The sequence below is a fragment of the Schistocerca americana genome, chromosome 5 (genome assembly GCF_021461395.2).
Source record: "Schistocerca americana isolate TAMUIC-IGC-003095 chromosome 5, iqSchAmer2.1, whole genome shotgun sequence".
Taxonomy (NCBI): Eukaryota; Metazoa; Arthropoda; class Insecta; order Orthoptera; family Acrididae; genus Schistocerca; species Schistocerca americana.
Window position 1 is genome coordinate 325,506,747 of NC_060123.1, and position 118,059 is coordinate 325,624,805.

Consider the following 118,059-nt stretch of genomic DNA (forward strand, 5'->3'; position numbering starts at 1 on the left):
AATGGAGCTTAACTAGACAAGATAATTGGGTGGCTAGGAAGTTTTCCTCTATTTAGCATAGGAGGGTGCCTCATGGGTGCCTTTGGCTGTGCCCCCCAAAGGAGTGGTTGTAATGTGTGAGGATGCGATTAGTTGGATGTATAAGGAATGGGGAGGTGAGTTTGGAGTCTGGCAAGGCATTGGGAGAAGTAGTCTCCAGTTGTGGCAAGGCCATGCTCAGGAACATATTGGTGTGTAGGGAGGTGGTCTCAATAGAGATGAGTTGGGTCCAATTGGTTAAGAGAGTGGGGATGACTGAGAGTTTGTGAAGGAACTGATTCGTCTCTTTGATATGGGCAATGGGCTGTAGGTCATCTGGAATGGGATTATCGTGGCAGCATTTCTAGGTGGAAGAATCAGACATTTGGCAGATACCTTCTGTCAGATATTTGCTATGATTCATCACAGCAGTGATGAAGCCATTGTGAGCAGAATGTTGATTGAATCAGTGTCTGTTTTGAGGTAACAGGCAGCTGTTCTTTCTTCCATTGGGGGGTTTGTGTTCCTGAGAAGAGATGTGGGGAAGGAGAGAGAGGCAAGGAATTCCTGGAAGATAACCAGGGGTGGTAAGGTGTTAAAGAGGGAGGGTCACAGTTGAATGGTGGCATGAACTGAGACCGTCAAGGTTCATTGCTGGATTAGGTTTGCTTAGGTTTGAGGGATTGGTAACAGAGAATTGTTTATAGTGTAGGGCATGAGGGAAGAGTTGGTTTTTGACAAGTCCAGTGTGACTTTATTGTGGGACTAAACGTGAGGTATTCAGATATGACTAAAACTTCTGTAGGATTGAAGGTCTGGCGGCTAGATTGACAGCAGTGGTTTGTGTTTGTTTAGGTTCTGGGTTTTGTGGGTCATTGGGAGAGAGTTTTGGTGAATGTGGCAGATGGAAAAGGTCAGCAAGGCAGGGTCTGGCCATTATGAGGAGTTGACGAGGGAGTTTCCTGGGGTTAGGATAGGTGTCAGTGCGAATTGTTGCTCTGACATGGCATGAGATATCCATAAATTCGAGATCTTATGAAACTGACATGTGAAGGATCCTCCAAGTAATGGAGGGCAAGAGTTTCAGTTTTGGAGATACAATGTATACTGTTCTGTGCAACCACAACTAACTACACTTAGTTGTGGTTGTACAGAACAGTATCTTGCACAGGGATCAGGGCTGCATATGCCCTGGAGATTTATTTCTCTAGTTTTCAGGTTAGTGAGGGGTAGATGGTACATTTGCATGCATGCTATTTGGGAAGCTGTTGGCACATGGAATGCCACACTGGACATATTGGGGGCCGGGGGAGGGAGGGAGAGGTGGGAGAAGTTGGTCACCCTGACATCCCCAGGTGGTCTGCTCATCAGTGCACCTGATGAGAGCATTATTGTTGTGTGCTGACATATTGTGGCCATTGAGTACAGGAAACTGCTAGTACACCCATGGTGTGTCATATCGACAAATACATTAGGAAAAGCAAAAGAATTACATTATTCTTGTGACTGTTCCTGTTTGCCTTTATGTTACAGCATAGTATAAAAAACTCTCCTTTCATTTGCATTGTATCTTCTTCAGTTTTTATTGCCCTTATGATTATACAATTTTTTGTACCTGTTTTTACTTTTTGTGTATGTCGTATAGCTTTATCTACTTTTTGTGCCAATATTTTAGGAATAAATCATTCATTCACAAATTTGTTACCCATGTTTCCTTACCATCAGATGAAATACAGTTAGTCCTTAATAAATCTTTGTAGATATTTAGTGTGGTCTGCTTGCTGGTCATAAGCATACCATACAATGTTCTGAATGGTGCACTGCATTGCCCACCTGGGGTAAACTGGGTGAGCTGGCACAGTGGTTAAGGCACTGGATTTATTGGGCAGCTACCTCCCCCATTTTAATGCGCACCATCCCCTTTCAAGTTCTCTCAGGACCTGTCAGAGAGGTGCCCTCTTGGCTGACCTTCATAACCAACTTAATCTCTTCTGCTTAACACTGGAGCACCCACTTTCCTTTTTGACTCCTCGCGCACCTCTTCCCATTTGGACCTATCCTTCTGCACTGCCCAGCTTGCCCATCATCTTGAGTGGTCCGTTCTCTCTGACACCTACTCGAGTGACTATTTCCTGTGTGCTATCCATTTGCTGACTCCTATCCCATCCACGTGCGCTCCCAAATGGCAGCTTACTCAGGATGACTGGCAGCTTTACTCCTCCCTTGCGACCTTCGAAGAACAAGATTTCTCCAGTTGTGATGACCAGGTGGAATATCTCACAAATGTTATCCTTACGGCTGTAGAATGTTTCATTCCTCACACTTCCTCTTAACCACATCACTATGTCATGTCCAAGTCCCTTGGTGGACTGAGGCATGCTGTGACACAATTTGTGCATGGAGACATGCTCTCCGCATTTTTAACTGTCATTCTACGATGGCAAACTGCATTCATTCCAAACAGATGCATCCAAAGTGTTGTTGCATTCTTCAGGATAGCAAAAGAGCTAGCTGGATTTCATTCACTTGTTCTTTTAACAATTCCACCCCTTCCTCTGTTGTGTGGGCCAACCTTCAGTGGCTCTCTGGGACCAAGATCTGTTCCCCAATTTCCGGCCTGACAGTAGCAGACAATGTCATCGTGCACCCTATTGCTATCTCCAACACCTTGGGCCGCCATTTTACAGAAGTTTCGAGCCCTTCCCACTATCACCCTGCCTTCCTCCATCGGAAACGGGCAGAGGAGGCTCAGGCGATACGCTTCTCTTCTCCAAATTGTGAGTGCTACAGTGCCGCCTTTAATATGAGGGAGTTAGATAATGCTCTCAGTTCATCCCGATCCTCTGCCCCAGGGCCAGACGCCATCCACATTCAGATATTGCAGCACCTTTCTCTTGCGGGCAAGCACTTTCTGCTTAACACGTACAACCGCATCTGAGCAGGGGGCACATTTCCCGGACACTGGCGTGAAGCCACCGTCATACCCATACCCAAACGGCTCGAGTCTCACAATTTATTGACAGACACACAGCGTGGACCCCCCAGGGGCTCAGCATTCATTTCCTGGGTACGGGCTTGCCGACCCCGGGGTTCCTGAACTGGGGACTGGTAAGCGCCGCCAGTCCCCCGTCGCTGTAAGCTCTGAGCATATTTCAGCGACCACCGTGCGGTGCGGCGGAGGAACGTTGTGTGTCTCAGGGAATGGGGATCTTGGCTTGACTGCCTGGATCGCGAGGATGGAATAAACCTCTATAAACAACCCCTCAATCTCAAGGTGTGCTGCACGCTGATGAGACGCATGGCTTTTGAGGTGGAACAGTCGTTAGCCGGCAACCTCTGGGGAACCTGCCGCACCTCAGTTGTATAAGGCTTACCTAGGCATGTGGGGCTCTGTCTAGGTGGACTCCTAGTTCCCTAGCTGCTCGTGGGACCAAGATGGAACCCTCGAACTTTTCTTCTTGTCCTCCCAGCGGCAAGGGTGGGCCGCTGGTAGGTTCTAACACCCAATCTAACAATAGGGCTCGTGTAGCCAGTCCTCCTGATTCAGGTAGTAGTAACAGAACGCATGCTGCTTCGCAGAATGTGTTTCTTATAATTAAAAGAAAAGATGGGAGTTTCGAAAAAGTTTCGCCATTTTATATACAGAAGGGCTTAGAAGGTATTGCTGGCACATTAAAATCTGTAAAGTGCTTGCGAAATGGCACCTTGTTGGTTGAAACATCTAGCTTCCAGCAAGTCCAGAACCTTCAGAAGGCACAATTTCTTGGGGAGTTTGCGATAGACACTGAATTTCACAACACCTTGAACTACAGCAAGGGTGGTGTGACTTGCAGAGATCTCGTTGACATTCCCCAAGACGAACTGAAGGCTGAATGGTCCCGGGAAGGAATTGTCGACGTGCAACACGTTATGAAACGGGTGGTTGGTGCTCTCATGAAATCGGACTCGTTTATCCCTACGTTTAACACCACCAAATTGCCCGAGCATGTGATGGCAGGTTTCCTACGTCTCAGTGTACGACGTTATTACCCCAACCCCATGCGGTGTTTCAAGTGCCAACACTTTGGACACACTACTCTCAGCTGTAAAGGGGAAGCCCCTTGCGGGAAATGTGGTAAAGCCATCCATGAGGGAGCGGGTTGCTCCTCTCCTCCCAAGTGTGTCAACTGCTCTGGGGATCACCCTGTGTGGAGTAGGGAATGTAGAGTTTTCCTTGAGGAACGGAAGATCCAGGAACTTAAAACCACAAAACGCATCCCATACGGTGAGGCAAAGAAAATTTACAAGTCCCTGCAGCCGCCCACGTTCACTGCTTCCTTTTCTTCCGTTCTGAAACAGCCAGTCTTGAAAACTGATGCCGCTACACAAACGGAGGTTGCTACTGTCAGCACTAGCACCTGCGTTTGTCAATGTACGTGTGCTGCTGCCGTTCCTGTGATGCCTGCTGCTCCCCCCAGCCTTCTGACCAGGCTGTGGTAGCTGACATCATGGAACTTCCTGCCCCTTCCCGGGTCCAGTCTTGTGCACTGCCCAGCACTGCTACACCCCCTACTGCTTCTGAGGTTTTGGCTCCAATGCCACCTCAGGCCAGAAAATCGAAGCCAAAGCCAAAGGTGAAGACTCGCCCGCTACAGGAGACTGAAGTTATACAGTCTGCTGATGTTGATGTCATTCTCTCTGATGTCTCTCTCGACTCCTCTTCAGAGGTGATGGAGGTTGATGTCAGACTGGGGCAATCATCTCGCCCCAAAACTGAGCCTCCACCTGTTGTGGTCTCTCCTCCCTGACAGAAACTGAGAATGAAGGTCCTCCCACCCTGATAGATGGCTCCCATTATACAGTGGAACATGAATGGATTCCGGGCACATGTGGAGGAACTGAACCTCCTAGAACGGCAACGCCCCCTGTGCTTGTGTTGACAGGAAACACATTTAAAACCATCTGATGTTCCTGTACTAAGGGGCTATACATTGTATCGCAAAGATGACCTAACTGGAGAAAGAGCCAAAGGCGGAGTCGCCGTGTTTGTCAATAATGACCACCACTCCTCTGCTCTCCACCTGGATACTGACCTGCAAGCAGTTGCAGTTGAAATTCATTCATGTCGGAGACTTACCGTTTGCTCCCTTTATTTCCCCCACTGGATGCAATGACCTTAGATGCTCTCACAGATCTTATCGACCAACTTTCCCGCCCATTTCTCCTCCTGGGAGACTTCAATGCCCATCATGTCCTGTGGGGCTCCGCTTCTCTTTGCACTCGAGGTCGAATTTTGGAGAGCCTCCTAACATGTTGTGCATCCTCAACACAGGTACTCCGACTCATGTCTCTACTGCTACTGGATCATTCTCAGCCATTGACCTATCTTTCTGCTCTCCAACCTTCATCGACTCTGTTCACTGGGAGGTCATTGACGACCTTCATTCCAGCGATCACTTCCCCATCCGCATTCATCTCCTGGATGATGTATTGCTGGAGCAGAGGCCGCCATCGTGGATGATTGGCAGGGCTAACTGGCCACTGTTCACTAGGTTGGCTGTCTTTGAACGCCACAACAGCGTACAGGAATGGGTGGATCACATCACACTTGTGATCCGTCATGCTGCTGACCTGTCCATACTACAGCCTTCTGGCCCTCTTAAGCGGCGCCTTGTGCCTTGGTGGACAGAAGAGTGCCGTTCAGCCATCCGGGACAGGCGTGCGGATCTTCGCCGATTTAAATGCGTCCCAACAGTGGTCAATCTTACCGCCTTTCGAATCGCGAGAGCCAGGACACGCCGTGTCATTAAAGAGAGCAAGAAAAGGTTATGGCAGGAGTTCCTGGACTCCATCAACTGTTCCACTTGTTCCACAAAAGTATGGGAAGCCATCCGGAGGATTTCCGGTAAACACAGCCGTTTACCAATAGCTGCAGTCCTGAACCAGGGATGCCTCCAAACGACACCCAGAGCCATTGCTCAGTTGCTGGCAGAGCATTTTGCCCAAAGTACTGCCACTGCAGCCCAGGATCCAGCGTTTCATCGCTACCGTGCGACTGTTGAAAGAGCGAACTTGGACTTCCGGTCGAACAGTTCTGAGGCCTACAACTCCCCTTTCTCCATGTGGGAACTTGAATCGGCACTTCCTGAGACTTCTGACACTGCACCAGGTTACGACCGCATCCGGTACTCCATGCTTCGACATCTGCCAGCGGCGTCAAAGGAAACCCTCCTGGAATGTTTTAATCTCATATGGCAGACGGGAATGTTCCCCATCTCCTCGTGGAGGGAGGCAATCCTTATCTCTCTCCTCAAACCGGGAAAGGACCGCACATGTCCCAGTAGTTATCGTAGTATCGCCTTGACAAGCTGTGTCGGTAAGACCCTGGAACGGATGGTTAACCGTCGTCTGGTCTGGCTGTTAGAGACCAGACAGCTCCTTAGCCGCTTTCAGTGTGGCTTCCGAAAATTTCGGTCCACGGTCGACAACCTGACCCTCCTAGAGGCGGCTATTCAGCAGGCTTTCCTCCGTCAGCATCACTGTATCGGCATCTTCTTTGATATCAGTAAGGCATATGATACTACTTGGAGACACTGTATTCTTGCACAAATGCATCAATGGGGCTTTCGTGGCCGCCTCCCCATTTTCATTAGGTCTTTCCTGTCTCAGCGGTTTTTTCGTGTCTCGGCGGTTTTTTCGTGTCTCGGCGGTTTTTTCGGACCCGGGTTGATAACACACTGTCTGATCTCTTTGAGCAAGAGAACGGTGTCCCCCAGGGCAGTGTTTTAAGCGTTACCCTCTTTGCCATAGCCATCAACAGTATAACGTCTACAGTGAGGAGTCCAGTACAGTGCTCCTTGTTTGTTGACGACTTTGCTGTTTTCTGTTCCTCCTCCAGTGTTGCAACCGTAAGCCGTCAGTTGCAGCTAATAGTGCGGCGGTTAGAGGAGTGGGCTGCAAAGACGGGTTTTCGGTTTTCTGCCGATAAGTGTGTTCGTGTTCATTTTAATCGTTCTCGTCGTCTTTTTACTTTGCCTTCCTTGCATATGGGGGATACTGTCCTACATTTTAGAGACACAGTGCGGTTTCTGGGCCTAATTTTTGACTCCAGATTGTCATAGCTGCCACACCTACGTGACTTGAAACCAGAACCCTGAAGGCACTGAACATCCTCAAGTGCCTCAGCCACAGGTCTTGGGGAGCGGACAGGGCGCGTCTCCTTCAGTTTTACCGAGCTTTTGTGCGTTCACGGCTGGACTATGGGTACACAGTGTATGGGTCAGCAAGGCCGTCTTATTTGCAGATCCTTGACGCTGTTCACCATGCTGGGATTCGACTGGCCACGGGTGCGTATCGGACCAGTCCCGTACCCAGCCTCTGTGCTGAGGCTGGCGAATCGCCACTTACCATCCGGCGGCAGCTCCTGCTGGTGCGCCAGGCTTGTAAGTTTCTTGCAGCTCCCAGCTCGCCTGCTCACCATCTTGTTGCCCATCCACCTCTGGACCGCCTTTTTTCCCGCCGTCCACGGGCTTCGTTGCCGTTTGGGATCCGTGTGCAACGTGTGCTTGAGTCCCTCGGAGTGGAGTCTGTACAATCCCAAATCCAGGGTTTTAACCGCCTGCCACCCTGCTTACTGAAGAGGCCCGGTGTGATTTTAGATTTATTGCAGTACAAGAGAGATTGCACTCCTGCCACCGTTTTTAATGCAGCATTTTCTGCCATTTTTATCTGAGCACCACGACTATGTAGCTGTTTTTACAGATGGGCCGAAACAAGGGGATTCCATTGGTTGCTCAGTTGTTTCTCCGGATCGTGTCCTCAAGGTCCGACTGCCTCAGACTTTTACTGTCTTTGATGCAGAATTGTCTGCGATCTTGCAGGCACTGGAGCAGATGAGACATTCTTCCTCTCCTAAATTTCTTGTCTGTTCCGATTCACTCAGTGCCCTTCACTCATTGCAACGTTTGTATCCGGCAGACAAAATAGTCCAGACCATCCAGGATGCCCTCCTCCGACTACAGTGACTAGGGAAGGTTGTAGCTTTCTGCTGGGTTCCGGGGCATGTCGGCATTACTGGGAATGAAAAGGCAGATCTCGCAGCCAAGGAGGCGTGTCTCGATCCACAAGTATCTCAGTGTGCTATCCCCCTGCACGCACACACCTCGCTGTTGAGCTCACGAGTCATGCGTCGGTGGGAGGATGAGTGGCTGGAAGTGACTGACAATAAGCTCCGTATCGTCAAGCGCACAACGCGTGTGTGGTGTACTTCCTTTCAGCCCCATCGACGGGACGAGGTTCTCCTCACTCGGCTTCGAATAGGCCACAGCCCTATGATGCATGGCTTCCTGCTCCGGCGAGAGCACCCTCCAATGTGTGGTGCTTGCGGCGTCCAGGTCACTGTGCGCCACGTTTTATTGGATTGCGTTTTATTTTCTGACCAGCGGGCCTCGGCTGACATGCCAGCGGACCTGCCATCTCTTTTAGGCAACACTCGGATGAATGTGGTTAAAGTTTTAAAGTTCTGTGCCATGTCAAATGTTTTTACGAAGATTTTAGGGAGAAGATTTTAATTTGCTCACTGTGTGACAAGTTCGCCCATATTTTATGTAAGTGGCCAGCCAATGACAATTTCCTGTGGCATTCTTGTTGCTATGTTTTCCCTTTCCTTCGGTTTTACTTTCTTATGTAGCATTTTCCTTCTTTTACTGCTTTCTTTGAGTGTGTGCTTCAGTTTTATTAGGTCTGTCCACATTCGTTCCTTTTAATGTGTGGCAGGGCGCTGATGACCTCGATGTTGAGCGCCCATAAGCCCCAACACACACACACAGTGTGGATTTCGAGCGTGGCGTTCTGCAGCTGACCATCTTGTTACTTTGTCATCCCAGACTGTGGCTGTGTTTTTCGATTTGGAGAAGGCCTGTGACACCTGCTGGACAACTAGTATCCTCCGTACTCTTTACGTGTGGGGCTCCCGAGGCTGCCTGCACTGTTTCCTTCAGGCATTTTTAAAAGACTGAATTTTCAAGGTGCGTGTGAGTTTTGCCTTGTTGGAAACCTTTATCAAGGAAAACAGTGTGCCTCAGGGTTCCATTCTGAGCATCATCCTCTTTGCTATCACCATTAATCCTACAATGGCCCGTCTCCCGCCAGGCATCTCCGGCTCCCTTTTTGTTGACGATTTTGCTGTCTATTACAGTTCTCCATGGACTGTCTCATTGATGTCTTCATTATCTTTACTCCTGAAGCATTGTCAGTGACTTTCATTTTTCCACTGACAGAACCGTCCATATGAATTTCTGGCGATGCAATTGGTTTCTCCCACCATTTTTACATCTTGGGCCTGACACCCTTCCACTCATTGAAACTACGAAATTCGTGGGGCTCATGATCAATAGGAAACTCTCTGGGTCCTCCTGTGTGTCTTGCGTAGCAGCCCGCTGTACATGGTTCCTATGTGTCCTCAATGGTACTTCCTGGGGTGCCGATCGAATCACCCTTTTCCATTTGTACCGGTCCCTTGTTCGTTTGAAACTTGACTATGGGTGCTTTGTTTACACGTCTCCACGTTGTAGTGCCCCGAGAATTTTACGAGAGTCTGGAGACACTTGTGTTCCAGCCGTTTCGAATGCGCGTTATTTTAAAGCAGGGAGTAAGGATGAGCATGGGATACTGCACCCATGTATTGTTTGTGCAGGCGAAACTGAAAGGGAGAAAATTCGTCGGCGCTGGCTAGTGTTCAGCGCGACCTGCCAAGAATAAATACATATGGCCCGGAAGCTCCATGGCCGGCTACAAGGAGTAATGTAGCTTTGTATTGTTGAAAAACAAATGGAGTGACTCGAGATAGTGACTGTTTATTAGACGTTGAACTGCTGTTGAGAGTACGTGGACTGGGCGTAGATAGTCAGCCACGATAAAAGCTTATGTATTAATTGTGTTAAAAATGTGTAATTAACTGATCTTGGGTGCCCGGTAATGTGTGGGTTTACGTCATAAAGTTTAGTTGTTTTTGTGTACAAAGTGGAAATAAATATGTTCGGGTGCATTGCATGATATTGCAAGAGTAGCGTATTTTTTAGATAAGAAGAGAGAGAGAGAGAGAGAGAGAGAGAGAGAGAGAGAGAGAGTGGAAATTTCCTCTTCCTAGTAGTGAAATCTTCGGAGAAGCGTCCGGTGCTAGCAGAAGACATCGGCGCTGCAAGAAAGCAGAACTAGTATTCTTCAACAAGTAAGTCCACGAAAACGCTTAACATTACACCGGGCCACCGCAGGAACGTGGCGACCGTAAGGAAAGGAACTGAGAAGGAAGGGGAAATATTAAAGAAGTTATAAGAAAAAGAAAAAAAACAACAGTTGGGAGTTGCCATAGCAACCGATAACACCGAGGCTGAGGTGTGATTCCACGATACTTATCCAGAAATGTCGTGTTGATAAATGGTGAAATGATTAAGGGAATCAAGAAAATCGCACAACGCTGCAGTTAGTCTCAAGTCACCGACGCCGCCGTCTTCAAACGCCAACACCGTCGCACACCAACGCTGCCGGCGACGCCACCGTACACCAACGCCACCGCCGCCGTCTACAAACGCTGACGCCGCCGTACACCGGTGCCGACGCCGCCTTCTACCGACGCCGAGTGAGCTACTACTGACCTTTGATTGTTTTTTGAAGTGTGGGGTGTTGTGGAAATAAGCGAGTGTACTTTTAATGATAACTAGATTAAAGGCAAAACAAAACACAATGGAAAAAGAACCTCAATCCGATGAGTCTGTTGGGGCTATGGGAATTAAAAAACAGGGGCTAGATTTAGACGAATTAATGAGGTTTATCAAAGCGCAGTTTGAATCACAGAACACAAAACAGGACGAACTGAAGACAGAATTAAACTCCAAGTTAGATTTGCAAAATACAAAACTAGAGGCTCAAGTTAATATCCTAAACAATCAGATGCAAAGAATGGAAAAAGGAATTGAAAAAAGAATTGTCCGATTCTCTGAGTGAACGGACAAATATTTTATTTAAGGATTTAGAACAAAGAAATGAAGCTAAACTAAACGAGTTAGTTCAAAAATTAGAATATGATGTAAACTGTAAATATAGTAATTTTGAAACACAATTTAACGAAAAATACGACTCTTTGAAAAATGGATGTAATGTTACATTTGATGTGGTCGAACAAGAATTAACTACGCTAAAAACCAATGTCCAGGAACAAGATAAGTTGCTCCCCCTAGTACAGGCGCAAATTTCAGGGGTCAAATCACAGGTGGAAACCGTAGAACAGAACTTCAAAGAAAAGTTAACGACTGCAGAGCTTATAAATTTGAATGGTTTAGAAGAACAAATAGAAGAATTAATAGGACGAACGGTTGAAGAGAAACTAAGTGTTGATATCTCTTCGCCTATAGTAACTTCCGATTTAGATAACACCAAGAAAGACTTAGAAACATTGAGGAAAAAATGCGAGCTTATGTAGGAGAAACTAGAGAAAGGCACAGTTCCCCAAAATATTATATTAAATAAGGACATGATAATTGATTTGCAATGGGGATCAAATTCAGGCTTGTCGAGACAGTTTCCTAAATTGAAACCAGATGGGGAGGTACACCCCACCAATTTCTTAAAACTGTTTAACCATGTCATACCTAAAAGTTGGGAGGATGCTAAGAAAATAGAGTTTGCGGTAGGTGATTTGGAGGGTGAAGCTTCAGAATGGGGCACAGTAAATATTGAAAACTTCACATCCTGGGAAGATTTTCAGAGAAAGTTTAAGGAAAAATATTGGTCTTCAAGTGCACAAGAGAAGTTGATCTCAGATTTGTGGGATCCTAAATACTATAGTAATGCGTGGGGTACAATGCACAAGTATTTTGACTGGCATTTGACAAGGGCGAAATATTTAGTAGGTCTTGTGATGGGAGAGGTAAAGGGAATGTATAATTTAAGGATATAAAATGATATGTACAAAACCCCCAGGGACGTTGACGTTCTGTGTCAATGGGCGGAGTGACATCCGCCGGTTCCTGAGTTGAGTTTAGTGTTACTTCCACATTAGTTTTCCTACACCGAACTCCCTTCAAATCTTCGACTATCCTGTAATCTATTTATAGCCCTTAAGCTATCCTATCATATTAGTATTAAAAGAGACCAATTATGGCTACACGATTATGACTAATTTAAGGAGTCACAATATACAGTAACCTCTAAGCATGAGATAAAACTAACAGGGTAGCATTCTAACAAGAGATATAATATGATGGTACTGTTTAGGAAGAATGATACCTAGATGACATAAACTGAACATGTGTATGAAATATAAACTGAAGTGACTAACTGAATAACTATTTGATTATAGTGTATATAATTTCTATTTTTATAGAATGTTTTAAATTTTTTGTAAAGTGTGATGTGGGTGGGGAGAGTTTATATCTAATTTTGAAAGGGGTGGATAGCATAGGCACAGACACGATCTACACACCACACCCTTCATACAACCCTCGCAAACAAGTGTGACTGGTTCTTCATCGTTTGCCATTCCATAGGAGTTGCTAAGATCTTTTTTTCAGGGACTTCAAAGGTGACGGTGAGACTGTCCGTTCTGCAGGAGACGCCGAACATCATACCTCCTCCGGCTTCTCACTTAAGTACCGGCGAAGTGGGGATCCTGGGGAAGGGGAATGGGAAGTATTTCCTGTCTTTGGGGCTGTCTTCTTTCTTTCTTCGATCTTAGCAACCAGTTCTTTTATTTCCTTTCTTGCTTCTCTTAAGAGTACCAATCTATCTTTCCCTCTGTCCACATTCATATACTGCTATCACTGAAGTCCTTCTCTTTTCGGTGATATCTAAAAATCTTCAACTAAGAACCTTAGTAGGCCTCCGAAGAATCAGGACACATGATCACACTTCCACACTCAAACAATTAAATACAACGACGCAGACAAGTAATACACAGGGAGATGTAACAACCGTCACAGATAAGGGGGGAGATAGTGCTCAGGAAGGGCTCGAGCACATGTGCTAAGTAATGGCGGTTGCACATATCAAGTGAAATGGTATGGTAAGCTTAAGCTAAAGGAACAAGGAGGGACGAAGTGTATATCCACCTGTCTTCATAACTATAGTAGTACAAAGTAATATGAATGGAGATAAAAAGAAATAGATATTAAGCCAGAGGTATCGAGTCAAACAAGTTTCTGATGAATAATAGGATAGTGCAGACCGAATAGCCCGAAGAAAAGAAATAAACTTACAACCATGGACGAAACACATTTAGTTATTAAGGCTATAAAAGTGAGCTGTAACCAATGAACAAGCGAAGAATTTAAGCAGGTGGGCTGAAGGACTCAGGAGGAGGAAAGGAGAGGTAGATAGAAATTTTAAATAAAATAGTGTGCAGAGGAGTACGAAAGAGGCAAGACTATGAATCATTGTTAGAGAAGATAGGGAGGGCGCATCCGATATAGATGAAATGAGAGAAAGAGAGGCAGGTAGGCAGACCCAGAGGAGGTTGACCTATACTGTGCGGGCAGGGGCACCAAAAAGGGGCTTGCCTGTACCATAGTTTAGTATAAATGGAAGGGGCGTACCTACCCAAGGATGAGGAAGAAGATGTTTTCATAGTATCAACCCTTACGTAGATTGGAACCCAAAGGGAAAGGGTGGTATAATGACCTTAGATTGTAGTGGAAAGTTTCTCCTGGTAAATTTGAATTCTAAAATTTTTTAAATAGAAAAGACGAGTCCTGCGAAAGGAGATAGAAAAAAAGAGGAAACCCCCAGTACAACTAATTTTTTTTTTCAGACCCGGAAAACTGGTGGTTATCATTGCAACAGCTTCTTAAAAAAAAAAAAAAAAAAAAAAAAAAGTAAAGACTTGACTCAGAATAACGCCTGAACTTTGTAACTGGCTAAGGGGAGGGATTTGTTTTGGCTCAATCCTGGAAGCAAGAGTAGATAAATCTGTTGGAAATAGCTAAAACTTATTGTACTATTCGTTTATCATACTACTATGTCTATGAAAGATATTACCAACAGCTTAATGAAATACCGAAGATGGAAGAGAGTTTTTGTACCTAATGTTTTTATGTAGTACAAAGTAACAAGATAAGTGTGAAGAAAAAAAATTATTAAAATATATGTTGTGTGCAAAATAACGAGTGTTCGAGCTAAGGGGAGGGATATGTAGTGCCCCCAGAATTTTACGAGAGTCTGGAGACACTTGTGTTCCAGCTGTTTCAAACACGCGTTATTTTAAAGCAGGGCATAAGGGTGAGCATGGGATACTGCACCCATTTATTGTTTGTGCAGGTGAAACTGGAAGGGAGAAAATTCGTCGGCGCTGGCAAGTGTTCAGCGTGACCTGACAAGAATAAATACATACGGCCCGGAAGCTCCGTGGCCGGCTGCAAGGAGTGATGTAGCTTTGTATTGTTGAAAAACAAATGGGGTGACTCGAGATAGTGACTGTTTATTAGACGTTGAACTGCTGTTGAGAGTACGTGGACTGGACGTAGATAGTCAGCCACGATAAAAGCTTATGTATTAATTGTGTTCAAAAATGTGTAATTAACTGATCTAACTGATCTTGGGTGCCCGGTAATGTGTGGGCTTAAATCATAAAGTTTAGTTGTTTTTGTGTACAAAGTGGAAATAAATATGTTCGGGTGCATTAAATGATATTCCAAGAGTAGCGTATTTTTTAAATAAGAAGAGAGAGAGAGAGAGAGAGAGAGAGAGAGAGAGTGAGAGTGGAAATTTCCCCTTCCTAGCAGTGAAATCTTCGGAGAAGCGTCCGGTGCCAGCAGCAGACATCGTTGCTGCAAGAAAGCAGAACCAGCATTCTTCAAGTAAGTCCACGAAAACGCTTAACATTACACCGGGCCACCGTGACATCCATCCCTCTTCCGCCGTCTCAACACTGTCCACCATCGTGGCATCTGTTTGTCCCATTTGATTTCGTTGTATTTTTTATTTTTTTTATTTTCGTTTATTGTTATGTGGAGTATCAAAGGCATTATTCTTATTTGTCTCCAGCAGATATTCATTAGTAAGATAAAAAAGGCTTTGGTGTGCAGCAGATTGTATAGTAGCAAAACTGTGAGGCTGTTCTCTCAAATTGGATTTGTATTGTTATTGCCTACCATTTCAAGATTTACTGAAAGGACGTGAAAATTAGATTGAAGTATTAGCTCAATTTGAAATCTGCATCTATTAATGGCATAGTGTAGGTGAGATGTAGTTCAAGTCCACATTGGGTTTTCTAGTTTCACCATTGTGGATCACTTTCTACTTTTGGCGAAGTAATAACCTTTTAATTTAATTAATAGCTGTCTCCTTCATACTGAACATCCTCTGTGACATATGGAGCTGTAATGGAGACAAATTATTATTTTTTGGTAACCTTGGTTGTGCACTTCTCTATGAAAGCCAATTTTTGGATTGCAGAAGAAAAATCAAGCTTTGCAACTTTCCTAGTAGCAAGAGCTAATATCTATGTGATTACAGCACTTGTATGGCAAATGATGAGAGCACCTATTTAAAGGTAAGAAACAAATGGATTAATTGCAGCATGACTGCTTAGTGATAATTTGTAACTTTTTACCATATATGGAAGACTGTAATGGGCTAAAACTGTACAGGTCGATACATTGAACACCAAGGAGCATAATCTTAAAAAAAAATGGAAGTTAATTTTAAAGTGAGTCAGTACAGTGAACTTCCATGAGCCAAACTGATAAGATCAGAATGCACATTCGTGTTAGGTTGCAGAGTGACAAGCTGTTCTGATTCATGTCCACACTAAACCTTACACCTTATTTTCACCCAGTATACAAGATGTTGAAACAACTCACAGAAATACATCTGGGTGGCATATGCACCACCCACCAATGTGTTCATCTGTTGAAATATTGGCAGTTGTTAAAGATGCAAGCCGGCTGCATTCTCGTAAGTTGTTTGAACAAAGTTCATTGGATTTGTTATGTGGCTGTGACAGACCTGGAGGCCTCAGTGTTCCTCCATGCATTGTGGAACATGAAAATTCTTGGTTTGCGAGTTATTCTGAACTTGGTTTTACACTGGTGTTTGTGAAACTGCTGCGTACATTATACGTAGAAACGTGCAAACTGATTAATTTGCTGTTTTAAGTGTGCAATCATTAAAAAACTGAACTTTTTACAAAGACATCAGATTCTGAATTAATAAATGTACTGAATAAAATTTCACTGACAAGAACTATAATACAGTTTTAGGCTTGAGTTTTCTGATGACTTGTTCCGTTAAGATGAGTTGTCATCAACTGAAAGGTTGATTTGAACACTACAGTGCTTTACTAGGCACGGCCCTACTGGAAATGGTAGGCCATTATCCTCCTCCGATCTTTGAACTGGCTTACGCAGCCAGGTATAGAGCAGTTATAAAGTTTAATATAGGCTGGAAACCACAGCGCAAACTGGAATTTTTCACATTAACAAACATTGCCAAGGGCAAAAAAAAAAAAAAAAAAAAAAAAAAAAAATACTTGCTAGGACCAACCAGGAATCAAACCCAAGACCTTTGGATCTGCAGCAGGCATGGTTTAAGAAAATAATAACAGGGTTCCAAATTAAACACCTTCCAAAAAAAGTTTGTGCGCGCAGAGTAGGCCTTAAGAGCAGTAGTGTGAGATATATTAGTTTAACGTGCTTTTAGTTCTGAAAAATATTACTGGTATTCAAAAATATTTGTGTGTCCAGAAAAGATCCCTCATGACAAAAGTGTTGAGATATGTTAGTGTATCCCGCTTTTCATTAAGATAAATTCCTTTCAAAAATATGTGTGTCTTCAGAAAAGATGTCCCATGACAGTACCTTGAGGAATATCAGTATAAACTGTACTCAGAAACAGTGAGTTTTCACTCCTGTGTCACTGAAAATCAGAGGCTTTGGCATCACAGCGTATGCCCGATATTTCGCGTCATCATTTTTTTTTGTTTTTTTTTGTTTTCAGTCCCAATGCTTTCTGTTGCCGTTAGGCAGAAATCAATGGTTACCAAAAATCAACAAATTCTTTTTACTTTTAATATCTTATTGAATGAATGGTTTCCATCTACAGGGAATGAATTAAGTGACTGGAGTTATAACTTCAAATATATTACAAGTTTAATTTGTTTGATTGAAAGAGATTATTTGAAATCTCCAGATTGATGAGAAGTCTTTTTTATCACGTCTCTGCCGCATATTTTGCCACGAGTCCAAGAATGTGGCGTTTTTAAGATGACAAATGCTGTGAAAAATGAGTCCTAATAACATCTTAGCAAAAATAATTATCTACATTGAATTATGTAGCAGATTTGTACCGCTTGAAATCACTAGTATCGTGGAGAGATTTCGTTGGCATGCCGTGATTGGACACTGCATTCTATTAGTACATTCGGTATGTAGGAATAACCCTGCCAGTGAGCAACAAAATGACTTTTGTTATTAACTAATCGTGAGCTAATTACAAAAAAAAGAGGCGGTGATGGCTATAGATTATTCAAATGTTAGCTTTGTAAGCGTGAAGAAAGACACGACAGAAATGATTTGTATGATAAACAGGTTAATTTATTTGCCGACACAATTATTCAAAATGTTTATTAGAGCAATTGCGTACACATATTTTCAAATGAATTTGTGTGGTTACAAAATTTGTCGTTGTGCGTGTTGCTACTTTTATAGTAATTCTGTAGTACAAAAATAATGTCTGAGTGTTTGCGAAGTGACGTGAGGCAGAATCGGGTGGCTAGCGCCGAGCGCGCTCCACGTCGTGGTTCTGACGAGCGGCCGCCGCCGCCGCCGCAGCAGCAGCAGCAGCTGGCGCCACGTTCGCTGCTCCTTGCTCCTCCTGCACCGCCTGAGCCTCTAACCGCCGGTTCTTTCCTGCAACACACACAGCGATTGATCAGATTCGTACAGGTTAACGAATAAGCATTAAACATACGTCTTCCAGCAAAATCTTTAACCATACACGTGTAGTCCAACGATCGCGAGGGAATTTGTGTTTCGCAGGTGCTATGTTATTCCAGAAAGAGAAAGTCGTAAATATGAGGAGCGGTCGAAAAGTTTCTAGCCCGAGATATTTACCGTAATGTTCGCACAAACACCACCACCTACTTTTATGAAGACTCTGAGTGGGTATGCAAGTCAAATTTCGCGTCTCCATCTTCGTTAGTTTTGTCGCTAGAATGCGTTGTACACCGCAGCTTGCCCCGATACCTCTCCAGGTCCAGACCGAATTCACAACCAGTTTCTTCGCCATCTCTCGGCGCACTGTCAGGGTGACTTATTCGCCCTGTTTAACCGGATCTGGACGGAGGGCGTTTTCCCAACTCGTTGGCAGGATAGCTTTACCATCCTGGTGCTGAAACCTGGTGCAGATCCGTTGGTGGTTGATAGCTATCGCCCTATCAGCCTTCCCAACGTTATGTGCAAACTCCTGGAATGGATGGTGAGTCGACGGCTCATGTGGATCCCGGGGCCTCCTGGCCCAGCAACAGGGGGGCTTCCGTCAGGGCCGCTCAGCGATCGACAATTTAGTCTCCCTAGAGTCGGCTATTCGTACAGCTTTTACTCGGCGAGAACATCTAGTTGCTGTTTTCTTTGATCTTCGGAAGGCGTACGATACCACCTGGTGCCATCATATCCTTGCTACGCTGCACGAATGGGGCTTACGGGGTCCACTTCCGATTTTTCTACGGAATTTTCTCTCCAATCGCTCCTTTCGGGTTAGAGTTGGCACTTATTTTAGCTCTGCTCATATTCAGGAGAACGTTGTCCTGCAGGGCTCGGTTCTCAGTGTTCCCTTCTTTTTGGTGGCGATTCCTCTCTATATGCCGATGACTTTTGTCTTTATTACAGTTCCCCAAGCATCAGTGTCGCTGAACGGCGGCCGCAAGGGGCTATCCGTAAGGCACATTTTTGGGCATCCAGCCATGGTTTTCAGTTCCCAGCCTCTAAGACCCGAGTGGTGCATTTCTGTTGTCGTCTAACGGTCCACCTCCATCCAGAGCTCTAGCTTGCCAATGAACTCCTTCGTTTTGAGGGAACGCATCGCTTTCTTGGCATGCTGTTTGATGCCTCAACTCACTTGGACACCTCATCTTCGCAAGCTTAAACAATGGTGCTGGCGCCACTTCAACATCGTTCGCTGCCTCAGCCACACCATTTGGGGGGGCTGCACGAACAACCCTCCTACAGCTCTATAAGGCCTTAATCCAGTCCCGTCTCGATTACGGGAGCGTGGTGTACGACCCAGCAACACCTTCAATGTTGCAGATCCTCGACCCGAATCACTATTGTGGCGTCAGACTGGCGACAGGTGTCTTCCGCACTAGTCCGGTGACTAGCCTTCTTGTAGAAGCTGGAATCCCTCCCCTACGATTCCGCTGACAACAATTGCTTGCGTCCTACATCGCCTGCGTCCATGCCTCGGCCGACTACCCAAACCGCAAGCTCCTTTTTCCATCTTCTGCACTCCCCTCCCCACGACGGCGGCCTAGGTCGGGTCTCCCGATCGCGGTACGCGTTCATTCCCTTCTCTTGTCACTCAAGTCCTTTCCCCTTCCTCCATCCTTCCGGCCCTCTTCTTCTACCCCTTCTTGGTGCCTCAATCGCTTGCAGCTTTGCTTGGATTTGTCCTGCAACTCCAAGTCCTCCGTTCAACCTGCCAGTCTTCGTCAACAATTCATGGCTCTTCTTGCCTCGTTTCGCGATGCAGATGTAGTCTACACTGATGGTTCTGTGGTCGATGGACGCACTGGGTTTGCTTTCATCCACGGGGACTACGTTGAGCAGCGTTCCCTGCCTTGTGGGAGCAGTATCTTCACTGCAGAGCTGGTTGCTCCTTATCGTGCACTCTCTCACCTTTCCTCCTGCCCTGGGGAGTCATTTGTCATATGCAGTGACTCCCTGAGTTGATTGCAAGCACTCGACCAGTGTTTTTCTCGGGACTCTTTGGTACGCGGTATTCAAGATGCTGTTTTTGCTCTCGCCAAGTGTGGTCGTTCAGCGACGTTTGTGTGGACCCTGGGCCACATTGGCATATCGGGAAACGAACGTGTCGATCGATTGGCCAAGCAGGCCACCACTTTGCCACCCCTGGAGCTTGGTCTCGTGGAAAGAGACCTCTGCCGGCCGGTGTGGCCGTGCGTTCTAGGCGCTTCAGTCTGGAACCGCGTGAACGCTCCGGTCGCAGGTTCGAATCCTGACTCGGGCATGGATGTGTGTGACGTCCTTAGGTTAGTTAGGTTTAAGTATTTCTAAGTTCTAGGGGACTAATGACCACAGATGTTAAGTCCCATAGTGCTCAGAGCCATTTGAACCATTTTGAAAGAGACCTCTGGTCAGCCCTACATTGCAGCTCTGGAGCTCTGAATGGTCTGTCTTGAACACACCAAATAAGCTCCACATGGTAAAGTAATCCACAGCCGTATGGAACTCATCCTTGAGGAGCACGTGTAGGGACTAAGTTGTTCTCTGCCGTCTCTGAATTGGACATACGCGGTTGACCTACAGCTGTCTCCTTCGCCAAGAGAACTCGCCCAAGTAACGCAGTGATGCAGGGCTGACAGTGGTCCATCTTCTGATGGACTGCCCCCTTTTAGCCCCCTTGCGGCAGTCCTTTAATTTACGAGCTGCACTTCCTTTAATTCTAGGTGACGATGCCTCTATAGCTGACTCAGTTTTACATTTTATCTGTGCAGCTGGGTTTTATCACTCACTCTAGTGTGGGCGCTTTCGCATGATTTCTCAGGCTGCACTCACTCCAGCGACTTTTAATTGTGAAGTGGATACCAAAATAGTGCCTTTTATGGTAACAAGTTGTGTTGGTACCTCCATCAACGCTTTCCAGCTGGAGGTTCATCGTTTGTAGTTGAGTGGTTGACCTTTTACCTGATCCATCAACCACTATAGTCTGTTTTCCTCCATTCAACTATTTGTTCTGCTCCTTTTAAGTATCCTCTATTTTGTGTTATTGCGGTGTTCATTTTGGCTCTGTACCCCTTGGTGTTCCCTCCATCTGGGTGCAGAGGTTACGCTTTTACTGTACAGGCCTTTAGGAGTATGTCTGTTTGGAACAGGGGACTGATGACCTCGACGTTTAGCCCCCATCAAACCCCAAAACTAACTAACCAACCAACACCGCAGTGTAAACAAAATGGTGAATATCGCGAGAATCAAGAATGGTGCTGTGATTGAATATCTTCATTTGAAGGGAATGACGGCCAAGGAAATTGCGGAGGACATGCGGAATACACTTAAGGACAGTGCTCCGTCATATGCAACCGTGAAGAACTGGGTGTCCGACTTCAAACGTGGAAGACTGCGTGTGGAAGATGCGCCAAGGAGCAGAAGGCCTGTTACCGTTGTCACAGACGAAAGAGTTACTGCAGTTCACGATACGATTTTGCAGGATCGTCGAACAGTGTTGCAGCACGTTGAAACCACATTTGGAATATCCCATGGGCGTCCTCTTGACATTGTTGTGGATATTTTGGGAATGCAGAAAGTTTTACCTCAGTGGGTCCCGAAAGACTTGAACGCAGATAGGAGATGAGAGTGTGCGCAGTGTTGTGAAGAAATCTTCCACCAATTTCAAGCAATTTTGGATGCAGAAGGGGTAATTATGGTGGATTACTTTCAAAAGGGCGTAACTATCAACGAATCTTACTATTGCACCCTTATGCGCCATTTGAGAGAAGAGATAATGAAAAAAAGTACAGGAAAATTGGCGCGCAGCTTTCTTTTGCATCAGGACAACGCACCGGCACACAAAGGTCTCGCAACACTGGAAACTGCGTGACTGTGGGTTCGAATCGTTACGTCATCCGCCATATTCTGTAGATTTGCCTCTAACGGACTATTCTTTTTTCCCCAAACCTAAGAAAAGACGTTCTTCGGAACGACGATTTGATAATGATGATGCAGTGACTGATGCTGTGAACGCTTTGTTGGAATCGAAATCGAAGACCTTTTATTTGATTGGTTTGCAGAAGTTATCTGAGCGTGCCCACAAGTGCATTAGTGTACACAGGCAATATTTTGAAAAATAAATTGGTATTATGAAATTTCTGTCATTCTTTATTTGTTAAGCTAGAAACATTTCGACCCACCCCCCTTGTATGGGAAACAATTTTATAGGTCCTGCTTCTTGGAAACAAATTCGTTCTACTTCATTCTGGGACAGTTTGCGAATAGTGCTCTGATTTACAGTAGACCGCAGTATCAATCGGTCATAGTTAAACCACTTATTTTTAATGTGATACTATATTACAAACCCTGTGGGTTGTATCTTAATAAACATATTATTTGAAAAAGAAGAATGTGTGGATGTAGATTCAAGAGAAGCAGAAATGAAAGTAAGCTTCATGAAACTGAACATATGAGGTGGTAACCAAAAAAACAGGAATTATTTTTTTAAAAGCTATGTATTTTCAAATTGTTTACAAAAGAACCCTATTCTCTTCAAAATACTCTCCATTACAACTAATACAGTCGTCCCACCGGTTCTTCCACTGTTCGAAACATTTTTTTTTTTTTTGTAGTCATTTTTAGAAATGGCTGACGGCTCCTCCCTCGTTTTTTTTCCACTTGACTACTTCAATGTTGTCAAATCGGTGTCCTTTCATGCCTCTTTTCGTGTGTGGAAATTAGAAAAAGTCCTGTGGAGCCAGATAAGGCGAGTAAGGTGCATGGGGCAGTGGAACCATGCCATATTTAGCCAAAAACTGTCTAACAGAGATGGCTGTGAGTGCAGATGCGTTTTCGTGGTGGAAGAACTAGTCTACTGTCTGCCACAAATCGAGTGTTTTTTTGACGAACACCGAGCTCCAAGATAACTCAATAATCTCTGACATTTGATCAACTGTCTGTCGACAGTCTGTGAGCACAAGCCCTTGAATTTATTTCAATATTTTCGTCGATTTGGGCGGTTGATAGACGTCCAGAAACGAGGTTTGTCATCAATCGACATTTTGAAATCGAGCGAACCACTAGTACACTCGAGTTTTTCCCATAGCGTCATCTTGGTACGCCATTATTAACTTTAAAACAGTTTCAGCCACATTTTTACCAAGTAGCAAACAAAATTTCACAGCTGCTCGCTGTTCACTTAAACCTGCCATCATAAAAAACGAAATAAAAACAAAACAGCGCTAGCAAAAGCCATCACTGCAGACAGACAAAACAAGCCATGTCGACAACACAGGCGGCACTGAACTGGCAGAGTTGCGCTATACGTGCTTGGCGGCAGAAATGTGTACTACACGAGCTCAGCCCACAGCAGCGTTATTCTGCTTTTTTTTTTTTTTTTTTTTTTTTTTTTTTTCGGGTACCCCCTTGTAGCAATGCCCTGTTCTCAAAAGAGTATTGACAAAATTTCAGCTCAAAAAGTCAGGAGAGTGGTACAAAACTTGTTTTGAGCGATATTTTTATACGCAGGTCAGGAGGTTAACTGTTAACAATGTAATACCATTCTGTTGAGTGTTTCAGGCACTCCTCCCCCAAATTTTGTCGCACTAGGAGGTTTTATACAGTACGCCTATTTAATATTGTCTGATAGTAGCTTCAAGGAGGCGGTTTGATGCAGTCACAAGCAAAAATTGCTGTCAACCAAAGTACTAATTTTATATTGCCAGTAAATCATGTACATATCTTAAGTCAATTTCGGGGCGGGGGAAAGCATAAACTGTATCTCACCATCAAAGATTTTGACCAGAGGTTGGGAAAGTGCCGCCCCGCCCCACCCATATTTTTCATTGATACCCTGTTAATCTGATGCCACAAGCAACGAAATTTGTGGTGACAGAGTTGCCTAAATTGTACCACTTTTGAGAGTTTATTTATTATATATTGAACAGTAAATTATTATTTAAACGATGTCATCTTGAACTCACTGGAGTAACAAAGGGGTGTATCATACCCCGTGCGCCTTTCGCAGAGGGACGCCAAATGGTCTCCAAGACAAACAAGACTCCCGGAAAATATATTATTATTAAATTCTGTACATTAAATTACTATGTGTGTTTCTGTAAGGAGGGAGGGGAGCGCTAATAAAGTGTTGTGCCTCGGGCTCCAGTAATGCTCGCTATTACGTTCGCTACGCAGCAGCTTCAGCGACAGGATGTTGTTCTTGGTATCTGATTCGAAGAACGGAAATTTGAGGAAAGTAAACACACTAAACACAATTTTCTAAACGTTTGGAAGTGGTACAAATTGAGCCATACATTGTACCACTCTTAAAGTTAATGTTCCTGAGCTGAAAGATATGCCTCAGACTACATCTAAGGAAATGTTCCACATTTTAGTTCTTACATCACTATTTACAGGCATTGCGATACAACTTTTTCCCTCCTTTCCCCACCCCTGCACACCTCGCGCGAACCCACAGTTTATATTTCATGCAGTGAGTATTTCTTCCATTCATTCTTCTTCGCAAAATTCGCTATTCCAATTCTCTATTTTACTGATGAATTATTGTGATGGCCTCCGAGCAGTTTCTCCAAAACACTTCCTTTTGACTGGTGGAGCTATAATTCTATATTTCTATTTCCTTTGTTTCGGTTAGTTTTTCCTGGGTGGGCACTTTGAGCCCACTTTGTTACATGCCATGCAGATCTGAATACAGATTCATGATTGTCTCAAAGCTAAGGTTATTTCATGTTTGGTCATCCACAAATAAAACATTATGTTGGCAATTACCTTATAACAGTAATTCTCTTCGCCATGTACCCAAGAAGTTAGATAAAAAATAGCAAAAGCAACATTGTCGTTAGACGTTCTGCTCTTCAACACACAGAACTTATAACTGACACTATGGCTCAAAGAAGCATATGTAGTTCATGCAGATCTCTCTAAAAGTCGTATTGTACAAGAGGTATATATTGTTCAGTACTGGTACGAATTTGTAGCCGATACAATATAGGCATCTCTTCCATATTAACGGGAAAATATTGTTTATAATAATAATAATAATAATAATAATAATAATAATGTTAAATTACTCTTTAATATCATTTTTGAAAAAATTATCAGGACATGGGAAAAAGAAGTCAAAGGAATCCAAATTGGCATTAGAAAAGATAATAGATTCAATGTGAAGTGTTTAGCTTTTGCGGATGACCTTGCAATCCTCACAAATAATAGAAAAGAAGCCACTAACGCCATAGAGAAGTTACGCGAAATTGCGCAAAGAACTGGCCTGCAAATCTCATTTGAGAAAACCCAGTACATAGAAAGAGTGCCACAAGACAAATTGCCTATTGTGACAACCCATGGGAAAATCGTACAAGTACCACATTTTAAGTACCTGGGAGAAATCATCCAGCCATCAGGGATCAACCTAAAGGCCAATGAGGAAAGAATAAAAAAAACTGCAGAAAGCAAATAAACTCACGTGGAACTATTATAACAAAAAGTCCATATCCATTAACGCAAAATTGAGGCACTACAACACTGTCGTACTTCCGGAGGCACTGTATGCATCTGAAGCAAAACAAATAGGTGGGCAAACTAAAATCAAAGAAATAGAGAAACAAGAAAGGAAAATTCTCAGGAAAGTTTTTGGCCCGATACAAGAGCAAGGAATCTGGAAGAAGAGACCAACATCAGAATTATATAAATACACAGACAAGATTACAGACACAATAAGGAAAAGAAGAATGCAGTTCTACGGATATATCCACAGGATGAATGAAAACAGAATTTCAAAGCGAATTCTTAAAGTCATCAACTCAGGCAGGGGAAAAACAAAATGGATAAAAGAAGTTGAAGAGGACCTCAGACAAGCACACATAACAGTAAACGATGCAGAAAATAGAACTGAATTCAGGAACATCATCAAAAAACATAAGTTTGACACCACAACACAGAAGAGACCAGGATGCAAATGGACAGCGGAGCGAAAGAAACAACACAGTGAACACATGAAGAAAATTTGGGCTCAGAAAAAACATTAACAATCATCATAAAGGAATTGAAGTTCAAACGCTCTCTTAAATGGGAATAATCGAAAATAATAATAATAATGTATTATTATTATGTCGCGGCGGTTATAGTTAAAGGAAATGATTCCTGCTCCATTAAATTTCGGGAATGCAGCCGCATAAATTCTGCTTCATCTTCTAATATTTCGGCTGTATATCTTTCAGCCATCTTCAGAGAGAGCCGTACGACTGACGCTCCAGCGCTCGCTCCATCCTTTTAAACTCGCGGACCGCGCCACTGCGCATGCGGCCACAGATGAACAAGGCGCCAGTGATGTTGATCGGCGGCAAAGACGTAACATATGCATGAGTTACGTCTGTGGCTGCGCATTCGATCCATGCTGGGAGATCGATGTACTACTGGGAGCTGAACTGTAGCGACGTCTTTGTAAGTTCAATATTGAAAGTGCCGGATTCCATGATTTATCTAATGTGAAACCGCTGTCTCTATTAATTAAATTCTTCGCCAAGCGGATTTCAATGGCCTCTTTTACTACGGAGTCCCAGAAAGATGAAACAGAAGTCAGAATTTCGACATTTTCATATACCATAGAGTGACCAGAATCAATACAATGCTCTGCCACAGCCGATTTACTGGGTTGTAAGAGCCGAGTGTGCCTGCGATGTTCCGTACACCTCTCTTGGACTGTACGATTCGTTTGTCCGATATATGAAAGGCCACATTCACATGGTATCTTGTAAACTCCAGGTTTGCGGAGTAGTAAGTCATCTTTAACGGAACCCAGGAGTGCAGCCGTCTTCGCCGGTGGACGAAAAATCACTTTTACTTTATGTTTAGTGAGGATCCGTCCTATTTTGGATGAAAGGCTTCCCACATACGGCAGGACAGCCATGGATTTAAATGTTTCCTCGTCATCTTCTGCATTCTTTACGGACACCTTAGGTTTTATTTGTACTGCCTTACGTATCTGTTGTGGAGAATACCCGTTGTCCTCAAAAACTCTCTTCAAATGTAAAAGTTCGTCTTTTAAACTACTTTCATCAGATATGACGTGTGCTCGGTGTACCAAAGTTCTTAGAACACTACTCGTCTGCGAAGGATGGTGACAGCTATTTGCATGTAAATATAAGTCCGTATGGGTCGGTTTCCGATATACTGCATGACCCAGAGTGCCATCTTCTTTACGCCGAACCAAGACATCCAAAAATGGAAGACATCCCTCGTTTTCCACTTCCATTGTAAACTGAATTTGTCCATGGATGGAATTCAGATGGTTTAAGAAGTCCTGCAATTTGTCCTCGCCATGGGGCCACACTACAAAGGTGTCGTCAACGTACCTCCAAAAAACTGTAGGTTTCAAACTAGCAGACTCCAGGGCCTTCTCCTCGAAATCCTCCATAAATAAATTGGCCACTAAGGGTGACAAAGGACTACCCATGGCAACACTGTCAGTCTGTTCAAAATATATTTACATGCAAATAGCTGTCACCATCCTTCGCAGACGAGTAGTGTTCTAAGAACTTTGGTACACCGAGCACACGTCATATCTGATGAAAGTAGTTTAAAAGACGAACTTTTACATTTGAAGAGAGTTTTTGAGGACAACGGGTATTCTCCACAACAGATACGTAAGGCAGTACAAATAAAACCTAAGGTGTCCGTAAAGAATGCAGAAGATGACGAGGAAACATTTAAATCCATGGCTGTCCTGCCGTATGTGGGAAGCCTTTCATCCAAAATAGGACGGATCCTCACTAAACATAAAGTAAAAGTGATTTTTCGTCCACCGGCGAAGACGGCTGCACTCCTGGGTTCCGTTAAAGATGACTTACTACTCCGCAAACCTGGAGTTTACAAGATACCATGTGAATGTGGCCTTTCATATATCGGACAAACGAATCGTACAGTCCAAGAGAGGTGTACGGAACATCGCAGGTACACTCGGCTCTTACAACCCAGTAAATCGGCTGTGGCAGAGCATTGTATTGATTCTGGTCACTCTATGGTATATGAAAATGTCGAAATTCTGACTTCTGTTTCATCTTTCTGGGACTCCGTAGTAAAAGAGGCCATTGAAATCCGCTTGGCGAAGAATTTAATTAATAGAGACAGCGGTTTCACATTAGATAAATCATGGAATCCGGCACTTTCAATATTGAACTTACAAAGACGTCGCTACAGTTCAGCTCCCAGTAATACATCGATCTCCCAGCATGGATCGAATGCGCAGCCACAGACGTAACTCATGCATATGTTACGTCTTTGCCGCCGATCAACATCACTGGCGCCTTGTTCATCTGTGGCCGCATGCGCAGTGGCGCGGTCCGCGAGTTTAAAAGGATGGAGCGAGCGCTGGAGCGTCAGTCGTACGGCTCTCTCTGAAGATGGCTGAAAGATATACAGCCGAAATATTAGAAGATGAAGCAGAATTTATGCGGCTGCATTCCCGAAATTTAATGGAGCAGTCTTTGCGCCGCGAAAACCTGAAGATTCACGAAATGATTCCTGTTTCACAAATTAGTATTCCAGAGATCTATACATCATTTGACAATTTCATATGGTGATAAAATGTAACGCAAGATTAAGGGCATAATATACTGCAGTAAGTCGCTATACTGAAGCTCTTACAGAAAAGATATATGCTGCTGGAATCGTTGACTTGAGCTAGTACGTTGTTTATGTGTATCGAGGCAAAACAAGAGCTATAGATGGTGCTTTGTGAGCGAAAGTTACAATCTTCAGCTTTCCATCTTTGAAGCAGGGTGAATGTTGTATAAAATGACATTTTGGTAATTTCCATAGGTGTCTTTTTTAGTTGTGCCGAGCACAACCAAGAAAGCTTGTTGGACAGACAGCAATCGAGATCTGCGCTCAAAACAGCTATTCAAATTGTCGAAATGTTGTGCAAAATTACTAACGAACAAGGCTGCAAGCTGAGAAATCTGAGATCAGATTGTACTGCGTTTTCCACCTAGCCCACGTGAGCCAACTCATAGATCGAGTATTGTATTTTATACACTAAAAGCTGATTGGGTCCAAAATGTGGAAGAACGCATTCGAATAACGAATAATTGCTCGACGAAAGTGGTGAATTAAACTAATACATTGAAACTTACAAGCAAGTGTAATCAGTGTGCCAGACCAGACTCGAACCTAGGATCTGCGCGTTTCATGGACAAGTGCTCTACTAACTGAGCTATCCAAGCACACCTCGCAACCAGTTAAATTTCACTTCCGCCATTGCCTCATCTCCTGCATTCCAGACTTCACAGAAGTTCTCCTGCATTCCCTATGGGTCTAGCACTCCCGGAAGAAAGTCAAAAGTCCCAAGTTCGAGTCCCGGTCCGGCACAAAGTTTTAATCCCCCAGTACGTTTAGAACAATGGCACACCCCGCTGCAGGGTGAAGCTAATGTATTTTTCATATATTGAGTCAGGGGAGGGAAACAAAGGAATCCTGCAAAATGAGCGTGTGGGTGCCTTCTCGCAAAAATAGTTGGGGCGTTCTGTAACATCAGCGAGGTTAAATATATGGGGCATTTAACTACAGTATTCCCTTCTATTTCCTATTCACAGAAAGAATTCTGGAACAGGTAAGGAAATGTCTCTCTATATTGTATGTCCTTGGGAGACCTCTGCGGTCTGACAAAAGGCAACGATCAAAACCTTAGAATGTGATATTACTTATATGGCCACAACAGCTAGAAAATAAATTTCAGTGTAATGACTCACCCGTCGGCTGGCGAAGTCAGTGGAGCCTACAAAAGAGGAAACTCCCCATCTTCAGGGTAGTGTTGCGCAGTTTTACCTAGCGCTTTTCTACAAACTGTTCTTCATCTATGATACTCATTTTTAACTTTTTGAATTTTTTCGCCTCCTCCTTGGCATTCTCCTCTTTGCTGACACTACCTTTTCCAACGGTGCCCATGCGCTGGAACAATCTGGGGCTGCAACACTCCCTAGCTCTTGGGGGGGGGGGGGGGGGAAGGTCATGTATTCAAGAGGTTTTCTTTCAAGAAAATGATTTAAAAGTCGGCCTTACGTAGAAGTGTTTCAACACTAAAAATTTATTTATATAGCGTTTGTATATATACTATTGTACAACTGTTTATATGAATTCAATCGGCTTCGAGGCGCGGTGTACAACGCGAATGAGTGCGCAAGCGCGAATTCCTTTGACGAGTCATCCCCGCTCCCCAGTCCCGCACGACAAACTGCTTTCTGTATTTTCACTATTAACGTGTTCAAAACAGTTTTTTTAGTATAGGTCTATTGTTTCCTTAGTCTGGTGTGGACTTTGTTTGATGTATTCGGTTAGTGTAAATAACTTTTAAAAGAGCGTAAATATGGAAAACATAATTGTCAATTGTTCTTTAGTTTTCCTCTTTGACGCATAGGCTTAGAATATTTACGGTTTTTCAGGTGAACGTAAATACGAGGTCTATCCAGAAAGTAACAGACGTCTCGATCTGTTGCGGGGGTGGGCGGGACTACATTCACCATCTTGGTGCCATAACGTCCCTACATTCAGTGCGTACTCAGCGGTGGTAGCGCGTGGTCTGTCTCTCTTCTTCTTTCCTTTCTGTGACGTGTCAGAATGTGCGCTTCAATAGAAAATCCCGCCACTTATGATGTGCGTTCTGTGATTAGGTTTTTGTTGGCAAAAAACTTCATATCAATTGATTTTTATAAAAGCCATCATATTTACGCCAGTGACTGTAACACTTTCTTTATTTCACGATTGCAATGTCGGCCTTAGGCCATTATCAAGTGCAGATTTTTGTGGCTTTACGCCATGTCAGCTTAAAATGGGCTGACACAATTATATGTCGTTGTCATTACTGTCAAATACATTCGTAAAGCCACAAAAATTTGCACTTGATAATGGCCTAATGCCGAAATTGCAATCGTGAAATAAAGAAAGTGTTACAGTCGCTGGCGCAAATATGATGTCTTTTATAAAGTTCTACATGACTATGAATCCTAGTTTTATCGCGACCTTTGTGATGTGTACGGAAAAGGAATAATGAGTGAAAGCCGAGTGAGGCAATGGGGCACTTGTTTTAAAAATGGCCGTAGCAGTGCTCACGTTGAGGTTCGCAGTGGTAGGCCTAGCCTTGTAACTGACGAACCGGTGATGAAAATCAACGACAAAATTCGTGAAAATCTTAGTTTCGCGATTACGGAACATTCGTAACATTTTCCCCAAATTTCATGGAGTTTGGTGCATGACATTGTGGCGGAGAAGCTTGGTTGCCGCAAATTTTATGCTTGGCGTGTTTCCAAAATCCTAACGGAAGACCACAAGAAACAGAGACTGGCTGCAGTACTCACCTTTCTAGTCGCATGATTTAATTAAAAAAAGCAAATCATTTGAAACGTTGATAATTTGAAATGGAGATTGCTTGGCAGGGTATACACGAAATCCATGCCGTTCATAGCCGGCCGCGGTGGCCGAGCGGTTCTAGGCGCTTCAGTCCGGAACTGCGCGACTGCTACGGTCGCAGGTTCGAATCCTGCCTCGGACATGGATGTGTGTGATGTCCATAGGTTAGTTAGGTTTAAGTAGTTCTAAGTTCTAGGGGACTGATGACCTCAGATGTTAAGTCCCATAGTGCTCAGAGCCATTTGAACCATGCCGTTCATCTCTTGTAGTTGTCATCGACGTAAACATAAATCGATATATGCCACCGTGACAGTCGCATCTTCATCATACGCTTGCAAGCGTTCTTCCAAATTTCAATTGTATCGGTTTATGGAGATATGAAATGGAACGTCGTGTGTTCTGAATCGTATGTAAAGCAGGTGACAGACTTCGGTTCGTTGGCAGGACACTGGGAAAGTGCGGTCAGACTACGAAAGAGATTGCTTATAAATTACTTGGTTGTTCCATCTTAGAATACTACTCAAGTGTGTGGGATCCATGCCGCATAAGATTAATAGGGGATCAGAAGACACTGAATGTGTAGAAAGAAGGACGGCACGAATCTTCACAGGTTTATTTGATCCACGAGAAAGCGCCACGGAAATGCGAAAAACTTTAACTAGCAGAAGGCTGAAGATAGGCGCCCATTATAACGCGAAATCCTACTTATTAAGTTTCAAGAATCAGCATTAAGTGAGGAATCAGAGCCTTTACTTATCACCCCCCCTAGTGACTGCGAAGGCAAGGTTAGAACAGCTACAGCGAGTAAGGAGGCCAGGCCTCTTCAGGAGGAGGCTACACAAGCCTTAGCACTCTTGCTCGCTCGCCGCCTGGGCAGTGAGCTCTCACGGTAAAGTGTGGCTGTCAGACATTATGTAGCGCAGGGGATGTGGAAACAGTACACCGTCTTCAGAGGAATGGCAATATGTTAACTTCGCTGTAGTTTTAAATGCAAGCGTGTATACATAATAGCACAATGCTTCAAGTGGAGAGTAGCACTTTTTAAATCATCGGACAGCTGCATTATGGCCGGGTTTGTAACTTCAGTGCGACGTCAGACACATCATTATCAATTTATAACACACCAGTGAAGGATGCCTAGCTACTAACTAAAAACATCATCCGAACAGGCCCCGGAAGGCCGAACGGTACCGACCCACCGCCATGTCATCCTCAGACGATAGTCGTCACTGGATGAGGGCTGAGTCCACCTTGCTTGCCAACAGTGCTCGGCAGATCCGGACGGTCACCTATCCAAGTGTTAGCCAAGCCCGACAGTGCTGAACCTCGGTGATCTGACGGGAACCCGTATGACCACTGTGGCAATGCCATTGGTATGTATAGCTACAGCTAGAACTGATAAACCTGCAGTGTGACAGGCATTTTAATGATAGGTTTCATTAGTCTTGTAGACTCCTATAAAAATTTCTTCAACATAAATTTCCACAACTTCATAATTTTGCAGCTACAATTACGTCGATGTTTGGACCTAAATATTCGCGCGGGCAACTTTTTTCCACAATGAAGGGAACGAAATCTATCCACAGAAGTTGACTGAAAGTCTTCAATTTAAACGCTTGTCGTCGAATTAGCAGTGCTCAGAAAGTGACAACAACGTTGATATTTTATTGAGAAGCAAAATAACTAGTATTCATTGACATGCAGTGTTTCTGTGTGCGAATAAAATAGTCACAAAATACATACTGATATCAATTTAAGCTTCGTCCGGAAACGACATCCATCATAAGGCTACACCAATCGTAACAAATAAAATGTTTTTTACTTAACTGCATCGTGTTAGTTCCTTCATTAATTAAAACAACTAAGTTTAATTTTATTGTCATTTCTCGTCAGTGGAACAGTCTTAGGAAATAAATTTGCCACGAAAGGTGTTAAATTACCACCGAGAAGCGATACATCTCTATGGAACTTTTAGCAGCCTTAGAAGAGACTCGTCGATAGCAGTTCCTTGCGCCGAGCTGCACTGTTCAGATTCGTCCTCCCCTACTCTCCTCTTCCCCTCCCATTACTCGCCGGAACCGCTTGGTGAGGCGTTAGAGTAAGCCAGCTTGCAAAGCAGATCGCCGAAAAGGTCTGATTGAAGCAATCATTCTTCCAGCACTGTACACACGACTGGCATGGGAAGAAATTTTAATATGTGGTATGATGGAAAGTACCCTATACCATGCACTTTACGTTAGTTTGCAGAGTACCGATGTAGATGTAGACGTATAACCTGTTACCAGAGGTACCACGCCATTAAAATGGTAGGGCTGTAGGACATTGAAGTACAAAGTAGATGTGTTGCTTTAATCGACCTGGAAGAGCGGTAAATTAAGTGTTGTACATAGTTTATGTCCCATAAACCGTTCATTTTAGCTGGCGAAGGCATGATAGAAGGGGGCGGCTGGCACCGCGGAAAATAATAGAACAGATGAACATCCGAAAACCAAAATGGCTACAGCTCGTTCAAAATCTCCATTACTGTACTACAGTCTATAGCTTGAGCCTTGTTCCGCAGGGTCAGCTATCGTTAATCGGATTTGGCATGTTAATGTGTAAGAGGTGGCTGGATGCCCTTCCTGCCGCCACCCCGTACTGCCCGGGACGGAAATAGTGTACCCCAACTGTCTGCGTCGAGTGGTATCCATGGAATAGTGCGAATGTGCTCAGATGTCTCTGAGCTATGTAACTGAGGCGGAACAAGGGGACCAGCCCGGTATTCACCTAGCAGGATGTGGAAAACCGCCTAAAAATCACATCCAGGCTGGCCGGCACATCGGCCCTCGTCGTTAATCCGCCGGGCGGATTCGATCCGGGGCTGGCGCGCATACCAGAGTCCAGGAAGCAGTGCGCTAGCGCTCTCGGCTACCCTGGTGGGTCCATTGCTGTACTACAGTGACGTCCTTTTGCCCGGCTTAGTGCAGCAACTCGACGTGGCATGGACTCAACAAGTCTTTGGAAGTCCCCTGCAAAAAATATTGAGGCTTGCTGCCGCTATAGCGTCCAGAATTGCGAGAGTGTTGCCTGTGCAGGATTTTGTGCACGAACTGACCTCTCGATTATGTACCATAGATGTTCGAGGAAATTCATGTCTGGCGATCTGGGTGACCAAATAATTCCCTCGAATTGTCCATAATGTTCTTCAAATCAATCACGTGCAATTGTGGCTCTGTGACACGGTGCATTGTCATCTATAAAAATTTCGTCGTTGTTTGGGATGATGAAGTCCGTGAATGGCTTCAAATAGTCTCCAAATAATTCAGTTGGACCAGAAGACTCAGTCCATATCCGATGTAAACACAGCCCACACCATTATGGAGCCACCACCAGCTTGCACAGTTCTTTTTGGGGTCTGCACCACACTCGAAATGTACCATCAGCTCTTAGCAACTGAAATCGCGACTAATCTGACCAGGGCACGGTTTTCCAGTTGTCTGGGGTCCAATCGATATGGTTGCAAACCCAAGAGAGGTGCTGCACGCGATGTCATGCTCTTAGAAAAGGCACTCGCGTCGGTCGTCTGCTGCCACAGCCCGTTAACGCCGAATTCTTCCACACTGTCCTAACTACGGAAAAGCCGTTGTTAAGTGAAGGTCGTCGGCCACTCCGTTGTCCTTGGGGAGAGGTAATGCCCGAAATTTGGTATTCTCCACACCCTTGACTATTTGGATCTCAGAATACTGAATTCTCCAACGATTTCCGAAATGCAATGTCCCACGCGTCTGGCTCCAACTACCATTCCACGTTCACAGTCTGTAAATTTCCGTCCTGCGGCCATAACCAGGTCGTAAAGTACCCTACATACGAATCACCTGAGTACAAATGACATCTGCACCAGTGTACCGTCCTTTTATGTTACCGCCATTTGTTTATGTACATATCGCTAGCCCATGACTTCTGTCATCTTAGTGTACCGGGTGATCAAAAAGTCAGTATAAATTTGAATACTGAATAAATCACGGAATAATGTAGATAGAGAGGTACAAATTGACACACATGCTTGGAATGGCATGGGGTTTTATTAGAAAAAGATAAATAAATACAAAAGTTCAAAAAATGTCCTACAGATGGTGCTTCTTCTGATCAGAATAGCAATGATTAGCATAACAAAGTAAGACAAAGAGAAGATGATGTTCTTTACAGGAAATGCTCAATATGTCCACCATCATTCCTCAACAATAGCTGTAATCGAGGAATAATGTTGTGAACAGCACTGTAAAGCATGTCCGGAGACATTGGCGTCGCATGTTGTCTTTCAGCATCTCTAGAGATGTCAGTCGATCATGATACACTTGCGACTTCAGGTAACCCCAAAGCCAGTATTCGCACGGACTGAGGTCTGGGGACCTGGGAGGCCAAGCATGACGAAAGTGGCGGCTGAGCACACGATCATCACCAAACGCCGCGCGCAAGAGATCTTTCATGCGTCTAGCAATATGGGGTTGAGCGCCATCCTGCATAAACATCATACATTCCAGCAGGTGTTAATCAGCTAGGCTGGGGATGATGCGATTCTGTAACATATCGGCGTACCCCTCACCCGTCACGGTAGCAGTTACAAAACCAGAATCACGCACTTCCTCGGAAAAAAAAGAGGCTCGATAACTTTTTTTTGGCTCTAATAAAACCCCATGTCATTCCAAGCGTGTGTGTCAATTTTTACCTCTCTGTCTACATTATTCGGTTAAGTTTTCAAATTTATACCGACTTTTTGATCACCCGGTACTTAGGAATCTCTACCATCTACGTACTTCTGACTTAGAGAGTCTGTATGGCCGCGCAGTGCTACGGCGAGGAAGGGAGACAGAGGAGGTGACTCACGTGCGAGGCGCAGCATGATGAGCCCCCACCAGATGCTCCAGCCCCAGCCGACGAGGCAGAAGACGACGGTGAAGAGCTGCCCCACGGCGATCACCAGGTCCACGCAGCACGCGCCGACGCGCGCCTGCGGGTCGTCGCGCACCGAGAAGCGCGGCTTGCCGAAGCACAGGCAGAACAGCCCGCTGCTCATAGTGCCTGCAGAACACCACCAAACACAACCTATCACTCCCGGGCCACACTTTGCAATTACAAACGGTTTTGGAAAATAAATCCAAGTCAGCTTTTCAAGCCTGCGAAACAATAATGTGCGTAATAAATTCTCAGTGGAACATCCACAGCAGGCCGGAGTGGTCTTGCGGTTCTAGGCGCTGCAGTCCGGAACCGCGGGACTGCTACGATCGCAGGTTCGAATCCTGCCTCGGGCATGGATGTGTGTGATGTCCTTAGGTTAGTTAGGTTTAAGTAGTTCTAAGTTCTAGGGGACTGATGACCTAAGATGTTAAGTCCCATAGTGCTCAGAGCCATTTTTTGAACTGATGACCTCATAATTTAAGTCCCATAGTGCTCAGAGCCATTTTTTTGGAACATCCACAACGTTTATTTACAGTAATAAAATTTGCTATCCGCAATCGATTATATCCCTTTAGAGCAGCCTGCTCAGCCAGCCCAGCTCCTGTCACCATCATGAAGTAAAAGGTCTGAAGATGATCAAAGTGCAACAGAATGAAATTGGTCACCAATTTAAATAAAATATCTATGCGATCAAAACTGTTTTTAGCAAATTTTATTGATACACCTGTGATCGCTGTTTTCGTAGAACAGTGTTCCAGGAAACATGTTATTTAGGCTGTTCGTGGTGAATAAAATTCGCTGCAATTGAAATTTCTAAGTGCCTTTATTTGGATAAATGTATGTGCTTTACACGAGTTTCAGGACTTTAATTTCATCTTCAGATGCTATTGAAACAATTTATGAAGAGTAAATAGGATACTAAACAAAAATAATAAATATTAAAAGGCCCGTTAAGGCTGTAAACCATCACTGACCGCACTGACCGTGCCGTAGTTGCATACGACCAAATCGTACAGGGTAGTACAGTGAAAAGTAGCATCCCGCCTCCCCTTTGAACATGAATGCAATATTTCCACTTCTGAGTCGAGTAAACAGCCACAACAACGGAGAGTTTTATGTAGTAATCGATTGTTAGCATTCTTCTGTCAGCATTTCTGTTCATTTCGTCAGTGAAGTTAGCCGTTTCTTTCTGCGGTCTGCAAAGTCATTTTCGCGATAGAAGAAAGAATTGACGTTGTGGAAGAGTATGTGAAAATGGGTTCGATTAATGAAACTCGCGAAATTTCAGGGTCAAGTATCCGGATAGAGGACTACAGCAAACAGAGCAATACAGAGTCTGTACAAAATACTGGCGCACTTACGGATCTGTGCAAATTGTAAAACGACAAAGAATTCCTACAGTTCGCACACCAGAAGTTACGGCACACGTTCGCCGAAGAATTATTCGGAGCCCAAAGAAGTCTACACATAAATTGTCCCAAAAGTCGCATGTAAGTAGGAGGAGTGGCCGGTTGAAGTCTTAGTTTGAAGCCATATCGTATGACGATTGAACAGCAATTACAGGAAGATGATAGTGAGAGACGTGTAGAGTACTGCACGTGGCTTTTGAATAACATCAACGATGGTTTGTTAGACCCTTTCCATTACATCATGAGCGATGAAGCATGGTTTCATCTTTTCGGTCATGTGAATTCACAGAACACGAGGTACTTGGCAACGGATAACCGTAACATTGTGTTTCAGCAACCACTTCATGATGAAAAATCGGCGTCTGGTGCGGTGTAACAGGAACGCGCATCATTGGACCGATATCTTTTGACGATACCCTCAACACGGTTGCATATATGGAAAGTTCTGATACATTTTGTGAATATGAAAGACACTACTGCATCTCAGTTAGACGGGTCAACATGTCACATGTCTTAGGTATCCCTTGAAGAAGTCCATGATGTCTCTACTGAGCAACGAACAGTCAGCAAACATTTATGTTCACCATGTTCGCCAGTTCTAACAACATGTTAATTTTTTCTTTTGGGGACGCTTGAAGAGCAAAATCTGTGAAAAAAGAAATCCACAAAACAGTGCAGGAACTGAAAGGCAATATGAGCCGTGAAGTTGCCGCCATCGATATCCGAACTTTACGCCGGACGTATCTGAATTTGCTTAGACGTGCACAGCGGTGTATTGATGTTGCAGGGCGTCACATTCAGCGTCTTCTACAAATGCATTTTTCAGTGTATTTTTTATTGTAAATAAACGGTAAGTGAATTTCAGGTCTTCGTTTCTGTAATTTCACTGCATTTCCTTTGTACTTTCACGGGTACTTTTATCTGCGCCACCCTTTACAAGATCCGTAGAAAAATTAACAAATTTATCCAGTATTATGAGAGAGCCTGTGCGATGAGGCATGAAAACTGCGGGGTCGACCGATAAGAATCGAGGTAAACGAGACTAAATCTATAAATATCCACGCATAGACGGTTCCCTAATGGAGTGTGTGTACACTGGAGCGCGCGCTTGCGCTCCACGCGGTCGTCAGTTATACAAGTCATGCTGGGATTACTCGACATGCAGTTGACAGAGCACTTACATGATAAGTTATCTTTTGTAATTCGACAACTGGTGTTTTAATTGATTGTAACAGCATTTATGCCCGATGTTGGCTTTCTCAAGTCCATGCCTCGTCTTTGGTGGTTCATAGTAGGTCAGTCTATGATTGCATGTTTATGGATTTAGTCTTGCTTTTTCGGTCAGACCATGTTTGCCTCGAGTCTTACCGGTCGGCCCGCAACAGGCTCTCTTATACTACTGGATGAATTTGTCAATTTTTCTGTGTAAGTTGTACAGTGTGGTCGCACGTAATTAAGGTAGGTTCTAATGATGTTTTACAGTCTTGACAGCCCTTTTAATGTTGCTAATTGTCGTTTTGGCCGTCCCCGGTAGCTGAGTGGTCAGTGCGACAGTGTGTCAATCCTAAGAGCCCGGGTTCGATTCCCGGCTGGGCCGGAGATTTTCTCCGTTCAGGGACTGGGTGTTGTGTTGTCCTAATCAACATCATTTCATCCCCATCGACGCGCAGGTCGCCGAAGTGGCGTCAAATCGAAAGACTTGTACCCGGCGAATGGTCTACACGACGGGAGGCCCTAGTCACACGACATTTATTTATTTATTGTTGTTTTGCGTCCTATTTGGTCTTCATTAACAGTTGCAGTAGCACCTGAAGATGGGATAAGAGTCCCGAAACCCGGTTAGTGCTCATGTATTCATCCAAATAATGAAAATCTAAAATTAAAGGTGCAGCGGTATTTATTCACCATGTATAACAAAGTACATGTTTAAGAGCAATAACATGTCCAATATCTGTGCCCTCTATCGAATGCGAGGTATCGACACTCTTATTAAAATACTCCGATCTATTATTCTGTGGTCGACTGAATTTCTTGGAGAGCCCAACGTTTCCTTCCAATCTGCCGAGGACATCTATGAGAGCCACATTATCTACACAACAAATGCTTCGGACAGATCGCAAAAAATTGATGACTTCATAACAGAAATAACCCCTGTTTTTTATTCATTTTCGAGGTTTTGAACGCAGTCTGGTAGCTATGCCCTGGACTCGCAATTTGGTTTAATCAAATTTCGTAGAAACAGCCCCTTTTGCAACTCGCAGAAAAGTTGAATCTGCGAAGACAACCCTTGTCAAAAACGTTTCCTACAAATCGACCTTTGTCAATTGACGACGGTTACTTTTTGTGAAAGTTGTCAATGTGAGACTACCTTTGAGCACGGTACTTTTTCGAATAATTTGGAAAATGATTCTGTAAGGAAAGTGGATGATATTTATTTAACTTTTTCCTATCACCTGTCTTATAAAAAGGTTTTATGATGAAGCATTGGAATCAGCCTGGATAAATTATTGTGCCAGTGGTGTATCACATAAATCACTAAGTACGTTGCCTATTAAGTCGAAATAACTCTTCAGAATTCTGTTTGAAATTCCATCAACAGCTTATGAACTTTTGTTTTAGAGAACTATTATAGTTCTCTTAATTTCAGCGTAGAGTGTTGGTCTACTCACAGGTCCTAAAAATTTTCTGGAATGACATTTTAATGTATTCTGTTGCTTCTTCAAATTAACCATTTAATCTAATTTGTGTTATATTTTGACAGTGGTTGTTAAAAATAATCGCAACTGGTGAATTATCGCCCACAACATTGTCATTCGTTTAACTGCGATAGTATCTTGTATCCTGATTGGTCCTCCTGTGTCTCATTTCACAATATCCAAACACAGTTCTAATCTTTGGTCGGAATTCAACCAGTTGTGTTTATAAAGTAACGAAAGTGAGGTTTAAAGTACTGGGTATCCCACTCAAACCTCCGTGATTTCAAAGACCCAGGGAAAAAAAACTCACAGTAGATACGACAATGAAAAATGCACCATATTGTAGAGAATCTCAAAGAATTTATTTATTTATCATCAATACACCTCTACATGTGAACCATTTGTAGCACAAAGAATATCGAGTCTATAATCAATTTCTTGCCAAGTTCTTTGTAACATTTCCTCTGTTATTGTTGCAATAGCATTAGTGATACGATGTTGCAACGTAGGAATATCGTCCACTTTGGTCGCATACACATGGTCCTTGACGAATCCCCACATGAAGAAATCAAACGGCGTAATCTCGGGTGAACGTGGTGGGTCCTCCCCGACTGATCCAACGATTGGGAAATTTTCTGTGGTTCAAATGGCTCTGAGCACTATGGGACTTAACTTCTGAGGTCATTAGTCCCATAGAACTTAGAACTACTTAAACCTAACTAACCTAAGGACATCACACACATCCATGCCCAAGGCAGGGTTCGAACCTGCGACTGTAGCGGTCGCGCGATTCCAGACTGAAGCGCTTAGAACCGCTCGGCCACTTCGGCCGGCGAAATTTTCTATCCAGGAACTTGTGAATAGCCGTTGACCAATGCGGCGGAGCTCCATCTTGTTGAAAAATGATGTTGGGTTGCAAGTCTTGTATCTGAGGGTACACAAACTGCTCCAACATGTCCTGATACACTGACACATTCACTGTTTGTTCCTCAAAGAAGAATGGTCCAACAATCCTGTCGTGCATTAGCTCGCACCAGACATTTAGTTTAGGGCTATCATGAACATGTTCAATAACAACATGCGGATTTTGTGAACCCCAAATTCGAACATTATGCCTGTTAACTCTTCCTGATAGATGAGAGGTTGCCTCGTCTGAGAATAAACATCTTTACAGGAAGCTGGCATCCATATCAATACGCTGCAGCATATCTGCAGCAAATTGTAGTCGGTGTGGTTTGTCGTTCGGCGTCAGATGTTGTAGAATTTGCACTTTGTTAGCACACATATGAAGAGGCTGGTGAACTATACGATGCAATCTTGATCGAGGTACATCAAGTTGCCTAGATCCTTGACGAATTGACTTACATGAGCTTTTGAGAAACGTTTGTCTGATGTCCTCCACTGTCTCTTTTTGAAACACCGTAACGTGCACCTCTAGAATGTTTCAGAACACTTCCTGTTGCCAGAAACTTTCTATACCATCCACCTGATGTGAAAACATCAGGTGGCTCACATTTATACAGTCGAAGATAATTTTTTGCACAGTAATCGGCGATTTTGTTTCTGTAAAACACACTACTGCTTGTGGGGGCTACTCTGGAGTCGCCATTTTCACTTCATGCGACCATGCTGCACTCTGGCGACGATACTTGGCACTCCTGACGCGGGAATATAAATTCTTTGAGATGCTCTACAATGTGGTGCATTTTTCATTGTCGTATCTACTGTTGTTTTTCTCTCCTGGGTCCTTGAAATCAGGGAGGTTTAAGTGGGACACCTTGTAATCTGACGTTTATTCGTATTCAGATTCTCAGTTCTTATCTGAACACTATGATGATTTTTAGCTTTTACCTGAACGATTTGGGGAAAAGAGTACGAAAAACTGATTCTGAAATTTTAGCCACAGAACTGACCATACCAAATGCTGCATTGTAGCTACGAATATTATCGAAAAAAATACTTGAGTCCTCTTTAACTGTTCGATCATTTGAAGTGCGTTCTTGATACAGTGCGTTGAGTAATAAGTTTTCTGTTAACGGCGTCAAACTTAACTTTTCCCTTATCACAATACAATGTGAATGCCTTTGTATTACGTGAAGTAACCTCAGATGCGAAATGTTTGGCATTACAAAATTTGCACTATAAATTCATGAAACCTCAATTATAGCTCTCAGAATTACTTGCAATTACGTTCAATGCTCATTTGAATATATATTTGAAAACAACAATAGAATTGTCATTATCATTGTCCACGTTCTTACTGTGTCACTAGTTCTTCGTCTTGCCGTCCGACCCATTAATTTTCTTCTTCGAGGCATAGCTTAAAACAAGTACAGTTTCCGTATAATAAGGAAAGTTGCAGCTATTCAAAATGAAGAAACTGAAAACAAGGATTTTATTTCAGATTTTGAGGTAACGGCGACATATCAACAAAAAATTAGTTCCGTTTACTGTTAGACAAAAGCAAGCGAAAAAATGACGCCAGTAAACAACGTTATGTAACGTCTGTGTTGATACCGGAGGCTTCGTTACTACGATCCTTCGTTTTCCTCTGCGTTTTTACTGCAGATGAACCACATGCAACTTTTAAACATCCCTAGAATGCGATTTTACGAAACGTCGTTAGTTTCGCGTGTAATTTCTGCCATAGCACCTTGCTTTGTACAATGGCGTGTAGGAGTGTGAGAGGATACAGGAAAACTTTTCTCATGTGCGTCTGTTTCTTTTTACCTCTCTTAACGACTATGTACATACATTATTTGTACACACCAATAGCAAAGTATCTTTCGAATTATGTAAGTTTTACTGGTCTCCTTGTATAATTAGTATTAAAATCGGCAATTTAGTTTTCGATGTTTACGTGTTAATATTATGATTATCTACATTATTAACTTCTTTCATGAAGTGCATATTCCTGGTCATTTCTGTGACCTTCCTTAAAATATTACAGTATTTTTTATAGAAGAATATTAGATCATGTCTTCTACAGGGCTTTATAGTATATAAGATATATTTATAATATAATATATATATGTATGTTTATAATATAAATCTCGTTTCTCCTCGTAGAAGACATATTAATCCATTTAGGTATCAATGCCTTCCTTGTTTTAAATGGACTTTTATGGATAACGATTTAGGTACAAATCTACTATGAAATATATTGAATTTCAGTAGTGGAACAGGGTATGACTTTGACAATAATAAAAGCTGTAAGATATCCTTTGCAGATAGAGACGCAACCCTGGGTTTCTCTAAGAAATTCATTTGAATACGACATAACAATCCGGAATATCTTAAAAACTATGACATTTTCAACCATGAAAGTTCACTTTTTACAATGAGATATTAACTGCCACAGGCATTGATTACTTCAAATACTTCACTTCACTGCAGACTTCTCGTCGACAGCTATAAAGAGGGGCACAATCCTGTCATACACTATGGATCAAAAGTATTCAGACAACCCTAAAAACATACGTTTTTCATATTAGGTGCATTGTGCTGCCACCTACTGCCAGGTACTCCATATCAGCTACCTCGGTAGTCATTACACATCGTGAGAGAGCAGAATGGGGCGCTCCGCGGAACTCACGGACTTCGAACGTGGTCAAGTGATTGGGTATCACTTGTCTCCTACCTCTGTATGCGAGATTTGCACACTCCTAAACATCCCTAGGTCCACGTTTTCAATGTGACAGTGAAGTGAAAACGTGAAGGGACACGTACAGAACAAAAGCGTACAGGCCGACCTCGTCTGTTGACTGACAGAGACCGCCGACAGTTGAAGAGAGTCGTAATGTGTAATAGGTAGACATCTATCCAGACCATTGCACAGGAACTCCCAACTACATCAGGATCCACGGCAAGTACTATGACAGTTAGGCGGGAGGTGAGAAAACTTGGATTCCGTGGTCGAGCGACTGTTCAAATGCCACATATCACGCCGGTAAGTGCCAAACGACGCCTCGACTACTGAACAGTGGAAAAACGTTGTGTGGAGTGACAAATCACGGTACACAATGTGGCGCTCCGATGGCAGGGCGTGGGTATGGTGAATGTCCGGTTAACGTCATCTGCCAGCGTGTGTAGTGCCGACAGTAAAATTCAGAGGCTGTGGTGTTATGGTGTGGTCGTGTTTGTCATGGAGAGGGCTTGTACCCCTTGTTGTTTTGCGTGGCACTATCACAGCACAGGCTTACATTGATGTTTTAAACACCTTCTTGCTTCTCACTGTCGAAGAGCAATTCGGGGATGGCGATTGCATCTTTCAACACGACCGAGCACATGTTCATAATCCACGGCCTGTGGCGGAGTGGTTACACGACAGTAACATCCCTGTAATGGACTGGCCTGCACAGAGTCCTGACCTGAATCGTGTAGAACATCCCTTTGGGGTGTTTTCGAACGCCGACTTCGTGCCAGGCCTCACCGACCGACATCGATACCTTTCCTCACTGCAGCACACCGTGAAGAATGGGCTGCCATTCTCCAAGAAACCTTCCAGTACCGGATTGAACGTATGCCTGCGACAGTGGTAGGTGTTATCTAGGCTAAGGGTGGATCAACACCATATTGAATTCCAGCATTACCGATGGAGGGCGCCACGGACTTTTAAGTCATTTTCAGCCAGGTGTCCTGGTTCTTTTGATCACATAGTGTAACAGTTTCGCGGAAGGAACTCTTCAGCAATCCAGCGACATAGAATTGTTCTAAGGATTTGTACTTTTCGTGCGCCGGAACACTTGTGTTGTCCGTCGGCGACACTGTTAGCAGCCTTCCGTTGATCTTCTCTTGTCCCTCATTAGCCGTCTACGTGGCCTCAGTATACTGACGGCACTTAGGCTGCTCGGCACCAATTAAACCATTTTTAGTGACCACTACTGCACCTAGTTCCTGGTCTCTATTATTGTAGCCGTCTTCATTTCAACTGCAACTGAGCCACTGTTACATTATGATGGGCGCTCCACTGTTAGTATTGTATTGTATTGTATGCTAACCAGGGACCTGGAAACGATAGAGAGGCTCCGTCCCCACCGCAGCCGCAGTGGTCCACAACCCCACGACGACTACCGCAGTCCACCCCTCCGCCGCCCCACACCGAACCCAGGGTTACTGTGCGGTTCGGCCCCCGGTGGACTCCCCAGGGAACGTCTCACACCAACGAGTGTAACCCTTATGTTTGCGTTGTAGAGTAATGGTGGTGTACGCGTACGTGGAGAACTTGTTTGCGCAGCAATCGCCGACATAGTGTAACTGAGGCGGAATAAGGGGAACCAGCCCACATTCGCCGAGGTAGATGGAAAACCGCCTAAAAAGCATCCACAGACTGGCCGGTTCACCGGACGTCGACAGAAATCCGCCGGGCGGATTCGTGCCGGGGACCAGGCGCTCCTTCCCGCCCGGAAAGCTGTGCGTTAGACCGCACCGCCAACCGGGCGGGCAGTCCACTGTTAGTACTACCTACACTCATAGTGGCCTTTGGTCTTTCAGTCGCCATCTTCCGCACCTCCCTGCTTTCTTTACATTCGAATTGTCAGCATCCCCAATATCACAGGGTCATCAACTGCATCAATAGTACCAAATCCATCAGCTGAACCAACTCCTACCACACCTATTGCTGTACAAATACATCAATAGAAGTTAACACATCAGCACCAAGGACCCCGTGGACTGTTGCTGTAAGTCCGAACAAGCTTTCTCAATGCGACCAATTCCTAGCCACAGTCCCATAGGCGGCCTTTGTTCTTTCACTTCTCAGATCTAAGTGCTATACACATTCAGCATGGTAATTAAGTTCCCCATGATGAATGTGAGTAGTACTGTAAGGCATATGGCATATCGAACGCAAAATAAAATAAATAAATCAGATCTAATACACTGGACTCAGCCCTTCCTGATCTCGACCCTTCCTTCCATGTCAACTAGACCCTACATTCCTTAAATTAGAATTCAGTCACTCAAAATTAAGAAGTACTGCCTGTCCATAACAATGACACAGTTCATCATTCATAATGACTCAGTTATAATAAAATTATCCAAAGCAAAATTCCATTTACGTCTAGCCTCTGAAATAGTTGGCATCATCTTTGGGGCCCAGATTTCTCTCGCCACTCTTTTCTCATCGGCTCTAAACAGTCACCACCTCTATGCCGACTTCGGACTGTCGCAAGGTGTGATCAAAGTAGTAGACCCTTCAATCGTAGTGGAACAGGTCGAAACAGGAAATTAACTTCAGTTTCGGCGTGAAAATCCCAAGGCTCTTACAAGGGAGATTTCCCATCGCACCCCCCTCATATTTAGTGGTAAAATGGCCCAGAGGATAACCCGTAAAGGACCACATATTAAGCATGAAAACAGGAAGAAGTTGTACTGAACTGTAAAAAAAGAAGCAAAATAGAAACGGTGAATCGTCCAAGCTCAAGATGTGCAACATCAAGCGAAGTGCAAGAACCACGGCGTCATGGTTCTGTGATCACAGTATTGAACTGCAAAGCGGAGGATCTGTGTTCAAATCTATATGGTGCTCCGTTGTTTTACACAAAATTATGAACTTTCCGTCTGGTCATTGACGTGGCTGTTCTCCTTCTGTAGTCTCGGAAATTTTCGTACTATATACTGGTTATAGGATATGAGTCATGTGTTAACAATATATATTACCGTCGCAAGTAAATGTGATGAATAGTGAGAGAAGACGAGATGCCACATAGACCTCTCACAGGAATGAAAACCACACATAAACGTTCCAAAACGGAACGCAAGAGACTTAACATGTGGTACTTGTGTAGAATAAATAGGAGGTATATAGGTCTGGAGGCCGCTTCCTAACGCCTCACTGTTGCAAGCGGACATTACTCCACGACACAGACACATATGTGAATACAGCGAACAGACAGGTCAATGACCGATCAGACAGTCCATAATTTTGTGGAAAAAAATGGGGCACGAGGGAGATATGAACACGGATTTCTTCCTTCGCACTCCAACATGAGACCACATAACCACGATGCCGTGGCGATTGACTTTGGCATGATGTTGCACATCTAAAGCTTGAACCGTTCACTGTTTCTATTTTGATTCTTTTATCATAGTTCAGTACACCTTCTTCCTGTTTTCATGCTTCATCTGTGTAGTTTTTGACGGGCTATCCACTGAGTCATCTTACTGTTAAATCTGAGGGTGTTGCAATGATGAGTTTCCCTTCTTAGAATCAACAAAACTCAGGTCTTACTTTCCTTATTCAAATTTTCCCTGAATCTGCCCCACCATCACTCCCTTGGTCACAAATGGAACTGCGGTACGATCTTCCATTGTCAACACAGACATGAACAATTCAAATCTCAGCTTCAGGTATACCAACACATCAAATGTCTAACCCATAATAATCATCTTAGTCAAGACTGTAAGAGGTCATTTACCTGCACAGACTGAAAAACTCAGTACCTCCTGAAACTATGTTCCGTATAGTAGCACATTAAAAAATCTACCGTTTGTAACTCTGTGACATCTTGAACCAAGTATCAGTAACTTATCAGCCAATATTCATCTCTGTGCCCAGACAACTTACTTTTAAAACAAGTTCCACTTAGTCCTCCACTATCCAGATTATGTAAACGCATCTCTAGCCCCCCTTTCGTTCACCCAACCATAACATGACATGACACGGAGCAACATCCTGTACAACACAATAAGAAAGATACTTCGTTTCGTTGCTACGTGTTACAATAGGAAAGTGATACGAGCCAGATGAAGCATCTGCCGTCGAGAGAAAGGTTCGTTTGGGAAGCCGAATGTAAGTGTCGGCACTGATAACACGTGTGAATTCTTCCTTCAGAGCCGAGCGGGGTAGCCGCGTGGTCTTGGGCACCTTGCCACGGTTCGCACGGCTCTCCCCATCGGAGGTTCAAGTTCTCCCTCGGGCATGGGTGTGTTGTCCTTCGCGTAAGTTAGTTTAAGATTATTCAGTGGCAGTACTTACGTTCAATCTCGTAGAAACGGCAAGTTGTCCTTAGCGTAAGTTAGTTTAAGATTAGATTATTCAGTGGACGAAATTACGTTCATTCTCGTAGAAGCGGCAAGTGGAACTCCACCTACAGCTTAGAGGTGTTAAAAGGCGTTTTGTGAAACTAAAATATTCATTACCGAAAAATGTAACTGTGAGTGACGGAATGACTTTTCACTGATCTGAAACAGTCGATAGGTACACTGCTGCCATACGGGGTTCGGAAATCCTGTGCTGACAGTGGAACTGAACGTGACAGCCTACATTAATATTACAGGAAACGCAGGGAGGTATAGTCTGTAAACTAAAGAGTGGAAAGTGCTTGTGGTGGGGGAATTATCTTCCCCGCAAGAACGCTACAGCTTCCATCAGGATGACTGAGAATCGATTTCTCCCTCTATCTGTGTAGAACAGTTGCAGAGACTTACCTAATACCTGTCCGTATGCGTTCTTAGCGATAGTATTATAACTCCACTTAGCAACTTATCTCTGTATTCAATGCAGTGTTAACACATATCGTGAAAAATAAACGCCACTCCGGGAGTGTCGACACACTTTGTGGAGCGTCTGCACACTTTGTAGCCGGTGATTCATAAAGTGGGCTGCTGAAGGATCGGTGGAACTGTGAAATACTCTGTCGTGGCTTGTTTGACGTGCCAGTGGACATTGCCGGAAGGCATGCTAGCCCTTAACTCACAAGGTGCGGTCTCTCAGACCATACAAAAAATTTCAAACTCACTTTCCAAGGCCAGTTCTAACGGAATGCTTCTACACTCCCCCTGCCTTCCTTATATCGCCAAACCTATAATGTTTCGTTGTTGGTTGCATTACCCCCTGCTTTTTTTGTTGTTGACACGAGTTACTGACACAAGTTGTGGTCTTCTAGACTGCACCTCGTGAATTACTTGCTGGTTTCCTACAGTATAGTGCAAAATGTGTTCGCAGGATCGTGACAGTTTTAACGATCCTAAACTTGATGAAACTGTTAATCAGTGGATGGATGAAGATGAAAGTGATATAACTCACAGAACAGAGTTTTTGTAACGATCTGAATAACCATAGTTTAATCGTGGGCCTCATGTCTTGCAGTTTGCAAATTTGCAGCAGTTTGTAACATTTCTGGCTTTAGACTCACAATATTCCATTCCAAGCTTCATTTCATGATGTAGTTGAGATTGCATTAGCCGATGTGTGACGTAAGAAGTGGAATGAGAGCCAGACAACAGATGGTATAGCGAGAACCGATCCCGTGAGCAATTGTGCCTAATTAGTAAGAGGATAATCTAACTAGCTGCCAACGCAGGAGACACCAGGCCAAATCTTCAATTTTCATTTATTAATGTTTTCCAAAGTGTAACTAAGATTTAACTATCTATCATGCTAAATATCCCTCAATAGTAGGTTATCATCCACTCACTTCGGATGTAACTGTAATAACAGCTATCATCAACATTAGAATGTCGATATTTAGACGACGCACTCTTTGCATCTTCGGCTACGCAGAAAGTGCGTGCCGAGCGAATCGATTCACGCTGAGCAAGTGAGGTGGAAGAATATCTACCGGCCGCCCTGACAGAGCGGTTCTAGGCGCTTCAGTCTGGAACCGCGCTGCTGCTGCGGTCGCAGGTTCGAATCCTGCCTCGGGCATGGATGTGTGTGATGTCCTTATGTTAGTTAGGTTTAAGTAGTTCTAAGAATAGGGGACCGATGACATCAGATGTTGAGTCCCATAGTGCTTAGAGCCATTTGAATCATTTTGAAGAATGTCTGTGGTCTATGGGTAGCGTTGTAATCAAAACATCTATAGTCCTGGGTTCGAAACCCGCCACTGCTTAAATTTTGATTAACAACCAGCACTGGCGACCGAAGACTTCCGGCATAAGAAGTCACACTCATTCTGCCAACGGCCTTGTCAAAGAGGACAGAGGAGCAGCAGAGGTATTGTCCTTGGGGTGGTAAACAGCCCGCAAGGGTGGAACAATGAGCAATGATCAACGGCATGAGGATGCAGGAAGCAATGGAAACCACTGCATTAAATACACATAACGTGTATCCATAAGACATGTGACCTGTAACTGAGAAAGTGTCATGATGATCTCTCCATTGGCAAAAGATTCGGGAATAGTCTCCTATTCGGATCTCTTGGAGGGGACTGCCAAGAGGGAGGTGATCATGAGAAAAAGTCTGAATAACCATCGAAAGAATAACGTTCTACAAGCCGGGGGGTTGAATGTGAGAAGCTTGGACGTGGTAGGGAAATCAGAAAATCTGAAACGGGAAATGTAAATGCTCAATCTAGGTATAGTAGGGGTCAGTGAAGTGAAGTGGGAAGAAGACAAAAATATCTGACCAGATGAGCTGGGGGTTATATCAACAGCGCCAAAAAATGGTATAACGGATGTAGGGTTCGTTATGAATAGGAAGGTAGAGCAGAGAGTGTGTTACTGTGAACAGTTCAATGATAGGTTTGTTCTTATCAGAATCGACAGCAAACCAACACCGTCAACGATAGTCCAGATATATAGGCTGATGACGAGACAGAGGAAGTATACGAGGATATTGAAAGGGCAATACAGGACTTAAAAGGGAGATGAAAATCTAATAGTCATGGGGCATTGGAATGCAGTTGCAGGGGAAGGAATAGAAGAGAAGGTTACAGGAGAATATGCGCTTGGGACAAGGAATGAGAGAAGAAAAAGACTAATTGGGTTCCATAATAAATTACAACTAGTATTAGCGAATACTCTGTTCAAGAATCACAAGAGGAGGTGGTATACGTGTAAGAGGCCGGGTGATCCGGAAATATTTCAGTTATATATTCATCATAATCAGGCGGAAATTCCGAAATCGGATACTGGATTGTAAGGCGTATCCAGGAGCAAACACAGACTCAGACCACAATTTAGTAGTGATGAGGTGCAGGCTGAAGTTTAAGAGATTATTCAGGAAGAATCAATATGCAAAGAAATGGGATGCAGAAGTACTAAAGAATGAATAGATACGCTTGAAGTTCTCTAACGCTATAGATACAGCAATAAGGAATAGCTCAATAGGCAGTACAGTTGAAGAGGAATGGGCATCTCTAAAAAGGGCAACCACACAGGTTGTAAAGGAAAGCACAGGTACAGAGAAGGCAACTGCGAAGAAACCATGGGTAATAGAAGAAACACTTCAGTTGATCGACGAAAAAAGGAAGTAAAAAGAATGTTCAGGGATATTCAGGAATACAGAAATACAACTCACTGAGGAATGAAATAAATAGGAAGTGCAGGGAAGCTAAGACGAAATGGCTACATGAAAAATGTGAAGAAATCGAAAAAGAAATTATTGTCGGAAGGACTGACTCAGCATACAGGAAAATCAAAACAACCTTCAGTGAATTTAAAAGCAAGGGTGGTAACATTAAGAGCGCAAAGGGAATTCCACTGTTAAATGCAGAGGAGGGAGCAGATAGGTGGAAAGAATACATTGAAAGCCTCTATGAGGGTGAAGATTTGTCTGATGTGATAGAAGAAGAAACTGGAGTCGATTTAGAAGAGATAGGGGATCCAGTATTAGAATCGGAATTTAAAAGAGCTTTGGAGGACTTACGGTCAAATAAGGCAGAAGGGATACATAACATTCCATCAGAATTTCTAAAATCATTGGGGGAAGTGGCAACAAAACGACTATTCACGTTGGTGTGTAGAATGTACGAGTCTGGCGACATACCATCTGACTTTCGGGGAAATATCATCCGCACTATTCCGGAGATTGCAAGAGCTGACGCGAGAATTATCGACAACAGCTTAACAGCTCATGCATCCAAATTGCTGACAAGAATAATATACGGAAGAATGGAAAAAACTTGAGGATGTGTTAGATGACAATCACTTTGGCTTTAGGAAAGATAAAGGCACCAGAGAGACAATTCTGACCTTGCGGTTGATGATAGAAGCAAGAATAAAGAAAAAATCAAAACATGTTCATAGGATTTGTCGACCTGGAAAAAGCGTTCGACAATGTAAAATGATGCAAGAAGTTCGAAATTTTGAGAAAAATAGGGGTAAGCTGTAGGGAGACACGTGTAATATACAGTACGTACAAGAGCCAAGAGGGAATAATAAGAGCGGACGACCAAGAAGGAAGTGCTCTAATTAAAAAAGATGTAAGACCGTGATGTAGTCTCTACTGTTAAATCTCTACATTCAGAAGCAATGATGGAAACAAAAGAAAGGTTGCGGAGAGGAATTAAAATTCAAGGTGAAAGAATATTAATGATATGATTGACTGATGACATTGCTATCCTGAATGGAAGTGAAGAAGAATTACGTGATTTACTGAATGGGATGATCAGACTAATAATTACGGAATATGGCTTGAGAATAAATCGAAGAAAGAAAAAAGTAGTGAAAAGCAGCAGAAATGAGAACAGCGAGAAATTTATCAGGATTGATGGTCATGAAGTAGGTGAAGTTACGGAACTGTGCAACCCAGGCAGCAAAACCAATGACGGACGTAGCAAGGAAGACATCAAAAAGCACTGGCCAAAAGGACGTTCCTGGCCAAGAGGAGTCTACTAGTGTCAAACGTAGGGCTTAATTTGGGGAAGAAATTTCTGAGAATGTACGTCTGGAGCACAGAATTGCATGGTAGTGAAACATGAACTGTGTGAAATCCGAAACAGAAGAGAATCGAAGCATTTGAGATGTGGGGCTACAGACAGACATTGAAAATCAGGTGGACTGATAAGGCAAGGAATGAGAAGGTTCTGCGCAGGATCAAGGACATCTATTAAGACATCAGGGAATGACTTCCATGGTACTAGAGGAATATGCAGAGGGCAAAAATTGCAAGGGAAGACAGAGAGAGAGAGAGAGAGAGAGAGAGAGAGAGAGAGGTGAGTGTGGTTGGAGGGGTCACAGGGTACTGTTCGGTGTAGTGGAGCCGCACGATTAAGATCTGAGTTGTGCACTGTATAGAATGGTCTTAATCACATATCTGCGTGCATTGCGGATCAGAGTAGAGAATTACACTCATGGTGACTGTAATTTCTGAAATGTATTCAGTCTACCAGAATTATGAGTATTACGTAAGAGAGTTATCCGGAAACTATGGTCACAAGGCATGTAGCTTTAGCTTGGAATGTCCGAGGGGGAGTTGGTACCACTGCCGTGTAGGGGGAAGCCAGCGGAAGAACCGACCATTCCCAACAATCGTCAATTAGTGTTGTGGTGACTGTTAGAAATGAACGTTCTCATTCCATCTCCCGCCAAGTGCGAAGTGCGCGCTGTAATTTGCTACCTGAATGCTAAGGGCATGAACGCCGTTGCGATTAATTGTGAGATAGTTTCAGTTTATGGAGAACGTAATGTTAAGGCAGAATGTGACGAGATGGGTACGGAATTTCAATTCTGGAAGGACGGAAATTCATGATGAAGACAGAAGCAGAAGGCCATCTGTTTTGACTGATGATGTGGGGCGGAAAATTGAAGAACATCTGTCTGATCGCCGTTCGACGACTGACGACCTGCATGCAGTTAGTCCAAACATTTTACGAGCTGTTGTTCATGAAATTGTAACTGATCGACTAAAGTATCACAAGTTGTGTGCGCTATAGGTGCCCAAGATGCTTACCGAAGCACACAAAATGAACAGTCATCGCCACTCGCGAATTTCTTGACCGTTGTAAGACTGAAGGCGAGGCTTTTCTCAACTTTATGGTGACGGGAGATGAAACTTGGCCTTATCACCATACTCCAGAGATGAAACTTGGCCTTATCATCATACTCCAGAGATGAAACTTGGCCTTATCACCATACTCCAGAGAGCAAGCGACAAATAATACAGTGGCGCCATATTCATTCTCCTTCAGCCAAAAAATTCAAAAATCGGCAAATAGCGAGGAAACTCATGGTGTCAGTGTTTTGGGATAGAAAAGAGATTATTCTCGTTGATTTTTTGGAAAGAGGTGAACGAATAAATGCTGCAAGATATTGTGAGACCATGAAGAAACTTCGCAGAGCTATACAAAACCAAACGTCGCGGGATGCTGACAAAGGAAGTTTGTCTCCTTCGTGACCACGTGCATCCGCACACCAGTCATGCAACACAAGAGCTGTTGACTTCGTTTGGTTGGGATGTTTTAAGCCACCCCTCTCACAGTCCCGATCTCCACCTAGTGACTATCATCTGTTCACTAAATTAAAAGAACACCCGGAAAACACTTTTCCGACGACGAATATAGTGATTATGTGGGAAAATAAAGCAAGACCTATAGTATAATGCATGTAAATTTTGTTAAAATAGATTCATTTTTTGTACTTCAAAAAACTTTAACCTTACTTTCCGGATTAGCCTCGTATATGAACTGTGTGATACGTGTGACTTTGTAGGCGTGCATTTGTTAAGTGTTTTGTAAGCAGTTGTCGATTTGTCTGCTATGTGATTCGCGTGGTAATTAAATAAAGCCCTTGGTATTCGAGATCGAAATTCTATTGCGTCTAGAGTCTTAGCTAGCTTACTAGCAAATCTTACAGCCTCATCTCAAGAAAAATGGCCACGCGACCTAAGCGCTAGGTCTGCACAAGGACAAGGACATTTTTAGAAGACACGAGGTTGGTGGACAATAACAGAACCTCAGTGTTCTGCCTCGACGCGGCAGAGTATGAATACGCCCCTCGTATTTCCAGATTTTCTAGTACAAATTGGAACAGTTACATGTTATTTAAGTAACACGGTGGATGGAATGAATAAATTGGAAAAGCGCATGTTGCATTGGACTGCATTTGTCACATCCAGTTGTTACAAGCCTTTGATTCATGCCGCATTCGTTATTCATTTCATTATACCTCCTTAAGTTTCAAGCACTAAAGATCCGATAGAAGGAACTCATTTTGAATCAAGTAATAAAACATATATTATGAAATTTCACTGTGAGTTAAGAAAAGTGTATGACATTGTGATATATCACAACTCCGCTACAAGTTGGTTGTTGATAAAAGAAAAATGTTAAACTGTTTCACAGGTTCATCTTCCTTAGTTCTTTCACCATTTGAAGAAATTAATATTAAGTACCACAATGAGACACTTAACAGAATGTGATACAAGTAGAACCATAAAAAACAATATAAGGAAGGGAACTATTCTGATTACTAGACTATGGCGATACCAGCTGACCTTCGTCATGTTGAGACAAATTTGGAAGAAAAGCAAGCAGAAACGAGGTTTCTTCGATTGTCAGTAAGGAGGAGATTCAGAGGGTGCTAATAAATCCGCTGCTGAGCCCTAAACACACACACACACACACACACACACACACACACACACACAAATGCCAACTATGAGAAATTCATAGAATATCACCATACAATATCACCTCATCTAGGATGAAAGGGAGATCCATGTTTACCAAGATCAGATGTAGAGATCAAAATCAAACTTCGTAACAAGTAGTCGCCGATGAATGTAAGACATAATAATGATTCTTGGTTCAAATGGCTCTGAGCACTATGGGACTTAACATCTATGGTCATCAGTCCCCTAGAACTTAGAACTACTTAAACCTAACTAACCTAAGGACAGCACACAACACCCAGTCATCACGAGGCAGAGAAAACCCCAGACTCCGCCGGGAATCGAACCCGGGAACCCGGGCGCGGGAAGCGAGAACGCTACCGCACGACCACGAGCTGCGGACAATGATCCTTGTTCAGCATAATTGGGTCCTAAAGTCCCTCGTATAGTTTTAACCTTTATTTCCTAAAGTTAAATCTGAAATTTCTTGCAGAAGGTGCGGATTTGACGATTGTCATGTGAAGATGCAGAGTTACTCTTAAACGATTTTATTCGCCAATTTTCTAGGTTCAAATGGCTCTGAGCACTATGGGACTTAACATCTGAGGTCATCAGTCCCCTAGAACTTAGAACTACTTAGACCTAACTAACCTAAGGATATCACACACATCCATGCCGAGGCAGAAATCGAACCTGCGACCGTAGTGGTCGCGCGGTTCCAGACTGCAGCGCCTAGAACCGCTTGGCCACGCCGGCCGGCAATTTTCTAGTTATACCACAAACACTATGCCCTGTTCTTCGTCCGTTGCTTACGTAAAGATTCAGTAATTACGTTTTCCAACAGTGGACAATACAATAAAAAGGTTTGGAGTGCTGGTTTTCACTATCGTTCTTAATTCACTCGCAGAGTGAGGTGTTGCGTCGAATGCGGCCGCTGGTGTAAAGAACCCTCTGCATTGAGACACTGACGCTATTGATCCAGCAAATCTGTCGCTGGCGAATGCGTCTTCCTGTTACGGATGGTTGTTTGCGCCAGTTGGACGTTCGACTGATAAAAAATGTCGACCTATATTTGAAGTAAAAAAATAAAGGTTCGTTCAGGTGATTCATATCTGATAAATGATAGCGTGTTGTGTCTTCATTTCAAACATTACGACCATTGCTTTTGTCAGCTCACTTACCGCCGCAAAAAAGAGTGCGCTAATGGCTTCTGACCAACTAATGTCTGTTCAGCCTTTGTAGACAGAACGGAAATCATGCCGCGTCACTATTTCCTACACCATCGCTTCTCATGTAGGAAAAATTGCGTCCTATCTTTCCTTCTTCGTTTTGCTGTGACCTTTAGTCCGAAAACTCAATTGATGTAACTCTCCACACTAGTGTAAGCTGTGCAGGTCTGTTCATCTCTTGAACAACTACTGCAAGCAACATCCATTTGAATCTGCTTACTTTATTCCTGTCTCGGTCGCCCTCTACAATTTCTACCCCCTTCCTCCCACACTTCTTTCCACTCCCAAACTGACTATTCCTTGATGCCTCGGTATGTATCATATCAAACTATACCTTCTTTTAGTCAAGTTGTGCCATAAATTTCTTTTTTCCTCAGTTCGTATCTGTAACTCATTAGTCATTCAAGAGACTCCCTACCTTCAACATTCTTCCGCACCTCATTTCAAAAGATTCTATTCTCCTGTTGACTTAACTGATTATCGTCTACGTTTCCCTTTCGCATAAGGCTATACTCCAGACGAATACATGGACGAAAAAAAAAAATCACGACACCAAGAAGGAGTTGTGCGACATAAACGAAAGTTGGAAGGCGTATTTCTACATCTGAAAGATGCTGTTTGTTTGAACTTCCGCGTCAGTGGCTTAAGAGTGCGCTAGTACAGCCACTATGAGGATGAAAAGCAGGTTTGTTTTAAATACAGCCAGCCGCTGTGGACGAGCCGTTCTAGGCGCTTCAGTCCAGAACCGCGCGACTGCTACGGCTGCAGGTTCGAATCCTGCCTCGGGCATGGATATGTGTGACGTCCTTAGGTTAGCTAGATTTAAGTAGTTCTAAGTTCTAATGGACTGATCACCTCAGATGTTAAGTCCCCTAGTGCTCAGAGCCATTTGAACCATTTTTAAATACACGTTGTAACGGTCGTGAACATTAGTTACCAATGAGATTGGACATGATAAGTTGATGTTAGTCAAGAATGCCTTTCGGGCGACAAACACGCCATTATCAACAAATCACTGATAAGAGGAGGCCACGACGTTTGGAACGCGAATTTACGGCACACTTCGAACACTCGTAGTACTCCGTGAGGTCAACAAAATGTGTAAGCAGTAGCGCGTTCTTCCCAAGCGTTATTGAGAAAATCACAAGATAATTTCTGTCGTCAAATATATACCTGCGCCTGGCCATCTTTACTAAGAAGCGGCAGCAGCTGAGTAACCGGCACGGTAGTTTAGCGTGTTTGGTCAGAGGGCTGCTCGCCCTCTGTAACAAAAAACGGAGTAAAGGAATCAACGATCAACTTGAACGGATGTATTGTAACGTCCGCCCAGACCAAACACAACGAACAATACCGAACAAAATGAGAAAAAAAGGTGGTTAACGTTCAAGCCCCGTAATCGCTGGATCCAGTCCCGTTCTCCAGTTTTTTTATTGTCAACACAGCCATTTTCTTTACTATTTATATTACAGATGATATAATGGGAAAAATACGTGTAATCGGATGAACTTTTATTAAATTTTTCAATGTTATTTGGCAGTCTAAAAATTTTTATCATCACAAATAATATAATATTCGTAACTATCGACTAGTATACGACCAAACGCATAAAGTGATCCTGAAAATGTATGCTTGTCCGTGTCTTCAAAATTGTTCGTATTTAATCGAAAGAGAGCGAGAAATTGCTTCTGGTGAAGACGCTATTAAAATACACTCCATACTGCATGACCAATTATCAGTGACGGTATATAAGGAAATACTGCGTTATGCATGGTTTGCTTCCATATTATCGGCTGCAAGAGAGGTTTTTGAAAATGTTAACGAGGTTTGTTTTTCCACGGAAAACCTCAAAAGACCTTGCGTAAGCGGAAACATAGCACTTATTCAGAGCAGCTGATGCCGTTTAACTTAATGTTTTGCATGTTTTTACGAAAAATACCATCCTTCAACTTGTAATGTCGAAAGCGACGATTAATTGTACATCTTTCGAAAGCCGCCTGTGCCGGCCAAAACTCGCAGGTAACAAGTAGTTTCGGGCATACATTTTCAGTATCACTTTATGCGTTTGGTCGTTTACTAGTCGATAGCTATGAATATTATATTATTTGTGATGATAAAAAATTGTAGACTGCCAAATAACACTGTAAATTTAATAAAAGTTCATCCGATTACACGTATTTTCCCCATTATATCAATTGTAATATAAATAGTTAAGAAAATGACTGTGTTGGATATATATATATATAACTGACGAACGGGACTCGATCCACCGATGCAGCGATTACGGGGCTAGAACGCTAACCACTCGGCTGCCGCCCCTTCATGGTAAAAATGGCCACGCGCAGGTATATATTTGATGACCGAAATTATCTTGCGATTTTCTCAATAACGCTCGAGAGTACTACGAGTGTACGAAGTTTTCAGTAAATCCGCGTTCCAAACGTTGTGGCCTCCCCTTGTGAGTTTGACCGAGGTCATGCAATAGGGCTGTTCGCTTGGCGATCTTGCAGAAAGATTGGCAGGTATGTAGTCATTGTACGTGATTGCTCGCAGCGGTGGTCACTAGAATGTATGGTCGCAAGCAGACGGGCCTCAGGACGGCCACGTGCCACTACCCAGAAGGACGACCATTGTGTTCGGCGTATGACTGTGACGCATCGTACTGTATCTGCAGCAGCATTCTGAGCAGCAGTGGACAGCATATACAACGAACTGTTACAAATCGGTTATTTGAAGTACAGCTTCGAGCCAGATGCCCTGTAGCGTGTATTTCGCTGACTCCAAACCACCGCCATTTGCGATTCAGTGGAGTGAAGCGAGAGCTCATTGGAGGCCTGAAAGCTGTTTCTGCCTCGGTCGCAGTGATGGCAGCGTGTTGGTTAGGAATAGGCCAGTTAAGGCCTGCAGCCAACCTATTGCGTGCTGGACACACTGGACCTATACGTAGAGCTATGGTCTGAGATACGATTCTGTATGGCTGCAGGAGCACTCTCGTGTTTATCCCACGCATCCTGATTGAAAATCTGCACGTCAATCTGGCGATTGTACCTGTTGTGCTGCCACTCATAAACAGCATCCCAGGGAGTGTTTTCCAGCAGGTTAACGCTCGCCCACGTAACGCCGTTGTACCCCAACAAGCTTACAGAATGTCGACATGTTGTCTGGGCCTACAAAATCACCATTCCTGACTCCAATCGAGCACATATGGGACAACAAACTGACATCCGGCACCTGTACAACACATGCATGCACGACTGCATGCTTACATTCAAAGTTCTGGAGGTTGCTCCGGATATTAATATATTCGAATTTCACCTTGAAATGGCTTATCTCGCGCTTATCTCTGCGCTCTTCCAATGTTAATAAACGAAATACGTTACCTACACAAACGTTTCCCGAAATTTCATTATTCTACACTACTGGTCATTAAAATTGCTACACCACGACGATGACGTGCTACAGACGCGAAATGTAACCGACAGGAAGAAGATGCCGTGATATGCAAATGATTAGCTTTTCAGACCATTCACACACGGTTGGTGCCAGTGGCGACACCTACAACGTGCTGACATGAGGAAAGTTTCCAACCGATTTCTCATACACAAACAGCAGTTGACCGGCGTTGCCTGGTGAAACGTTGTTGTGATGCCTCGTGTAAGGAGGAGAAATGCGTACCATCACGTTTCCGACTTTGATAAAGGACGGATTGTAGCCTATCGCGATTGCGGTTTATCGTATCGCGACATTGCTGCTCGCGTTGGTCAAGATCCAATGACTGTTAGCAGAATATGGAATCGGTGGATTCAGGAGGGTAATACGGGACGCCGTGTTGGATCCCAACGGCCTTGTATCACTAGCGGTCGAGATGACAGGCATCCTATACGTATGGCTGTAACGGACCGTGTAGCCACGTCTCGATACCTGAGTCAACAGATGGGGCCGTTTGCAAGACAACAACCATCTGCACGAACGGATCGACAACGTTTGCAGCAGCATGGACTATCAGCTCGGAGACCATGGCTGCGGTTACCCTTGGCACTGCATCACAGACAGGGCGCCTGCGATGGTGTACTCAACGACGAACCTAGGTGCACGAATGGCAAAACGTCATTTTTTCGGATGAATCCAGATTATATTTACAGCATCATGATGGTCGCATCCGTGTTTGGCGACATCGCGGTGAATGCACATTGGAAGCGTGTATTCGTCATCGCCATACTGGCGTATCACCCAGCGTGATTGTATGGGGTGCCATTGGTTACACGTCTCGGCCACCTCTTGTTCGCATTGACGGCAGTTTGAACAGTGGACGTTACATTTCAGATGTGTTACGACCTGTGGCTCTACCCTTCATTCGATCCCTGCGAAACCCTACATTTCAGCAGGATAATGCACGACCGCATGTTGCAGGTCCTGTACGGGCCTTTCTGTATACAGAAAATGTTCGGCTATTGCCCTGGCCAGCATATTCTCGAGATCTCTCACCAATTGAAAACGTCTGGTCAATGGTGGCCGAGCAACTGGCTCGTCACAATACGCCAGTCACTATTCTTGATGAACTGTGGTATGGTGTTGAAGCTGCATGGGCAGCTGTACCTGTACACGCCATCCGAGCTCTGTTGGACTCAATGCCCAGGCGTATCAAGGCCGTTATTACAGCCAGAGGTGATTGTTCTGGGTGCTGATTTCTCGGCACCTATGCACCCAAATTGCGTGAAAACGTAATCACATGTCAGTTCTAGTAATATATGTTTGTCCAATGGATACCCGTTTATCATCTGCATTTCTTCTTCGTGTAGCAATTTTAATGGCCAGTAGTGTACATTAATTATTTTTTTGGTGTCGCGATCTTTTCCGTCAGTGTACGTTAACAAAAGTACTCCCTGACATTTATATTCGATATTTGACAAATCTCTCTGTTTCGGTAATGCTTTTCTTGCTTTTGTCAGTTTTCATTGAATGTCCTCTTTACTTCGATCATCATCAGTTATTCTGCTGCCTAAATAAGAAAAATCTTCTACTAGTTTTAGAGTCTCAATTCATAATCTCCATCAGCATCGCATGATTTAATCCGATTACATACCATTTTTCTTGCTTTACTTTTGTTGAGCTGACCTTACAAGCTCTTTTTCAAGACTCGCCCAATTCCGTTCAGCCGCTCTTCTAAGTCTCTAAAAGAATTACAAGGTGATCGACAAACCTCAAAGCTTTTATTTCTTCTCCCTGAACTTGATACCTCTCTCACATTTTTCTCGGCTTTCCTTACTACTTACTCAATGTACAGATTCATTAAGGTCGGGGATACTTCCTTCTTCCTGTGAATCGGTCGATTACACGTTTCCATTGGAAGCGACACGGTAAAGCACGTGCGCCAAATAAAAGCACTTTAGCCAGAAACAGCTTCCTAATCCTTGTGTCTCAAATTAAGAGCAACATTCTGAAGTTAGGAAAGATACCTTTTTCTGCAATATAATTAAATGTGATATTTATTCACTAAAGTATTAGTATGCTGTATCGTCACCCAGTGGCATTTAAACTTGACGGATTGTATTTATTTCTTATTACCAAATCACATGATTATAAGCGTCACCATCAACTGAATCGCAGTTATGCGGTGCTTATTACAAAAGTACTTACGGTTTGTCTGCTGTAGGTTAGCAGCAGCTTCTTTGCATTACTGCCGAATTGTTTTTGAATTTCTTTACATGAATAGCAAGCCATGAGCGAAAAGAGAGAATCTTGAACGCTTGGTGCTCCACAGCTTCCAGATATATTTTAAATGGCATCTCCCATACGCTATGACCTGCATTACAAATATTTTATTTACCAAAACCCGTTTTCAAGTTCATAAAGCAACATCAGCGGCACCTGAAACACAGGAACAAATAACTGTATGTACACCGATTTCTACAAAATGATAACTGTGCATGTAGTAGCAGTAATATAAGTCTACTTACATTATGCACTTCTACAGCAACGACATGCATGTCAGTTGATAAGTAAGGATCTGAAATCTGTCCTACAACATAGTATACAGGTTGTAATGCATGTTACTACTGACAAATCTTAGGAAGCGACAATTCTTAATAACATTTGGCATAACTGTCATGTAAACATGGAAATGACTGGTCAAAGAATATATATTACCTATTCGTTTTATTTCTAAGATTATATTTATGTATAACCGTGACATGCATTAATATATGTAAATTACAGTTATTTTCTGTAGTTTGCATAGCAAGGTAGAATATATATAAGGGATAAAACTGCAAAATAATTCAACTTATCACGCCAAATTAGACAATTTTACAGGCAGGACAGATTCCAAACCATAATTATTCGGTTAAAACACTGTTGAAATTTTGTATATACATCTTGTTCCGTAAGGCTCTTTCTACATTAAATATGTTGTCAAAAATCATAATTTACATGTATGAATGCTGATCATAGAAATAACAAAAGACAGGTAATAGAGACTCTTGGACCTCTCAGTCCCTTGTTTACACTATGGCACTGACGTCAAACATTATCATGAATTGTCTCTGTCCAACATTTGTCAGCATTAACATACATGACAGCCTTTATAATATGTTATAGGACAGATTTCAGATACTATCGTATTAAATGGCATGCATGTCATTGCTGTAGAGGTATGCAATGTACAGTCTGTTAAGTAAGATGGTGGTCGGGCTCATCAGCAGAAAAATGTATTTGACAATAAACTAAAACATACACTCCTGGAAATTGAAATAAGAACACTGTGAATTCATTGTCCCAGGAAGGGGAAACTTTATTGACACATTCCTGGGGTCAGATACATCACATGATCACACTGACAGAACCACAGGCACATAGACACAGGCAACAGAGCATGCACAATGTCGGCACTAGTACAGTGTATATCCACCTTTCGCAGCAATGCAGGCTGCTATTCTCCCATGGAGACGATCGTAGAGATGCTGGATGTAGTCCTGTGGAACGGCTTGCCATGCCATTTCCACCTGGCGCCTCAGTTGGACCAGCGTTCGTGCTGGACGTGCAGACCGCGTGAGACGACGCTTCATCCAGTCCCAAACATGCTCAATGGGGGACAGATCCGGAGATCTTGCTGGCCAGGGTAGTTGACTTACACCTTCTAGAGCACGTTGGGTGGCACGGGATACATGCGGACGTGCATTGTCCTGTTGGAACAGCAAGTTCCCTTGCCGGTCTAGGAATGGTAGAACGATGGGTTTGATGACGGTTTGGATGTACCGTGTACTATTCAGTGTCCCCTCGACGATCACCAGTGGTGTACGGCCAGTGTAGGAGATCGCTCCCCACACCATGATGCCGGGTGTTGGCCCTGTGTGCCTCGGTCGTATGCAGTCCTGATTGTGGCGCTCACCTGCACGGCGCCAAACACGCATACGACCATCATTGGCACCAAGGCAGAAGCGACTCTCATCGCTGAAGACGACACGTCTCCATTCGTCCCTCCATTCACGCCTGTCGCGGCACCACTGGAGGCGGGCTGCACGATGTTGGGGCGTGAGCGGAAGACGGCCTAACGGTGTGCGGGACCGTAGCCCAGGTTCGTGGAGACGGTTGCGAATGGTCCTCGCCGATACCCCAGGAGCAACAGTGTCCCTAATTTGCTGGGAAGTGGCGGTGCGGTCCCCTACGGCACTGCGTAGGATCCTACGGTCTTGGCGTGCATCTGTGCGTCGCTGCGGTCCGGTCCCAGGTCGACGGGTACGTGCACCTTCCGCTGACCACTGGCGACAACATCGATGTACTGTGGAGACCTCACGCCCCACGTGTTGAGCAATTCGGCGGTACGTCCACCCGGCCTCCCGCATGCCCACTATACGCCCTCGCTCAAAGTCCGTCAGCTGCACATACGGTTCACGTCCACGCTGTCGCGGCATGCTACCAGTGTTAAAGACTGCGATGGAGCTCCGTATGGCACGGCAAACTGGCTGACACTGACGGCGGCGGTGCACAAATGCTGCGCAGCTAGCGCCATTCGACGGCCAACACCGCGGTTCCTGGTGTGTCCGCTGTGCCGTGCGTGTGATCATTGCTTGTACAGCCCTCTCGCAGTGTCCGGAGCAAGTATGATGGGTCTGACACACCGGTGTCAATGTGTTCTTTTTTCCATTTCCAGGAGTGTATATATAAATCATATACGCTGAAGACCCAAAGAAACTAATATCGTGTAGGGCCCCGACGCGCACGTAGAAGTGCCGCATCACGACGTGGCATGGACTCGACTAATGTATGAAGTAGTCCTGCAGCGGGGATGCGGGGGGGGGGGGGGGGGGACATTAGTGTTTAACGTCCTGTCGATAACGAGGTCATTAGAGACGGAGCTCAAGCTCGGGTGAGGGAAGGATGGGGAAGGAAATCTGACGTGCCCTTTCAAAGAAACCATCCCGGCATTTGCCTGAAGCGATTTAGGGAAATCACGGAAAACATAAATCAGGATGGCCGGAGACGGGATTGAACCGTCATCCTCCCGAATGCGAGTCCAGTGTGCTAACCACTGTGCCACCTCGCTCGGTGGTCCTGGAGGTAACTGACACCGGGAATCCTGCAGGGCCGTCCATAAATCCGTAAGAGAAAGACGGAGTGTAGATCTCTTCTGAATAGCACGTTGCAAGGCATCCCACATATGCTCAATAATGTTCATGACTGGGGAGTTAGGTGGCCAGAGGAAGTGTTTAAACCCAGTAGTGTTCCTAGAGCCACTCTGTAGCAATTATGGACGTGTGGGGTGTCGCATTGTCCTGTTGGAATGTCTGAATGCACAATGGACATGAATGGATGCAGGTGATCAGACAGTATGTTTACGTACGTGTCACCTGTAAGAGTCGTATCTAGACTTATCAGGGGTCCCATATCACTCCAACTGCACTTTCTCCACACCATTACAGAGCCTCCACCAGCTTGAACAGTCCCCTGATGACTTCCAGGGTCCATGGATTCATGAGGTTGTCTCCATACCCGTGCTTGTCCATCCGCTCGATACAATTTGAAACGAGACTCGTCCTACCACGCAACGTTTTTTCAATCATCAACAGTCCAATGTCTGTGTTGACTGGCCCAGGCGAGGCGTAAGGCTTTGCGTCGTGCAGTTATCAAGGTTACAAAAGTTGGCCTTCGGCTCCGAAAGCCCATATCGATGATGTTTCGTTGAATGGTTCGTACTCTGACCCTTGTAGATGGCCCTGCATTGAAATCTGCAGTAATTTGCGGAAGGGTTGAACGAGTCTCTTCAGTCGTTGTTTGTCCCGTTCTTGCAGGACCTTACCTAGCCGCAACGACGTCGGAGATTTGATGTTTTACCGGATTTCTGATATTCACGGTACACTCGCGAAATGGTCGTACGGGAAATTCCACGCTTCATCACTACCTCGGAGGTGCTGTGTCCCATTGATCGTACACCGACTGTAACACCACGTTCAAACACACTTAGATCTTGATAACCTGCCATAGTTGCAGCAGTAACCGGTCTAACAACTGCGCCAGACACTTACTGTCTTGCCGGCCGGGGTGGCCGAGCGGTTCTAGGTGCTACAGTCTGGAAGCGCGCGACCGCTACGGTCGCAGGTTCGAATCCTGCCTCGGGCATGGATGTGTGTGATGTCCTTAGGTTAGTTAGGTTTAAGTAGCTCTAAGTTCTCGGGGACTGATGACCTCAGAAATTACGTCCCATAGTGCTCAGAGCCATTTGAACCATTTGAACTTGCTGTCTTATATAGGCTTTGCCGACCGCCGCGCCGTATTCTGCCTGTTTACAAATCTCTGTATTTCAGTACGCATGCTATACTAGCTTCTTTGGCTCTTCAGTGTATAAACAAAAGGAAAATACACTTGCAATTAATAATATGTCCAGTCACCCGCAGCGTCTATAATTGCTTGGCATCTCTGAGGTATGCTTGAAACCAAGTTTCCCGCGCATTCACGTGGAAGAGACGTTCAGATGCGTGGAATTTGCGTTCAGAGATGTTTTAATGTGAAGATCTTTTTTCCTCGCAACTTCTTTTTTATTTAAAACCATACATTTTCTATAGGAGTAGCGTCAGGCGTATGTGAGGGCCAATCCAATACCTGCACCCCTTCTCCTTTTACCAGCCTGCTGCGGTGCTTCGGATCATTGTCCTCCTGCAGTGTCCAATCTTAATTTTTGTCGGTGAATCAACGTTTGTCAGTTGGCGTCAAACATGTTTTACAAACGCGACGCGTAAGCTGCAGTCTTGTCTCTTCATGTGTATCTCATTCAAAAATTCAAAGTAAATTAATTCTTTATGGACACTGCTTGAAGGTTCAAATGGCTTTAAGCACTATGGAACTTAACATCTGTGGTCATCAGTCCCCTAGACTTAGAACTACTTAAACCTAACAAACCTAAGGACATCACACACATCCATGCCCGAGGCAGGATTCGAACCTGCGACCGTAGCAGCAGCGCGGTTCCAGACTGAAGCGCCTAGAACCGCTCGGCCACAGCGGCCGGATGCATGAAGGTGAAAGTTTCCCCCTGTTGGGTTGTGAAAGAACTAAGGCGATATCTTTTATTATCTGTTTGTACCCAACTACGCTATTACTTAAAAGACTATAAGTATACGAGTACTTACGTTAATGCTATGGTACGTACAGTTATCATTTTGCAGAAATCGTTGTAAATACAGCTGTTTGTTTTTCTGTATCAGATGTAACTGATAATGCGTTATAAAGCTGAATACCGGTTTTGGAAAATAAAACATTTCTGATGGAGCTCAATGTGTTCTTTAACAAAAAGATTGAAGGTTTAAGTCCCTTCCACGACAAGGTTATTTGGGACCGAGCACAAGCTCAGAATGGTGAAATACGGGGAAGAAAATTGCCCATCTTCCTTTCAAAGGAACCGCGCAGACATTTGATTTAAAAGTTTTTGGGACACTACAGAAAATCGAATCTGGATGGACGGAGGGGCATTTGAAAAGACGTCCTTCAAAATACGAGTCCATTGTCTTACACTGGCGCCACCTAGCGCCGTGACACAAGATTCTGTTGGAAAATTCTCTCCATAAAATATACATGGTGGCGCACGAAATGTGTTACCATTTTGTTTTTGAATATAAGCTTTATTGTCAATATAATCTGAAAGGAACACATACTACAATAAAGAGCCGTCCTTGGAGATTTGTTCTAACTCAGCACATGCTCAATATGTCCACCATTTCGTTTCCTAACTTCCTTCAAACGAACACTGAAGTTAGTGATTACCCTACGGTACATGTCTTCCGTAATTTCACTGCAAGCTTGAAGAATAAATCTTCTGAGCTCCATTAAATCACGTAGACGTTTCGGGAAAATTTTTTCCTTTAGGTACCCCCAAAGAAAAAAGTCACATGGACTGAGGTCTGGACTATTGGGGGGTCAATTTTGTCCGTCATTGAAGCGACATGGAAACCTGAGTGAAATGATCCACATGTCGAAATGCTCGTGTAAAAACTCCAATACAGTGTTTGCAGTATGTGGCCTTGCTCCATCTTGCATGAAACACTGCGTGTTGAAGGGCAAGGCAGTAGCAAGAGGCTGTTGAATAAAGATATTGCGAAGCATGCTCAAATAACGCTCGCTGTTCACAGTTTCTTCAAAGAAAAAGGGTCCAGTACGTCCGTGACTGGAAATTACTGCTCACGCTGTAATCCTCGGAGCATAATTTTGTCGTTCATGAAGCACTTGTGAGTTTTCAGTGGCCCAAAAGCGTACATTTTGTTTGTTAACCACACCGTCTTAATGAAAATGCGCCTCGTCTGAAAACCAAACGTTGTTGAGAGTTTCTTCCCTATGCACCGCCCACTGAGCAAACAGTAGTCTCTGCTGATTGTGTTCTTCAGTGAGCTTCTGTGTACGGGTCATCTTGTATGGGTACATATGGAGGTCACTTTTAAGAATGCGTTGAACGGAGCGTCTGGATATTCCCAGTTGCACTGCTGCCTTTCTACACGATTTCCCGGGACTTCTCCGTACAGCAACTCGCACCGCTTCAATATTCTCCGGTGAACAAACAGGCTTAGGCCGAGGTCGCTTCGCTTCCAATACTGTTCCTTCCTGTACAAATTTATCGCACGACCTGTGGATGGTCTTCTTGCAAGGGACCCATCGTGTGTTAAACTGTTGTCGAAATCACCTCTGAGTCACAACAAGGCTTTTCGTTTCATGAAAAAGTAACACAATTGCCGATCGTTGCTCTGTCGTCAGTCTTCCATTGTCAGCCATTGCTGCTTACTAGTCTCCTAGCGGCAGTATCGTGAATTACACGTCATTTCGTAACCTATTTGTTTTTCCAAGCTCTGCTGGTACTGCTGTAGAGATCCCAGCGGGATATCTAATGTGCGTCGTAAATTGTGAAAGAAACAATTGGTAACACATTTCGTGCGCCACCCTGTATGAACGAAGAAGCAGAGTCAGCCTATCTTTCTAACAGTATAATGTACTGGTCAATTCTCGTTATTGTGATCACTTGAGTCACCTCAAAGCCAGTTTCAGACAGAAATTTTGGTGACAGTAGAACACGAACACATGTCACCAGGTCTACGGCTGTTTTTCTTACACTGTAAAAATCAGCTTTCACGGCCGGAAATGTCACATGTCTTGTTCGGGTGGATTTCACCTTGAAAACCAACGTTTCGTCCCCATCTGCGGAGAACGTTTTCAAGAGGGATTGTAGATCCTTTGAACATCCGCTTCACACCCTGGCTCGTTACTGACTGCAGCAAAATTGCTCTTCCTCGTGTTTCCGCTCATTGACGTGACGTCACATCTTTTGAATACCAGAGCGCAATTGGCCGTTGTCGACTGCCGACGTCCGCTGTTGCTATCAGCACATCACCGGAATCCAGATGCCATACAAATTCTCGCCCGTTCTACTGAAATTCCTGGGGTTTTTACAGTCTCTATGGCCTCTCTGTATACCCTTTCATGGTATCCGCTTGTGACTGCCAGTACTTGAACCCTATCAAAATGAACGTGGTGGTCTCTTGGCTGCAAAGCATGTGCTACAGCAGTTGACCTGTTAATCTCCTCTCTTCGGCAATTACTCTTGTGCTCTTCTAGTTGCTTTTTGACCGTTATTTTTGTAGTATTCACGTGCACCTCCCCACAAGATTGGGTTTTAAGGCGAAATCCATTCGCCCACGGCATAATAGCCCTGCACATTTTATTAGTTGTTTTCTTACAATATTGTGCGCTCCATACTCAGCTCCGAGAAAATTGCTCGTGTGTAACTGTTCAAGATCCACCCTTCAGCTTGTTTGTAATGAAACATTTTTCTGCATACTCTCACAAATTAATTAATTTCTCCATTTGACGCTGACTTCAAATTCCTTTCAAGCCATTCAGTGTTATATGGTTCGTGGGTTCCATAAATCGGCTAAGGCGAATTCCAGTACGGTTTCCGTCCCTCCATTTCAAGTTCACAGTTTAATGTAAGCTCGAGATAAGCTACTGCAAATGTGAAATTGTGGTACATTAAGTACTGATGTAACCGACAGAATGCTGGCCGTTATGGCCGAGCGGTTCTAGGCGCTTCAGTCTGGAACCGCGCGATCGCTACGGTCGCAGGTTCGAATCCTGCCTCGGGCATGGATGTGTGTGATGTCCTTAGGTTAGTTAGGTTTAAGTAGTTCTAAGTTCTAGGGGACTGATGACCTCAGCTGTTAAGTCACATAGTGCTCAGAGCCATTTGAACCATTTTTTGAACCGACAGAATGTTGAATGCAAGTATGCAATCGTGCTTGCATTGTGTTGTATAGCTGCCGGATGTCAACTTGTGGGATGGTTTCATGCCTGTTGCTCTTGGGCGGTCAATACAGGGATGGTAAATTCTATTTGCGGATGACGCTATAGTTGTCGTCCGATGATGACCCATACGTACTCGACTGGAGAGAGATCTGGTGATGGAGCAGGCCTAAGCAACATATCGACACAGCGGTAAGTGGGCAAGCGTTATCCTGTTGGAAAACATCCCCTAGAATGCTGTTCATGAATGGCAGCACAACAGGCCGAATCAGCAGACTACCGTACAATTTTGCAACCAGGGAGCGTGGGATAACCATGACAGTGCTCCTGCTGTCATACGAAGTCGTGCCCGAGACCATAACTCCAGGTGTAGGTCCAGTGTGTCTAACACGCAGACAGGTTGGATGCAGGCCTCAACTGTCCTCCTCCTAACCAACATACGACCATAACTGGCACCGAGGCAGAACTAGCTTTCATCAGAGAACAAAACAGACCTCCGCCCTGTCCTCCAATGAGCTCTCGCTTGACACCACTGAATTCGCAAATGGCTATGGTTTGGGGTCAGTGGAATACACGTTACGGAGCTTCTGGCTTGGAGCTATCCTTGAAGTAAACGATTTGGAACAGTTCGTAATGTCACTGTCGTGCCAACTGACGCTCAAATTGCTGTTGCAGATGTAGTAAGATGCGCCACAGCCGTACACCGAAAGTGATGGTCTTCCCTGTCGGTAGTACCGTCCGGACCCCGTTCTTCTTGCGACTGTACTTTCTCTAGACTGCGGGTGCCAGCGGTCATGTACAGTGGCTACACTGCTGTCAAGACTTCCTGCAATGTCGCAGAAGAAACTTCCACCTTCTCGTAGCCCTTTTATACGACCTCGTTTAAACTCAGTGAGGTGTTGAGAATGGCAGCTTTGTCACCTTCAAGGCATTCTTGACTAACATGAACTAACAACGTTCAGTCTCTGAGGTAACTAACGCTCACGACCATTACAGCGTGTAGTTAAAGCAAACCTGATTTTCATCCTCATGGTGCCGCTACTAGCGCCACCGTTATGCGACTGACATCTTTCAGATGTAGAAACACGCCTTCTCACTTTCGTTGCAAAGTTGGTACTTTTTGCCGATGATACAAGTATAGCTATCACACCCGACAGACAAGAATTAACTGGTGAAATTGTAAACGATGTTTTTCAGAAAATCATTAAGTGGTTCTCTGCAAATGGTCTCTCATTAAACTTTGACAAAACACAGTATATACAGTTCCACACAGTAAATGGAATGACCCCATTAATAAATATAGACTTCGATCGGAAATGGTAGCTAAGGCAGAATATTCAAAATTTCTAAGTGTATGCATTGATGAGGGGTTGAACTGGAAAAAAACGCACTGAGGATCTGCTGAAACGTTTGAGTTCAGCTACTTATGCTATTAGGGTCATTGCAAATTTTGGCGATATACATCTGAGTAAGTTAGCTTACCACGCCTATTTTCATTCTCTGCTTTAATATGGCATCATATTCTGGGATAACTTACCATTGAGTAAAAGAGTGTTCATTGCACAAAAGCGTGTAATCAGAATAATTGCTGGAGCTCATCCAAGATCGTCCTGCACACACTTATTTAAAGAGCTAGAAATCTTCACTGTAGCCTCACAATATATATATATATATATAGTCACTTATGAAATTTGTTATTAGCAATCCGAACGAATTCAAAAGTAATAGCAGTGTACTTGGCTACAACACTAGGAGAAAGGATGATCTTCACTACTCAAGGTTAACAAGGTTAAATCTAACTATGGCTCAGAAGGGGGTAAATTATGCTGCCACAAAAGTCTTTGCTCACTTACCTAATAGCATCAAAAGTCTGACAGATAGCCATATAGCATTTAAAAGGAAATTAAAAGAATTTCTTAATGGCAACTCCTTCTACTCATTAGATGAATTTTTGGATATAGTAAGTGGGTAATTTCCCAACATCCACAAAAAAATAAAAAAAAATAAAAAAAACTGAGTGTCATGTAATATTTTGTCTAATGTAATATCTTGTATAGACACCTTTTATTAACCTGACACGTTCCACATCATTACGAAGTGTCGTATTCATGATCTATGGAACAAGTACTAATCTAATCTAATCTAATCTATGTCGCACAACTCCGCCTTGGTGTTGCAATTTTTTTCCGTCAGTGTATTTTTACTTTCTTAGATATCATAGGATCCCAAGAATTTGAATATTTTTAAGGTTCTTGTAAGGAACATACCGGCAACATGGCAGTAGTGAGAAGTTCCCGTTTCTGTTTTATTTGTACGCCGAAGCAATGTCATGACATTATTTGGTTTACGAGGTTTGATAGGAAAACTTCCTCACACAGTGTACACAAATTCAGCAGATTTAGAATCTTCATCCTCAAATTTGTTTTGAAACTGTTGATGGTAGTGAGAAAATTAACGAAATCCTGTCTGCAAGTGCCGTCCAGTTCGGAAGCACCGACAAAGCGAAAGTAAATGTATGACCATCGTCTGAAAGAGCCTTCCGTTATTTTTTTGGACTAATACAGTTTCTTTTGAATCTACAAAAGAGCCAGTCTCCTCTAATTATCTGACGCTAAATGACGATATAGAGGTTTCTTTACTGGTATTCTAAAAGTGTTATGTGAAACTTTTATCATCGAACCCCTAGACGCCGGCACATCACGCGATTTCGTGAGGACAGCGTATTTTCCTGTGAAAACCATATCTTTTATCCTACTTCGTGAGTTATATATTCGAATAAGTTTCATGAGGCAGCAGGATACTGTAGCGAAAAGTGATAATAAATAATGACGTTAGCCACACTTCGTTGATACACGAGAGGAGAAAGAAAAACACCGAGACTGTACTTCCTCGAAGCTCAAACATTTCTGTTACTGAAGATTTCATACATCCATAGTTTCACTGAGCACTAGAATACATAGAGCGTGCTGAACTCATAGCCGGAAACACAGTAGCTGATTCGAACCGGAGGAAAAATTGTAATGGAAATGTTCCTGTCATCAAACTTAGCGCCAAAGTCAGATACCAAAGCACAACACAGTTTTACGCAAAATGAAATTTTATTTTGGAGAACCCATGACTGTTCCTTACTTTAGTAGAGTAAGTATTTTGTATGTTCATTCATTGAGCATGTATTTTCACTGAAAAAAGAACAAAAACGCTTTACTGTCACGTACGTAATCGGTTTAGACTCAATTAAAATTCAGTCTCCAGTGTGTTAAGTGGATGTGTGATGACAATCCTGCCATACAATAAACAGAATAAAATCGAACATTAAACTAAAGATATTTGAAATCCTCAGAAAAAAATGTACAGAGTGAGTGAGGAGGAAAGGTACATGCTTTGAGACGCGATAGTATTAGTGATGTGGACATATGGTCTATTGCGAATGGTTTCCGAGATAGGACTCGTTTAAATCACTTCTATACGTTTTTCTTTAATAACTCTAATACTGCACACTCCAACGAAAACGTGTCTCAGTACACAATTAAAGGAAATTAAATTTGCAACTAAAAAGGTCCTAATTATTTACTTGTGTAGGAATAACAGTTTGTGAGAAGAGATCGCGAGAATATTCGAAACCTCGCGCGACGCGCGTGCGCTGTAGCTTAAGTACTTTTTGTGGGCCAGTTTGAGGTAGTTTTCCGACTCGATAAACCACAAGCGTCCTGTATCAAAATGTTCGTCTCATCTTCTTTATACTACTGTAGTACTTTGTACACAGTGACAATGAATAACACAGAAAATAAATAGAAATGTGCATTAAAAGGGTTCTATCTCGGAAACCATTCGGAATAGGGCATATGTCCACATCAAGTTTCTTGTTCAGAATTACTAATGCTATCACCTGTTAAAATATTTACCTTTTCTCTTGACTCACCCTGTATACTCTATATGGAAAGACGTGTAATGTACAATATGTTAAGAATCAAGAGAGAATAATAACAATACCAGACCAGAGAGAAATGCTATATTAAAAAGTTCATGAGGCATGTCTGCAGTCTTACTTCTATACTAAACGTACATATGTGGGATAAAATTTAAGGCAAAATGATATCAATGTTAAGATTCGCTGATAATACTCGTACGTATAGCTCTTCTTTGTGAAAATTAAGAGGAATTACAATATTGTGGAATGGAATGTATAGTCTTCCGAACATAGAATATGGCCTGAGAGCAAATCAAAGCAAGACAAATTTATTGAGGAAGTGCAAAACTCAAAATAGTGACAAACTCATCATGAAAATGAGGACCATGTGGTAGATGAAGTGAAAGAATTCTAAAACCTTGGAAGCAAAATAATGCATAAAGGACGAAGCAAGAAGGGCGTATGGAGCGGGAAACCACAGTCAGAGAGAACATTCTTCGCCAACTTAAGTCGACTAGTACCAAACATAGACTTTAAATTTGAAAAAGAAATTTCTGTGAATGTTCTTCTGGAATACAGCGACGTGTGCAAGTAAATTGTTAACTGTGGAAAAAAGAGAACGAGAAAAGAGGCGTTTGAGATGTAGTACTGTAGAAGTGCTATGACAGGAAATGAAGGGAGAGGGATCAGGGAGTAACTTTCAAGACAGAACAAATAATTGACTTCGTTGAGTGCAAATGCTACCCTAGAAATTGGCACATAAAAGGAAAGCATGGCGTGTTGCATAAAACCAGTCGGGAGACTGTTACTCCAACCCTTGCGATGGGGGGGGGGATAATGAGAAGTGTGGTTGAAGCGTTTTCACACGAAATGTGCATATACAAATGTTGGTTAAAAATGATATTGCAAATTTTGGCTCTCACGTAAGTCTCAAGGGATGATTTCCACACTTGGTGCATTAGTACACATCCACACCCTCGCATTTGTTATAGTTTTTGAATTAATTATTCATTCAGACATAAGTACAGTTTATGCTAGGGAACAAGAATTAGGCGATTATTATATTAAAATCAGTTTTTCACGAGACAGTTCAATCACTATTTATTGTCGTTGTTCTTTTCTTTCACACAATGAAATTAGCACTGGTGAGGCGGTTTACTGTTTTACTTTAATAATAATTTGACTCCGAGCCCCCGATAGTAGCAATGTAGGCTGCTATAATCGAAAGTTATTCAATCAATTCGAACAGACCCACAAGTCCCACTGTCCTCTTTGTTCTAGCAGTTTTGGCGCGAAATCACAGTTCGCCAAATGTTCACTTACGACGATGTATACCTCGTAAATCGCACTCACACAAATAATCGTAGCACTTCCAGTTCACCAAATATATGCTTGCACACTTGCACTATGAAACAATACTCTTTGTCGAAATAAATCGGCGTGAAAAAGAATTCTCAAACGACCACATGGGCCACCCTCAAGTGGGGCTTGCTCGCCACCCACCCTCCAAAACGACTGACCAACGACTAACCCCTGACCAAGATGGCCGCTCGCTTATATAGGCTCGGACGTCAACCCCCTAGTTATGCAAGTACCAATCTCACCAGTTAATGTTACAAAAATTGATACATACATCCTTCAACAGAAATAAGTACATCATCGGAACCACGCTAAAAAGTACATCTTATTTACTATGTTACACTAATTTCTAGGATTATTCTATAGCCCGTAAATTAAGTTTTAGCTTTTGCAAAATTTCGCCACTTAGCGCAAGTTTGTTTGTTTACAACTGTGCTGCAACGTTTTAACATAGAACTGCATATAGCACCGTTTTTAACGTAATCTATAGCGATCTACACAGGGCGCTGCTCAAAATCTTCATAGCAACAATAATTAATTAATTATGGGCGATAAATGTTAGTAATAATTGGCAAACAATGAAAACTATTGCAAATTAAGTGTGTAGTATAACTTAACTAGTTCAAAATACGTGTGATGCCACCCAAAATATTATATAGTGCCGTTCTTTGCGTCATGAATTTTCTATTGAATTTTATAAACAATTTTCCCTCAAACTTTGTTTATTGCTCTTTACGGGCTTAATTATTTATGAATCTTAACGTATGACTACGGCACCCGATCCGCTATGGCGAGACGGTTTTAATGAGTGCTCGCTCATCCCTGTAAGTTGTTATTTATTATTTTTATTAATCTATCAGTATTCGTGATATTAACCGATTTTGAGGTTACTATAACTTTTGCGTCTCGTGACTTGAAATAAAGATCGATCTTTCAGAAGGTGCGCATTGCTGACCACAATCCACTGCCGCATCGCTCTTCACCGTAAGTGACATAGTTTTCGCGTAATGCGCGAAAAACCAAACAATGCCCCAAGCTGCAGGCCACGTGGCCGCTCGGCGACCGTTGCAAATCTCGCGCGGATGCTACGCGCTTCCGCGAATCGCGCATCATTTAGCGCGCTCGCTCTCCACAAAGCAATCCTTGCATACTAGAAATATTCATCTAGTAACGGGGATTTGTACCGTCACACCCACCAAAACCCCGCCGCATAAAAAGAAAAAAAGATCTAACCAGAAATATCTTGTCCTCTTTCCATTCCATTTCTTGCATTTCCGCTAATTCTACCCTTTTTTAATTCAGCATCTCATACTACTTTCTGCATTCTATTGTCGTTGATGATCACCGATTTTTACGCTTTTCCTACCGAAATGGCAAGAGCCCCGAATCCAAACGCTCCTCCGTCTGCATATTTGCCGCCCTCTGGCGCTAGGCGGCTGCGAATTGTAGCCTGTAACGTGGCGATGTGTAACCTAGCTACGTCGGTGCGTGAGAAACAGCATGCTGTAATCGAGTTTAGATCTCGAAGAGTTCGTTCACCCATGGAGTGCCCTCTCCTTCAGGATGAGATGCCAGGCTACATACGAGCGCTGCGACGTCTGTAGCTATTCGACGCCTTGGGTTCATTGCCGTCGATCATCCTCCATATTGTGGCAACTTAGACCCATCCGATTTTCACCTGTTTCCAAATCTTAAAGAACACCTTCGAGAACTTCACTTTGATCGTGATGAAGTCGTGTAAGTAGAGGTGAAGTTGTGACTCGATCAACAAAAGTAAACATTATACAGTGACGGTATCAAAAATCTCTCGTTGGGAGAAATGTAAAAAGCTTTAAGAGCTTTCACATAAGAAAATTCAGGAAGCATTACTTTTCAGCCACGCTAGTGAGAGGTCACAACTGAAGGACCGTTTCCACATTCCTCTGTGAATCCTGTGATACTCTTTGTAAGGCAGAGATAGTCTTTCGTTCTTTTTAGTGTCGTGACGTTTACTAATCAGCACTGGGTGATTCTTCTTTATCTGTGAACTCCATTCTGTTTCGTATGTGTAGGTCTTTATTAAGTAGTCTTGAGATCTGCTTTCCCCGCACTATTGGATTCAATTATGGGAGCTTTACACAGAGAACATGCTTTGTAACGAAAGTAACCTGACCATGTGCCTAATAGGAATACGTGTCGGTTATACTTTTCAAGTATTAAAGCTATGTAACTAATGTCTGTCTGAAATGCGAATAGCACAAATCAAAGAACTTCGGTTTATTGCTCCTTTTACACGCAATACTTTCCCCTAACAATACCTACGTTCGTCCAGTCTCGTTTAACAGTTTTATTTGTTTCACATTCACACTGAAGCAATCGTTGCCTACTTCGTGTTTCGACATTAACTAAACAGACCATCGCCGATCACAGATGCCCTTTTCATTCAAGTTCTACTTTCAGTGCTGTATGTTTTTCCACAACAACCACTGATTCTCAACCACGATACTGTTTCAACCACAAATCTCTCATTAATTACACCCTCGCATCTTTCTGCTGGATAACTAAAATACTTGTCTTCTGCAAACCGACGTAACACTTAACTATTTGTTCTTCTTTATATCAAAATCTGCATATTACTTATCCGCAGCGTGGCAGCACGCCCGTGCGGGCGCTCAACGCCGACTCTTGTCTATGCCAAGACGGCGCGTGAGCACTGGCGATGCGACAGTATTCCAATATTGTCATTGAGCACCAAGACAGTGCTTCCTCATAGAAAAGGCGCCCTAGGCTCCGAAAGTTCCGGAAACCAGCTATAAATAAGGACTACAATACTGATACGTTATGACAGCAAAGATACACTATGTGATAAAAAAGTATCCGGACACCAGGCTGAAAATGACTTACAAGTTAGTGGTGCCCTCCATCGGTAATACTGGAATTCAATATGGTGTTGACCCGCCCTTAGCCTTGATGACAGCTTCCACTCTCGCTGGCATACGTTCAATCAGGTGCTGGAAGGTTTCTTGGGGAATGGCAGCCCGTTCTTCACGGTGTGCTGCACTGGGGAGAGGTATCGATGTCGGTCGGTGAAGCCTGGCACGAAGTCGGCCTTCCAAGACATCTCAAAGATGTTCTATAGGATTCACGTCAGGACTCTGTGCAAGCCAGTCCATTACAGTCCATATGTTACCGTCGTGTAACCACTCCGCCACAGCCCGTGCATTATGAACAGGTGCTCGATCGTGTTGAAAGATGCAATCGCCATCCCCGAATTGCTCTTCGACAGTGGGAAGCAAGAAGGTGCTTAAAACATCAATATAGTCCTGTGCTGTGATAGTGCCACCCAAAACAACAAGGGGTGCAAGCCCCTTTCATGAAAAACACGACCACACCATAAAATCACCGAATGCGAATTTTACTGTTAGCACTACACACGCTGGCACACGATGTTCATTGCGCATTGGCCATACCCACGCCCTGCCATCGGATCGCCACATTATGAACCGTGATTTGTCACTTCACACAACGTTTTTCCACTGTTCAATCGTCCAATGTGTACGCTCCTTACACCAAGCGAGGCGTCGTTTGGAATTTACTGGCATGATGTGTGGCTCATGAGCAGTCGCTTGACCATGAAATCCAAGTTTTCTCACCACCCGCCTAATTGTCAAAGAACTTGCGTTGGATCCTGATGCAGCTTGGAATTCCTGTGTGATGATCTGGATAGATGTCTGCCTATTACATATTAAGACCCTCTTCAACTGTCGGCGGTCTCGCTCAGTCAACATACGAGGTCGGCCTGTACGCTTTTGTGCTGTTCGTGTCTCTTCACGTTTCCACTTCACTAAGACATAGGAAACAGTGAACCTAGGGTTGTTTAGGAATGTGGAAATCTTGCTTACAAACTTATGACACAAGTGACACCCAATCACCTTGCCACATTCGAAGTCCGTGAGTTCCGCGGAGCGCCCCATTCTGCTCTCTCACGATGTCTAATGATTACTGAGGTCGCTGATATGGAGTACCTGGCAGTAGGTGGCAGCACAATGCACCTAATACGAAAAACGTATGTTTTTGGGGGTGTCCGGATACTTTTGATCACATAGCGTAGCAACACAGACAGGGCGTGACATTTCCCCTCTATGCCCGGTAGGATCTTTTCTAAAGCTACTGTTCTTTCGTCGTGTTACACAATGCGAGTACGATACCATTTCTACTAGACACGTACGAGAGACCAACAAATCGTACAGCTTCATTCACTGTGTTGCCATGGGCGCGTCCGAAGACGATAGCTCATTTTTGCCATTTTGACACGGTTGTTCATCGATCAACTGCGCTGAAACTACACAACACAGTAACACTTGCAATGATACACACACACACACACACACACACACACACACACGAGCGTGCGCGCTACTTCTCCGTCACGACTTACGTCTTTGGTGGAGAGTCACGTGGCTTTAATCTATAGCGCTCCTAAGCGCTACTTTATAAATTTAATGGAGCTATTATTTTTTTCCGCTCAACTTATTCCCCATTGAGCACAACACCGCTCATGGTGTAGTTAAAATTCTAGAACGTAATATTATCAAAATGTGTAAGACGTACCCAGACCAGGTATGATGACGTTGCAGACGAGGCAGAACCAGGCGAGCGGCACGGGCAGGATGGGGATGGCTGCGCGCATCAGTGACGTGTGCTCCACCAGCGAGGGGTCGATCTTGGGGCCCGTGTCCAGCTACGGCACATCAGCACCGCCAGTTATAACAGCAGTAAGTGCCTAGGAATACTGAGCTCTGTTGCAATTTCTTGTATCGTGTCACTCTCGACTTTGGTGCCACAAGAAAGTCACAGAGCTATCATATTTGAATGACAATTTTTACAAAGATTATTGGCTAAAAATGGTTCAAATGGCTCTGAGCACTATGGGACTTAACATCTGAGGTCATCAGTCCCCAAGAACTTAGAACTACTTAAACCTAACTAACCTAAGGACATCACACACATCCATGCCCGAGGCAGGATTCGAACTTACGACCGTAGCGGTCGCACGGTTCCAGACTGTAGCGCCTAGAACCGCTCGGCCACTCCGGCCGGCTGAAGATTATTAAGACAGTAATACACTGAAATGACAAAAGTCATGGGATAGCGATACGCACGTATACAGATGGTATAAAAGGCAGTGCACTGGAGGGGCTGTCATTTGTATTCAGGTGATTCATGTGATAAGGTCCCGATGTGATTATGGCCGCACCACGGGAAGTAACGGACTTTGAATGCGGAGTGGTAGTTGGCGCTAGACTCATGGGACATTCCATTTCGAAAATCGTCAGGGAATTAAATACTCCGAGATCCACAGTGTCAAAAGTGAGCTGGGTATACCAAATTTCAGGTACTATCTCTCATCACAAACAAACACGCAGTGGCCGACGGTTTTAATTTAACGATCGAGAGCAGCGGCGTCTGCTTAGAGTTGTCAGTGGTAAACGACAAGCGACACTGCGTGAAATAACCACAGAAATCAATGTAGGACGTACGACGAACGTATCCGCTAGGACAGTGCGCCAAAATCTGGTGGTAATGGGCTATGATAGCAGACGACCGACCCGAGTGTCTTTACTAACAACACGACATCGCCTACAGTGCCTCTCCTAACCTCGTAACCATATCAGTTGTTGCCTAGACGACTGGAAAACGATGTTCTGATCAGATGGGTCCGATTTCAGGTGGTAAGAGCTGATGGTAAGGTCTGAGAGTGACCCAGACCCCACGAAGCCATGGAGCCAAGTTGTCAACAAGCCACTGTGCAAGCTGGTGGTGGCTCTGTAATGGATGTTCGGCTACTTTGAAACCATTTGCAGCAATTCAAGGACGTCACGTTCCGAAACAAAGATGGAATTTTAATGGTTGACAATGTATGTCACCGGGCCACAACTGTTCGCAACTGGTTTGAAGAACATTTTGGACAGTTCGAGCGAATGGTTTGGCTACCCAAATCCCCCGAAATGGCTCCCATCGAACATTTGTGGGACGTAATCGAGAAGCCAGTTCGTGCATAAAATCCTGCACAGGCAACACTTTTGCAATTATGGACGGCTATAGAGACAGCACATTTCTGCAGGGAACTTCTAACGACTTATTGAGTTCATACCACGTCGGTTGGTGCACTACACCGAGCAAAAGGACGCCCGAGAATGTGTCAGGTGGCATATCATGACTTTTGTCACCTCAAAGTATTGTGTGTTTATATTACAACAACACAGCGGATGTGAATTATCGTGTTTCTCGATTATCTGTGAATACTTCGAGATTTAAAAAAAAAAAAAAAATAGAAAACTAGGCATGAAGTATTGCGTTGTAACCAGAAGGAATATTTTCTTTTATAATCCGCTATTGTGGTAGTGGGTCACTTTGTCTTCCTGAAGACGATGCGTTTTCCACATCGCATCCTGATAATCGAGAAATTGCCGCCTATATACATAGGGCTTATGTGTAAGTGCAGATATAGTGATCATTGGTACCTTAATATGTACCCATTTCAGTGTGTTAGCTACCCCGCAAACAGATCACATAATTTACTGTCTGATGTTTTCTGCACAGTCATAAGTGCACGCCTAAGTGGACTATGTCTGTCAGTAGAGACTAAGCATTTAGCGTCCACTCTTGTCCATCTTCTGGAGTACTGCTGCGCGGTGTGGGATCTGCATTTCGTAGGACTGACGGAGGAAATCGAAAAAGTTCAAAGACAGGCAGCTCGTTTTGTATAATCACAAAATACGGGAGAGAATGTCACGGGTATGATATGTGAATTGGGTTGCAATAGTTGGAAAAAGCCGGTTTTTGTTACTGCAGGATCTCCTTACTAAAATTTCAATCACAAGTTTTCTCTCCGAATGCGAAAATATTTTGATGGTGTCCATCTACAGAGGATGAAATGATCTTTGTAATAAAATAAGAGAAATCACAGCGCGCACGGCAAGATTTAAGTGTTAATTTTTCGCGCTTTCTGTTAGAGTGTGATACGATTGAGAAATAGCTTGAAGGTAGTTCGATCAACCCTCTGAAAGGCACTTAGCTGTGAACTGCAGAGTAGTCATGCAGCATGCAGACGTATGTGTAGGGAACAACCTCCATAGTACCTGAGGGAGCTGTAGAGGGTAAAAATTGTAGGCAGAGACAGTGAATGGAATATCCAATAAGTAACTGAAGATGTTGGGTGCAAGTGCTTGTTCGAAGTGAAGACGAGATGAAGATGAGAGGAATTCGTGGCGTACCGAATCAGATAAATCATAAGACTGATGACCTAAAACAAAGTCATACGAAACAATGCGTGGACACCAGTCTTCTGCTCAAGAAGTTGTTAAATCCTTTTGAACAACATATTTTTGATGTATCAGTATCAGGGAGGGAAAAAGGTTACCACAGTTGATTCTAACTCTTGGAAAGTGTATAAATTTCATTGGTGAATATTTTGAGATACAATGAGACCATTTGGGCCACAGAAATGTTTTTTTATTTTCATTTTTTTTAGATGGGCGTAAATGGGGGCTCGTTAGCGCGGACTTACGCATTCCAAGTTCAATAACCAGTTATTATACGACGGGCTTTCCATAAGTAACGCAACATGTTTTTTCCTTGATCAATTTCAGTTGAAAAAATTGGGAATTTGTTGGGGATATTTCCACTTCAGCGGCTATAATTCACGAATTTCCGTTAGGAGTAGCCTTCAAAATGGCGTCTGTAATGGAGCTGCGTTCCAAGCAGTGAGCTGTCATCGAGTTTCTTTTGGCGGAAAACCAGGCGCTTGCAGAACATGCAGAGAGATGATAGTGAACAAAATCACGGTGAATCATTGGGCGAGACGTCTGTCATCATCGCAGCAAGATCGCGCAAAAGCTGTACGATCTCCCGCGTGTCGGGCGGCCGCACACAACTGTGACTTCTGCAATGGCGGAAACTGAAGAACGGCTTCAGGATGTTCGTCGCTACAAAAGTGCAAACGAACATATCCTTCGTCATGGCAACGCAGGGCCTCACACAAGTCAGCGCACCCGAGAGAAGCCCACAAAACATCACTGGACTGCCAGATTAAAACTGTGTGCCGGACCGAGACTCGAACTCGGGACCTTTGCCTTTCGCGGGCAAGTGCTCTACCATCTGAGCTACCGAAGCACGACTCACGACCCGTCCTCACAGCTTTACTTCTGCCAGTATCTCGTCTCCTACCTTCGAAACTCGCAGGAGAGCTTCTGTAAAGTTTGGAAGTTAGGAGACGAGATACTGGCAGGAGTAAGCTGTGAGGACCGGGCATGAGTCGTGCTTCCGTAGCTCAGATGGTAGAGCACTTGCCCGCGAAAGGCAAAGGTCCCGAGTTCGAGTATCGATGCGGCACACAGTTTTAATCTGGCAGGAAATTTCATATCAGCGCACACTCCGCTGCAGAGTGAAAATCTCACCGTTGGACTGTTCCTCCTCATTCACCCTACAGCCCGGATGTCACACCTTCCGATTTCCACCTGTTCGGCCTAATGAAGGATGTGCTTCACTGGAAGCAGTACGAGGATAATGGGGAAGTGATGCAAGAAGACGTTGGCTGCGATGTTATGTGGTTATGTGGTTATGTGGTAGCGTGCAGGCAAACAGGCTCTCCCAATAAGGTGGCTTAAGGTCGTCGTATTGAACGGAGATTATGTTGAAAAATAGAATTTTGTTGCCAAAAAAGTGTGGAATAATATGGTGTATTGGAATCCTGAATAAAACTAACCTACTTTCAGAAAAAAAAAAATGTGTTGCGTTATTTATTGAAAGGCCCTGGCAGTGGTTAGGCTGAAATGAGTGTGGAGCGGGTACCTCGTGGGCGTCGCCGACGCTACTGGTCTTCTTGGAGAGCTGCGAGGTGCTCTTGCGGTGCTCGAGGCGGCCGCGCTGCGGCTGCTTGGGGGCGCAGCAGCAGCAGCGGCAGCGCGAGCCCGGCTGGCAGCAGACCGCGTCCAGGCACAGCAGCGAGCGGCAGCAGCGCCGGCACCGACCGCGGCACCCGCCGTCGACCCCGCCGGCCGCCGGCCTCCCGGCGGCGCGACCCTCTGCACACGCAACAGCTGACGCTGTACAACACCAGGGGTGCCACGTACTTACAACGGAACCTCCCCATCGCACCCCCCCCCCTCAGATTTATAAGTTGGCACAGTGGATAGGCCTTGAAAAATAGAACACAGATCAATCGAGAAAACAGGAAGAAGTTCTGTGCAACTATGAAAAAAATAAGTAAAATATACAAACTTAGTAATCCATGCGAAGATAGGCAACATCAAGGACACTGGGAGTTTAGGAGCGCCGTGGTCCCGTGGTTAGCGTGAGCTGCTACGGAACGAGATGTCCTATGTTCAAAGTCCTCCCTCGAGTGAAAAGTTTAATTTTTTATTTTCAGTTTATGTGACAAACTCTTACGTTTTCATCACTTTTTTGGGAGTGATTATCACATCCACAAGAAAACCTAAATCGGGCAAGGCAGAAGAATCTTTTTACCCATCCGCTAAGTGTACAAGTTAGGTGGGTCGACAACATATTCCTGTCATGTGACGCACATGCCGTCACCAGTGTCGTATAGAATATATCAGACGTGTTTTCCTGTAGAGGAATCGGTTGACCTATGACCTTACGATCAAATGTTTTCAGTTCCCATTGGAGAGGTACGTCCTTTCGTCTACTAATCGCACGGTTTTGCGGTGCGGTCGCAAAACACAGACACAGAACTTATTACAGTGAACAGGGACGTCATTGAACGAACGGACATATCATAACTTTGCGAAAATAAAGAAAGTAAAATTTTCAGTCGAGGTAAGACCTGAACCAAGGACCTCTCATTCCGCAGCTACTTACGCTAACCACGGGACCACGGCGCTTCTGAGCTCCCGTTCTCCTTGATGTTGCCTATCTTGTGCATGGACTACTCAGTTTGTATATTTTGCTTATTTTTTTCATAGTTCCACAAAACTTCTTCCTGTTTTCTCGATTGATCTGTGTTCAGTTTTTCAAGGCCTATCCACTGTGCCAACTTAAAACTAAATCTGAGGGGGGTGCGATGGGGAGGTTCCCTTGTGAGTAGTCCATGCGCAAGATAGGCAACATCGAGGATAGTGTGAGCTCAGGAGCGCCGTGGTCTCGTGGTTAGCGTGAGCAACTGCTGAACGAGAGGATGTTGGGATGGGCACTGAGGCACTAGAGAACAGAAATGCGTTCCCAGGGCACTACTGTTCCCAAAAGCGTTTGCGATAAGACCCAGCTGTTCCACACTTCGGGGCGAATGCAATTTCCTCCTTTGAAGGCGACTGCCGTTAAGCCACTGGAAGTTTCTACGTGCACTACTCGCCATTAAAATTGCTACACTGCGAAGATGACGTGCAACAGACGCGAAATTTAACCGACGTGAAGAAAATGCTGTGATATGCAAATGATTAGCTTTTCAGAGCATTCTCACATGGTTGGCGCCGGTGGCGACACCTACAACATCCTGACATGACGAAAGTTTCCAACCGATTTCTCACACAGAAACACCAGTTGACCGGCGTTGCCTGGTGAAACGTTGTTGTGATGCCTCGTGTAAGGAGGAGAAGTGCGAACTATCACGTTTCCGACTTTGATAAAAGTCGGATTGTAGCCTATCGCGATTGCGGTTTAACGTATCGCGACATTGCTGCTCGCGTCGGTCGAGATCCAATGACTGTTAGCAGAATATGGAATCGGTGGGTTCACCGACGGTGATACGGAACGCCGTGCTGGATCCCAACGGCTTCGTATCACTAGCAGTCGAGATGACGGGCATCTTATCCGCATGGCTGTAACGGTTCGTGCAGCCACGTCTCGATCCCTGAGTTAACAGATGGGGACGTTTGCAAGACAATGACAATCTGCACGAACAGTTCGACGATGGTGTACTCAACGACGAACCAGGGTGCACGAATGGCTAAACGTCATTTTTTCGGATGAATCCAGGTTCTGTTTACAGCATCATGATGGTCGCATCCGTGTTTGGCGACATCGCGATGAACGCACGTTCGAAGCGTGTATTCGTCATCGCCATACTGACGTATCACCCGGCGTGATGGTATGGGGTGCCATTGGTTACACCTCTCGGTCACCTCTTGATCGCATTGACGGCACTGTGAACAGTGGACGTTGCATTTCAGATGTGTTACGACCCGTGGCTCTATCCTTCATTCGATCCCTGCGAAACCCTACATTTCAGCAGGATAATGCACGACCGCATGTTGCAGGTCCTGTACGGGCCTTTCTGTATACAGAAAATGTTCGGCTACTGCCCTGGCCAGCATATTCTCGAGATCTCTCACCAATTGAAAACGTCTGGTCAATGGTGGCCGAGCAACTGGCTCGTCACAATACGGCAGCCACTACTCTTGATGAACTGTGGTATCGTGTTGAAGCTGCATGGGCAGCTGTACCTGTACACGCCATCCAAGCTCTGTTTGACTCAATGCCCAGGCGTATCAAGACCGTTATTACGGCCAGAGGTGGTTGTTCTGGGTACTGATTTCTCAGGATCTATGCACCCAAATTGAGTGTAAATGTAATCATATGTCAGTTCTAGTGTAATATATTTGTCCCCTGAATACCCGTTTATCATCTGCATTTCTTCTTAGTGTAGCAATTTTAATGGACAGTAGTGTATATTTGTATGACTTCACCTCCCTATAACCAGATCCGAAAACAGGCCGCCATGGTGCTGCTCGGCCACTGAGAAAATTCGTTATCTTTCCCTCCAAATCTTCTTATCCAGTCAACTGAGCCGGCCGGAGTGGCCGTGTGGTTCTAGGCGCTACAGTCTGGAGCCGAGCGACCGCTACGGTCGCAGGTTCGAATCCTGCCTCGGGCATGGATGTGTGTGATGTCCTTAGGTTAGTTAGGTTTAATTAGTTCTAAGTTCTAGGCGACTGATGACCTCAGAAGTTAAGTCGCATAGTGCTCAGAACCATTTTTTTGAACCAGTCAACTGAGTCTTTACCGCCACCATGATTAGGAGAGAAGGGCTCGATCAATGAGTAGAACTTGACTAGCAGCCGATACCAAGCTGCGTACTACTAGGAAAAATCGGAAAGCAACGCACAATAATTGCATCTGGAATGTTTAAGTTTCACAACCATATAGTTTGAAGTTTGCGCTATAGAGGATATTTTGTTTTCATGTGCAGTTCTAGCGAGAGAATTTTGACCTACGAAACAAACATGGGGCACATGCTACTGCAGTCAACTTGCGAAGAGCAGCGTAGTGTGGTTGGATATTTATGGGGCAAAGGACGTAAACGGAGCGAATTTCACAGGGACATGCGTGGCGAGCATGAGGACGACTGCAAGGATCATAGCCGTGTCTCCAGCTGATGTGCATTCTACCAAGAGGGCCGTATACCTGAGTAATTCGCCACGCTCCCGGCGGCCGGTTTGCAACCCCGCAGAACGTTGGAGCCATCGACTGCAGCAATTTCGAACGGCCGGCGTGGGCAGCTGCGAACCTTATTGCATCAGTTCAACATTTCCTACTGCGCGGTGTACGATACTGTTCATGACACACTGAAATTTCGCAGTTTATGCTCGCTGTGTGCCCAATAACCTGACAGAAAACCACAAGGGCCAGCGAATGATGACCACCTTGGATCACTTAGCGTGTTACGCCTCAGAAGGACATCACTTTCTGAAAGAAAGTGATGAGTCGTGGGCGTACCACTACACGCCTGAAACCAAGCAGGCCTCTACGGAGTGGGAAAATGTTGATTCCCTAGCACGAAAAAAAATTCTGAGCAACTCTTTCAGCTAGGAAAGTGATTGTAACAGTGTTCTGGGATATGCATGGTGTGTTTTGGTGTATTTGGCTGAACACAGGACCACTGTGAATGCTCCAGCCTCTAACTTTGGTTAAGTTGCGTCTTGTCCTACGTGAGGAACGCCACAACGTTAACGATGACGATGTCAAACCTCTTCATGACAATGCTCGCCCCTATGTTGCTGCTCCTGTTCGTGAGAAAATCTCCAAATCTGGATGGAAGCTGCTCTAGCATCCACCATACAGTTCAGCCCTTGCATCGTCGGCCTTTCATCTGTTTGGTCTCATAAAGAAATTCCTGGCCGACGAACAATTTGCGATAAACGCGGAAGTGAAAGGAAGTGAAATCAGCAGTCCGCAAGGAAACGAACTTCTACGAACAGTGATGTTGAAACTGGCACTACGATGGGAGAAATGAGTTGAGAACCTTGGTGACTACGTAGAAAAATTCTTACCTATTAAAATTTTTGGTAACAAAGTTATTGTGCGTTACTTTCCGATCTTCCCTAGTACAAGCCAAAACTGGAACATTTCTGCAGGCTTCCCCTGTATTCGCGTAAATAAAGATAATTTCTCGTCGGTCACTGTGGCAGTAGCTGGGTGTTCTCCCCTTCCACGTAGAGTTTCTCAAAAAGTTGGGAGTTAGTTTTAGGGGGAGGATAATTTCAGGCACATTTATTGGAGAAGCCGTCTGTAACATTCGTGATCCAGAGGGCGTCGATGGCAGCCATTTTCTGCCACCACCCTTTCTGTCCTTATCTGGGACTGACTGGCGCGGTCCGGTGCCCGTCAGCGGAGTTTGGAGTAAGTGTTGCATATCGCTTAGCGCTGTTTACTTTCTGAACAATTCACTATTTGCGGAATTTGCTACGCAACTTGTGTTGCTTTATTAATTGTATTGTTTAGTGGATCATAGGCTATTTTTATTTTTCAAAATGTTCAAATGTGTGTGAATTCCTAAGTGACCAAACTGCTGAGGTCATCGGTTCCTAGCCTTACACACTACTTAAATTAACTTATGCTAAGAACGACACACACACCCATGCCCGAGGGAAGACTCGAACCTCCGGCGGGAGTGGCCGCGCAGTACGTGACACGACGCCTCAAACCGCGCGGCCACTCCGCGCGGCCGTTTACTTTTCATTTGCGAGCTGCACAGATCAGAAAAGCTTGTAGCATTTTCTAAGCAGTCTTCCACGTAGATGCGGTACCTCCCCACAGTGTTGGCGGGACATTCATGGTTAAACTGAACTTCTAGAGAGCCTGTGTTTCAGTACATTGGGTGACTTTGTGCTCGTCGAGTTGAAGCAATTTCTCAGTCAACATTACAAAACTTTATGTTTATTTCATTGCTAGCTTATTCTCTGTCGTTTTGATATGGCATGTGTGGAGATCTTAGGGTAAATAAACGATTTATTAAACTCAAAATTGATTTGAATCTCAGAATCAAGCTTTTGCTACAACTAGTCCTAGTTTGGCAACCCTCTAAAAACAAATATAATACCTGCATTTCCAATTTGCTTGTCTTACTGTGACAGTGTTCCATTGCAAAGCAAGTACCAAACCGTTTTGTTTTAATACTAAATTTGAGAGTATTTTGATCTGTGGTCGTGACTTACGATTTACGAGCATTTCACAGAGTTCGCCACAAATGCGGTAGAGGCACGTTGGAGAAAGAAAGTAAGACTGACAGCACAGATACCACTCATGTCGACCTCAATCCAGGATAATCATAAAAGGAATAGTTCAACCTTACTATTTCATATCAGAGTGAAGACCTTTCTGAATGTGAAGAACACCTAACAAACAGCCTGACTCAGCTTTATTTATGTCTTAAGACATTACGACTTAGACCTAATGTTTCCAAAAGAGAAGTATGTGTTTTCCACTTCTGTTATCGTCATACATCGGCAAAAATCAGTCCACGGTTTGCTCTCTTCCCACAGTGAAATACAGGATAAGCCAAAATTGTTTGGCATCGCATTAGACGTGGCGCTGAGATACCATAAATACCTTTCCATCACAACTAAGAAGGTAGAAACAAGAGTCAACTGGGAGAGGAAGCTGACAAGTAATACATGGGGAGGAAATACATCAGTTCTTCGAGGAGCATCTCTTGCGTTGCCATACCCTGCAGCAGAATGTTGTGCACCAGCGCTCATGAGAAGAGTGGCGACATTTATCTGAAAGCAGCGATGAGAACCATTAATGGCACCGTCAAGTCTACAGCTACATGCTGGCTACCAATACTTTCGGGCACTAGTCCAGTTCACTTTCGTCGAAAAGTGGCTATTTATGACCTTTGTCAGCAAGTGTCTAAAAATGAATCACTCCCGTTTCACACAGATTTATTCTCACTGCCTGGGAAACGCCTCAAATAAACACGAACTATGAAAAGAAAGTCCAAATGCGCTCGACTGGGTTCAACTGGGACGCTGAATGGAAAATTGAGTGGTAAGCCACGAAAACCAGGAACCGCGATCTTATTGACAACACAACTGTTCAAGTTCTAGGCTTTCATCATCCTAGGATGATGTGGATACAGCTAAATAGATTCAGGAATGGAGAAGGTACGGTATGTGCAAATACAGTATGCACAAGTGAGGCTTTTGCACTGTGTACATGTGACTGTGACTGATCGTAAACGAGTGTCCTAACAAAAGTTTCCCTGGATTTAGTCTTCTGATATTGTGTACTTGGGCCGTTGAATGTTTATGTAGTGCAAATAGTCGCAGCTGTGTACCTTTCGGTTAAATATGTATAGCAATTTTGTTTTTGTTAAGGACTTTGATGCAGAAAATAATAACAAGCAGAAGGGGGAGGGCATGTACAAAATAATGTGGCTAGACGCAGAAACGAATTACCGTCTTGACCGCTGGGCGAGTCCATTCCTTTGTTCCTAAGGCGTGGCCGCCTCAGTCGTATGTCGCCTGCTGAGCTTTACCCTATTATCGCTGGTGAGTAGTTCATATTTTTTGTTCCTTGGACCTATGAAGCCACTGCACTTGCGTTGCTTCACGAATTTCAGTGATAGTCTTCTCAGTGTGTGACCACGTAAGATGTGGTAAAACTATCAGCGTTTCGGCTACAGGTTCAAATGGTTCAAATGGCTCTGAGCACTATGGGACTCAACTGCTGAGGTCATTAGTCCCCTAGAACTTAGAACTAGTTAAACCTAACTAACCTAAGGACATCACAAACATCCATGCCCGAGGCAGGATTCGAACCTGCGACCGTAGCGGTCTTGCGGTTCCAGACTGCAGCGCCTTTAACCGCACGGCCACTTCGGCCGGCTCGGCTACAGGTGCAGGCAACTTTCATCAGGGTCACCCTGATGATGGTTAGATTAGATTAGATTAGTTTTTCGTTCCATAGATCCGTGCTGAGGAGATCCTCGTGGATGTGGAACATGTCAATTTTTTAAGCTGAAATAACAATACTAATAGTATGAGTATATGCAATACATAATTTTCTTAAGCCTGTTATAGTACGCAAAACGTCGATATCACACAAAGACTTGGATATACACGTAGAAAAATCTTACTGAAATGGGCTATGCCCGTGAAAGGCTAGCCTCATATTTTGTTTCAAGAGGTTTGACAATTTCTGCACCATTATGAATGTTGCAGATACGCAGTTCCATCGCGCATTGTTCGGCTACACTGCCTACATAGGCGAATAACAACTTCAATAGTCACTGCAGTGGCCGTAGTCTAGTTATTAGGAATAAAATCGTCCTTAGTGGCGTCCTGTCTCTAGCACAGAAAAGTAGACGTTTTCTCCGATTGTTCCAAGGTGTCTCAGGGAGGCAGGCTATGTGATACTGTTGTCGATCCGTTTGTCGTATGTGGACGTTAAGCTCGGTGTTATTGCAGAGGAGTAGGCTATGTACTGGCACTGAGTTCTATTGTGTCCCATCTCTCCATCAAATAGCACAAACCTGACATCACGCAGAACACGCTACAGAATCGCCTACACTCAACAGAAACACTTAAGGAACAAAACGCTCACCGCAAGGAAAAGTGCATTTTGCGCAGAGAAAGCAAATACCTAGGTTGGTTGGTTGTTTTGGGGAAGACCAGACAGCGAGGTCATCGGTCTCATCGGATTAGGGAAGGACAGGGAAGGAATTCGGCCGTGCCCTTTGAAAGGGACCATCCCGGCATTTGCCTGGAGCGATTTAGGGAAATCACGGAAAACCTAAATCAGGATGGCCGGACGCGGGATTGAACCGTCGTCCTCCAGAATGCGAGTCCAGTGTCGAACCACTGCGCCACCTCGCTCGGTAATACCTAGGTGTCTACAACTACCAAGCCATACGATTCATTCTTCGACTATTATATTTAGAAGACGAATTTGTCCTATCAGAATACTAGCTTCTGTGGAACTTGTGATTATTCGACTGCTGCCTCGTAATGACCAGCGAAGCGGCCACTGACAACAGTATAACACTGGGCACTATACAACAAAAATGACATCGTCATCCACTTAGCACAAAAGAACATTGCGAAGAAACACTATATCTGGGTGATATCCACTCCGAAGTTCCCAATTCTAATAACTGGTGCATTGAGACTGACAAGAGCACTGAATTTTAGAACCCAGCAAAAGATGTACTCACTAAAAATGGCGAGGATAAGGACTCTACGCAACCTAAAACTACACGACCCTCACAACGCACGTCCATCTTGACAGGAAGTACCCATTGTTTTGTCGGCATGTGATGGCTATAATACAGAGTGCCTCCAAATGTTTTCGCCAATGTTATGTAATAATTTTCTATTTATTTATAATGTGAAAACGTCAGATGTTGTCTTAACTAACGTAGAATTGTTAATGGTAAAAATTGTTATGACCCCAGGTAATCACCAATGACAAAAGAGTAACAGCTATGTACAGAGCATAGTCTTTGGTCAGTGCGACGTGACGTAAGAGAGCCTGTGAGGTAATAGATATTCATTGAGAACTGAGTGATGGAAATGGCTGCGTGCGCAAGTAGCGTCCTCTGTGTGGCTGCCGTTATGTGAAGCCACTTAATGTATTCACTGGGAGGCACTGTTCCGTGGAAAGTTTGGGCAGATGAAGGAAACACTTATAACAGCAAGTAGCTGCCCCTGAATCTGCCGTGGTTAATGCAAGGGCGCTCGTCAATATTGAAGTTGTTCTAGCATTGTCGCCTACGCCTCGGCGACTATAACAAACTGTAAGATCGTATAAAATCATTCACGTTGTGTAGAAACTGTGAGGCACTGCTGCTAGTAAATCTTTCGGGGTATAAGGTCTGGTCCGCGAAACTCTTCTGTTCCTAACATTTCGTCCAGAACTGTGCTGGACCTCTTCAGAGGCGTTGCTCCTCCGTTGAATCTTGCCGACTATGTACTGGTACTGAGGTTTTTGGTCTCCCATCTCTCATCATCAAGTAGCAAAAACTTGACATCACGCAATACATGCTACACAGTCACCTACAGTCAACAGATACACTTAGGAAACACAACTTGGGCTAAACGTTAGGAACAGAAGAATTTCATGGACCACGATCTTATACCCCGAAAGGTTTACCGGCAGCAATGTCATATGGTCGAGATGCCTTCATTCTATCATCATGTGGGGCATTACCTAGTGATATGATTTTGATCATTTTTCAAATAATAAGTGAGACAATAGCGCTTTCCTGTTATATTCCTTAACCTAAGTCGCCGTAACCTAGGCAGGTTCCAAACGTTTCCTGTGTGTGTGCTAATCCGAGTGTCGTGTGTGAAAGAATAGAACTGAATAAGTAAATTAAAAGCCTGTCAGTTTGCTTTGCTACTTAAAAATTAATTAAATGTAGTTATTAGACACGCATCATATAGTTAACTGCTTGTCTTGCATAGCAATCAGAGGCACTGTTCACTATGAGTGTGAGAAGCTTAAATAGCAATTATACGCAATATTTCTGAACATCATTATCCTTGAGTGTATTGGCTTGGTTCAAAGTTCATTGTCAGTAATGTGTTGCAATTCTCGTAACCAAGCACACGATTAGTTTCCATTCAACTTTACTTTCAAAACTGATAAGAAATCGTATTACAAACTATTTCATTAAATTTCAATTAATTTGTGCATTCTCAAAAACTACTAGTATCGAGTAATCAGTAGCGTGAGATTACGCAAGTTTCGTCGTTACAATAGTGAGCTTCAGTTCCACTAAATTCAGTGTCGTGTATTTCAAAGCACCTTCCAAGTTATTTCGTTTAACTGCATTATATTATCCGAAGATATTTATGCAATATTCATTCTTATTTTTGGCTTGTAGTTTTAACCACTTGTATGAACGCCTTCTGCTGCATCGTGATTATTTCAGTATTAGTTCAAACATCTACTTTTCAGGTCATTACTAATTTAGCGAACAGTAATTGAGCTACCGGGCTGGCAACCGTAATTATTAATAATCTTAAACTGTTTCAGTTGTTATTGTCCGCTCCCGGTAACTGAGTGGTCAGCGCGACAGAATGTCAATCCGAAGGGCTCGGGTTCGATTCCCGGCTGGGTCGGAATTTTCTCCGCTTAGGTACTGGGTGTTGTGTTCTAATCATCATCATTTCATCCCCGTCGACGCGCAAGTCGCCGAGGTGGCGTCAAATCGAAAGACTTGCACCCGGGGAACGGTCTACCCGACGGGAGGGCCTAGTAACACGACATTTACATTTTTACTAAAGTTATTGTGGCCTACTCGATTCTTGTGGTACCCCGTTTCTTTTAGTAGATCCACATCTACATCTACATACTCCGCAATCCACCATACGGTGCGTGGCGGAAGGTACCTCGTACCACAACTAGCATTTTCTCTCCCTGTTCCACTCCCAAACAGAACGAGGGAAAAAATGACTGCCTATATGCCTCTGTACGATCCCTAATCTCTCTTATCTTATCTTTGTGGTCTTTCCGTGAAATGTAAGTGGGCGGCAGTAAACTTGTACTGCAGTCAGCCTCAAATGCTGGTTCTCTGAATTTCCTCAGTAGCGATTCACGAAAAGAACGGCTCCTTCCCTCTAGAGACTCCCACCCGAGTTACTGAAGCATTTCCGTAATACTCGCGTGATGATCAAACCTACCAGTAACAAATCTAGCAGCCCGCCTCTGAATTGCTTCTATGTCCTCCCTCAATCCGACCTGATAGGGATCCCAAACGCTCGAGCAGTACTCAAGAATAGGTGTATTAATGTTTTATAAGCGGTCTCCTTTACAGATGAACCACAATTCTACCAATCAACCGAAGACGACTATCCGCCTTCCCCACAGCTGCCATTACATGCTTGTCCCACTTCATATCGCTCTGCAATGTTACGCCCAAATATTTAATCGACGTGACTTCGTCAAGCGCTACACTACTAATGGAGTATTCAAACTTTACGGGATTCTTTTTCCTATTCATCTGCATTAATTTACATTTATCTATATTTAGAGTTAGCTGCCATTCTTTACACCAATCACAAATCCTGTCCAAGTCATCTTGTATCCTCCTACAGTCACTCAACGACGACACCTTCCCGTACACCACAGCATCATCAGCAAACAGCCGCACATTATTATCCACCCTATCCAAAAGATCATTTATGTAGATAGAAAACAGCGGACCTACCACATGTCCCTGGGGCACTCCAGATGATACCCTCACCTCCGATGAACACTCACCATCGAGGACAACGTACTGGGTTCTATTATCTGTGAGCGACTGTACTAATTATTAACTAAGACTACGTAAAGTATAATAGCAGCAGAGTAGTAGGAGAGGAATAATTTATTGTTCAGAACAGCTCGTTGTACACATCTTCTCTCTAATCGGTAACATATTTCTTCGCAAACGGGGACCTTATTCAAATTTTTATCATTTTTGTTGATCATGCCCGAAAGATTGTCCGGATTAGTGGGGGGGGGGGGGGGGGGGGGAGGGGGGACATCACAGGCCGTGTTCAATGTTCAGGGAGAGGAGACACGTACCTTTTTTCCTGCCGGCGCAGCAGGCGACCTTGTCCCAGGGCGCGCAGAAGAAGCGCCGCAGTCGTCCGCCGGCGGGGGCGGCGCTGGCGTCGGTGGTGGTCCTTGGCGGCTGCAGGCTGGCCTTCTGGGGGCCGCCGATCACCGACGCCGGCTGGCCCGCCGCCGGCCTGCAACACGGACACCGCCTGTGTCACCAGGCTCCTGCCTTTCCCCACGTCATTTCGTTCCGACATCCACAGTGCACGACCATGAAGGAAAGCAAACAGCGAAACTGTAGTTTGTAAGTAGGAACAATACACTATTAAATTTGCACGTTGTTTGGGAGCGCACATATGTGAAATTTGGTACACAGTCAGCAACAATGGCTCTTATGCGCTGGGCAATAATTAGAAATGAGCTTCGATGGCATATTTACATTTACGTGTACCTACATATTCCGCAAGCCAATGTATGGTGCAGTTCGGAGGGTACCTTGTACCACTACTAGTTATGGCTTTCCCTGCTCCGCTTGCAAAAATAACGAGAAAAAGATGATTTTCTACAGGGTGGTCCATTGATGGTGACCGGGCCAAATATCTCACGAAATAAGCGTCAAACGGAGAAACTACAAAGAACGAAACTTGTCTAGCTTGAAGGGGGCAACCAGATGGCACTATGGTTGGCACGCTAGATGGCGCTGCCATAGGTCAAACAGATATCAACTGCGTTTTTTAAAATAGGAACCCACATTTTTAATACATATTCGTTTAGTACGTAAAGAAATATGAATGTTTATTTGGATCACTTTTTTCGCTTTGTGATAGATGGCGCTGTAATAGTCACAAACATATGGCTCACAATTTTAGACGAACAGTTGGTAACAGATAGGTTTTTTAAATTAAAATACAGAACGTAGGTATGTTTGAACATTTTATTTCGGTTGTTCCAATGTGATACATGTACCTTTGTGAACTTATCATTTCTGAGAACACATGCTGTTACAGCGTGATTACCAGTGGATACCACATTAACGCAATAAATGCTCAAAACGATGTCCGTTGACCTCAATGCATTTGGCAATACGTGTAACGACATTCCTCTAAACAGCGAGTAGTTCGCCTTCCGTAATGTTCGCACATGCACTGACAATGCGCTGACGCATGTTGTCAGGCGTTGTCGGTGGACCACGATAGCAAATATCCTTCAATTTTTCCCACAGAAAGAAATCCGGAGACGTCAGATCCGGTGAACGTGGGGGCCATGGTATGGTGGTTCGACGACCAATCCACCTATCATGAAACATGCTATTCAATACCGCATCAACCGCACGCAAGCTATGTGCCGGACATCCATCATGTTGGAAATACATCGCCATTCTGTCATGCAGTGAAACATCTTGTAGTAACATAGGTAGAACATTACGTAGGAAATCAGCATACATTGCACTATTTAGATTGCCATCGATAAAATGGGGGCCAATTATCCTTCCTCCCATAATGCCGCACCATACATTAACCTGCCAAGGTCGCTGATGCTCCACTTGTCACAGCCATCGTGGATTTTCCGTTGCCCAATAGAGCGTATTACGCCGGTTTACGTTACCGCTATTGGCGAATGACGCTTCGTCGCTAAATAGAACGCGTGCAAAAAATCTGTCATCGTCTTGTAATTTCTCTTGTGCCCAGTCGCAGAACTGTACACGACGTTCAAAGTTGTCGCCATGCAATTCGTGGTGCATAGAAATATGCTACGGGTGCAATCGATGTTGATGTAGCATTCTCAACACCGACGTTTTTTAGATTCCCGATTCTCGAGCAATTTGTCTGCTACTGATGTGCGGATTAGCCGCGACAGCAGCTAAAACACCTACTTGGGCATCATCATTTGCTGCAGGTCGTGGTTGACGTTTCACACGTGGCTGAACACTTCCTGTTTCCTTAAATAACGTAACCATCCGGCGAACGGTCCGGACACTTGGATGATGTCGTCCAGGATACCGAGCAGCATACATAGCACACGCCTGTTGGGCATTTTGATCACAATAGCCACACATCAACACGATGTCGACCTTTCCCGCAATTGGTAAACGGTCCATTTTAACACGGTAGTGTTTCACGAAGCAAATACCGTCCGCACTGGCGGAATGTTACGCGATACCACGTACTTATACGTTTGTGACTATTACAGCGCCATCTACCACAAAGCGAAAAAAGTGGTCCAACTAAAACATTCATATTTCTTTACGTACTACACGAACATATTCCAATTCAAATGGCTCTGAGCACTATGGGACTTAACATCTATGGTCATCAGTCCCCTAGAACTTAGAACTACTTAAACCTAACTAACCTAAGGACAGCACACAACACCCAGTCATCACGAGGCAGAGAAAATCCCTGACCCTGCCGGCAATCGAACGCGGGAACCCGGGCGTGGGAAGCGAGAACGCTACCGCACGATCACGAGCTGCGGACCACGAATATGTAATAAAAATGGGGGTTCCTATTTAAAAAACCGCAGTTGATGTCCGTTTGATCTATGGTAGCGCCGTCTAGCGGGCCAACCATAACGCCATCTTGTTTCCCCCTTCAAGTTTCGTTCTTTGTAGTTTTTTCGTTTGATGCTTATTTCGTGAGATATTTGGCCCGGTCACTATCAATGGACCACCCTGTATATGCCTCTGCACAAGCCCTTCTTTCTCTTATATTTTATCTTCGTGATCCTTGTGCGAAATGTCATCTGTGTGGAGGGAATGAACGCTTGTTAGGAAAAAAAGTAAGACTGGTCCTCAGCAACATTGTCATGCAGTTACAAGCGCGCGCAGCCAGTGGTCTGTATTGCTGGAACGCAGGCGCCCGTGGGACAGAGCATTTCGCGTGCTAAATGCCGTGACTAGCGCAGCGCGCTGGCCGCCGTATCAGTGGCGCATTACCGCAGATTCCTATCACTCAGCGTGGGATGAAAAAGCTGGCCGCTGGACGAAGGCCTCCGAGGCCACAGCTGCACTCGGCTCGTTAATCACGCGAATGCCTTCCGGTCGCCAACAACGGCGAGCCTAGGGGCGAGCGAGCTGCGCTTAACCACAAGCCACGTAGGCGTGGCTAATGCGCGACTTCACCGATAGCTGTCGATACACGCTCCCAATTACCAAGATTAATGGAACGTCGTGATAGTAACATGTCGGACGCAGTGCGGCGTTCATCGTGACGCTCTCTGTCGCTCCTCCCGTAACTGCGGAGGATTTAAAAAATCCTGTGGTGTATTTCTAATACAGCAAGCTCACGATTATTCAGGTGCCCATTATCCGACTGGAGAACTGTCTCATCATAGTTGTGAGATTTTTGAAAAAAAAAAAAACATAAACGCCTGAGGTGTGCTGTAGTCTTCACTCGCAACACTGCTTTGATGCAGCTTTCCACACTAGTTATTTCCGAACAAGCCTCTTCATCTTGTGGCGTTTATGTTGCACTTCGAACCTTGTTTTATTGTTGTTGTTGTTGTTGTGGTCTTCAGTCCTGAGACTGGTTTGATGCAGCTCTCCATGCTACCCTATCCTGTGCAAGTTTCTTCATCTCCCAGTGCCTACTGCAACCTACATCCTTCTGAATCTGCTTAGTATATTCATCTCTTGGTCTCCCTCTACGATTTTTACCCTCCACGCTGCCCTCCAATGCTAAATTTGTGATCCCTTGATGCCTCAGAACATGTCCTACCAACCGATCCCTTCTTCTAGTCAAGTTGTGCCACAAACTCCTCTTCTCCCCAATTCTATTCAATACCTCCTCATTAGTTATGTGATCTACCCATCTAATATTCAGCATTCTTCTGTAGCACCACATTTCGAAAGCTTCTATTCTCTTTTTGTTCAAACTATTTATCGTCCATCTTTCACTTCTGTACATGGCTACACTCCATACTTTCAGAAACAACTTCCTGATACTTAAATCTATACTCGCTGTTTTATTACATCATGTCTAAAATATGTAAGCGTTTAATATTTGCGCTGCTGTCACTGAGAACAAGCAGGAACTACGGAGTATCCACTCCACATGTAACAGGTGGCCACAGAGCGTGGCTGCTGGAGCGTCGACAGAGAGCAGTGACTGAAGTTTCTCATACTGAGCAGATGGAAGGAGCGATCTAAAAGGTGGTCGGAAATTCCCGTTACAAATTTCTAGGACATGTATAGGGTAGTGAGTACATAACATTTTGAATAGGAGCCCATGTCCGGAAACGTATAGTGTCCGTGTTCTGGTGCACTCTATCCACTCCACCTGGTGTCTCTTCGATGTCTTGTGCAGCGGCCAGAACTCGTGCCGGCAGATCTTTCTCTGTCTCTACAGGTGTCTCATGAATTAGGTTCTTCATACGACCCCACAAGAAGTAGTCCATAGGGGTTAAATCCGGCTATCGTGGCGGCCACGCGGTTGGACCACCACGACCTATCCATCTTTCACCATACCATCTGTTGAGATGTTTCCGGACAGCCAGTGAAAAGTGAGGTGGTGCTCCATCAGTCTGAAACCACATTTCCTGACGGACATTCAATGGCACAGCTTCCAAGAACGGATCCAGTACGTGTCGTAGGAAGAATAAGTATGCGGGACCAGTGAGCTTGGATGGAAGGAGATATGGTCCAATCATATGACCGTCCAGAATACCTGCCCACACGTTAATTCCAAACCTGTCTTGAAATCCCTGAACATGCGTGGCATGAGGGTTTTCGTCCTGAACCTACATTCATCTGTGAAGCGAACTCGATGTGGAAACAGGGGCGCGTCGATGCAACGGGGCAGGATCCATGTGGAGAAGGCGACGCGGTGTGGAAAGTCTGCTGGACCCATAGCGTTTACCCTTTGTAAGTGGTACGGATGTAATTGTTGCTGGCCGGCCGGAGTGGCCGAGCGGTTCTAGGCGCTACAGTCTGGAACCGCGCGACCGTTACGGTCGCAGGTTCGAATCCTGCCTCGGGCATGGATGTGTGTGATGTCCTCAGGTTAGTTAGGTTTAAGTAGTTCTAAGTTCTAGGGGACTGATGACCTCAGAAGTTAAGTCCCATAGTGCTCAGAGCCATTTGAACCATTTTTTGTAATTGTTGCTCATGCAGGACGTCCAAGACGGTACTGTGACTAACAGCCATTGCACGCGCAATTGTTCGCGAACTCGTTGATTGGCTATCTTCAATGCGACGCAGTACACCTTCCCAACCATGAAAGCGCGCTCTACAGGCAGATGCGAAAGAGTTAGCATAGACCAGTTGTAACGAATGACTAACTTTCATGCACGTAGCATGTGGACTCAACAAATTCTTCTCTCATTTAGTTAAAAGTGAACTGCAATTTAACATAGCTTCGGGAAACGTTAATGCTCAGAATATGAGCAATTTTCGAGCAGGCAACACATGTGTTCTGTGAGTAGTTACTTAGTTTAATTAAAAGTGAGTTAATGCTTAATTTTGTCTCGCGAAATGTTGATATGCAGTCTCGTCGTACTGCCTTCAGTGTTGTGTGGAGACTGGTATTGTGTACGGAACTGTAAATATCATGTTGCTAAAAGTTTATAATTAATTCCAAGATGGGTACTACAATTATCAGCTCTCAGATACTGTAGTATCGACTGTGAAAATATGTTCCTCATTTTGCTCTTAACTAACAAACGATTACATGTTCGCATGATAGCATGTTAGGAGCCTTGCCCACGGAGAAGAGATCCAGTGGGAGCATCGAAACAGCTTTAGAAGAAAAGAGGTAAAAAAGCCTTCTCCTGTTGATTTAGGGAAGAATCAGGCGAAAATTGCTAGAACTCTCCCTCGCGGTTTGTCCAACGTAACCCTCCACATGCAACCTTCCGTAAACTACAACTGCGCAGTTAGCATCTCCGACATAGAAACGTGTCACGGCAGAAACATTTCCTCTAATTAATTTTCGGTAAATTTAGAACGGATACCGCTAAAATCTCTGCGTGATTACTACACTCTACATCCATCCCCCTGCAATTCCCCCCCTCCCCCCCCCCCCCCCACTGACACTTACGCCTGTCCTAAAATTGACGATTTCTTGGTCTGTCCTATTAACTGATCCATTGTTATAGTATTGCCATAGATTTCTTTTCTTCCCATTTCGATAGAGTGCCTCGTCAATATTTACATTTATATTTGATGTTCACAATTTTTTTCTTTTTGACAAGTGCTTTTCTTACTACTGCCAATGTGTATTTCATATCCTCTCATTTCCTAATTTCATTCTCTCATTTGCGCCTGATTTACTTCGATTACATTCCTTTCCTTCAGTTTCGCTTTTGTTGTTTATCTTATGACGTCTTTCAATGAACATTAACAATTCCGTTCAACTGCTCTTCCAAATCATTTTCTCTGTCTTCCAGAATTACAATGTTATCGACAAACCTTATAGTTCTTGCTTCTTCTCCTTGAATTTTAATTCTCTTTTCCAATTTCTCCTTTGTTTCTTTTATTGCTTCCAGAGGGTACAGATTGAATAACATCGGTGATAGGCTACTACCATTTCTCATTTTCTCAACCACCGCATTTCTTTCGCTTTTCTCAACTCTTACAAGTGCAGCCTGGTTTCTGTACAAGTCCTAGATAACTTTTCACTCCTTGCATTTCATCCTTGATACCTTCATAGTTTCAAAGACCGTATTATAGTCAATATCATAGAAATATTTATCTAGATCTAAAAACGCTATTAACTTAGGTTTGCCTTCGTTCATGTTCTATGATAAGTTGTTCGGTCAGTATTGCCTATCGTGTTCCTACATTTCTCCAGAACCCATAGTGACTGAGTTCGGCCTCTGCGAATTTTCTCATTCTTCTGTAAACACGAAATTTGCGACAATAATTTGCATCCATGAGTTATTAAATTGATTGCTCAGTAATTTTCAGATCCGTCAAAACCTGACTTCTGTGGAACAAGAGTTATCACATTTTTCTTGATATCCAATGGTATTTCATCTGTCTCAATATCTTAGATACCAAGTTCAACGGTATTGTCATGCTGGCTCTTCCAAGAACTTCAGTAATTATGGGGGAATGTCGTCTACTCCAGGGACCTCCTTTCGAGTTAGCCTATCAAAGTCTCGCAATATTATATCTGAGGCACTCTGATACAATTAGAACATGTTGTCGTTTGGAATAAACATTTCTGTTTGTGAATATATATACGACGAAAATATCTGCGGGTGATTAAATCGCGATGCCCTTTGCGAGACGTGAACAGAGAGTGACAAGGATGTTGGGAACGGAGTGTGTTCTGTAGAGGTCTACAACTCACGAATATCTGTTAACTCTTTCACTACCATTGGTACGTATGCATCTCACGATAGGTTATCGGAGAAGCAATGGGAATATGGTGCATGCTGCTGCTATATATCCCACTGATAGAGTGAAGCCTAATAGTGGCTTGCATAGTTTTTATAATTACAGTTTCCACGTATGAGTTGAATTCTCTTCAAGTTTCATTGTTTACACTCTGCTCCGCTCTGTATTGTCGAATAGAATTAGTTCACGCCTCCAGACAAGCAACCCAATGAACAGACTTGAAAAACGGGCTGCTCTCTTGCCTTCACGCACAATACGTGTCAATGAACTGCCCGCACTTACTGGCTTTTGTCGCATCAAAAACGGTGCCCATGTTGATCATCTGTAATGTCAATTAAAAACTTGCGGAGATGCTTTATTGCACTGATGTGTGGCTGTTTTCTGTATATATTCCAGTTTTTGCGGAATCACCTACTGAAAGGAAAACAACACGGCAGGTAATTATTTTTATCCTATTGTTTCCTCTGGCTCAGATATTGATTAAAATGCCCATATGTTTACGTCTTTCACACCGGAAACAAATGGTGGTGAAAGGGTGAGAAGACGTTATGGTTATACTGAAGCTGTCTTTTTGGAATAAGATGGTTTACTCATCACTGCTGTCCAATTTCAATCATACTTTATAACTACCACGTGGTCTAAATTGGTCACTAAAGACAAGTAAATCATCTTATTCACGAAAAACAGATTCAGCGGAACAACGACGTCTTTTAAACAGTTCAAATCAAATGGCTGTAAGCACTATGGGACTTACCATGTGAGGTCATCAGTCCCCGAGACTTAGAACTACTTAAAACTAACTAACCTAAGGACATCACACTCATCCATGTCCGAGGCAGGATTAGAACCTGCGACCGTAACAGCAGCGCGGTTCTGGACTGAAGCGCTAAGAACCGCTCGGCCAGAGCGGCCGGCTTTTAAACAGTTCTTGAGTGAGACGTTACTAGAAGACACTGCAAATGGAGGATATTCCAAAACTCCTCGTCAATATGAATCAAGAAAAATATTACATGAAGTGCAATGGCCACAACAGAAAAATAGAGAAATTCAGGTTTATCCAGGAACGAGAACATCCGTGAATCGTATGGGGAGGACGGAAAATTATTCAAGTGCATTTCCTCCGCCACGTACCATACAGTTGGTTGCGAACTAGCGACTTTTGTGTGTAGAAATAGATACTATACAGGACTGATAATACACATAGCGAAAGGACGTTGAGGGGTATATCAGTGCGGTAACACATGTATGTGACAGTGGAGCGCTGGTTTTCGGAAGGACAGCCTTATACCCTATCAGAATACTAATACATTAGTCCAGCCTTAGACCAAAGAGTTCCTCAGAGCAGATTCTTCGAAGATACTCTGATTCTTCTAAACGGTTGAGAAGACACCGTTTAGCTCAAGGTGGTCTGTGAAACAGATTTTACCAAGAGTTTTTAAACTAGCAGTAGACACACTTGCAAATATATAGTGCGCTAGGTGTAAGTGATACGCTGTGTACCAGGTAAGAGATTTCCTACCAAGAAAATTCTGTCAGAAAGTATCTTGAGATAACTGCGTGGAAGACGTATTGAAGTAACGTAGTCGACGTACTTCAAATGGAAATAAAGCGTTCTTGTTGTCTAACTTCTGGAAATTGTTTGAACAGTACACACTGTAGTGACAACTACATGGAACTCAAAACGGTTCAAATGGCTCTGAGCACTATGGGACTTAACATCTAAGGTCATCAGTCCCCTAGACTTAGAACTACTTAAACCTAACTAACCTAAGGACATCACACACATCCATGCCTGAGGCAGGATTCGAACCTGTGACCGTAGCAGCAGCGCAGTTCCGGACTGAAGCGCCTAGAACCGCTCGGCCATAGCGGCCAGCCGACTACATAGAACTCGAGCTTAATTTACTGCAATATGATATGAGAAACTAAGGAAGACTGTAGTAAATGATGGTGGTGACTCTAAAGTAATAGATGCAACAATTCCTATGCTTCTCTATGGCAGACTACATTTTTCTGAATCGATTATCTAATGACCTTTATGTGTAATGGCAGATGTAGTGTGGGAATAAATATCAAATCGACCTGGAAAAAGCGTTCAACAATGTAAAATGGTGCAAGATGTTTGAAATTCTGATAAAAGTAGAGGTAAGCTACAGGAAAAGATGGATAACATGTAATATGTGCAAAAACCAAGAGGGAACAATAGGTGTGGGAGACCAAGAACGAAGTGCTCGAATTAAAAAGGGTGTAATACAGGGATGTAATCTCTGGCCCCTACTGTTCAATCTATACGTCGAAGAAGCAATGACGGAAATAAAGGAAAGATTCATGTGCGGGATTAAAATTCAGAGTGATAGAATATCAATGATAAATTCACTGATGACATTGCTATCCTCAGTGAAAGTGAAGAAGAATTATAACATGTTTTGAATGGAATTAACAGTCTAATGAGTACAGAACACCGAAGAAAGACGGAAGTAACGAGAAGTAACAGAAATGAAAAGAGTTTCAAACTTAACTTTGGTATTGATAGTCACGAAATAGATGAAGTTAAGGAATTCTGCTACCTAGGCAGGAAAACAACCAAGAACGGACGCAGCAAGGAGGGAAATAGCTTCTAGCACTGGCAAAAAAGGGTAGCAGTGTCAAACACAGGCCTTAATTTGAGGAAGAAATTTCTGATAATGTACGTTTAGAGCACGCCATTGTACAGTAGTGAAACATGGACTGTGGGAAAACCGGAACAGAAGAGAATCGATGCATTTGAGATGTGTCGCTAGAGACGACTGTTGGAAATTAGGTGCACTGATAAGATAAGGAATGAGTAGGTTCTGTGCAGAATCGCAGAGGAAAGGAATGTATGGAAAACACTGACTAGCAGAAGGGACAGGATGACAGAACCTCTATTAAGACATCAGGGAATAACTTCCGTGGTACTAGAGGGAGCTTGAGACAGTAAAAACTATAGAGGAAGACAGAGATTGGGATACATTCAGCAAATAATTGGCCGCATCATATCAATCAGAAGGCTACAACTTAAAAAAAAGGAAAAGCGTACAAGACACCTCAACGCAACGAAGTGCGCGGCAAGCCGTTCTTGTTTTAGACTTTAACGGTACGACAGAGTAAAGATTATGACGTTAGAGGCGTACGGTTGGAGGAGGGGGAGATAGCCAGCCATTACGTGACCAGAAGGTGGCCACGTGGAAGGTCTATATGGGCTTCGAGAATGTTCTAGAGCATTTATATAGGTGGACTTCCGGTCTACGGACGTATTAAGACCCAGTAAACTAGGGAAGACACCTATCAACCAAGTTGATGGACTCGCCCATCATCCTGAAACCAGAATAATACCTGTGACAACTACTTATGAAAGATTGGTTTCTGAGAAAATATTATGAGGCATGATAATGAGGAATGTTGTTAGACTCAACAGTGGATGACCCGAGGTGACATGGAGGCGGTAACGCCACTACACGCTTCGCGACATATGAAGTAAAACGTCGTTGAGATCCACCAAGTAGCTGTGCACGTTAGGCAGCAGTTGTATTAGCCTGAGTGCCTTGTAATTGTCGAAGTTAAAAGGTCGAACAGCTGTTAACATTTGTATTCATTTCACGAGTTTAGTTTTGTTCAAAGTGTGTCCTGAAATAATGAATAATGATGTTACACATGTTACACATGAAACTGCATCTAGAAGATCTCATGTTCCTCCTATCCTACTGAGAACATATACGTCATGCGCTCGGCTTGCGTAATTTCGTTTCTTAGTGGACGCATAATTTTCTCATGCTGTTGCGAGGTGTGCAGTGTCCAGATTCTTACATTGCGAGACATGCGTGGCAGAGAAAATATTTTTGCGGATTGTTATTGTCACAGCAAGGTTAAGCTCTCGGTTTATGGAAAGATAAAGCTGACGTGGGTTCTACGAGGATCATTCCATAAGTCATGGCAACTATGGAATATCGTGGGGACGTGTGACATCGCCGTAAGACGCCTCAACGCAACGAAGTGCGCGGCAAGCCATTCTTGTTTTAGACTTTAACAGTACGACAGAGTAAAGATTATGACGTTAGAGGCGTACGGTTGGAGGAGGGAGAGATAGCCAGCCATTACGTGACCAGAAGGTGACCACGTGGAAGGTCTACATGGACTTCGAGAATACATTTGAAAGCCCGCAGCAAAAATCAACTGACAGATTGCGGCCGCACGGGATGGATAGCTCAGTATCAGCACCTGAAACAGTGTGAGGTGGCCCTGTTGCAAGATGGATTCTCCCCCACCCACATTACTCACCACACCTCAGTCCATGCGACTGCGACCTCATTCCACAACTGAGGCTTTCGTGGGAGACGCTTTGCAAACAGGGCGAATGTTCTCATGGTATTTCGGCGACACGCGGCACACATTAATGGCAATGTCAACGGTATTCAGCCCGTTCCCCATCGTTGGCAACGCTGTGTGTATGCACCGCGCTGCTATTTTGAAGCACAGTAGTTGAGTTTGATTGATTTTTGTTCCACTTGTGCACAATAAGTTTACATAGAGTCCCATGTGTGCGTTTCAACCTCTACCGTGACCCCCTGTACTGGAATCCTATTTTATGTTCGCATTCAGATACCCATTGCCGTACCGGTTCAAAGCACATCGCGGGATTCTCATGTTGTCAGATCATCAGGAGCTATAGCACAGTTGCCATTACTTACGAAATGACCCTCATATATCTTCACGTAGAATACTCTTAGGTTGCCCGTGTTGACTTTTTGTGCTATGGTGTCAGGCACAGACTTCAGCGAAGTGGTAACGTCATTTGTCAAGCAGTTTTAGAGGCTACCGAGTCTTCGTAATAAATTGTCTTAAACTTTATTCGGTTCCGTTCTTGCTTGTAGGCTTTGCAATCCCCTTCCATGGTCTAAATTCTCCTTAGCATTTCGACACTAAGAAGTTATATCGAGCTAAGAGTGAAACGTGTGAGAAGTTCCTGTAACAAGGTAAGGGGGAAGCCATTCACGAAGGCGAACTGAGGGCTTGTTGCCAGCGCCTCTACTATTAAGATGAGTCGCTGCACAATTGATAGGCAAAGACAGTCAGGCGAGCAAATAGATAGCATTCAGCAGTATTCTTTCACACAATTAAGATCTCGGATAAGACCCAAGGCAGTGGCCCGATGATAGAGTAAGATATGGAACAGATCAATTTTCTGACATTATTTGGTCAGCTAAATACTTTCTGTTGCGACGTCGGTTTCAGACAGACCACAGCAGCAGCCAGCCATGCGATATGCTGGCTAGCCAAGTATGTACTTTCGCTGTTGGGCACTGCATAATGCTGGCGTAGAGTTCAGCTATGCAGCCGTCTGCGGCAGCGGTGGGCTGGATTGCTACACGTTGCAATAAAAAGCAACGTTTCACACCCAGCTACCTGACGGCAACCAAGCTCCTATCACAACACCCCCAATTCAGCCGGTAGCTTCATTTTTTTGGCGCAGTGTTTACATCACCACGCCAGTCATCGGTAGGATGCACAGCCAAGCAGCTACTGCTTCATCGAGCAGCATCATAGATAAGGTGAAGCCACCGGTCAGCTAGCTCTCACGGTTCCGGGCTCTGAACTGTTACTACTGAAGCGAGGCCTTTCACTGGATGCCTTCTTTGCCTGACCCTCCAGCCAGTCTTTGTGCGTCCTGGGTTCGACGAGGGCGTATCCACGATCCTGTCAGTCGCCTTGCGCCGAGTATATCAGTCCAGGAGCTAAACTCACTGTGCTGTAGTGGGGACACCCGTCTATCCTCAGTTAAGCCAAGGTCGCTGTCACCTGTTGTCACACTGTCTCAGTACTCTATTGCCTCAGCGGACTAATTCGCTGCTACTGGCCGCAGTCAGCATCTGCGTTGCAGCCGGCAGCCTTCTTTATGAGAAGTGTCGGATAATAATGTTACTGCACCAGCAATCTTGACATCGTACTCGCTGCGGTGCTGGAAGATCCCATCCGCAAGGCGTCCTGCACACGACATCCTGGGGGAAGAGGTGACCATCCTGCAGTTCTGGTCTCAGTGTAGCGGGCAACACAAACACGACACCACTACATTTCCTGTCTTTCACATACCAGGATTACTTCTAGAAAACCTGCATGATGTCTCAACCACGATCACCAACGTATTTACTGCGCTTTAGAAGTGCGTTAGTGAGGTAACTGTACGAAATTTTCAGTTCAAGGCCTGGAGAATTAGACTCCATGAAAACCGAGCATTCAGGATGGTAAGAATCCCTTTACAGCTGCGGTATTGCACAGAACCCTGAATGTGATCGTGACGCAGCGGCGTGAACAGCAGGGCACAATGTTAGTGACTGGCCAATGGGAAGTTTTCATTGTGACAGTATGTTGGGTTGTTTGGGGGAAGAGACCAAACAGCGAGGTCATCGGTCTCATCGGATTAGGAAAGGATGGGGAAGGAATTCGGCCGTGCCCTTTCAAAGGAACCATCCCGACATTTGCCTGGAGCGATTTAGGGAAATCACGGAAAACCTAAATCATTGTGACTGAAATGACTTCATAAACGGCTTTTTAAAGGCTATAACATGGACTTAGAGCTCTGATGTAACTGTGGTATTAATATGAAGTGTCCCGTAAAGAACTTTACAGCTTTTGAAAGTTAATACAAAATTATTCATATGAGTTATAGACGTAGTCTTGGGGTAAATTTGTAGCAGTCTGCCTCCCATAGGTCAGTGGCTAGTAAAGTCATCAGAAGATCAAAACTAATTGCAAAACAAGATTTTAAACATGGCTGCAACAGCAACTGTTGAATTTCTTCACGATAAAGGATGACAGCCAAAAACAGTTGCAGGATAAAAATTTATTAAAATTTCTTGACCAAGGTTTCGGTACATATAAATATACCTTCATCAGAAGGTATATTTATATTTTATATAAATATACCTTCATCAGAAGGTATATTTATATGTACCGAAACTGTTTTTGGCTGTCATCCTTTATCGTAATTGCAAAACGATTTGGAAAATTGGCAATTGACCCTAAATAATGAAAAGTGTGAGTTCATCCCCACGAGGGCTAAAAGGATTCCATTAAACTTCGGTCCTCGATAAATCAATGAAGTCTAAAGGCCTTAAATTCAGCAAAATACCTAGGAATTACAGCTACGAACAACTTAAATTGGAAAGAATGCGTAGAAAATGTTACGGGGAAGGCGAACCAAAGACTCTGTTTTATTCGCAGCACACTTAGAATATGCAACGGATCTACTAAAGAGACAGTCTATGCTACGCTTGTCCGTTCTCTTTTGGAGTACTGATGCGCTGTTTGGGGTCCTTACCAGATAGGACTAACGGAGAACATCGAGAAAGTTCAAAGAAGAGCAGCACGTTTTATATTATTGAGGAATAGGGGAGGGAGTACCACGAACATGAAACATGGTTTGGTGTGGACACAATTAAAACAAAGACGTTTCTCGTTGGGGTGGGTCTTCTCAAGAAATTTCTATCACCAGCTTTCTCCTTCGAATGCGAAAATATTTTATTGACACCGGCGATCATCGTAATAAAATAAGGGAAATTAGAGCTCGCAGGGGAAGATATAGGTGTTCGTTTACTCCGCTCGCTCTTCGAAAGTGGAATAATACAGAATTATTGCGAAAGTTGTTCGATGAATCTGATTTGCAGAGTATCAATGTAGCTGTAGATGTAGATGTAGTGGCCAGATTGTCTGGCTGCTATACGGAGAACCTGGGTAGTGTCAACGATTTTTCCTTGGTAGGAGGATTGGAACAGGGTGATACCGTGCTTCTCCATATCGAATCCGGATGACGCTGTTGGCAGAAGACGACACAGCGGAGCTAATTTTGTAGGAAAAACGATAAATATTTGACCCACGTAGTACGATGGTAGCGAATCACACAAGCGCTAGCGACAGCTGTAGTTCATATGGCTGCCGTCACTGTGAGGTCATTGTGTGGCTTGGTTTGAAGGATCTATCTGCGACAACTTCACAATTTAATTTTCGTACCGGCTACGTTAGAGATTCTCTCAATCGGTCTGCCATGTATGATCGGGTTAAGAGTTTTGTTCAAACTGGGTGCTCGGTTAGGCATAAAAAATTCTCAGTTCGACCGCGTGTGTCTAACGACGCTGCAGAGCAAGCGAGGCAAGAAATCAATCCACGGTGCTTGTCACGATGTGGGTGCTCCACATGTGGCTCTTTTACGTATGTTAAGAAGACACAGGCGTCCACAAAGGCAGCGGAGGAGGTGAGGGAGGAAAGCAAAAGGAGGCACTTGCTGCTCCCTGGAATCTGGAGCACAGTGTTTTTATTCATTGTGGTGTTCACATACACTTCTCATGCAGTTGAGTTCTCTGGGATATAATAACTATTTTCTGTCACCCATAAAATTTAGTTCTTGTGGCACGACACGTCTCGAAATTGCGCAACACATTTATATAAAGAGTGACAATTTTAGAGTCTTGCCGCCCACCCTTTCCTAGATGAATTTCTGCAGATTCCCATGTAAGGAGAAATTTGCCTCGGAAATTAACAATGGTGTACGAACTAAAAGATGCTAATTTGATTCTTCGTAAGGGCTTTTGTGGCAAAAGTTAGATCGGTCGGATAAATGTGAAGATTTCATCAGAAACCTCTTTAGTGATGAGTCAACTGTTCACTTTTAGAGGTGAAATTGATCTACATCTACGTTTTTTCTCTGCTATTGACGATAAAGTGCGTGGCGTAGGGTTCAATGAACCACCTTCAAGCTGTCTCTCTACCGTTCCACACCTGAACGGCGCGCGGGAAAAACGAGTACTTAAATTTTTCTGTGCGAGCCCTGATTTCTCTTATTTTATCGTAATGATCATGATCATTTCTCCTTATGTAGGTGGGTGAGAATATAATGTTTTCTCAATCGGAGGAGGAAACTGGTGATTGAAATTTCATGAGAAGATCCCGTCGCAACGAAAAACGCCTTTAATGTTTGCCATTCCAATTCAAGTATGTGGCAGTATCTCCCCTATTTCGCGATAATACAAAACGAACTGCCCTTGTTAATAAGGAGAACTTTAAGATTTGGGACTGTGAAAATTCGAAGCAAACTTTAGAAACCTCTCGTGATAGCCAATAAGTTACGTTTTTTGTGCATTGAGGAAGCGCAAAGATTACAGACCTAAGAGAAAGAAATCAATGGAAATAGTGTACATAGATACACTGTGAAACTTTTTAATCCAACTTTTTGACGTGGCTGACCAAGAACCTGTTGTACACTTCGTAAAAGAGATGTCAACATTCTCTTGTGAGGATTCGTCAAAGAGGATACTATGTTTGTACCACCATTGACAGATTCTCTAGCAGAGCTCACAACTAAACAACACACCTGACACGGCGCTAAGGTTTGGCAAGAGATCGACCTGAGGTGGGGTGAGCGCTGCATTAGTAGCGGGAGTCATATTCAGCAAGGTTAGTTATTCATATGAGAGCCTGGGGTCTGTTCTTTATATAACGTAAACTGAAGACGGAGGGGAGAAGCAGAAGGAGCTATTTGATGTCAGCTGAATCAGTAGTTTATGCAGAATCAGCGGCGACGATTGGAAATGTGTGCCCGAGTAGGATTCGAACACATTATCTCCTGCTTACCACGCAGTTGCCTTAACCGCTGCGCCACCCGGATACACTGTTTATCGCAATTGCGCGCGACATTTCGGCACACCACCTAACTGACCGACATTCTCACCCAGCACCACCAGTACGAAGTCCCCGTCCATATCCTCCATACTCGTTACTTTGAGATTCCAGCAAGAGGTCGAACGTAATTATGCATTCACACTGAACGTTTTGGATTCATAACCCATCAGGAGAACCAATTATATGAATGCGTGGTGTCTGTTCTTTCGGACATGAATAAACCCATATATTCATTTTCAAAGTTGTAAAATCATTTTGGAAACACCCACTACATCTGTAAATGTTCACATTTTAAATTTTCTGTTGGTTTATTAATATTGTGGTATGTTTTAATATACCGTTGGTTGTGTACCAAGAAAGAGGTACACAACAAACACAGCGGGGGGGCCCGCATCTCGTGGTCGTGCGGTAGCGTTCTCGCTTCCCACGCCCGGGTTCCCGGGTTCGATTCCCGGCGGGGTCAGGGATTTTCTCTGCCTCGTGATGGCTGGGTGTTGCGTGATGTCCTTAGGTTAGTTAGGTTTAAGTAGTTCTAAGTTCTAGGGGACTGATGACCATAGATGTTGAGTCCCATAGTGCTCAGAGCCATTTGAACCGTGGGGGGTTACTACCACACAGGCACAACCACTTGCCCAGTGTCTCTCAGTCCGTGCAGCAACCTCTAGATGGTCATAAAACTGGACCTCTTCTTGCTTCTGCACCACTTCCCTTAGCGCTTCATATACTCGTAGTCCGCCAACGGTGTGGGCAGCCGCCATAGGGAGCGCTGTCAACCTTGCGAACTTTATTGCTTCTGCCTTGTACTCGTGGACCTGAAAATCCTTCCGCCGACAGGCACCAAAGCACAACTCGCCGCGAAACCTCAGGCAGTTACAAACCAGCAGTTACACAGTTCAGTTGAGCGACTGCAGTCAGCTCAATAAAGTACTCCGACCTAACAGTCGCTATTTAGAGAGTAATTGTACTGTTAGGAGTATCTGAAAGATTACTATTACTTATACAACGTAGACTACCAAGAAACATATTTAGATATTAAGTACCACACATCAAATTGTACCAGAGTTAAGTACCATTTTGTAATGTTCTTTTGATAAATGTTATATGTTATTTCTTATTGTGTTGCCACATCTGTTCTAGTGCCACCTAAGTCACACGAGTGTTTAATAATAATAGCGTGCAAGGCATATCGTTAGTGAACTGTAGCACTTTCTGCTATCGTGGATGATTATGCTGAATTAATAGCAGCATTCTGTTACTACAATCAAACTATTCTACATATTTGCATTATATGTGTCACATTTCCCCGTGATTTAGCCACTCGTAGCGGACTTCAGTACAGTTAAAGAGGAATGGACATCTCTAAAAAGGGAAGTTGGGAAGGTAACTGCAAAGAAACTATGGGTAACAGAGGAAATACTTCGGTTGATTGATGAAAGGAGGAAGTACAAAAATGCACCGGGAAACTCAGGAATACAGGAATATAAGTTGCTGAGGAATGAAATAAATAGGAAGTGCAGGGAAGCTAAGACGAAATGGCTGCAGGAAAAACTTGAAGACATCGAAAAAGAATTGACTGTCGGAAGTACAGACTCAAAATACAGGAACGTCAAAACAACCTGCGTTGACATTAGAAACAAGGGTGGTAACATTAAGAGTGCAACGAGAATTCCACTGTTAAATGCACGGGAGAGAGCAGATAGGTGGAAAGAATACATTGAAAGCCTCAATGAGGGGGAAGATTTGTCTGATAGAATAAGAAATAGGAGTCGATTTAGAAGAGATAGGGGATCCAGTTTTAGAATCAGAATTTAAGAGAGCTTTGGAAGACTTAAGATCAAACAAGGCAGAAGGGATAGGTAAAATTCCGTCAGAATTTCTAAAATAATTGGGGAAAGTGGGAACAAAACGATTATTCACGTTGGTTTGTAGAATGTACGAGTCTGGCAACATACCATCTGACTTTCGGAAAATATCATCCACACTATTCCGAAGATTGCAAGAGCTGACAAGTGCGAGAGTTATCGACAAGCAGCTTACCAGCTGATGCATCCAAATTTCTGACAAGGATAATATACGAAAGAATGCAAAAGAAAATTGAGGATATGTTAGATGACAATTAGGTTGGCTTTAGGAAAGATAAAGTCACCAGAGAGGCAATTCTGACGTTGTGGTTGATAACAGAGGCAAGATCAAAGAAAAATCAAGGCACGTTCATAGGATTTGTCGACCTGGAGAAAGCGTTCGAAATTTGTAAAACGGTGCAAGATGCTCGAAATTGAGAAAAATAGGGGTAAGCTGTAGGGAAAGTCGTGTAATATACAATATGTATTAGAGCCAAGAGGGAATAATAAGAATAGACGACCAAGAAGGAAGTGCTCGGATTAAAAAAGGTGTAAGACCGTGATATAGTCTACTGTTCAATCTGTACATCGAGGAAGTAGCGATAGAAATAAAAGGTTCAGAAGTGGAATTAAAATTCAAGGTGAAAGGATATCAAGGGTGCGATTCACTGATAACATTGCTATTCTGAGTGAAAGTGAAGAAGAGTTACATGATTTGCTAAACGGAATGAACAGTCTAATGAGTACACAGTATGAATTGAGAGTAAATTCGTAGAAAGATGAAGGTAATAAGAAGTAGTAGAAATGAGAACAGCGAGAAACTTAATATCAGGATTGATGGTCACGAAGTAGACGAACTTAAGGAATTCTGCTGCTTAGGCAGTAAAATACCCAATGACGGACGGTGCAAGGAGGACATCAAAAGCAGACTAGCTATGGCAAAAAGGCATTTCTGGCCAAGAGAAGTCTACTAATATCAAATATCGGCTTTAATTTGAGGAAGAAATCTACCGGGTGATCAAAAAGTCAGTATAAATTTGAAAACTTAATAAACCACGGAATAATGTAGATAGAGAGGTAAAAATTGACACACACGCTTGGAATGACATGAGGTTTTATTAGAACAAAAAAAAAAAAAACGTATTGCTAGACGCGTGAAAGACCTCTTGCGCGCGTCGTTTGGTGATGATCATGTGCTCAACCGCCACTTTCTTCATGCTTGGCCTCCCAAGTCCCCAGACCTCAGTCCCTGCGATTATTGGCTTAGGGGTTACCTGAAGTCGCAAGTGTATCGTGATCGACCGACATCTCTAGGGATGCTGAAAGACAACATCCGACGCCAATGCCTCACCATAACTCCGAACATGCTTTACAGTGCTGTTCGCAACATTATTCCTCGACTACAGCTATTGTTGAGGAATGATGATGGACATATTGAGCATTTCCTGTAACGAACATCATCTTTGCTTTGTCTTACTTTGTTATGCTAATTATTGCTATTCTGATCAGATGAAGCGCCATCTATCGGACATTTTTTGAATGTTTGTATTTTTTTGGTTCTAATAAAACCGCATGTCATTCCAAGCATCTGTGTCAATTTTTACCTCTCTATCTACATTATTCCGTGATTTATTCAGTTTTCAAATTTATACTGACTTTTTGATCACCTGGTACGTCTGGCGTACACCATTGTATGGTAGTGAAACACGGTGGGAAAACCGGAACAGAAGAGAATCGAAGCATTTGAGATGTGGTACTACAGACGAATGTTGAGAATTAGGAGGACGCATAAAGTAAGGAATGAGGAGGTTGTACGCAGAATCTGAGAGGAAAGGAATATATGGAGAACACTGATAAGGAGAAGGGACAGGATGATAGGACATCTGTTAAGACATGGGGAAATGACTTCCATGGTACTAGAGGGAGCTGTAGAGGGCAGAAACTGCAAAAACTGTAGAGGGAGAAAGAGATTGGAATTTATGGTGCAAATAATTGAGGGTGTAGGTTGCAAGTGCTCCTTTGAGAAGAAGAGGTTAGCACAGGATAGGAATTCGTGGCGGAGGCATCGAATCAGTCAGAAGACTGATGACAAAAAAACGGACTTATTATTTGTGCTTCTCTCTGATGGAGATGTGTCTGGTCCTCTAAACAATAGCAATTTCTCAATAGTAAATTTAACGCGTTTAGCAGCTTTTGCGAAGTGCCGAACATCGACAGACTTATTTATAGCTTGCGCCAACATTTCGTAGAGTTTCATGAATTGATCTGTAGCACACTGAAGTGAGTAAACTTCGGTTGTCAGATTGTGCGAGATGGGAGTTCGACTTCGAATCAATGAATTTTTCTTAGCCGTGCCTCCCTTTTCTCACTCGGTCCAACCCCACACACGTCCACTAGACTGACACAAACCGCTTTACAGGAGATGTAGGGCTCCCGTTTAGTACGATGGCCTATGCCGCTGACGTTAGAGAAAGGATTAACCGAGTCGGCGCGGCTCG

At 43.9% G+C, this 118,059-nt stretch overlaps 1 protein-coding gene across 1 annotated transcript; it reads right to left on the bottom strand.

Annotated features, from left to right (window-relative positions):
- Nucleotides 1-17,594: 17,594 nt before the first annotated feature.
- Nucleotides 17,595-84,888, bottom strand: LOC124616717 (protein stum-like). The gene is made up of 4 exons (XM_047145077.1): nucleotides 84,758-84,888; nucleotides 80,516-80,645; nucleotides 36,207-36,401; nucleotides 17,595-17,894 (listed from the first exon to the last, which is right to left on the bottom strand). The coding sequence occupies exons 2-4, from the start codon at nucleotides 80,592-80,594 to the stop codon at nucleotides 17,758-17,760; spliced, it is 411 nt and encodes a 136-aa protein (XP_047001033.1). The 5' UTR covers nucleotides 80,595-80,645; nucleotides 84,758-84,888; the 3' UTR covers nucleotides 17,595-17,757.
- Nucleotides 84,889-118,059: the final 33,171 nt, after the last annotated feature.

What these genes read in the sequence shown, in the direction of transcription:
- LOC124616717 (XM_047145077.1), bottom strand. Translation starts at nt 80,594, where the DNA reads ATGCGCGCAGCCATCCCCATCCTGCCCGTGCCGCTCGCCTGGTTCTGC. An exon ending in CGTCATCATACCTGGTCTGG is followed by an intron (nt 36,402 to 80,515) that starts GTACGTCTTACA and finishes GGTGTTCTGCAG; the next exon opens with GCACTATGAGCAGCGGGCTG. An exon ending in CATCATGCTGCGCCTCGCAC is followed by an intron (nt 17,895 to 36,206) that starts GTGAGTCACCTC and finishes TGTGTGTTGCAG; the next exon opens with GAAAGAACCGGCGGTTAGAG.